This window comes from Bos mutus, chromosome 8 (assembly GCF_027580195.1).
Source record: "Bos mutus isolate GX-2022 chromosome 8, NWIPB_WYAK_1.1, whole genome shotgun sequence".
NCBI lineage: Eukaryota > Metazoa > Chordata > Mammalia > Artiodactyla > Bovidae > Bos > Bos mutus.
The window spans coordinates 50,670,796-50,813,500 of NC_091624.1; the positions used below are offsets into that span (position 1 = coordinate 50,670,796).

General features: G+C 44.4%; 5 protein-coding genes and 1 non-coding gene across 13 annotated transcripts in view; 3 read left to right on the top strand and 3 right to left on the bottom strand.

The window, feature by feature from the left end:
• Positions 1-8,660: 8,660 nt before the first annotated feature.
• Positions 8,661-11,989, top strand: TOMM5 (translocase of outer mitochondrial membrane 5). Its single transcript, XM_005905963.3, has 2 exons — positions 8,661-8,866; positions 11,617-11,989. Exons 1-2 carry the CDS (start codon positions 8,746-8,748, stop codon positions 11,649-11,651), a joined length of 156 nt encoding a protein of 51 aa, XP_005906025.1. The 5' UTR covers positions 8,661-8,745; the 3' UTR covers positions 11,652-11,989.
• Positions 11,990-26,577: 14,588 nt separating this feature from the next.
• Positions 26,578-69,218, top strand: FBXO10 (F-box protein 10). 2 transcript variants are annotated; one of them, XM_070375628.1, is made up of 12 exons: positions 26,579-26,703; positions 29,672-29,763; positions 46,443-47,033; positions 49,927-50,748; positions 52,507-52,656; positions 53,881-54,017; positions 59,115-59,185; positions 60,946-61,098; positions 62,106-62,375; positions 64,286-64,596; positions 65,673-65,851; positions 67,241-69,218. In XM_070375628.1, exons 3-12 carry the CDS (start codon positions 46,449-46,451, stop codon positions 67,413-67,415), a joined length of 2,853 nt encoding a protein of 950 aa, XP_070231729.1. In that variant the 5' UTR covers positions 26,579-26,703; positions 29,672-29,763; positions 46,443-46,448; the 3' UTR covers positions 67,416-69,218. The 2 variants fall into 2 exon arrangements, with proteins under 2 accessions (XP_070231730.1, XP_070231729.1); XM_070375629.1 differs by lacking the exon at positions 60,946-61,098 and having other exon boundaries at positions 26,578-26,703.
• Positions 69,219-73,746: 4,528 nt separating this feature from the next.
• On the bottom strand, positions 73,747-92,907 carry POLR1E (RNA polymerase I subunit E). The gene is made up of 12 exons (XM_005911151.3): positions 92,745-92,907; positions 92,031-92,134; positions 90,549-90,625; positions 89,181-89,266; positions 86,696-86,754; positions 85,447-85,591; positions 84,224-84,331; positions 83,538-83,634; positions 81,440-81,573; positions 79,394-79,475; positions 78,517-78,648; positions 73,747-77,386 (listed from the first exon to the last, which is right to left on the bottom strand). Exons 1-12 carry the CDS (start codon positions 92,818-92,820, stop codon positions 77,227-77,229), a joined length of 1,260 nt encoding a protein of 419 aa, XP_005911213.2. The 5' UTR covers positions 92,821-92,907; the 3' UTR covers positions 73,747-77,226.
• Positions 92,908-108,304: 15,397 nt separating this feature from the next.
• ZBTB5 (zinc finger and BTB domain containing 5) lies at positions 108,305-134,990 on the top strand. 7 transcript variants are annotated; one of them, XM_070375630.1, is made up of 3 exons: positions 108,305-108,530; positions 124,972-125,130; positions 132,585-134,990. In XM_070375630.1, the coding sequence occupies exons 2-3, from the start codon at positions 125,027-125,029 to the stop codon at positions 134,617-134,619; spliced, it is 2,139 nt and encodes a 712-aa protein (XP_070231731.1). In that variant the 5' UTR covers positions 108,305-108,530; positions 124,972-125,026; the 3' UTR covers positions 134,620-134,990. The 7 variants fall into 7 exon arrangements, with proteins under 7 accessions (XP_070231731.1, XP_005911212.1, XP_070231736.1 ...); XM_070375631.1 differs by lacking the exon at positions 108,305-108,530 and adding an exon at positions 109,078-109,832; XM_005911150.2 differs by lacking the exon at positions 124,972-125,130 and having other exon boundaries at positions 108,306-108,530.
• LOC138989067 (U6 spliceosomal RNA) lies at positions 120,840-120,946 on the bottom strand. Its single transcript, XR_011465300.1, has one exon. It is a non-coding gene; the product is annotated as a U6 spliceosomal RNA (small nuclear RNA).
• Positions 134,991-136,051: 1,061 nt separating the features above from the next.
• Positions 136,052-142,705, bottom strand: part of GRHPR (glyoxylate and hydroxypyruvate reductase) — an 11,414-nt gene continuing 4,760 nt past the window's right edge. Inside the window, 5 exon segments of the mRNA XM_005911149.3 lie at positions 136,052-138,690; positions 140,222-140,352; positions 140,875-140,941; positions 140,944-141,009; positions 141,798-141,902. Of these exon segments, the coding sequence (XP_005911211.2) occupies positions 138,569-138,690; positions 140,222-140,352; positions 140,875-140,941; positions 140,944-141,009; positions 141,798-141,902 (491 nt within the window). The 3' untranslated portion in view covers positions 136,052-138,568.

Here is a 142,705-nt window from a genome sequence, read left to right on the forward strand (position 1 = left end):
CATGGGAAATAGATGGGGAAACAGTGGAAACAGTGTCAGACTTTATTTTGGGGGGCTCCAAAATCACTGCAGGTGGTGACTGCAGCCATGAAATTAAAAGACGCTTACACCTTGGAAGAAAAGTTATGACCAACCTAGATAGCATATTGAAAAGCAGAGACATTACTTTGCCAACAAAGGTCCGTCTAGTCAAGGCTATGGTTTTTCCAGTAGTCATGTATGGATGTGAGAGTTGGACTGTGAAGAAAGCTGAGTGCCGAAGAATTGATGCTTTTGAACTGTGGTGTTGGAGAAGACTCCTGAGTGTCCCTTGGACTGCAAGGAGATCCAACCAGTCCATCCTGAAGGAGATCAGCCCTGGGTGTTCTTTGGAAGGAATGATGCTAAAGCTGAAACTCCAGTACTTTGGCCACCTCATGCGAAGAGTTGACTCATTGGAAAAGACTCTGATGCTGGGAGGGATTGGGGGCAGGAGAAGAAGGGGACAACAGAGGATGAGATGGCTGGATGGCATCACCGACTCAATGGACATGAGTTTGAGTGAACTCTGGGAGTTGGTGATGGACAGGGACTGAGATTCATGGGGTTGCAAAGAGTCGGACACGACTGAGCGACTGAACTGAACTGAATGCCCTCTAGGCCCATCCATGTTGCTGGAAATATTAAGATTTCATTCTTTTTAGGGCTGAGTAATATTCCATTGTATATTTATACCACTTCTTCTTTATCCATTCATCTATCAAGGGGCACTTAGGATACTTCTGTATCTCAGCTGTTATAAATAATGTAATGAACATGGTAGTGTATAAGTGTATATATCTTTCCTAATTAGTGTTTTCATGCTTTTCACCCAGAAGTGAAATCACTGGATTGTATGGTAGTTCCATGTTTAATTTTCTGAGGACTCTCCATACTATTTTCCACAGTGGCTGTGCCAATTTTTTGTCCCCACCGACAGTGCACATGGGTTTCTCTTCTCCACACCCTTACCAATACTTGTTATTTGTTGTCTTTTTGATAATAGCCATTCTTACAGGTGTGAGGTGATAGCTCATCTTGATTTTCATTTCCCTGATGATTAGTGATGTTGAGCATCTTTTCATGTACCTGTTGATCATCAGTATGTCTTTTTTGGAAAAATGTGTATTCAGATTGTCTGCCCATTTTTGAATTAGGTTTTTTTGGGTGGAAGGGATGTTGTATTGTATGAGTTCTTTGAACGTTTTCTATATGAACCCCTTATCAGCTATACTGTTTGCAAATATCTTCTTCCATTCAGTACATGACCTTTTTGTTTGTTGGTAATTTCCTTCACTGTGCAAAAGCTTTTTAGTTTGACATAGTCCCACTTGTTCGGAGAAGGCAATGGCACCCCACTCCAGTACTCTTGCCTGGAAAATCCCATGGACAGAGGAGCCTGGTAGGCTGCAGTCCATGGGGTCGCTAAGAGTCGGACACGACTGATCGACTTCACTTTCACTTTTCACTTTCATGCATTGGAGAAGGAAATGGCAACCCACTCCAGTGTTCTTGCCTGGAGAGTCCCAGGGACGGGGAAGCCTGGTGGGCTGCCGTCTATGGGATCACACAGAGTTGGACACGGCTGAAGTGACTTAGCAGCAGCAGCAGTCCCACTTGTTTATTTTTGTTTTTATTTCCTTCACCTGAGAGGACATGTCCAAAAAATATTAACCCAGATCAATGTCAAAGAGTTGACCACCTGTGTTTTCTTCTGGAAGTTTTATGGTTCCAGAGCTTACATTTAGGTTTTTGTTGTCTTTGTTCAGTTTCCAAGTTGTGTCCAAGTCTTTGCAACCCCACAGACTGCAGTATGCCAGGCTTCCCTGTCCTTCACAATTTCTTGGAGTTTGCTCAAACTAAAGGCAAAGGAGAAAAGGAAATATATACCCATCTGAATGCAGCGTTCCAAAGAATAGCAAGGAGAGATAAGAAAGCCTTCCTCAGAGATCAATGCAAAGAAAAAGAGGAAACTAATAGAATGGGAAAGACTGGAGATATCTTTAAGAAAATTAGAGATACCAAGGGAACATTTCATGCAAAGATGGGCACAATAAAGGATAGAAACAGTATGGACCTAACAGAAGTAGAAGATATTAAGAAGAGGTGACAAGAATACACAGAACTATATGAAAAAGATCTTAATGACCCAGATAACTATAACGGTGTGATCACTCACCTAGAGCCAGACATCTTGGAGTGAAAGCTCAAGTGGGCCTTCAGAAGCATCACTACAAACAAAGTTAGTGGAGGTGATGGAATTTCAGCTGAGCTATTTCAAATCCTAAAAGATGATGCTGTGAAAGTGCTGCACTCAATATGCCAGCAAATTTGGAAAACTCAGCAGTGGCCACGGGACTGGAAAAGATCAGTTTTCATTCCAATCTCAAAGAAGGGCAATGCCAAAGAATATTCAAACTACCACATAATTGCACTCATTTTACACACTAGGAAAGTAATGCTCAAAAGTTTCCATGCTAGGCTTCAATAGTACGTGAACTGAGAACTTCCAGATGTTCAAGCTGGATTTAGAAAAGGCAGAGGAACCAGAGATCAAATTGCCAACATCCATTGGATCACAGAAAAGCAAGAGAATTCCAGAAAAATATCTACTTCTGCTTCATTGACTATGCTAAAGCCTTTGACTGTGTGGATCACAACAAACTGTGGAAAATTCTTAAAGAAATGGGAATACTAGACCACCTTATGTGCCTCCTGTGAAACCTGAAACCTGTCAAGAAGCAACAGAATGAGACATGAAACAACAGACTGATTCCAAATTGGGAAAGGAGTACGTTAAGGCTGTATGTTGTCATCCCACTTATTTAACTTATATGCAGAGTACACCATGTGAAATGCCAGGCTGGATGAAGCACAAGCTGGAATCAGATTGCTGGGAGAAATATCAATAATCTCAGATATGCAGATGACATCACCGTTATAGCAGAAAGCAAAGAAGAACTAAAGAGCCTCTTGATGAAGGTGAAGGAGGAGAATGAAAAAGCTGGCTTAAAACTCAACATTCAAAAACAAAGATCATGCCATCCAGTCCCAACACTTCATGGCAAATAGATGAGAAAACAATGGGAACAGTGACAAACTTTATTTTCTTGGGCTTCAAAATCACTGCAGATGGTGACTGCAGCCATGGAATTAAGACACTTGCTCCTCAGAAGAACAGCTATGACAAACTTAGTGTATTAAAAAAACAAAGACATTACTTTGTCAACAAAGGTCCGCATAGTCAAAACTGTGGTTTTTCCAGTAGTCGTGTATGGATGTGAGAGTTGGACCACAGAAGTCTCTGAGAGCCACAGAATTGATGCTTTTGAACTGTGATGTTGGAGAAGACTCTTGAGAGTCCCTTGGACATAAGAAGATCAGGACAGTCAATCCTAAAGGAAATCAATCTTGAATATTCATTGGAAGGACTGATGCTAAAGCTGAAACTCCAATACTTTGGCCACCTGATGTGAAGAACTGATTCACTGGAAAAGACCCTGATGCTGGTAAAGATTGAAGGCAGGAGAAGGGGACAACAGAGGATGAGATGGTTGGATAGCATCACCAACTCAATGGACATGAGTTTGAGCAAGCTCCAGGAGATGGCGAAGGACAGGGAAGCCTGGGGTGCTGCAGTCCATGGGGTTGCAAAGAGTCAGACATGACTGAGTGACTAAACAACTCACAGATTAAGGCCTGGCCTTTATTGACACTTCCTTCACTCACAATTTGTACAAACAACATATAGCTATTCAAATTTGATATGCTAGAGCGAAATATATTCCTACCTTTAGGAAGCTTTATGTTTTCTGAGATGAGAAAATATGCTTGTGGGTATCTACTTGTTCGCTTTGATCAGGCAGGTGTGTCATCTGCAAAATGCCGGGGACAGGGTGTGGAGAATTCATACTGGTAGCCTCGTCCTTTTTTTCCTGCGGAAGTTAAAAGTAAGGAGCTCATTTCCAGCTTTTGCAAAGGTCTCCTGACATGGGATGAAGGCAAGTCTAACAAAGGTGGATGTGCTGTCACTGAATCAGTAAAAGATTCTTTTTTCCTTCTAGCGCGCTTTCTTTCACTTGATAAATATTAATTAAGCACTTATTATACAACAGGTTCTACATTTTTACTAATAGGCAAGAAACTATATCCATCTGTGTATAGGCACATTTCTACAACATATACTATGTGTGTTTTGTGTGATGGGGGTGAGGTGGGAGTAGTGGCAAAAGCAATCATCTAACCTCTGCCAAGGAGATGGCTGGTAATTATTATGTGCTCTAAATAATGTCAATGCAAACTAAACCCTGGAGCATATTTTACTTCTCCTGCTGCTAAATAATAAGAACTTATAGCACGAGGAAGAAAACCTTTTCTGAAAACAAACAAAATTTCCCATCCCTTGTTTGTAATTCCCAGAGATCTGGAAATCTGATACCTATGCTCTTGGCCAGAGAGTGCTTTTTTGTCCTTAGGAAAAAAAAAAGGTGGGGAGGGTCACTGAGAGAAGTTGAGAACTCTGAATTTAAGGTAATAATTATAATGATCAAAACATGTTGAGGGTCCACAAAGATTATTATAAGAATGTTTCTCAGGGTAATATTTATAGGGAAAATATCAAAGTAATCTAAATGCTCAAAAGTAGAGGTTAATTACATAAATTATGGTACATTCATATAGAGAATCGGAGAAGGCAATGGCAACCCACTCCAGTGTTCTTGCATGGAGAATCCCAGGGATGGCGGAGCCTGGTGGGCTGCCGCCTACGGGGTCGCAGAGTCAGACACGACTGAAGCAACTTAGCAGAAGCAGCAGCAGCATATAAAGAATACCACAGAGACATCATTAATGATATTTAGAAGAATAAAGATGTAGGAAGACAGTCAATATAGCTTAAATGGAAAATGCAAGTGAAAACAGTATATATCATGTTATCCATTTTGGTAAAAAATAGATATATAAATAAGTGCACACACACACACACAAAATATATATATATATATATATATATTTTTTTTTTTTTTTTTTTTTGAGAGCACAGACTCCTACCCCAGCCCCAGCTGGCTCTGCCTCTAACTAGCTTCCCTCTGGACCTCAGTTTTCTCATCTGAAGGGGCTGTAGGTTCAATATGTGAAAACTACACATCCCCTATAAATTAGAAACCACAAAGTTCCTGTGATTATATGCTGGAATTATTCCCCAATCATGAGTCATCTCTCATCTCTGACTTTGCAAATACAAATTCCTCCCCAGTGATAGAAATTAAAATGGTTAATTATTTTATGGGTAGTCTGTACACAATGAATGCTTGTGTGCAGCACCATCTGGGAAGTTGAGGCAAAGGAAATAGCTCTTAAAACCCTCCTGGGATTGAAATGAAAAACAAGTCAGGTTGTGACATCAACTACCATTTGATCAGACTAAATAATACAAATATCAATATTAAATTATGTGTGCATACTTTTTATTTTTGCCTTCCGTGGCAAAGCACAGGGAATTCTTTGCTTTTAGCCTTTCGTGTAAGATTATAAAGGAAGAACAGGAAAGACAGACACAGAATTTCAGCATTTTAGAACTGCAAGTGACTTTAAAGATTTGACCCAAGTCCCTCATCATTTCAATGAGGAACAAAATGAGGGGTCCAAGATGTGAAACAGCTAATTCCAGTATTAACTTCCTGAAGCATGGTCTCTCAATTTACCTCACCTATGTCAACCATAATTGGACAATACCACCACTTACATACCAAACAAACAAGCGAAAAAATAAAAACCATGAAAAGAAAAGACAAATAGCCAAACCTCTTTTACTGTTTCCTCCATTACAACTAGAGGAACCATGCAAGGGGAAGGATGAACATTTCTGAGACAGGAATAGTTCACCTTCTAGCCTGCATCCAGAACCAGTTCCTCACCCCAAGACACAGCTGTGCCATACTGCCACCCACTACTTTCCTGTCTCTCTACAAGAAGGCAGGCACCAGACCTTTGGAAGGGAATTGTTATGAGAGTAACACTGTCCTTTAACAAATCAGCCACGAATTACCATATCATCAGATAAACATTGGATGAATAAAATGCAAATGCTAACAATCTATTCTTTTTCATCAAGAAGCATGATTTTCTATTAATTTCTCCCCTCTTTGGTTCCCTATGAATCCAGGGAAGTTACTCAAGAGCATCTTAGCAAAGTAAAAAAAGGGTAGTTTCATATGAGAACTGTTTATCTAAATTCAGTCAGCATTAGAGACCCAAGTTACTGGAATCACTTAAGAACTCACCCCTTTCCAATCTGTTTTGCCTCACTATTCAGATGGATGTGGGATGCTACATTTTTCCTACCATGGAAAACACACACATTGGCCATTCTGATATCTCACCACATCTGATAATATTTTGATGTCCATACCCTCCAGACCAGAATGCCCTAGGTGATACAATTAGAATTCAAATGCACAGACTGTTAGAAGTGAAAGGGACTCTCAAGAGAATTGAATCATATCTCCTCTGTTTATAACTGAAGAAACACAGCTGCAGTGGAACAGAGACTTGTCCCTCCTCACATGGCTAGGAGAAGGCAATGGCACCCCACTCCAGTACTCTTGCCTGGAAAATCCCATGGACGGAGGAGCCTGGTAGGCTGCAGTCCATGGGGTCGCTAAGAGTCGGACATGGCTGAGCAACTTCACTTTCACTTTTCACTTTCATCCATTGGAGAAGGACATGGCAACCCACTCCACTATTCTTGCCTGGAGAATCCCAGGGACAGGGGAGCCTGGTGGGCTTCCGTCTATGGGGTCGCACAGAGTCGGACACGACTGAAGCGACTTAGCAGCAGCAGCAGCAGCACATGGCTAGATAACGGTAGTGCCAGATCTGAAGGCTATGTCTCCAGTTTTCTGGTTCAAGCTCTTTCCACAGCCCCTGCTACTTTGCAACATCACTGCAGGCTTTCTAAACACTCTCAAAGGGTGAGGTGGAGCTCTTCCTTGGGAGTCAGCCCCTCCTATCTCAGAGCTGCCTCTGCTCCTCCATTGCATGAATTATAGATGCAAGAAGTTACTAAAGCCTGAATAGGCAGATGAATTCCCTTTCTTGACCCATTCTGTCAATCAGGAAGGTGGTCAGCAACACTTAGAGTTATCAATTCCTCCTATAGTTAAATTCTTGTTCTAATTCATCTAAAATCCAGTCACTATGCAATGTGCATAGCACACTGAAGAAGGAGCATTCTGGTTTTGAAATATGTGACCAGTTCAGTCATCTGGTTCGTGTCTAAGAATTACATATATGGCTGGTTGGCGTGCATAATTTGGGGCAGCAGCCTTCTAACAACTATTTGATGATTCTTCGACAGGAAATCTGGTTGCATTAAATTCCTTTTTTCTGGCTCCAGAGATGCCCATCTAAGCAGCCGCTAATGGCTAATAAGACTAACAGAGGAACAACAGAGTTCACAGGAAAGAGAATTCAACTTGACATTATAATTATTTGCATTAGAACCTTGCCTCTGCCCATCACCAGCAAACCAACTTTAATACTGGTGGTTTCTAAGCCTCTCCCGTAAATCTGTAAGATATTGAACCGATATAAACTTGATTCATATATAAGTTATTATTGGTCCAATACTATACTTTGATAGTATTGTCAAAGTATAGTATTGGAGCAATACTATAATTTGATGATCGGTTAACTCCAGAAATGAGAAGACAACAATAATATGGAAAATGTTAAACACTCTGTGTCTGGGATCCTACTAGTCTGCTGCTGCTGCTACTGCTAAGTCACTTCAGTCGTGTCCGACTCTGTGCGACCCCATAGACGGCAGCCCACCAGGCCCCACCGTCCCTGGGATTGGGATTCTCTAGGCAAGAACACTGGAGTGGGTTGCCATTTCCTTCTCCAATGCATGAAAGTGAAAAGTGAAAGTGAAGTTGCTCAGTCGTGTCCGACTCTTAGCGACCCCATGGACTGCAGCCTACCAGGCTCCTCTGTCCATGGGATTTTCCAGGCAAGAGTACTGGAGTGGGGTGCCATTGCCTTCTCCCAGTCTAACTAGGTATAAAACCCTGCTCAGCAACTTATCAGTTGTGTAATCTTGAGCAAGTTTCATCATCTTTATCTTTTATCATGAAAAAGTTCAAAAATACTCAAAATAGAAGACCAGGACTAACTAAAGTGATACACTATCACCAGCTTAAGTAATTTTCAGTATTTTGCTAATATCCTTTCATCTCTCTTTCCCAACACTTCCCCCGTTCCGAGGTATTTTAAAACATATTTGGGCAAGCTGTTGTTTTAAAGATCTCTGTGCTTCAGTTTTCTCATCTAGGAAATGAAGATTATAACATCGAATTCATGGGGTAGCAGTGTACTGAGTATTCCGTAAGCGTTAACTATTATTATTTATGATGGTACCTATGCACACCTCCCCCTCTGACGGGCTCCCTTCAGCTAAGCGCACCCGGTTCAGGACAGAGGTTGGTAAACAAAAGGCCTGGAAGAACACGAGTCTTGCGTCGCTAAGACTGCGAGCACCCTCTTCAGGCCGCCTTCCTTCAGAACAGTTTAATTTAAGGAGGAAGTTTGTCCTTCGCAGGCTCTCGTCGTCACGCGTGAAAATGAGGGGCGGGAACAGGAAATGGGGTTGGGCCGAATTCCGGGCGCCGGGAGGCTGCGGAGAAGATCCGAGAGGGTGGCAGCTGGAAGCCGTTAGCGAGAGCTGGGATGTTCCGGATCGAGGGCCTTGCGCCGAAGCTGGACCCGGAGGAGATGAAACGGAAGATGCGTGAGGATGTGATCTCCTCCATACGGAACTTCCTCATCTATGTGGCCCTGTTGCGAGTCAGTAAGTACTCTCCCAGGCTGTGGCCGCGAGACTCGCAGGGAGCTCGCCGCCACCTGCCCACCCAGCTGTGGTCCCACCGGTCTTGTGGGGGCCTTGGAGCAAGAGCTAAGCAGTTGCGAGGAGCAAGAGTTATGCACGTTGAGGGCGACCGGCGCAGGAGGGCAAGGCTTAGGATTGGCGGGTCAGGGTGGGGGTACCGAGTGCACGCGGAGATCCGGACCACGAGGTTAATCACTCAGCCCCTGCTTAAGGACGATTGAGTTGAAAGAGCCTCTAAGGTTTGCGGGTGCTATCCCTGGGGTCGGGAAGATCCCCTGGAGAAGGAAATGGGAACCCACTCCAGTATTCTTGCCTGGGAAATCGCATGGACAGAGAGCTAAAGTATATGGGGTCGCAAAGAGTCGGATGCGACTTGGCAACTAAACAAAACTAACTTTATCCCCAGGAGCAACCCCCTCGTTTTGCAAACAGAAAAACTGGTATCTAGAGTGGAGCAATAGTTGGCTCAAGGTCATTCAGCGATTCAGTGAATGATCTTGACCTAGAATCCAGAGTTCTTAACTGACTGCCAAGTTTCCTTCCATTAGTGCTAACCTTTGAAATCCAGAAGATTTTGTTCCTTTTATTTGTAAAGAGGGTGAAATAGGTAGTTACTTTTTTTTTTTTAAGAAGAAGAAAGGATCGATAGGGTTAATGGTAATGCCTGAGTGTTTATTTGATTTTTACGTTTGGTAGAAACTATTTGCATTGCCTGATCTTGGCCTAAGCCTCTGTATATCCTCTTTGCAGATGAACTCCATTTTCAGAGGGGACTTTCACCAAGTAGTAGAATTATAGGCATACAGTACTGGAGCTAGATACAGTTTTATAGATCAGTGCTCTAGTTTTACTGATAGGAATCTCAGAAGTGAATTGCCCCTGTTGCTAGATTTCCAGTTCAGTATACCTTTTCACTGTTCCTTGTTCTATATTGTTGATAGGTCTGGATAGAGGCAGAGGTGATTCAGATAAATGGCGGCCATACCACGGTCATCTTGTGTAAGGCTCATTTTGGGCCTAAGGCCAGAGTTCTTGAGGTCGGGTCTCTCTTACTCTGTCCTTCACTGTCTGTGGTGTTACTCTGCTTCCCCAGTAGAGGGAGCCCTTGGAAAACGGAAACTACCAAGTCATCTTGCTCCTTCAACAGCTTGCAACTCTCGACTAAGTTCCTCCTCTTACCTTTTTTTTTGGTTGACTTAGTTGCCAGTGAAACATTTGCTGCTTTTCAATGACCTTTGTATTTGAGACGAATCAGTTTAAAAACAAAACAGAATACTGATCCTTACCACTTTTTAAATTCAGATATAATTTGCATGTTATTCACTTAACCCATTTCAAGTATACAGTTCATTGGTTCTTTGTATAGTCAAGAGTTGTGCAGCCATCACCACAATCTATTTTAAAACATTTTCCTTCCTTCTGAAAGAAACACCATGCCCATTAGTTGTCATTCTCCCATTTTTCCCCTTCCCTAGCCCCTGGCAACCACTAAGGGACTTTTGTCTTTAGAGGTTTCCCTATCCCAGATATTTTTTATAAATGGAACTGTACAGTATGTGACCATTTCTGGCATAATGTTTTCAAGGTTTGTCCATATTGTAGCATGTATCAGTATTTCCTTTTTATTGCCAAATAACATTCCGTTGTATGGATATACCACAGTTTATCCATTCTTTTGATGACTGTTACTTTTTTTTCTGATAAGAATTAGGTTTTTTTTAAGTATTTAATGTATTAAATACATTAATAATATTGTGTAATCATCACCACCATCTCCAGAACACTTTTTCTTTCGTAAAACTGAACTCTATAGCTGTTAAACAGTAATTCCCCATTCCCTGCTCCTCCGAGCTGCTGGCAGCACCCCCCTATCTCTTTTTTCAAGAACCACTATACTGTATTCCATAGCAGCAATACCATTTTTACACTCTCAGCAACAGGGTACAAGAGTACCATTTTTCCACATCCTTGCCAAGTTTTTTGACAATTGCCATCCTCATGGGTGTGAAATAGTTTTAATGAATATCTCACTGTAGTTTTGTTTTGCATTTCTCTAATGATTAATGATGCTGAGCCTCTTTTCCCATGCTTATTTTGGCCACAGCACTGTTACACAAGACAATAATATCACTTCTTTAGATCCCTGTGACAGCACTTCCTTGTTTGCTAGACATTTTTATTTACACCACCCTACTCATAATAACTGAAATAGGACTGTATCAGATGTGAATTGAAGCACACAAAAAATATATGACTAATCAGTGGGGGAACAAAAATATGTGTCTAGCTTTCTGGATCCCTACTTCAGTGTTTTCCCCCACTCTCTGCCTTTCAAATGCATTTTTTTTAAGTGAGAAATGCCATTTTGTTTCTTCCAGAGTTTTGTTCCTTTGACAGTTACATGACAAAGTAAAAACTTGTCATTGGAAGGAGGATTAGATTTCTTCTTTATGTCCTAAGAGGAGAACATGAAGAAAAGATTTTATATAGTGTAAGAGTGAACTTTATAATACTTGTAGCTGCACGACAGTGGGATGGGCTCCCTTGAAAGACAGCAATTCGCTTTTGCTGGGTGTCAGGCCAAGGCTTAGCCATCATTTGTTTGAAAAATGTGTTGAACCATAAAGTTTATTTCCCAGTCCTGTAATTCCATAATGTAACTTGTGATGATCTGGATCTGAAAACAAATTCTGGGTTTATTTTCCTTTCAGCTCCTTTTATCTTAAAGAAATTGGACAGCATATGAAGAGTTTGGACAGCATATGAAGAGTGGGTGTCACGTGTGAATGCATGGCATGAAGAACCTGGTTACAGTTTCTTCTATCTGCAAATGAATAGGCCCAGAAAGATGTAAGAGACTCTTCGACTGAATGAACATAAAAATTCTACTTGTTAAGAACAACTTTGGCGCTGGTAACTGACCTTATAGCTAAAACTCTTTGGCGAGTATGAAGAGACGTTTTACAGTCATGGTATTCCCTTATACCTGTGATATCAGCCTCAATGAATGTTGGTATAATTGTACATCATGATGTCAAACTCCATTTTCTAGCAAGTATGAATTATAAGGGAATTATGTCTGCACTGGCCCTGTCTTGTGAGTCATTTCTGTGTACTTTTTTACTTCTGTTTGGAGTATATTTGTTGAAGAATTCCTCTCCATTAGTTATGTTTTATAGAAGCCAGCACACAAACATGTCATTTAAGCATGGGACTATTAGTCTATATTTTTAATAAGAAAAATAGGGCTTTTATTTTTCTTAACCCACATTTTTGCTGCAAACGAACAATCACTGGTGAGACTACTGTAACATTGAGACTATTACAAACCACATTGAGTTCCTCCTGTTTGGGACTGGAGAATTTGCTAACAACATGCTTCTATTCTTAAGCAGTCTTTATGAAAGGCAGTTTTACTGCTTGAGGCTGAGAATATGTAATACCACCAAAGGGGAAAATGCTGTATTTTTAAAGTCAGGCAGTTCTCCAGGTTTGTTGGGAGAAGGAGAGAGTCCTTAACTTTCCTCCCAGACACCATGACATTTACCTCTTTTTCAAGAATTACATTGAGTTTACCTTCCTGTCTGTAAATAACGATTATGTTGTTACTTTATTTTTCTGTTTTAGACGTTGCCTGCTGACTTCTCCATGTGAGGATTATGTCTCTTCCCTGTCCTTACCTCTGTCTCTCATTTCTGCTTCCTTTCTATGTACTTATTAGTGTGATTTTCATTAGATTGATTTCATTAGGACTCCAAACACTGTTTGTTGTTGCCTTTTCCTGCATATCCTTTTGATTTTCCTAGGCTTAGTTTTCTGAACTTATCACACTAAATCAGCTAAACTTTTCACCATGTATTTAAATTGCTTGGTGTTCAGTGTCATGAGGGGGTGCTGTTATGTCTTTAGTCTTTCCTGGAAAAAGGGCTTATTTGCGGCAAACTGAGTGTGGCTTATGGGACACCTGCTCTAAAGTACAGGGCAGAATCTGGCAAAGTGTGAAACAGCCTCCAACATTACAGAACTGTCTTATTATTTTAAAGTAAGGTGCTTGTTCTCTTGCAAATATTTATAAGGAAGATGATTTAACATAAGGTCTGGCTTTTTAAGGGCTTCCCTGGTGGCTCAGATGGTAAAGAATCTGCCTGCAACATGGGAGACCTGGGTTCGATGCCTGGGTCAGAAAGATCCCCTGGAGAAGGGAATGGCAACCACTCTAGTATTCTTGCCTGGAGAATTCCATGGACAAAAGTCCCAGAGATTAATAACTCATTTATCAGTTACAGTTTCTATTATATGCCATGCTCTTGTGCTAGAAGCTGGGAATGGACAATCATGGGACTGCCATTTTGGGGTCTATAGTTCATCAAAGGATGCCACACAAATGGATATCTGAAGGACCTCACCTTGCTGCTGGTTCAGATTTGAAGGAATAATTACATTTATCTTATGGGGAAAGGGTAGAGAAGGGGGAGCCAGGTAGGAATTGATTAAGGTGTTCAAATCATATTGATCAAGAGGAGTTCAAAATTGCTTGCTTAAACCTAGATGCAATGTGGGGCATAGAAGGGAAGGTCAAAGAGGATGGAATGAGCAGACCAGTACATGTTGATTCAGAGGAATGTAGTGTAGGGGAAAGAATGAATTCAGGGAAGACTCTGGAGGTACAGGGAGTATCTTAGATTATCTGGGTGGACCCAGTGTAATCACATGGGTTTTAGAAGAGGGAGAAAGAAAGCAGAGTCAGAGAAGATGTTACAACAGAAGCAGAGGTTGGAATGATACGGCCACATGCCAAGGAATGTGGGCTGCCTCTGTGTTCCAGAAGCTGGGAAGGGTGGGGCACAGATTTTCCCCCAGAACCTCTGGAAGGGCCACAGGTCTGCAGACACCTTGACTTTAACCCCTCAAGACCTGTTTCAAACTTCTGACCTTCACAACCGTAAGGTAATTTGTGTTGTAAGTTTGAATAATTTATTAGAGCAGCAGCAGCAAACCAATAGGTTTATACCACTCCTTCCTCATTTCCTGTTATTGTGGCCTCATTCTCTTCAGATCTAGGGTAAATCCCTTATCTGTTCCATCATCTTTGGCAGAATTTTATTATTCACTGATCAGGCTTGAAGTACTTTCTGGTCCTGGATTATCTTTTCTTTATAAACTTCCTCAGCTGTGACCATGGCTTTAATTACCATCTATCTAGAAGAAAGTCCCGATGTTTATTTCAAATTGAAACGTTGGCCATGTTTGGCTATCCATCTGCCCACCTAGCATCTCCATCTCAGGTATTTTCAGCTTGGCAGGTCCAAAACTGGACCCATTACTTTTCACTTGAAATTTTTTGCTTCAATTCAGTAAATGGCTCCATCAGCATAGCTGCTTAAACTACAAATTAGGGAATCTTCCTCGAATCCTTAATCACATCTCCAAACCCCCTCTCGCCATATGAGATACATATTAACAGGTTTGAAGTTTAGGACAATAGTGATTTGGGGATGGGGGCATTCTGCCTGCTACTTTAATAAAGGTTTAGATTTGGTGGGGAAAAGTTGAAAGTTTCCTCCTGCCAAGATCTGCTTTCTCTGGCAAGTCATTTTCAGACCCCAGCCTTCCTTAATCACTCAACCCCACAGTCATAGCCCAGATTTAGATTTGATTTCTTTCCTCCAATACAAATAGCTCAGCCCCACTAGACCCTCTTATAATGTTTATCCTGCCATCTCGTCTCTGTGCTTCACCACCTTCATGCCTCAACTCACTCCACTAGCCAGTGTTGTAATCATTCTTGCATACACCTTCAAATCTCTTCCCTCCCTCTAGTGTCATTATACTTTTCTGGCAAAACCCCATCCTGGTTAAATCCTACTCTCTGCAGCTGAAGTGTCTGGAAAGAAACACCCTGACAGGTTCTGCCTGGAAAATAATGACCGTTGAACTTCAACTGGGTCCTGTAGAACCACTGCATTTCCTTAGTTTGTTCTAATCCACTAGATAGACATGTCACACCTTCTCAGACCTCTAGGATCTCCCCTTATCTTCAAGCTCAGGTGACAGTGTTGCTTCTTCTTTCCCTGAGAATATAGCGGCATCCAGAGGAAAGCTCCCATAAACTTACCCCGTGATGACCCACCCACCAGTAGCTGTACCCTCCCTCCCATTAGGAAAGTCAAAGTATTAGTCGCTGAGTGGCGTCTAACTCTGCGACCCCATGGACTGTAGCCCATCAGGCTCCTCTGTCCATGGGTTTCTCCAGGGAGAGATGCAGGATACACAGGTTTGATACCTAGGTCACGTAGATTCCGTTAGGAAAGCCCTCTCCTATTTAAGGCCAAACTCCTCAATCCCACCTGCATCAGCTACCCAACAATTGTGACCCATCAAATCTCCCTCCCTTTTCTTTTACTGGATCATTACCTATAGGATTCAAAAGGGCTGTGATTTCCTCTGACTGAAAAAAAGCCCTGTTGCAAGTTTCTTCCCCTGGAGATGCTGAGATTTTGTATAGGAGGTTTTAGGGGGAGTTCTTGGGGGGAAGGGGAAGCACTTCCGAGAGCAAGTGAAACAAGTTTGGGCAGGAGGAGAAGTTGAACTGTAGTGCAGCTGCAAATAGGGTGATCAACCATGCAGGACTATCCCAGTTTAGCATGGAAACCTCAGTCCTGGGCAAGTCAGAATAGTTGCCCTGGTTGAAAAAGCAGCTTCAGTCAGTCCCACAGGTATCTGATGCTGATGGCCCTTCAGAGAAGTCCTGAACAAGGCCAGAGGGCAGGGCCTTTCTGCCCTTGGATTGCCTAGCCACCGCACAAGGGCTGCTGGGCCAGTGTACTGTATGCAGGCAGCTTCCTTCAGCTGAAAGCATCTCCTGAGGGGGATGCAGCTGTGTGGTATCTGTAGCCAAACCTCATAGCTGCTGGCGGATTGAGTTCCTTCATCCAAAGTTGAAATCTGGGTGGTTCGGCACAGCATCCACCATAATCCTCTTGAATCCTCACCCCTCTCCATCTTCCATCCCATTTCTCTGCTCTCAGTTAAATGCTTCAAGAAGACTGTTTCTATTTTCATTCCTTCCTCCTGTTATCTCCCGAACCCATTCCAGTTAGGTTTGCATCCCCACCAATCTTTTGGAACTGCTCTTGTCAAGGTTAACTAACCTGTCTTGCCCTTTCAGCAGCATTCAACACACTTCCTTGCTATTTTAACCACCTTACCAGGCCTGCTCGATTTTCCTCTTATCTGCCTTTTCTGTTCCACTCACCCACCCTTCCTCAGATTCTTTTGTTGGCTCTTCGTCTCTAACCTCTGACACTGGTGGGTGTCCCAGGCTTCACTCCTCAGTCCTCTTTATTTATGGTAGAGATTCTTACTGACTCTTGGTTTTCCTATCTGATCTTTTGGCCCAAAATACTTTTCCTTTCCTTTCAGTGGAGAGGAAAATTCCTGTTCTGAAAAACAGAATCCTTTAGTTTTGTTTTCCAAAGAGATGTGTATCACTAACATGACCTTTTGAACTGTTTCCATTAGGTCAGCTTGTTGGTTTCACAGCTAAGGTATATATAGTCATCTGACAAGGACCACAGTTGACCTACTATAACTTACTCTCCCCCAATTTGTATGTTTATTTAGGAGGGAAGAAAGTAGCTAAGTGCACATATGTTTGTGATACCAAGAGACTGAAGACTACTTTATATGGGACAGTGTGGAAACATAATGAAGACTCCTGCTGGGTGTGATGCAGCAGTGGGAATGTATGTGATGCTCTTCTTCCCCAAATTCAAATTGCATTGTCTCTGATTATCTCAGCTGATAGAAGAAAAACAATATATAAATTACTTGAAATAATAAAGATATTGCAAAAAAATGTTTAGAAATGTGCTAGATGAAAATTAGAACCAGGAAATGATCCAATGAACTGCTCATCTTACCATCATTAGTAAAATTCAACATCTATATATTTTTGGTATACTTCTGAATAAAATTTAACAAGCTTTCTATTGAACCTTCACATCAATTATAGAATTTCACTCAATTTTTGTAATAACCATTGTTTTCATTGGTCACAAGTGTAAGACACAGATTCTTTACTGAACATAAAAATAAAAGTGTAAGTTAAACCTTAAACCTATTAAATCTTGAGAAAATCATTCTTAGTAAAATACTGTTGTTAGCTTAGTGAAACAATGATGCTGTTAAAGAAGCTGAAGAGAAGGGCATTTAATTTAACATCTACTTTTTCCTCTAACCAAACCCTCACTGTTGTTAGCAAGCCTTCTACTGCTTAGAAGTTCATCACCATAAAAAGAATTTGTATTTTTTACTTTATTGTTCCCTAAGTTGCAGGGTGCTTATTTATTCCTGATCTGACAGAAAGCACTTAAAATTTTTTTTCAGCCTGTTTTCTTAAGCATATCAAACTTAGACCACTGTTAGTAATTTCACCTTTCTTGAGTTTACAGTGAATAGCAGAGAAGAACGGGGTAGGGGGGGAGCAGGGGGGATGCCAGAAACGGTGCTAGATACTGTAGACTCAGATTATCACTTATTTCCTTCCTTCCAATTCCATATGTAAATAAGATAGTAAAATAGCATATTTGTAGTACTCATTTCTTGGTAGGAAAAGAACTCTTACAATAAGTATGTCTTCGTGTTTATGGGTACCTGATGTTTTTTTCACATAAAATTTTAAGAGTCAGTGGATACTAGGCTGGGTGTCAGGTACTTGGGAATCAAAGAATGCATACTAGGGACAGTTTTCATACACAGATGCCCCTTGCCAAAGGAGAGGTTCAAGTATAATAGGGAAAAGAACACTGGCAGTGTCGGGCACCACATGCAGAGGGCTTTTCCAAAGCAGGCTGCAAACCACACAATAAGCTTTTAAACAAAGACCTACTGAATCAGAACTGCTATGGATGGAGCTTAGGAAATCTATTTTTTAAAGCAACCAGTGGCTTTCAGACACTACCTGTTGTCTAGGCCTCCAAAAATATTCCCAGTCTCCTTGGTGGAGGTGTTCACATTCACAGATACTTATTTAGTGACTACAGAGGACCAGGCACTGTGGTAGGTGAGGGATACAGAAGAGAAGATTTCAGTCATTGTACCAATCCATAAGAGGCTTACAAAATAGCAGGGGAGTTGGATATTACCTAAATTCATCAATAATTAAGTCATTATGTAAACTGCTATGAGAGTAAACTAACATGGCTGTAAGAACATAGAATAAAGGAGCCCTGGCTTCCTGGGATGGGGAAGAAGCAGGGAGGGTTCCCCATGGAAGTGACTGATTTGGATGAATAGGAACTGTCCACATAAAAGTGCTGGTGGGAGGAGGGGTCGAAAAAATGCTAAAGTATATGTGTTAAGGAAGACTGTGAAGTGTGACTGAAGTGTATTGAGCACTGAAGAGCAAGAAGACCGTTGATTCTTTTAGGAACTCCTGTTGTTTATTGTGTTTTCATACTTTAGTCTTAAGAAAGAGATCCCATCCTGACATCTGCTGGCTAGTATATATACTGCAATTCCAAGTTACACATCACAAGAGAGCCTCAATATTTTTAAAGGCTATTTTTTAAAGGCTACAATAATAAATTATAAATAAAGCACCAAGATTCTTACCTACTCTATTACAGACGTCACCCAGGAGACGTGAACAGTTGCTACTTGTGTGCACTCAGTATTACAGCTATGCTTGCTGCTGCTGCTGCTAATTCGCTTCAGTCATGTCCGACTCTGTGCGACCCCATAGACGGAAGCCCACCAGGCTCCCCCGTCCCTGGGATTCTCCAGGCAAGAACACTGGAGTGGGTTGCCATTTCCTTCTCCAATGCATGAAAGTGAAAAGTGAAAGGGAAGTCACTCAGTCGTGTCCGACTCTTAGCAACCCCATGGACTATAGCCTACCAGGCTCCTCCATCCATGGGATTTTCCAGGCAAGAGTACTGGAGTGGAGGTGGTACCATTTGCCTGCTTTTGTGCAAGTTCACAAAAACATAGAAAGTACACATCTAAAAGTTGAATCGACTTGTTGTTGCTGAGATGTAAACACATTACACAATCACTTACACTCTTAAACACAGTACCTTATGAAATATTTTCAGTTATATAAAAGGTTCTTAAATTGTCTTCAGAAACACACAGCTGACTTTAGTCCAATAAGCATTCTGCTAAACCTAAAGATCTGCTCTAAGCACTTCTGATTATTTTCACCTGTTTCTCAGTCACATAAGTAGTATTTTCATTTTCTGCTTAGGCCTATAAAGGATAAGAATACAAACAAATTTTAATATTACATGAACAACTGTACAGTGATGCTGCTACATTTGAAACTATGTTCCTTGGCAGCTGCCTCACTGTGCGACTGAAATATTCAACAATCCCCTGACATTAAAAGATAAATTTGGTGAATAAAGGGTGATTCAGAGACATCAAAATGTACTGTAGAAAATGTGGGCTGTTGAAGAGTACAGGTTTATGTTAGGAAGGAACACTAGAATCAGTTCAAAGTCCTCAGCTCTGCTATTACGTGACTCTATGAGTCAGATTTTTTAACTTGCAAACACCAAAATCCAGTTTTGGTAGATGTAAGGAGAAAAGTAATTCATTATAAAGGATTATAGGTAGCATCACCAGGAGGCCTGGAGACTAGGCAACTGGAACATATCCCCCTTTGTCACTCCATGCAACTGGTGCAGTGAGGACACCACCTTTGCTGAGGATTAGATGCCACCACTTCGGAGAAGGCAATGGCACCCCACTCCAGTACTCTCGCCTGGAAAATCCCATGGACCGAGGAGCCTGGTAGGCTGCAGTCCATGGGGTCACACAGAGTCGGACACGACTGAGCGACTTCACTTTCACTTTTCACTTTCATGCATTGGAGAAGGAAATGGCAACCCACACCAGTGTTCTTGCCTGGAGAATCCCAGGGACGGGGGAGCCTGGTGGGCTGCCATCTGTGGGGTCGCACAGAGTCAGACATAACTGAAGCGACTTAGCAGCAGCAGATGCCACCACTTACTACCAAGCCAGAGGTCCCTGGACTATCATGGCAGCCAGTATTGCTCAGAAAACATCTTGCTGCATTTGCTATGGTTGCCATAGAGAATTACTCCAAGATAAAACTTTGTTGTATTTCTGATTCCAAGTCCAAGGAATATTTAATTTATAGCATCAGGGTCACGTGGAAAAGTAAAGAAAAAATCAATTTCAGCTTCTGTAGTGAAAGGCATGCTCTGATTGCCAGCAAGTTCATAGGATGGGGAATTCCCAAATGTAGGCATGAATTCAGATACTGGACAGCCAAAAAGGAACGACAGATGTCTACTATATTGACCCTGGACAAATCACTCTGAGCCTCACTTTTCTATAACACAAGGGAAATAACGTTCACACGGTTAAGGAGATGATGTAGGTGTACTTATCATTTTACAATAAATACCAACCATGTGCCAGAATGCAAAGATGCGCAGGTCCTTTCTAATGTAGGAGAAAAATCAATGCACATCTAGCGGTGGGATAGAGGCAGGCATAGATGAGGTGAGGGCAGAAAGATGCAGTTTACAAATTATGTTCTTGTATTTTAAGCACATATTTAAAAACAAAATTTCCATGTGGCAAGTGATGTTTGTACCAATGAGAGAGACAGCATGCTCTTGTAGAAAGCTGTTACACTCCTTTGAAAGGCTTAACTGTTTCATAGAAACGCCAAAACAATAATGTTGGCTGGCACAAATCCAGAAACTCGGGCTTTTGATTGCTTTTTGACAGACATCAAGACTGCCAGTTTCATACAATGGGACACCCTTCAAAGGATTAAACATGTTATAGCTTTGCCCAAAGATAATGAGATAAATCATCACGCCCATTGTAGTGTGATGTAGTCTGAACTTCCCCTGTTCTGATCTGACCTAAGTCAGAGTGGTCTGCTATTTGTATCTAGCTAGTGTGTACAACTTTGACTTTGCTTAAAATAAATTGTTGGCCTTAGACTTAGGGTGCGTGTGTTTTTGTGTTTTTCTTTCCATTTATAAAAGAAAAGCTGCATGGTAACTCAGGCCTCACCCAGAATCTGTAATAATAACAATTCATCATATGGTATTAATAGATGGAATATATTTTTAGAGAATACATTGTATAGAACTAAGGACTGAGATATGTCAGTGGGATCACTGAAGTCAGCTATTTCAAACCTCAGTATGCTGCAATGATTTGTTTTTCACAGCATTCTTAGATTCAGTTCAGATCAGTTGCTCAGTTGTGTCCAACTCTTTGTGACCCCATGGACTGCAGCATCCCCAGCTTCCCTGTCTATCACCAACTCCCAGACCTTGCTCAAACTCATGTCTGTCGAGTTGGTGATGCCATCCAGCCATCTCATCCTCTGTCGTCCCCTTTTCTGCATGTCTTCAATCTTTCCCAGCATCAGGGTCTTTTCCAATGACTCTGTTCTAAGCATCAGGTGGCCAAAGTACTGGAGCTTCAGCATGAGTCCTGCCAGTGAATATTCAGGACTGATATCCTTTAGGATGGACTGGTTGGATCTCCTCGCAGTCCAACAGACTCTCAAGAGTTCTCCAGCACCACAGCCCAAAACCATCAATTCTATGGCGCTCAGCTTTCTTTATGGTCCAACTCTCACATCCATACATGACTACTGGAAAAACCATAGCTTTGACTACATGGACCTTTGTTGGCAAAGTAACATATCTGCTTTTTAACATGCTGTCTAGGTTGGTCGTAGCTTTTCTTCCAAGGAGCAAGCCTCTTAATTTCATGGCTGTGGTCACGATCTGCAGTGATTTTGGAGCCCCAAAAATAAGTCTGTCACTGTTTCCGTTGTTTCTCCATCTATTTGCCATGAAGTTATGGAACCGGATGTCATGAAGTTTCTTGAACTTTGAGTTTTAAGCCAGTTTTTTCACTCTCCTTTTTCACCTTCATCAAGAGGCTCTTTAGTTCATCTTTGCTTTCTGCCATTAGGGTGGTATTGATATTTCTCCTGGCATCTTGATTCCAGCTTGTGCTTCATCCAGCCCTGCATTTTGCATAATGTACTCTGCATATAAGTTAAATAAGCAGGTGACAATATACAGCCTTGATGTACTCCTTTCCCAATTTGGAGCCAGTCTGTTGTTCCATGTCCGTTTCTAACTCTTGCTTCCTGACCTGCATACAGATTTCTCAGGAGGCAGGTCAGGTGGTCTGATATTCCCATCTCTTGAAGAAATTTCCACAGTTTGTTGTGATCCGAAGGCTTTGGCGTAGTCAATGAAGCAGAAATAGATGTTTTTCTGGAATTCTCTTGCTTTTTCCATGATCCAGATCTTGGCAATTTGATCTCTGGTTCCTCTGCCTTTTCTAAATCCAGCTTGAACATCTGGAAGTTGTTGGTTCGTGACTGCTGAAGCCTGCCTTGGAGAATTTTGAGCATTACTTTGCTAGAGTGTGAGATGAGTGCAATTGTACAGTAGTTTGAACATTCTCTGGCATTGCCTTTCTTTGGAATTGGAATGAAAACTGACCTTTTGCAGTCCTGTGCCCACTGCTGAGTTTTCCAAATTTGCTGGCATACTGAGTGCAGCACTTTCACAGCATCATCTTTTAGGATTTGAAATAGATCAACTGGAATTCCCTCACCTCCACTAGCTTTGGTTGTAGTCGTGCTTCCTAAAGCCCACTTAACCTCACACTCCAGACTGTCTGGCTCTAGGTGAGTGATCACACCGTCGTGGTTATCTAGGTCATGAAGATCTTTTTGTATAGGACTTCTGTGTATTCTTGCCACCTCTTCTTAATATCTCCTGCTTTTGTTAGAATCATATCATTTCTGTCCTTTATTGTGCCCATTTTTGCATGAAATGTTCTCTTGGGAATCTCTAATTTTCTTGAAGAGATCTCTAGTCTTTCCCATTTGTTTTCCTCTGTTTCTTTGCACTGATCACTGAGGAAGGCTTTCTTATCTCTCCTTGCTATTTTTGGAATTCTGCATTCAGATGGATATATCTTTCCTTTTCTCCTCTGTTTTTTTTTTTTTTTTTCTTTTCTCAGCTATTTGTAAGGCCTCCTCAGACAACCATTTTGCCTTTTTGCATTTTTTTTTCTTGGGGATGGTTTTGACCACAGCCTCCTGTACAATGTTACAAACCTCCATCCATAGTTCTTCGGGCACTCTATCTATCAGATCTAAAACCTTGAATCTATTTGTCACTTCCACTATATAATCATAAGGGATTTGATTTAGGTCATACCTGAATGGTCTACTGGTTTTCCCTACTTTCTTCAATTTAAGTCTGAATTTGGCAATACGGAGTTCATGATCTGAGCCACACGCAGCTCCTGGTCTTGTTTTTGCTGACTGTAAAGAGCTTCTCCATCTTCGGCTGCAAGGAATATAATCAATCTGATTTTCGTATTGACCATCTGGTGATGTCCACGTGTAGAGTTGTCTCTTGTGTTGTTGGAAGAGGGTGTTTGCTATGACAGTGCATTCTCTTGGCAAAACTCTATTAGCCTTTTCCATGCCTCATTTTGTACTCCAAGGCCAAATCTACCTGTTATTCCAGGTATCTCTTGACTTTCTGCTTTGGCATTCCAGTCCCCTATGTTGAAAAGGGCATCTTTTTTAGTGTTAGTTCTAGAAGGTCCTGTAGGTCTTTGAAGTTAGATTTCTGTAGTTGACATTTTCTTCCAAAATCCAGAGGTCTGTATCAAAATATCTTTTGATCTCCATTTGGCTGACACACAGGCATTTAAAATTTAACAAGTCCAACATTGAGTTCTTGACACCCCCCCCTACCGCCCCCACCAAATATGTTCCCCTTATAATAGTTCCTGGATCCCGGAATGTGCAATCAAGTGGGTCTTAGGAAGCATCACTACAAATAAAGCTAGTGGAGGTGATAGAATTCCAGTTGAGCTATTTCGAATCCTGAAAGATGATGCTGTGAAAGTGCTGCACTCAATATGCCAGCAAATTTGGAAAACTCAGCAGTGGGCACAGGACTGCAAAAGGTCAGTTTTCATTCCAATCCCGAAGAAAGGAAATGCCAAAGAATGCTCAAACTACTGCACAATTGCACTCATCTCACACGCTATAATGCTCAAAATTCTCCAAGCCAGGCTTCAGCAGTACGTGAACCGTGAACTTCCAGATGTTCAAGCTGGTTTTAGAAAAGGCAGAGGAACCAAAGATCAAATTGCCAACATCCTCTGGATCATCGAAAAAGCTAAAGAGTTCCAGAAAAACATCTATTTCTGCTTTATTAACTATGTGAAAGCCTTTGACTGTGTGGATCACAATAAACTGTGGAAAATTCTTCAAGAGATGGGAATACCAGACCACCTGAGCTGGCTCTTGAGAAACCTGTATGCAGGTCAGGAAGCAACAGTTTGAACTGGACATGGAACAACAGACTGGTTCCAAATAGGAAAAGGAGTACGTCAAGGCTGTATATTGTCACCCTGCTTATTTAACTTATATGCAGAGTACATCATGAGAAACGCTGGGCTGGAGGAAACACAGGCTGGAATCAAGATTGCCGGGAGAAATATCAATAACCTCAGATATGCAGATGACACCACCCTTATGGCAGAAAGTGAAGAAGAACTAAAGAGCCTCTTGATGAAAGTGAAAGAGGAGAGTGAAAAAGTTGGCTTAAAGCTCAACATTCAGAAAACTAAGATCATGGCATCTGGTCCCATCACTTCATGGCAAATAGATGGGGAAATAGTAGAAACAGTGGCTGACTTTATTTTTTGGGGCTCCAAAATCACTGCAGATGGTGATTGCAGCCATGAAATTAAAAGACGCTTACTCCTTGGAAGGAAAGTTATGACCAACCTAGATAGCATATTAAAAAGCAGAGACATTACTTTACCAACAAAGGTCTGTCTAGTCAAGGCTATGGTTTTTCCAGTAGTCATATATGGATGTGTGAGTTGGACTATAAAGAAAGCTGAGCGCCAAAGAATTGATGCTTTTGAACTGTGGTGTTGGAGAAGATCCTTGAGAGTCCCTTCAACTACAAGGAGATCCAACCAGTCCATCCTAAAGGAGATCAGTCCTGAACATTCATTGGTAGGACTGATGTTGAAGCTGAAACTCCAATACTTTGGCCACCTGATGCAAAGAGCTGACTCATTTGAAAAGACCCTGATGCTGGGAGGGATTGGGGGCAGGAGGAGAAGGGGACAACAGAGGATGAGATGGCTGGATGGCATCACCGACTCAATGGACATGGGTTTCGTGGACTCCAGGAGTTGGTGATGGACAGGGAGGCCTGGCGTGCTACAGTTCATGGGGTTGCAAAGAGTCGGACATGACTGAGCGACTGAACTGACACTGATAATAGTTCACAAAATAGCATTTTCATGGATCCAATCACGTTAAGCTAAAAGACTGGGGAATCCCCCTAGTTTCCCCTATCAAGCCTTGAGGCTGACTACCTCAATAAAGTTCCTTGAATCTACTTCCATCTTCACTACCATCACTGCAGTCCAAGTTTTAACCAACCTCCATGCTTCCACTCTTACTTTGTCTATTCTCCACATAGTAGCTGGCATACTTCTTCTTCTTTTTTTTTTTTAAGGTTTGGTCTGACTCTTTGTGAACCCATGGACTGTAGCCTGCCAGGCTCCTATGTCCACAGAATTTTCCAGGCAAGAAAATGGGAGTGGGTTGCCATTTCCTTTTTCAAGGGATCTTCCCCACGACTCCTATCATACTAAAAGAGGGAGGGGGGGTCTCAAATCACCCACATCCTTCACCCCTTCTTTGCCTTCCTTTTACATAAAATTTTTAAATCCTTACTGTGCCTTACTAAATGTTGCATGATCTGATCCCTACCTGGCTTTAATTTCACTTACACTGTTCTTTGTCAACACAATAAGCTTCAGACAAACTGGACATCTTCCATTTACCCAAAGAGCAATCTTCTCTTCTTTGCCCCACCCCACCCAAGAGCTTTCATAGAGGCTTTACCGGCCTCTCTTCTGTCTGGCTAACTCCTGACCACCCTCCCTTGCCCCCTAGTTTTAAATCTGGGTTCTTCCCATGCACTTACTACAAATTATTTAAATGATATCTGATTAATGTCTACCTTCTTCACTCAGAAATTAACTTAAGGAGGACAGAAGCCACATCAGCTTTGTTCACGTCTGTGCCCATAATAACAGCAGCAGCAGCAACAAGTATGTGACAGGTAGTGTGTATACATAAAATCATTTAATATATACTCCCAGCATATTATTTGGACCATAGCCAGCGGTCAGTTCGTTGAATGAATGAACCAGCCCCTCTGCGCACACCTACAAAGTTGCTCATTACCTCCTGGAACAGCCCATTACACCGACAGATAACTGGTGACTGGAAGAATCTTCTTCATAGTGACCCCAGTCGCCTGCCTGCAATTTCCACCCACCGATTCTATTTCTGCTCCAGGGGGCCATGCAGTACCAGCCTTAATCGTCCTTCCGCGAGCTCAACTTCGTAGCGTCTGAAGCCTCATCCGCCCCGTTCACGTCTCCCTCTCCCTACCCTCCCTGAGGAGACTCCGGGTTCCTTTCCGCCGCGGTGGTCCGGAAGCCCAGCCCGGCCGCGCGCCCGCCGCTCCCGGCATCCCCTCCCCGCGCGTCACGTGACGGCTGCCGCCCCGCACCAGCGCGGCAAATACCGCCCCTAGGCGGGGCTCGAGGCGTGCCCGCCCCTGGCCCCGCGCCGCAGTCCTCGCTCAGGTGGCTGCGGCCCCGGCGCCCGAGGCCCGCGGTGCTGTGGGCTAGCGCCCCGGACAGCTCCCGGCGAGGTAAGGGGGAGACAGCCCGAGACCCCGGGATGCCCTGGCCCCGGAGCAGGGGGCGGCCCTGGGGAGGGGGCTCGGGCGCCCTGGGGCTGCCTCCCGGGGACCTCGGGCGCTTCGCGAGGCTGCCGGCCAAGGAGTCTGAGCACCTGGCCCCGGCTGCACCGGGAGGGCTGCCCTCAGGCCGCCCGCGGCCCCGCGCTCTGCTGGCACTTGGAGGCTTAGCTGCTCCGGAGAACATCTGTGCCTTGGTTTCCCCTTTTGTGAAACGGGGCCAGGAAGGTGGATCTCTGCGGTTGCCTTCAGCCTGGAGGTTGTGCGAGTCTGTTAATGAAGTCGAAGAGGAAGATGGGAAGAACCCTCATCTCGGAACGCAGGAGCGAGTGTTTGAGGCCAGGCACCTTTTATGTCTTCTGTGTTTTGTGCAAATCGCAAAGCCTGTCCCGAGACTAGTTTCTCCATCTTTAAAGTAAAGGTGATCAATCCTGTCCTGCCTCGCTCACAGGACCACAATGAAGAACAGGTGGAAAAGCCATCTGAAGAGCCAGAACTCAGGGTGTCAGTTACACCTGGATTCATATCCTAGCTCTGCCACTTACTGTGCAACCTCGAGCAGGATAGAACCCTATCTGTTAGAAGAAGATAACAACAGTAATTAGCTCATGAGATTGTTGTGAAGATTAAGTGTAATAGGGCTTAGCACCGTGTCAGGCACAGAAATGCTCAATAATTTGCTATTAGTACAGGTATTAGTAAGCTAGAGAGTCATTCAGGTGAGGGATGTTTAGAATCATCACACTTCCGTTTCTGCATATTTATTCCTAAAAAGAGTGCTGTACTGATTTCCTAAGAACGGGGCCAAGTGGAGTTCTTCCCCATTTCTGTCTGGGCCCCCTTTGCCTTCTCATTTACAGTTGGCATGTGAACCTGTTGTTTCTACCAAGTGAGTCAGTCAGGATGGGAACATTAATGTATTGGAGCAGATGGGTATCAGATTCCCTCTGAGGGGAAAGAGAAGTGCCAGGCGTGTGCTGCCACCAAAAAAAGCACAATACAGTGATTGACTGTCAGAGCTGGAAGATGCCTGGGAAACCATCTACTCCAGTTGTCTCCTTGGGCAAATGGAGAAACTGGACCCAGAACTGAGTACAGGACTTTGATTTTCTCAGAACCTGACAGGATGTTGGCACTGGGTGGTGAAAAGAACACACACTGTTTACCAGATGCTGTGCTTTCCCTGAATTTTAACCTGATTTCTTCATTTATTCAACAAGTATATATGGAGCACTTACTGTGTGCTTGTGTACCTGATAGGATCTGGAGAAGAAACACACACACACATATTCCTCTGCCAGTTCTTAGTACATTTTAAAATAACAATAGGTCCCCAGTGAGCCTTCCTCATAGCAGCTGGCCCCAAGGGACCGATGCACACAGAGGCCTGAATAGTTTCATGATCAGCCCCAGCGGTCCCAGCGCCCTTGTTGAAGCCTGGTGAGGTTTTAGAGACTGGAGAAAGCGCTGCTTTGTCAGGCCTTTTAGTAAAGGATTTCCTCAGGCGTACAGTGCTTGGATTTCTTTTTCTGGTTTCAGGCAGCCCTCTTATTGTTTTTAGATTTCTGAAAAGAGCCACCCTCACCTCGGTGCCTTCTTTTTGGTTTCCATGGTTATCAGACGAATTGTATTTTTATGATAACATAAGTAGCTGTCAAGTAATACATGGTCAGGTAGTCCCCAGTTCCCTGCAGTTTGTTTTCTGATGGTGGTTCTCTCTTTTTTTTCAGTTACAGTGCAGCCATAATATCCTTTGCTCCCTCCCAGCCTCTTTCCTTCTTTCCTTTAACAAACATCCATCAGTGGCAGGACCAAGGGGAGTGGTAATAAGTAGAAACAGAAAAAAAAAAAAAAAACCCAGAACAACAACACATATAGACCCTGGTTTAGGTATCTCAGAATCTTTAGAGGGATAATCCGAAGGGGCAAATCAGTGGGGCTCTGATAAAGATGTAGATTGGGAGCAAGTGAGAGCTTTAAGAGGTGGTAAAGATGGTGTCCTGGGAAACCAAGAAGATACTGAGATGCTTTTCAAGGAAGATGTAAAAGAAACAAGTTCCTTCTGCGTGTGTCAGGCACATAATAATAATAGTACAAGAAGCATTTTGTCCTTTCAGTTTACCTTAATGAATGGATCTTCTCTTAAGTCACCTATCATGGGCTTGCTTTGAAATGTTTCCTTATTTCCCTCGTTAGTCTTTCTTTTAGCCTAGGGATGTATTAGTTCCTACCTGTACACATGCTAATATGTTCATAAAGGTAGATAAAGGTAGATAAGCAGATTCATTTGGTTAATATTTTGTCTTTTCATTTTGGATGTTTAACCATATATCTCATTTCAAAACCAGTTGGGTTCTAAGCAGCCCCATATTTCTTTATTTTTCCAAATAATCTCCCAAGTCTCTTAATGCCCCCATTAGTGAGAATTACAAAGTCTCCCACTTCCAAGCCCCCTGGGGGCTCAGACAGTCCAAAGAAGTCAGTCTTCCTCTCCAGAAGGGAGAGAACAGTAGTCTGAGCAGTCTACCCACATTGTTTCTGACGCAGCTGTATCATATGACTATTGAACAGCTGTCCTGCACCATTTAAGGAAGTGTGTCCACTGCTGCTCAGTGCCCTTATTGGACCATGGCCCTGCCAGTTGATCCCATGCTTGGATTCCAAGGTTGGAGCTCTTTAAATTTATGCCACTGTGCTTAGCCATTCTCCCAAAGGGCATGTGTGGAGCTTGAGACTAAGCTGGTTCCCCCAGTCTCCCCTATTTGGGAAGCGCATAGAGGCAGCCTTGGTTGGGGTCACCTCAGACCACACAGTAGAGTTATGTATTTTCAAAGCTTTTCTCAGGGTTTGGGAGCTGAATCCTTTCTCGTCCTAACTCTAACCCAAGGCTTTTTGGCAAATCACTTTTACTCCTCTCCAGGATTTTGCCTACCAAGAATACTCAGGAATGCCAACCTTCAACCAGATAGCTCCACCAGGACTTTGGGTGCCAACTCACCTCACTTTTCATAGGTAAGAGTCAAACGGTAATCAATATGTTTATTTTATTGTCTTTGTTTTAAACTTTTAAAAGTATGTGACACAGGAAGTCCAGTGGTCAAGACTCCATGCTTCCACTGCAGGGGGCACGGGTTCAATCCCTGGCGGGGGGACTAAGATCCTGCATGTCTCAGGCACAGCCTAAAAAAAGAGAGAAATACAACCAAGAATGCATGTGGGTAAAATCCATAAATGTATCATTTCACAGTTCTAAGGGAAATACACATGTAACTACCGCCTATGTCAAGAAATAGAACATTGCCAGTAGTCATAGCACCCCCTTCCAAATCAAAACCGCCTCCTTGGAAGAAACTATCTTGACTTTTGTGATAATTGTTTCTTTGCTTTTCTTTGTAGTTTTGTCACCTATGTTTGCATTCTCAGCGATACACTTACTTTTTTGCTAGGTTTCTAACTTTATACCTGTAGAATCATATTGTGTGCTTTTTGTGTTTGCTTCTTTTGCTCAGCTTGTTTGTGAGCTGAATCCATGTGGTGACTGCACTTACTTTCATCGCTAGCAATGTTTCATGGTATGAATATGTCACAGTAGTGTTATTCATCCTTGTGTTTACAAGTTTCTTATGATATAGTTTCTAAATGCAAAGAACAGTGCCGCCATGAACATCCTTAGACATTTTCTATTGTGTATGTGAATGAGTTTCTTAATTTTTATGTATTTTTTAAATTCACCATTTAACCATTTTATTTTATTTAAAATTTGTTGACCATGCTGCGTAGCCTGTGGCATCATAGTTCCTCGACCAGGGATCAAACCCGCGCGCCTTGTAGTGAAAGCAGAGAGTCCCAGCCACTGGATAGCCAGGGAAGTCCTGTGAACAAGTTTCTTTAGGTTATATATGTTGAAGAAGAATTTCTTTGCTAGATAATGCCAAATGGTTTTCCAAGTGATTGTACCAATTTACTTTGCTACCAGCAATATGTAACAGTTCCTGTTTTTTCACATCCTTGCAGTGACTTGGTATTGTCAATTTAAAAATTTGAAACTCTTCTTGTAGGTGGTTTTTATTGATATCTCTGTGGTTTTAATTTTCTTTCCTTGGTTACTATTGATGAGCACTTTTTTATTGGTTAATCAGATAGCATCTGTTGTTTGCTGCCTATTCCGTCTTTTGCCTATTTTTCAGCTTTTCTTATTGATTTATCTGAGTTCTGTATAAATTTTGAGTAGTGGTTCCTTGTCAGTTATATGTTTTAAAAGTACCTTCTCCTGCCCTTTTCATCCTCCTAGCTGTTTATCTTAGATCCTGTTCTGTTGAAGCAGGACCTTAGTGGGGATTAACACTCAAATGATGCATTGGAAGAAGTGGTCAGGAAAAGGAGAATGAGGGAAGCAGGATGGAGGGAGGAGAGGAAGAGAAGGATAACTAGGTGAGGTGGCAGTTTTCTGGAGAAGAGACATCAGTTTGTTGTTAGCAGCTGACACTTGTGTCTGGGGGATGGGTGTGCTAGGCAGTAAAGAGGATCTGGGTGGGGCACCAGTGGTATTCCCTATAGTCAAACCTTTCCCTTCTACGTCAACTTCACTCCATCTGGGGACAACCTCTCCAGGATTCTGGTTAGTCACAGTTTCTGGGGAAACTCACAAGTATAAGGTGAGTGGGACAATCCCAGCCACTACCACTGGTCCAAAGATCAAATCATGCCCATCAACTTCCGCTTCCACCATCCGTATTAGTTTCCCTCCTTTGTCCCTTGAATGTAAGAAAGAACTCTGTGACAAAGCGACCTGGATCTGGAAGTTTATTTTATTATGTTATTTTTAACCACAGATTCAATGTTTAATGCTTCTAGGACAAGTTTTTCAATTTCTTCTTAAGATAGTTTTCGAGTAATATTTTTCAGGAATTTGTCCCTTTTAAAGTTTCAGATTTATTTATGTAAACTTTGTAATATTTCCTTTCCCTTTTCATGTCTGCAACATCTGTAGCAATATCCTCTTTCCATCTGATTTTATTTTTATGCCTTTTCTTTTTTCTTCTTGAGCTTAGTAGAGGTTTCTTTTGAAGAACCAACTTTTGTCTTCATTGGTTTTCTCCATGGTTGGGTTTTCTATTCCATTAAATTCTGCTTTTTTAAAAAAGAATTTTACTTTCCTAGTATATTTTTTTATTTTTTCCTCTAACTTTTTGAAATGGATGCTTAGTTCATTAAATTCTATACTTTTTATTTTTATTCTTTACATTTAAAGTTAAGCATTTTTTTCCAAATACTGTTTAGTCAGAGCTCATGAGTTTTGATATGTAGTATTTTATTCATTCATTAACACTTTCTAGTATCCAGTGTGATTGCCCTTTTGACTCATAGGTATCTTAGACATGTTTTCTTCATTTCCAAGGATATGAGTATTTTCTAGTTATCTTTTATTAATTGATTGTAGTCAGTGAGCTTGTTCTGTATAATCTTAATCTTTTAAATTTGTTGAAATTTCTTTTAGGGCTCTGTTTTGAGTTTTTATAAGTGTTATATGTGTGCTTGAAAATAATTTGTATTCTTTAATTATTGGATTCTCTGTAATAGTTCTTTGTAATGCCATTAGATCAAGTTTATTAATTATTTTAAATTCTTGATCCTTACTGATTTTTTTTGCTTATCTTAGCTATTATAGAGAAATGTGTTAAAATATACAACTATGATAATGACATTGTCTATTTTACCTTTTAATTTATTGCTTTTATATCTTTGAGCCCAATTATCAAGTGCATACAAATATGAAGTTGTTCTACTTCTTGGTGTACTAACCTTATTTTTTTTAGCCTTAACTCTATTTTATCTGATACCAGTATAGCCATACCATCTTTTTTGGTTAGTTTATGCAAGGTATATCTTTTCCTATCCTTTTTGTTTCACCCTTTCTGTTTCTGTGTGTTTTAAGAATGTCTGTTATAAATAGCATATAGTTGGGGTTTGGTTTTTTATAGTCTTTGTCTCTTAGGTGGTACATTTAGTCCGTATTCATTTAATACAACCATGGATGTATTGAGGTTTAAGTTTGTCGTCCTATTTTATGTTTCAGCGCGTTTGTCCTGCTAGTTCTCCCTTTATTTTAGCTCTCTTTTTCCTGTTGGGGAGGTGGTTTTTAATCACTGCTTTTACCCCCTTCTTCTAGTTTCAAACGGACATTATGCTCTTCTTGCTCTTCTTTTAATGGTTACCCTTGAAATTTCAATTTAACCAAAGTTGATAAATTATGGAAATGATAAATGTCTCTACTCTTCTTTTGGATGGTACAAAACCTTAGGCCACTTGAACTGTCTTTTCCTTTGCCGCTTATTGGCAACTTGTTATAATACAGTGTGTCAGCTTTGATTAGAGTCATTTAAGGACCGGGAGATGGAACCAGTGAGATAAGGGAGGAAAAAAAGTGAGAGAGTAAAGAATTTCCTTAAGAAAACTCTGCGTATACCTGTCAGAACTCTCTTGGTTGCAAATGACCAGCTTAGGCACTCTTAACTTTAAAAAGAAACTCTATTGGCTTATAAAACTGCATAGCTGGATCCAGGGGCCAAAATATTCTTAGGGTGTTTCTCTATCTCTCATAGTCACTTAACCTTGTGTGTCTTAGTTTGGCTTTGTTCCTCAGATGGAATCGTCTGAGTTGTCCCCGTGCCTGGCAAGGGGGGGTGGTTTATTCTGATCATCTACTTTGGGCCGGGGATCCATCCTCTGTGATGAAGGGCTGAAGCACTTTGCATGACAGCCCCTCGACTCAGGACTAAATGAAGTGGGAGTGGGGTTCTTCTAAAAAAACCAAAAAAGGGAAGGTGCAGACTTCCCTGGTAGTCCAGTGGTTAAGAATCCACCTGCCTGTGGAAGGGACACAGGTTCGATCCCTGGTCCAGGAAGATCCCACATCCTGAGGGCCCACTAAGCCCATGGACCACAACTACTGAAGCATGTGCACTCAGAGCCTGTGCCCTGCAACAGGAGAAGCCACCACAGTGAGAAGCCCGCACAACCCACAAAGACCTGCCACACCGCCCGTGTGCAGCAACAAAGACCCAGCACAGCCAACAGTAAATAAAAATTGTGAAGAGGGAAAGTGTGCTGGGCAGACCAAAGTTACAGCTACCACAGTCACTGCACTGAGTAATGGCTGACAGATACAAAGAAAGAAGAGGGTTAGAGAGGTTGCAATTGGAATTAACTCTGTTAATCTTTATAAGAAAAAAGTGGGAGGACATCACCTATTCATGAGCCCACTGACAGGGAAGGAGGAGGCTGGTCAAACAATTCCTTTACTCACTCTGGGCACCTTGGCATTGTTGGCTGAGGACATCTTGGTGGTTGACAGCAGCAGACACGTGGGGCTCTAGTATGTATAGATGTTTTCAACATGTCAGCCGTGGTGCTTGCCATTCCCACAGCCCTTTCTAAGGGAAAGTTCTACATCCATAACTCCTGTTCATGGAGTGGCAGCCCCAGACAGCTGTGTTTCTACCATAATATCTTGCTCTACCCCTACACCCTGGTCAAAATTTAACTGAACCAGAAATGGACATCAGACCCAAGAACAGCCAATTGCTGGCCTCACCAGGGACCTGTGATGTGACCCAGTGTAAAAGAAGACGCGTGTTCTCTTAGACATTTAAACTGCGGATACAGAAGGACACTTAGCTACAGAAATTGAGGCTGAAATGGTATGTATAGAGAAGCCATGAGGTAGAGTCAAGCCTTTGAGGAGCCCTGGCTAACTGATCTTAGGAGGAAGCAGAAGCCATGAAGGAGAGAAATGTTATGTAGACTCCAAACAAGAGGAGAATAGAGGAGATCCTTGGAGGGTGGCTGAGTCATGTGATGAGTGAAGACCCAGACTGCAGCTGCTGAGGGCCTTGGGGCTGCCATTGATCCACACCTACTATGTTTCTATTCTTGTGTTTCTTTAAAAATCCATTCTCTTAAATGCCACATAAACCCTTATGATAAGCTCTCTGTTGTTAGCTCTTGGAGTCAAGAGACTCACTAGAACAGACACTCAGAACTTAGGGTCAGTGCCGACATGGGTGGATTTCTGTTGCTGCCAGTGCTCTTTCAGTGATGCTGTTCTGAAAAGAAACCTCATTCTCTTTGCCATCAAATGGCATCAGGTAGCTCAGTTGCAATAAGAATCCTCTGCATCCGCTGCTTGGCCTGGTGGGACTGTCTGCTTTGTGGGCCAGGAAGGGCGGCCGTGACCTCCATTCCGTCTCTGTTCTTGTATCTTATCTGACTACAGAAGACCATCACTTACTATGATTTGTTTTTCTAAGAGGTTGGAGGGTTGATTCAAAGGCAGTACAGAAAGAGAAGGAATTTAGAGAAAGGAAAGAGTCAGTAACAGGGAATTCATCACTATTGATTGTGTGTTTACTATGTGTCAGGCTCAATGTTAAGTAATTTCCATTCATTGTCTCATTGTAGTCTCACAACAACTCCTGAGGGTTTTATTATCGCCGCCCCCCACTTTAATAGATGAGGAAGCTGAGACCCAGATGTTCTGACTCCATTGAACATGTGATCTCAGGTGTAAAATAATAAGCACTTGGTGTGGAATTGTCTCAAGCTGAGAGTGATTGAAGAGAAATTTCTGGGAAGCTGTATGTGGCGGAGTGAGAGGCAGGAGGTGGTGAGAAAGAGACATAAGATCTGTTTCCTCTGCAGACCAAGCCGCCTGGGGGGAGGCCAGAGGGAGGCCACCAGAACATCTGGGTTGGTTGGGGTCGGTTGAAGGTCTCTGTTCATTCCTCCTCCTGCTGCTACACTTGCTGCCTGCTGGCCAGAGGGCTGCTGCTGGGCACAGGTGCCTTGATTGTCACAAATACTGGCTTGAGGTCCTAAATCTTTGGCCCAGGCTTCCTAACTGAGTCTTGCTGTGTCACATCCAGCTCAGACACTGTGTGATACTCTAATGCATAATAATTGCAGGAGTAAATTCATGCTTGTTTCATGATCTGTGAGTTTTGTGTAACGGTGAGGTTAGAAGGTCCTTTACCATCATGGCACAAGTTAGGAACCCCAGAACCTCAGGAAGGAAACTAGGAGGCAGGGGCTTTGGACTCAGTCCAGGCTGGGAATGGCAGCTGTACTGCTTGCTGAATAAAAGATGGAATAACCTTTATTCCTGGAATCGGATATGAGAAGACTACCACCTCTCAGGTGGTTAGAAGTGCTTACTGAGATGGCATATAAAAAGCACCTGGCATTTAGTAAGCCCTCAACCTTTCCCTGCCCCCTCAAGGTCACCCAGTGAACTGGAATCTGATTCAAATCCAGATTTTGGGTTTCCCTGACCCAGTGCACTCTCCTAGGTGAGAATAAATGGCAGTGCATTGAAGGAGAAAAAGTGGGTCCTTATAGCTCCCAGCCACACTCAGCCCTGTAAATGCACCAGAACACAGAATTCTTGCCTGTGTCATCAAATTTCAAAGCGGAAAGTAAGAAACAGTTGGTTGTTTCTCAGGCTGAAGAGTACTGAGGTTTGAAGAAATGATAAAAAGCCCAAATGAGATCTGTCATCTTCAAGGTTTTAAGCTTTGTTTCCTTTTCCGGTAGAGTGTGTACATGTGTAAGTGTAGGTATGTGTAGGGAGCTCTTTCATGGTTCACTGTATTTCAATCTCTGTGTACTTTCAAACTAAGATCAACAAAGCTCTAGGAAATGTACTTGATTTGAAGAAAAGTCTAAAATCATTAACCTATTACGGTTCCTCAACTAATACAGTTTGTATTTAGTACGCTTCAGAACAGGGGATGAGAATTTCTTCGTTTTTCCTTTGAAAATACTAGAATCCTGAACTGTCCTGGCTCTTTTCCCTTGCTTTTTTGTTAAAAGCAAAATTCCCACCGCTTTGATCTACTGCTGGGGCCTCCCCTAGGTAGGAAGTAGGTACATTTTCTTCATTATACAAACGTGGGACAGGAGCGCATGGGTTGTTGAGTCCCACCTTCAGGGCTATCCGGTGGGGGAGAGGCGGACCCCGACTCCTGAGTCTGCGTGGGCCCTTTTTGTCTGACTCTTCTCAGGATGGTTAGGGCCATCTGTGCTGGGACTCACGGCAGCTCCTTACTGCCCTCAAGTTAACAAAAACTCTGCAGGAACTGAACCAGCTGATCTTTCTCCCTGACCCCTTCAGACTCCTAGAGCTTCAGCCAGACTGAGTTTCTTTCTGTATCCTCTGTGCTGTGATTAGTCGCTCAGTCATTTCTGATTCTTTATGACCCCATGGACTATACAGCCCACCAGGCTCCTCTGTCTATGGGATTCTCCAGGCAAGAAACCTGGAGTGGGTTGCCATGCCCTCCTCCAGATGATCTTCCCAACCCAAGGATCAAACCCAGGTCTCCCACATTGCAGGCAGATTCTTCACTGTCTGAGCCACCCGGGAAGCCCAGCCAAAATTTCCTGCCTGGGGGCTTGGCTGACCCTCTCCTCTGTCCACAATCCCCATTCATCTTTTCTCTGGATGCCCCAACATCACCCCGTATCTCTGACATCAGCTCTTCCATGAAACTTAATGATTAAAAACCCAGACATTGGGGTAAGGTCTGGCTTCAAAAGGGGGCTCTGCGGCTCTTTAGCAGAGTAATTTGGAGTAAGCCATTTGTCACCTAAGTTCTCTCACTTAGTTTCTTTATGTATAAGATAAAGACAATAATAATTTTAAATCAGTGCTGCTTAAACATATAGTACATACAAATTCCTTGTAAAATTGTTAAAATGCCAATTCTGATCCAATAGTTATGCAATGGTGCCCAAGTGCTGGCATTTCTAACCAGTTCTTATAGGTCCTAGAAACAACATTCTGAGTTGTAAGGCTTTTGAAGAGATGCTGAGAGAATAAAAGGAAATAACGCATGAAATGTGCTTAATGGTGTGCCCTTCAGACAGTCATGCTAAGTAAACAGTAGCTCCTGCTGTTTTTGTTGCCTTCTCTTGTGACTGGCTGATTCCCCCAGCTAGGGGGTCACATTTATTCTTTATGCACAGGCTTTCCCTCTTTTATGGCACGGATCACTTTTTCCTTGTACTGTGGTTTTTGGGGGGTGGGAGAAGTGGTGGTAGTGATAGCTTCATCTCCTGCCAGACCTGAGGGTGAGGTCTTTATATTATTTCTGACTCTCTCATAGTACTTACCACAGAGTCTTATACATAGCAAATGTTGACCACATACTTGGGTTTTCTTTACTTTCTTTTTTTTTTAATTCCACAAGGATCTGTCTCGAAGTGTGGATTCTACAGCTGAGGCTGTTCTAATACTGTACACCAGATAACTGATGATAGTGATCATTCATTCATTCAGTAAGTGTTTATTAAGCACCTACTGTGGGCCAAGCATGGTTCTAGGCAGCTTACAAAGCAGCTTACATTTTATTCAGGGGAGACAGACCGTAAGTTGAAGCCTTAAATAAAACGATAAGCTCCTTGAGGGCAGAGAATGTCTAATTGGTTGCAGTGAATTTCTCTACAGCAGGTGTTCAGGTGCTGCGTCACCTGGCCACCCTGCATCTGCGTGTGCTGCCTCGCTCCTCACACGGGTAGTCCCTATGCTGTAACTCGCTACTTCCTCCCATCCCCTGTACCCACCCCACACTCCACTCTCCCAAGAGCATTAGTGAGCTGCAGAGATGCCACTAGAGGTTTTATTCCTGACCCCAACTTGCTGACCCGTCATGATATGCAGTGATCTAAATGGCACAGCCGCCACCCTCTTGGAAGCAGTGGCAGCCTGAACGGCACAGCAGTGCTTCAGTTCTGGTGCCTTACGTTGACCAGAATTCTGTATGGTTTTCTCAGGGTGTTTGCTCCCAGTCTCTCTCCACTTCATGCCATTTAGATGTTAGGTTGGCAAGGCATTGGTCACCTTCACTCTCTCTAGTGATCTCACGCCATAGCTTTAAATGGCATTCTGGTCTCTGTTTAAATGTCACTTCCTTGGAGACCTTCCTTGACGTGGGCACACACACATATACCCCTTAGCCTGCTTTATTTGTCTTCTCAGCGTTTATGTTATTGTTTTTTTTAATGTACTTTCTGTCCCTGAAGTTCTTGTTTACTGGTTGTTAGTACTTAGAACAGTGCCTAGCACAATATTAGACAATTGATGAATATTTGTTGAATAAATGATTTATTTTCCTTTGGAAATTCTCAAAATCCTCATGGAGGATAGCAAGATAGCCATTGTGAGCCTGTTTACAGATAAGGAAACAAGCTCACAGATGTTAAAGGATTTGCCTCAAGTCACGGGGCTAGGAAGGGAGAGAGTCTACTTGTTGAGAGCCAGGTTTCATAGGATTCATCTCCCAAAGGAATGGCCCCTGCCTTCCCCACTGAGACTGGGGACCCTCAGGTGGCCCAGAGGCATGTGGATCCCTCCAGTGTGGTTAGGTAGGGACCTCACGGAAACCTTGAGTTCTCACACTCTTGGAAACACATTTTAAAAGGAATAGTTTGAGCCCTGCCTCAGGACCTGCTCCCTCCCATCTAAACAGATTCCCATTGTTATCAGTTATTTACAGGCACAAGCCCTGGGGAACATTTGTTACTTTTAATTCTATGGCTCAGAAGCCCCAGTGACAAAGAAAAGGGGGAGAGGGCAAAACTTGTATACTTTTCTTAAAATTGAAATATAGCCGGTTTAAAATATTGTGTTAGTTTCAGGTATACAGAGTGATTTAGTTATTTATTTTTTAGATTATTTTCCATTATGTTGCTGTAAGATACTGAATATAGTTCTCTGTGCTATATGGTAAATTCCTGTTGCCTGTCTACTTTATGTATGAGTGCCGAGTGCTAAGTCGCTTCAGTTGCGTCCGACTCTTTGTGACCCTATGGACCTAGCCTGCCAGGTTCCTCTGTCCATGGGGATTCTCCAGGCAAGAATACTGGAGTGGGTTGCCATGCCCTCCTCCAGGGGATCTTCCCAACCTAGGGATCAAACCCATGTCACTTAGTCTTCTGCATTGGCAGGCCGGTCCTTTACCACTAGCGCCACCTGGGAAGCCCACTCTATGTATAGTATGATAGTTTGTTGATCTCATACCCATAAATTACTCCACCCAACCCTGCCCTTTGGTAACCATAAATTTGTTTGCTGCTGCTGCTGCTGCTAAGTTGCTTCAGTCGTGTCCGACTCTGTGCGACCCCATAGACGGCAGCCCACCAGGCTCCCCCGTCCCTGGGATTCTCCAGGCAAGAACACTGGAGTGGGTTGCCATTTCCTTCTCCAGTGCATGAAAGTGAAAAGTAAAAGTGAAGTCACTCAGTCGGGTCCGACTCTAGCGACCCCATGGACTTCAGCCTAGCAGGCTCCTCCGTCCATGGGATTTTCTAGGCAAAAGTACTGGAGTGGGGTGCCGTTGCCTTCTCCAAATTTGTTTTCTATGTGAGTCTATTTCTGTTTTGTGTATATATTTATTTGTATTATTTTGTAGATTCCACATGTAAGTGGTACCATATATTTGTCTTTGTGTGACTTACTTCACTAAGTATGATATTCTCTATCGAGTCCATCCATGTTGCTGCAGATGGCTGAGTAATATTGCATAGTTGCTCAGTTGTGTCCAACTCTTTGCAACCCCATGGACTGTAGCTTGTCAGGCTCCTCTATCCATGGAATTTTTTAGGCAAGAGTACTGGAGAGGGTAGCCATTCCCTTCTCCAGGGGATCTTCCCAACCCAGGGACTGAACCTAGGTCTCTGCATTGCAGGCAGATTCCTTATGGTCTGAGCCACCAGGGAAGTCGTAATGGCCAAGAATTTTCCATATACGCCACATCTTAAGCCAGTCATGTGTTGATGGGCACTTGGAATGCTTCCTTATCTTGGCTAATGTAAATAATGCTGCTGTGAACATTGGGGTGCATGCATCTTTTCAAATTAAAGTTTTCTCTAGATATATACCCAGGAGTGGGATTGAAGGATCATATGGTAGCTCTATTTTTAGTTTTTTAAGGAACCCCTGTGCTGTTTTCCATAGTGGCTGCACCAATTTACATTCTGACCTACAGTGTAGGAAGAGTCTGTTTTATCCACATCCTCTCCAGCATTTTTTATTTGTAGAGTTTTTGATGATGGCCATTCTGACTGTGTGACATGATACATCATTGTGGTTTGGATTTGCATTTCTCTAATTAGCAATGTTGAGCATCTTTTCATGTGCCTGTTGACTATCTATATGTCTTCTTTGGAGAGATGTCTATTTAGGTCTTTTGTCCATTTTTTGATTGGGTAGTTTTGGTTTTTGTTTCATTTTAATATTGAGTTGTATGAGTTGTTTGTGTTATTTTGGGCATTAACCCCTTATCAGCCACATTGCACATATTTTCTCCTTTTGTAGACTGTCTTTTCATTTTGTTGATGGTTTCCTTTGTTGTGCAAAAGTGAAATGTTGCTTTTATTTCTTTTGCCTTGCGAGACTGATGTAAGAAAACATTGCTATGATTTATGTCAGAGAATGTTTTGCCTGTGTTCTCTTGTGGGAGTTTTATGGTGTCATGGCTTACCTTTAGGTCTTTAAACCATGTTGAGTTTATTTTTGTATGTACTATGAGGGAGTGCTCTAGTTTCATTGATTGACATGTTGCTGTCCATCTTTCCTCACACCACTTGTTGAGGAGACTGTCCTTTCTCCATTGTATATTCTTGGCTTCTTTGTCATAAACTAATTTGACTGTAGGTGTGTGGGTTTGTTTCTGGGCGCTCAAGTCTGTTCCATTGGTCTATATGGCTGTTTTTGTGCCAGTGCTATACTGTTTTGATTGCTTTATCTTTGTAATATAGTCTGAAGTCTGAAAGGGTTATATTTTCAACTTTGTTCTTTTTTCTCAGAATTGGCACTCACTTAGAGTTGCTTTGACAATCCTGGATCTTTTGTGGCTCCATATAAATTTTAGGATTATTTGTTCTAGTTCTGTGAAAAATATAATTTTTCACAGGTATTTTGATAAGAATTGCATTAAACCTGTATATTGCTTTGAGTTGTATGGCCATTTTAATAGCATTTATTCTTCCAGTCCAAGAGTGTTGGACAGTTTTCCATTTCTTTGAATCATCTTCAGTTTCCTTTATCAGTGTATTATAGCTTTCAACATACCTGTCTTTCACTTCCTTCATTAAGTTTATTCCTAAATTGTTTTTTGTTTGCTTTCGACCTTGTTTTAAACAGGGTTGTTACTTTCTGTTTCTGATATTTCATTGATAGTATAAAGAAATGTAACAGATTTCCCTATGTTAATCTTATATCCTGCTACCTTGCAAAATTTATTTACTCTAATAGTTTTTATGTGGAGACTTTGTATAGAGAGAGTATCTTGTCATCTGCAAATAGTGACAGTTTTACCTTTTTTCCAATTTGGATACCTTTTATTTTCTTTGTTATCTGATTTCTGTGGCTAGAGCTTCCAATACAATGTTGAATATAAGTGGTGAGAGTGGGTATCCTTGTCTTATTCCTGAATTTAGTGGGAAGGCTTTCAGCTTTTTACTGTTCAACTTTTTACTGTTTATTATGTTGGATGTGGGTTTACCATAAATATTAATAACTTTTATTATGTTGAGATATAGTCCTTCTATACCTACCTTAGTGAGATTTTTTTTATTATGAATAGATGTTGGGTTTTATCAAATGCTTTTTCTGTGTATATTGAGATGATCTTGTGGGAATATATATATATTTTTAAGTGTTACCTGGTTATAGAAATCCCTGTTGCTGCATGGATCCCCATGGATTAATGTTGTAAAGATATAGTAAATAATGCCAAATGGAACAACAGAGAATATGACATTTGCATGAAAGGAAATCCTCTCTGAGCTCAGAGAGCTCCTCAAGGGAGACTTATCAGCTGCAGTGAACACTGGGGTACGTGTATTTCTTCTGATTACAATTTGCTGTGGTTATACAGTCAGGATTGGGATTGCTGGATACTTCTATACTCTTCTCCTTAGTGGTTGTACCAATTTATGTTCCCACCATCAGTGTAGGAGAGGTTCCTTTTCTCCACACCCTCTCTAGCATTTATTGTTTGTTGACTTTTTGATGATGGCTGTTGGCCATTCTGACTGGTGTGAGGTAATACTTCACAGTGGTTTTGATTTGCATTTCTCTAATAATTAGTGATTTTGAGCATATTTTCATGTTCCTCTTGGCTATCTGTATGTCCTCTTTGGAGAAATGTCTTCTGCCCATTTTTGATTGGGTTGTTTGTTTTTTTGATACTGACATGCATGAGCTGTTTGTATATTTTGGAGATTAATCCCATGTTGGTCACCTCACTGGCAAATATTTTCTTCTATTATTTGAGTGTGTTTTTTTTTTCATTTTGTTTATGGTTTCCTTTGCTGTGCAAAAGGTTTTATGTTTAATTAGGTCCCATTTGTCTATTTTTGTTTTTATTTTCATGACTCTAGGAGGTGGATCCAAAAAGATACTGCTGTGATTTACATCAAAAAGTGTTCTGTGTTTTCCTCTTAAAAATTATATAGCAGCTGGTCTTCCATTTAGATTTCTAATCCGTTTTGAGTTTGTGTATGGTGTTAGAGAATGTTTGAATTTCATTCTTTTATATTTAGCTGTCTAGTTTTCCTAGCATCACTTATTGAAGAGACTGTATCTCTCCCTTATATATCCTTGTCTCCTTTGACATAGATTAATTGACCATAGGTGCTAGGTTCATTTCTGGGCTTTCTGTCCTGTTTGATTTATTGGTTTATACTTCTTTTTTTGTGGGTGCCACTACCATACTATTTTGATTAGTGTAGCTTTGTAGTATAGTCTGAAATCAAGGTGCCTGATTCCTCCAGCCCCATTTTGCTTTCATAAGATTGCTTTGGCTATTCAGAGTCTTTTATGTTTCCATGAAAATTTTAAAAATCCTTGTTCCAGTTCTGTGGAAAATGCCATTGGTAATTTGACAGGTATTGCATTGAATCTGTAGATTGCCTTAGGTAGTATAGTCATTTTGACAGTATTGATTCTTCTGATTCAAGAACATGGTATATCTTTCCATCTGTTTATGTCATCTTCAATTTCTTTCATCAGGATCCAATAGTTTTCAGAGCACAGGTCTTTTGCCTCCTTGTGTGTATGTCTGTATGTCTTAGTTGCTCAGTTCAGTTTAGTTCAGTCACTCAGTCACATCCGACTCTTTGCTACCCCATGGACTGCAGCACGCCAGGCCTCCCTGTCCATCACCAATTCCCAGAGTTTACTCAAACTCCTGTCTATTGAGTCAGTGATGCCATCCAACCATCTCATCCTCTGTCGTCCCTTTCTCCTCCTGCCTTCAATCTTTCCCAGCATCAGGGTCTTTTCAAATGAGTCAGCTCTTCACATCAGGTGGCCAAAGTATTGGAGTTTCAGCTTTAACATCAGTCCTTCCAATGAATATTTGGGACTAATTTCCTTTACAATTGACTAGTTGGATCTCCTTGCAGTCCAAGTCCCACAGGAGTCTTCTCCAACACCACAGTTCAAAAGCATCAATTCTTTGGCGCTCAGCTTTCTTTATAGTCCAACTCTCACATCCATACATGACTACTGGAAAAACCATAGCCTTGACTAGACGGACCTTTGTTGGCAAAGTAACGTCTCTGCTTTTTAATGTACTATTTGCTGCTGCTGCTAAGTCGCTTCAGTCGTTTCCGACTCTGTGCGACCCCATAGACGGCAGCCCGCCAGGCTCCCTTGTCCCTGGGATTCTCCAGCAAGAACACTGGAGTGGGTTGCCATTTCCTTTTCCAATGCATGAAAGTAAAAAGTGAAAGTGAAGTCGTTCAGTCGTGTCCAACTCTTCAATACCCCATGCGTGGACTGCAGCCTACCAGGCTCCTCCATCCATGGGATTTTCCAGGCAAGAGTACTGGAGTGGGGTGCCATTACCTTCCCCAATATACTATCTAGGTTGGTCATAACTTTCCTTCCAAGGAGTAAGCGTCTTTTAATCTCATGGCTCCAATCACCATCTACAGTGATTTTGGAGCCCAGAAAAAATAAAGTCTCTCACTGTTTCCATTGTTTCCCTATCTATTTGCCATGAAGTGATGGGACCAGATGCCATGATCTTAGTTTTCTGAATGTTGAGCTTTAAGCCAACTTTTTCATTCTCCTCTTTTACTTTCATCAAGAGGCTTTTTAGTTTCTCTTCACTTTCTGCCAGAAGGCTGGTGTCATCTGCATAACTGAAGTTATTGATATTTCTCCTGGCAATCTTGATTCCAGCTTGTGCTTCATCCAGCCCAGCATTTCTCATGATGTACTCTGCCTATAAAATTAAAAGTTAGTTGCTCAGTCAGGTTCAACTCTTGCAATCCCATGGACTTGTAGCCCACCAGGCTCCTCTGTCCATGGGATTCTCTAGGCAAGAATACTGGAGTGGGTTGCCATTTCCTTCTCCAGGGGATCTTCCCAACCCAGGGATCAAATCCAAGTCTTGTGCACTGCAGGCAGATTCTTTACTGTCTGAGCCACCAGGGAAGCCCCTTTGCCTCCTTAGGTAAGTTTATTAATAGGTATTTTATTCTTTCTGATGCAATGGTAAATAAAATTGTTTCCTTAATTTCTCTTTCTGATCTTTTGTTGTTAGTGTATAGCAATGCAAGAGATTTCTGTGTCCTGCAACTTTACCGAATTCATTGATTAGCTCTAGTATTTTTCTGGTAGCATCTTTAGGATTTTGTAAGTATAGTATCATGTCATCTGCAAACAATGATAGTTTTACTTCCCTTCCAATTTGGATTCCTTTTATTTCTTTTTCTTCTGTGATTGCTGTGGCTAGGACTGTGTTGAATAAAAGTGGCAAGAGTGGACATCCTTGTCTTGTTTCTGATCTTGGAGGAAATGCTTTCACCTTTCCACTGTTGAGGACAATGTTAGCTTTGGGTTTGTTATGTAGAGTTATGTAAGTTCCCTCTGTGCCCACTTTTTGACGAGAGTTTTTTTTAAACCACAGATGGGTGTTGAATTTTGTCAAAAGCTTTTTCTGCATCTTTTGAGATGATCATATGCTTTTTATCCTTCAATTTTTTCATGTGGTGTATCACACTGATTGTTTTGCATTTATTGAAAAGTCTTTGCATCCCTGGGATAAATCCCACTTGGTCATGATGTATGGTCCTTTTAATATGTTGTTGGATTCAGTTTGCTAGTATTTTGTTAAAGATTTTTGCATCTATGTTCATCAGTGATATTGCCCTGTAGTTTTCTTTTCTTTTTTTGTTTGGTATCTTTGTCTGGTTTTGATATCAGAGTGATGGTGGCCCCATAGAATGATTTTGGAAGTATTCCTTCCTCTGCCATTTTTTGGAATAGTTTCGGAAGGACAGGTGTTAACTCTTCTCTAGATGTTTGCTAGTATTCGCCTGTGAAGCCATCTGGTCCTGGACTTTTGTTTTTGGAAGTTTCTTAATCATGGTTTCAATTTCAGTACTTGTGATTGGTCTGTTTTTATATTTTTCTATTTCTTCCTGGTTCAGTCTTGGAAGATTGTTCCTATCTATGAATTTGTCCGTTTCTTCTAGGTTTCCCATTGTATTGGCATAGTTGCTTGTAGTAGCCTCTTACGATCCTTTGTATTTCTGTCATGTCAGGGGATGTTTTAAGAAAGGGGACCATAAGCAGGATGGACAAAAACCTCTTTTGTTCTGTGTCTGTGTCCCAGGTGACCATGGAGGCTGGCGGCCTCCCCCTGGAGCTGTGGCGTATGATCTTGGCCTACCTGCCCCTTCCCGACCTGGGCCGCTGCAGCCTGGTGTGCAGGGCCTGGCGTGAACTGATCCTTAGTCTCGACAGGACTCGCTGGCGGCAGCTGTATCTGGGCTGTGCTGAGTGCCGCCACCCCAACTGGCCCAACCAGCCTGATGTGGAGCCTGAGTCTTGGAGGGAGGCCTTCAAGCAGCATTACCTTGCCTCCAAGACCTGGACCAAGAACGCTGCCATCTTGGAGACCTCTGTCTGCTTTTCTCTATTTCGCCGGAGGAGGATGCGCCGGACCCTGAGTGTCGGGCCAGGCCATGAGTTTCACAGCCTAGGCAGTGCCCTGGCCATGTCCAGCCTGTTTGACCGAATCCTGCTGTTCCCAGGTCTGCATGAAGAGCAAGGTGAAATCATCCTGAAGGTGCCTGTGGAGATTGTAGGCCACGGGAAGCTAGGTGAAGTGGCCCTGCTGGCCAGCATTGACCAGCAGTGCTCTACCACACGCCTGTGTAACCTTGTCTTCATGCCAGCCTGGTTCTCACCCTTCATGTTTAAGGTGGGTGTCGACATCCGATGCATGGCCTCTCCCAGCCTGACCCTGAGTCTTGGCCTCTTCTCGGTGGGTTTGTAACCCCTTTTTTGTTGGAATTGAGAGTTCAGTCATTATTCCTATAACACAGTCCTCTGAGTTCTACACCAGTTGAGAAGGAGGCACGGGGATCAGTAAAGATCTACATTCTGCTTTGTTCCCTCACTGGAGGTCAAAATTGCCTTGTACTTCTTCCCTTCCAAACTGGACCAACTGGGGCCACAGGTACAGCAGCCAGGTGGGAAAGCCAGGTTCTAGGAGCATGCCGCATGGTGACAGGCAACATTCCCAGAGAGATGGCCAAAGAGGGGACGCTCTGCAGGCCAGGGACCTTCAGCACATTAGCCCCACTCTGGGGAGGGTCAGGGAAGGTCTGGCTTTTGCCAAGAGTGACTGGAGAGAGAGTCGGAAAATATCAGAACAACATATTCCTTCTAGGAACAGAGCAGTTGTTTCCAGAGACAAGCACGGTAGCTTTTGGTAGCTCCTGGCAGAACAGTCTGCAGCTGTTACCTTGCTTAGAAACTGGTTACAGTGCATGGATTTTGTACCTTGTCAACAAAACTACACCACCACTATTCTACCAGTAACAACCAGATTATCTGTCAGGTTCATAATGATATTTGTGCCACCGGTCATTTACGATGCACTTACTGGGTGCCAGGCATGTCCTTACAGCATGATTAAGATGGGTAGTGTCAGCTGGCTTTATAGACAAGCGAACGGAGCCTCAGCAAGGGTCTCAGACTTTGTAAGGGACAGAACCAGGGTTCAAAACCTGTAATCATAATATAGGTGACTTTGCATCAGTGGTCTCACAACAATCTTGTGGTAGACAGAGGAGATGTGTCCCCATTCTGCAGATGAGGGGCACTGAGGCTCAGAGACACTGAATAACTTTCTCAAGTGGATAATTAGGTTAGACCTCAAATCTAGGCCTTTGAGCCTAAGCACTTTTGAAATTACATTGTACTGTCTTCCTTGAAGCTTGAAAGGCTGCTTGCTAATTAGACCTAGAAGATTTCAGAAGGACTGATGAGGTCTTCCACTGCTGATCTACAGACCCAGAAGAATCGTTCATTTCCATACCCTTCACATTTCATAGACATTTATTCTTGGAGTAAGATGTTCATTTCAGCCTCTGCTTCCCCCTCATCAATGTAGCCACAGATCTTCAAGGGGTAGGTCTTGGCCATAGATGTCTTTGTAGCTCAGCCCACTTCCTGCCTCAGGGCTTGGCATATATTAGTGCTCAGTCCATGATTGTCTTTTAACTAACAACAGGACAAGGGGCCAGAATCACCCTGCCTGAAAAAATGCCAAGGCCAGGGTGATTTCACAGCTGTTTTATATGACTTTTGAGGAGAACCCTGGCAGTGGCTTTGCATCTCTAGAGAGCCAGTGTTTTTCTACAGAGAGGACCAAGTAAGAGAAAATGGACTTAAATTGCATCAAGAAAAAGTTAGGTTAGCCTAGGGAAGAACTAGACAGGTTGAGGGGAGTTAAGTTCTGGAACAAGCTCTCAAGGGAGATCACTGCTGGAGAATGTAAAATTGTCCAAGGATTACTGAACAGGATCATGGGACACTCCCTCCTTTTATGGTTCAAATACATCTCATGGAACTTGGTGTGAAATCCAGAAACAGTTCTTCTTCAGAAATACAGAGCAGCCAGGCCTCACTGTCAGGCCTGCAGAGCTGAGGGCTCAAGTAAGTTGTGCTGTGGGGCTCAGCACTCCCCTGCCCCAGAGGACTCTGCTCTCCATGGTGATAATAGCTGGCTTTTCTCACATGCCATCTTTGTGCCTGGCTCCATGCCTGGTGCTTTGTTAGCTTGTGAGCCCGGTACTGTAGACAGAGAAACTGAGGCTTGGAGCAGTGACATGTCGGCCTGAGGTTACACCCTTGGGAGAGGCAGAGCTGGGAGCTGGGCCCTGCAGCCAGACCTCAGAGCCCCGCGCTCTTTAGCCTCTGTGCTGCGGGCTGTGGCAAGCCTGCTGTCTCCAGCTCTAGTTGTGCACCAGCTTTAGTTCCCACGCAGACTCCCAGCACCTGTGTCGGGGCCTCCCACTGCTGGCACAGCCCCTCCTGGCCACCTTGGCCTCTGTCAGCCCTCCCACTTCACCGGCTCCGTCCTGAGTCCAGACACTAGGGTGGCCTCTGACGAGCTGCAGTCCACAGGCTCAGGGGAGGCTGGCTTGCAGGGCCAAGGGAAGATGACAGTGAAGGGAGAGTGCTTTGGAGGGTGAGACCCAGAGAAGTGCCACGTGATGGGACACAGTCTCTGTGAAACTGAGGCACCACGTGGGACCCTTACCCATCAGAGGGCTTGGTAAAGTTGGGCTTGCATCCCAGCCAGCTCCTGGGTCTGTGGAAATTGGAAGCTTCCCCATCATTTCTAATCATCCCTAGAGTGATAGTTTCCTGGTTCATCTCCAGTATTAACATGTGTCAATTCCATTTCCCCCATCCCTCTGAGCATTCAGCATCTTCCCCCTTCTGCAGGTCACCCCCACACTCCTTATTCTAAGTGCTTCATGAGCATTGGTAGCATTTATTTGAGATTTGGGGAGTTGGGGAAGGGCCCTGCTGCAGAGTGAACTTCTCTGCCGTTCTCCATCTCCACTCTTGCCCCCGCCCTTTGGGACTGGAGGGAGAGAAGGGCAGGCAGCTTCCTTCATGCAGAGCAGCTCCCAGTTCCTCCGGAGCTGGCAGACATGCACCCTGTGGGGAAGGGAACGTGACCAGCAGGACAGAAGGCCTCTCGAGGTGCCACCCCCTCTGGAGCAGTCAGAGCTCTGACAAGCAAAACAGATCTTATCCCTGTTACACACACTATCTCTCGCTCTCTCATCTCCCAGACAACTTCAGGTCACGTCCAGTTTGACAACTGCAACTTCGAGAATGGGCACATCCAGGTCCACGGCCCAGGCACCTGCCAAGTGAAGTTTTGCTCCTTCAAGAACACTCATGTCTTTCTGCACAACGTGCCCCTGTGTGTCCTGGAAAACTGTGAATTCGTGGGCAGTGAAAACAACTCGGTGACTGTCGAGGGCCACCCATCCTCAGAGAACAACTGGGCCTACACGCACCTCTTAGGGCTCATCAGGTCCTCTCCCGGCGTGCTCCCCACCGAGGACTCGGACTCTTTAATGTCCCTTGACCTGGAGAGCAGGGACCAGGCCTGGAGCCCGAGGACCTGTGGCATTGTCATTGAAGGCAGCCAGAGCCCCACTAGCCCAACCACCGGCTCCCCCAGGGCTGGCTCACAGGAGGCAGAGGTGGGCAGCAATGGGGAAAGGGTGGCCCGGACCCCAGACAGCAGCGATGGAGGCCTGAGTCCCAGTGGTGAGGACGAGGACGAGGACCAGCTCACGTACAGACTGTCCTACCAAGTGCAGGGCCCACGGCCAGTCCTGGGGGGCTCTTTTTTGGGCCCACCACTGCCTGGAGCCTCCATCCAGCTGCCCAGCTGCCTGGTGCTGAACTCCCTGCAGCAGGAGCTGCAGAAGGACAGGGAGGCCATGGCACTGGCCAGCTCCGTGCAGGGCTGCCTCATCCGCAAGTGCCTCTTCCGGGACGGCAAGGGAGGTGTCTTTGTTTGCTCTTATGGCCGAGCCAAGATGGAAGGAAACATCTTCCGGAACCTGACTTATGCGGTGCGGTGTATACATAATAGCAAGGTGCTGTCATAGGCTTACTGTGCAGACCCATGAGGCCTCACTGGGTCACCAGGAACATGATTTTTGAGTGGTGAGAGGGCTTCAGTGGTTGTATGCTGGAGGGCTTGGATAGAGCTAGTCTGTATTTTCTAAAAGTCATCATCTCTTAAGCTTATAATACACACTTGCCTCATGTCCATCATCTGACTTGAATGAGGCAGAGCTGTCCTGGTAAGGAGTTTCTGGTATCCGCATTCATCCTTAGTCTTGGGTAGGTGTGTCCATGGGTTTAGGACCTTGGCAGTGGGCCCTCTACAGTGGTCCTGCCTCACCTCATGCACTAGGAGGGGAATTCTAACCCTCAATACCAAAACATTTTCTTCCCACATCCCTGAGGGATAAAGGGTTTATTGTTTTTCTGTCTTCCACCACCCCCCCCATGAGAGCCACGGGGTTTGCAGCTCTTCACCCAACTGCTTGAAGCTTGTTCTCTGGGAAAATTAGGGGGGAAATCCAAGAGGGGCTTAGTGCTTTTTCCAAAGTGACTGTTCTTTCCCGCCAAGTGCCCAGCAGAAGGGAGGCATCTCTGGCCTCTTGTCCGGCCCTCAGCCTTTCTCCATGAGCAGCTGGCGTGGTCTGTGGAGAAGTAAATAGATGCAGCTACTCCCGGGGCTTCTGTGCTCTTACTGATTCACACTTGGCTTTTAACAAGTTGTGAAAACAGTTACCCAAACCCTTCTTTCTGGCTAGCATGGCACCTGTGTCTTTTCAAACAAGCAGGTAGTCCCATCTCATGTCCTTGGAGGTGCCTTTTTCCCTTAGGTTCCAGGCTCGTTGGTGGTCCTGCAACCTCAGCTCTCATGGATTCAGAGATTCTTCTTGTGGGAGCAATACTCTTTCTAACTTTCTCCATCATAAGCAGAAAGCATCTCCTTGAAATTGTACTTGCATTACACTTTACCCCTCCCAGGACTTAACTCTAATGTAATATATTGTTTACTGTTAGTACACAATTTGCCTTCACATACTATATTGTATTATTAATACACAGTTTTAAAAAAACATACATTTTAAGTTTTTATATAATTATTAAATATAAAAAGAAAGTGTAAGTGGCAGTACGCCCTCTTACTAAGCTGTGTGCCGGCTTATGGTGTCTTGTTTTAAAGAGGCTTCCCTATCCCTATACCAACGTTTCTAACTGTCTCTTAGTTTGGAATTCCAGTGGGTTTTCCACCCCAAGATAATACATTAAGAGAGATGCAGAGTGGGCAAGAATGGGTATTTGTCTTACAAGTAAAAAGCCAAAGGGAAGGTGGGCAAGGAGCGCCTGTGAGTTACCTTACCCTCTAGCACTTCCTTAGGCAGGTGAAGTCCAGCAGAAGTGCCTATGGGATTGGCACTTGGTTCCATTTAAAGTAGCTGTGCCCTCAGACCTCTGGGGAACTCTTCACGTGGAGTTAGCAGCCTGCCTAATCCTATCTCATCTAAGCATCACTTCCATCCTGCTCTGAGGCTGGGGATGTGGAGCCAAGGGCCAAGCTTCCATCCAGGGTTTAGTGAAGGACAGGTATGAGGTTGGTACAGAGGCTGCAGGTCCAAACCGGGAAGGGTGTCGAGATGCTCCCTCCTTGTGAGTACGTGGCGAGAGCAGCTGAGCTGGAGTCAGGCAGATCTGCACAGACCAGACAGGAAGGAGGAAACCCAGGTGCCCCTGAGCAGGTTTTAAAAAATAGCCTTTGTGACCAGAAAATGAATGGCTGTTTCTTCTCTGCCTAGATCATCATGCTCAGGAACCACATTCACCACTGCAGAGCATCGGGCATCTTTCTTCGGTTGGAGGGTGGAGGCCTGATCGCTGGCAACAACATCTGCCACAATGCAGAGGCTGGCGTGGACATCCGGAAGAAGTCCAACCCTCTCATTCTGGTACTTCCTCCGTCTTGGTGCCCCTTTCAGGGTGGCTCATAGTTCTCAGAAACCTTTTCTAGGATGTCTAAGCAAATGCTACCATTTTAAATTCCTGTTGCTTCCTGCTTTTAAGTCATTCCTGTCCTTTCCTCTGTGGGTCCTTGTGACTCTGGTCTCTTCCTCCATGTGTTGAAGGTGACTTTGGATAAATCACATCCCTGAAGTCTCCCCCAGCAAGGATGAGGACCCTGCAGACAGGGAAGTTCACAGGGCCTTCCTTCCTGCAGCCCTGATATGCTCTTGTGGGTTTTGAGTTCAGTAAGAATAAAGATATGATGTCTGCCCTGAAAAACACTTGGTTACCCTGGTGAGTCTGCCAAATCCTTCAGGGGAAAATCTGGAAACCAGTAAGAATAGGAGCTCCTGCAGCAGGAAACACTTTAAAGCAAACTTGAACTTTGTTTTTGTGAAATAGTTTTGGAAAAGAAACAGCTAGCTTCTTGGTTTAAATATATGATTGTATTTAGGGTGTAAATTAGAAGAGTGAAACAATTATAATTTATTATAACCTAAGATTTTAACCACCATGCAAAAGGCAACTAACTGGGAAACAGAAAAGCTAGGTTTCAGATCCAGCTCTGCCACAAATGTACTGTATGACCCTGGGCCTCTTTCCCCGTTTGCACAGAGGAGTTTGGCAGAAATACCTCCAAAGGTCCTTGTAGCTCGTATACCTTCTGGTGGCCTCCTGCCTCATGGGAAACCTAAGCTCCCTGGGGCTACACCTTCCACAGTCCCCCTCCCTTCCCTGGGTGGTCCCTGAGGCCTGTGCTTAGTCAGTGTTACCACATATTGGGGCTCCGCCCCCGGGTCCCTGGGGTAATGTGGCCTTGATAATGATCATGCTCTTTGGAGGCTCAGAAATTTTCAGTACTGTGCATTGTAGATGAAAGCAAGAGCCCTCAGCATTAAGTGTCAGGATGTAACTATTAATACATCCCAAGAGTCTGGGTGGGGTAGACTCCTCTCTCGGGAGTCTCTCTGACAGGTATCCATGTGTGCACCTGTGCAGAGAGGGCAGGGCCACGCCCGGTCCATTCACTTTGTTTTGTGCTTGGGATCCTGCAGTGACGTGTTTTCCTCTGCTGACGCATCCTGGCCCTGCGTGGGGCAGCACTGAGCCCTCTGCTGCTCACCGGCATGTCTGATCTGCCTTCTGTGGTGTCTCCTGTTCACCTGCAGTGTAACCAGATCCACCACGGCCTTCGCTCCGGCATTGTTGTCCTTGGCAATGGGAAAGGCATCATCCGGAACAATCAAATCTTTTCAAACAAGGAGGCTGGCATTTACATCCTGTACCACGGAAATCCAGTCGTGAGGTATGTATGTGCCTCTGTACTCAGACCATCCTGCTCACCCATGGTCCCTTTCTTCCTCTTTCATCGCTGCTTCCCTGCTTCCTGTCTTTGCTTCGTTTGAAACCATTTTTGTTTACTAAAACAACTGTATACATGCAAGCAGAGAAGAGACAGGCTTCACCCACAATCCCACCTCAGTAACACAGCCTTCTGTGTTATATTATCTGTATTCTGTGCTTTTGTGTCTGTGTTCCCTTCCAGTTAATTATGTGGGGCCATTCTATTCAGCAGGCATTATTGGGCACTTCTAATAATGATAACAAAGGTAAACCAGGTAGATTCTGCTCCCTTGGAGCTTACTCTAGTCTGGAGGAAGACATGTGTGTCCAGAAATAATGCTAAGATAGGAGTGGCATAGAGGTTTCAACTCACTTGACAACTCTGATCGGTTGTTAGTGGCTACCTGGGATGCTGTATTAAGATTGGAGGCTACATCTGACCTCAGCACGGAAGCATGCCGTGATCCATCACTGGTATAAGCTGTAGGTAGTGGGGCTGCGGATCTGCCCTCCCACCCATCATGTGGTGCAGGCTGTGATAAATGCTGTCAAAGTGGTACCGAGAGGGGGAGTTATTCTGATGAGGGGACTGTGGGGAGCCTCATTTGGGAGCTGGCATTGGGGTTAAGACTTTGAAATACGGGTAGGACTTGGCCTCTCATGGAACTGGGGAGTAGACACTCCTAGAGAAGGAAGTGGTGTGAGCAGAGGCAGCTGAACATAGCAGAGTCAGGGAGCACACAGTCCTCTGGGGCTTGAGAAAAAGTCTCACACAAGTTGTGACATTGCTGTAAAACATCTCAAGTTGGGACTGTCCCAGATCATCTTGGGTCCTGTGGTCACTGCAGCCTGAGTGTTTATATCCCCGTGGCAGTCCATCTCTGCCGGGAAGTGTGCTAGAAAGCCTTGGGCCAGATGAGGAAGGCTTTATGTAGTCCAGTGGGAAAGGTGGAGTTTATTCTGTCTAGATAAGGGGGGATCACTAAAGGTTTTGAGTGGAAGACTCACATGTTATGTCTGCGCTTTACAAAAATAACTGGAATTACTGTGCAGCAAATATAGTCTGAGAGTTTTCCCCTGCATTATCCTGTGTGTACTTTTCCATGTTGTTGAAGGATCTTATATTTATCACTTTGGTCAGTTTCAGAACATTCCTCATTTTTGAACCAGTCCTATTACTGTTAGGCTTCTATTTTTTCACTATTGTAGGCAGCTTGGTTTTGTTTGTTGTTTAGTCACTAAGTTATGTCCGACTCTTTTGCGACCCCATGGACTGTAGCCCACCAGGCTCCTCTGTCCATGGGATTTCCCAGGCAAGAATACTGGAGTGGGTTGCCATTTCCTTCTCCAACAGGCAGCTTACTAAAAACAATTAGTGATCACATGATTATGGAGCTGTTTTCCCATCTTTTACATTATTGCCTTAAGATAAGAGTATGGGTTTGCATGTGTGCATATTATTCATTAAACACACATTTAGGTGTTTACTCCATCTAAGGGGGTTAGCAGTATAAAGGATGTATGAACAGTCTCTGCTCTGTGAAGTGTTTGGTGTCATTCTGCAGATGGGAGCTGTAAGGGAAGGACCCACTAAAGTGAGCATTTTTATACGTCTTCATGCAAGTGCAGAAGGAAACCAGTCATGATTGCAGCTGAGTGAGTCAGGACAGGGCATGTGGGGTGCTGACATTTGAGCAGTGCTCAGATGGTAAAGAATCTGCCTGCAATGCAGGAGACCCAGGTTCAATCCCTGGGTCAGGAAGATGCCCTGGGAATGGCAACCCACTCCAGTATTCCTACCTGGAAAATTCCATGGACAGAAGAGCCTGGCAGGCTACAGTCCATGGGGTTGCAAAGAGTTGGATGTGACTAAGCGACTAACACTTTACTTTTTACTGAAGGACAAATAGGATTTTTTGGCCTCAGAAAGGCATTACAAGCCTGGGGCAGTGAAATTTGGAGTATGACCTGGGAAAGTGGTGGGAAAAGTGTGGTATGTCTGGGCATAAGGTCAGCCTACAAAGTGGGGTTGATGCTGGAACATGGAGGAACTCGAATACCACGTGTGGTAGCTAGAATAATGGCCCCCCAAATCTATCCATTTTCTAATCCTTGGAACCTGTGCATAGATTGCCTACAAGGCAGAAGAGACTGTGCTGAGATGGGGAGAGTACCCTGGGTGATCCAGGTGGGCCCAGTGTAATCACAGGGTCCTTAGAAGAGGGAAGCAGGAGAGTCAGAGAAGGAAATGTGTCAACAGAGGCAAGGCCAGAGGAATGAGGCCACGGACCAGGAAGCCTGGGCCGCCTCTAGGAGCTGGAAAGGTCAGAAACAGATGCTTTCCGAGTCTCCAGAAAAAAGGCGGGTCTACTGGCACCTTGATTTAGCCCTGTCAGACCCATTTTGGACTTCTGACCTCCTAAACCGGAAGATAATAAACTCGTGCTGTTCTAAACCACTAAGTTTTTGGTAATTACTTACTGCAGCCATATACCCAAACCTTGTGGGTGCTGGGGAGCTGTTGAAGGGTTTCGAGCAAGGAATATTACAACCATATCAGTGTCTTGGCTTTTTCGTTGTTGTTATTTTATTTTTGGCTTTTTAAAACAGTCACTTTGAGGGAATTCTCTGGTGATCCAGGGGTTAAGACTCCATGCTCTTACTGCTGAGGGCCTTTGTTCCCCCTGGTTGGGGAACAAAGATCCCACAAGCCAAAAGCCTCCCCCGACAAAACAAATTCTGGGTTTAGATGTAAACTACTATATGCAGGATGAATAAACGACAAGGTCCTACTGTACAGCACAGGGAACCATATTCAATATCCTATCCTGTGATGAACTATCATGAGAAAGAGTATGAAAAAGAACGTCTGTATGTGTATAAGTAAGTCACTTTGCTATACAGCAGAGATTGGCACAACATTATAAATCAAATACACTTCAATAAAAAGTATTTTTTGAATAAAACAGTCGCTTTGAGAGAATTTGGTTGTGCTTTTTTCCTTTATGTTTCTTTGTGATGGAGGACAGGGATTTGTGGGAGGTCCCTGAATTTCAAGGTCCCTGATGTGACCTCAATAAGGCAAGCCATTGAGCATATTTTTTTGCTGGTAAGAGTTACATAACCTATGGTTTTTTGTTTTTGTTTGTTTTTTGCCTTGGCTGCAAGGAAGCACAGGACTCAAACTGTGTTAATATCCCACCCTCGGTTCTTGGAACAATGCTCTGTCCCCTTTTCCTCATGTTTTCTGATGTCTCTTTTTTTTTTTTCCAATTTAATTTTATTTTTAAACTTTACAATATTGTACTGGTTTTGCCAAATATCGAAATGAATCCGCCACAGGTATACATGTGTTCCCCATTGTGAACCCTCCTCTGTCCTCCCTCCCCATACCATCCCTCTGATGTCTCTTTTATCTTTGTTCTGCCTACCCTATGTGCACACACATACATGTTTCTTCAAGTGGCCATGGATTCTCTATGAAAGTGAGATTTGTGTTAAAGGTATAACACTCATGAATTTGCTTCCATGGCGCAGCTCTCAGAAATATGAATGAGGTTTGCCTGAGCCCATGGACTGCATCTGATTCTGAATTCTAGAAGCCCAGAGTAACCATCAGTTGATGGAATTATAATCACATCAAAGCAGTTGCTTCGCATCTGAGTAAAAACATAAGGATGTTTTTTAACAGACAATTTCACTTATTCAATTCCAAATGCATAATGTACATACAGTTGGCATTTGGCTTCCCCACAAGGAAGTACAGGCTTCCCTGGTGGTGGCTCAGTGGTAAAGAATCTGTCTGCCAAGCAGGAGACGTGGGTTCGATCTGTGGGTCAGGAAGATTCCCCTGGAGAAGGAAATGGCAACCCACTCCAGTATTCTTGCCTGGGAAATCCCTGGACAAAGGAGCCTGGCAGGCCACAATCTATGGGGTCACAAAAGAGTCAGACACGACTCAACAACTAAACAACAGTAACATATGGTAAACGCTTTGGACCTTGCCCTAGTGATGGGAAGACTTATCAGCCAACTCCTGATCAGTGAGGTTCTGTGAGAGGAGCCAGGCCCTGTGTCAGGCTCTGAACAGCTAGTTGTGTATTTGGATCTAAATCCCTCAGCTGCATGGTAGGAAGTAGGAGGGCACCTCCTAAGAGAGGGGGCAGGTGCTTCTCCAGTATAGAAGGAGATCACAGTATTCCTGTTAGTAAAAATACCAATCAGCAAATGCGTATCCTCCAGAAATAACCCAGTTCTGCCAGTGTCTGAGTGGCTCTGTATTTACAGGCAGGCAACCAGAGTTGAGAGACGGGAGCAATGCAGGTCCTTTAACACACTCAGGTGTCTTATTCTAGGGAGCTCATTCTCGAGGACTTTCCATGGCAGTAGGGCCATGTGTGTCTCTTGAGTCAAGAGCATGCTTTCTTAGATCTTCCGTTATGCCAAGTGAGATAGGTCAGTGAAAGAAATACTGTATGATATCGCTTATACATGGAGTCTAAAAAATACAACAAACTAGTGAGTATAATAAAAAGGCAGAGTCAGATATAGAGAACAAACTAGTGGTCACCAGTAGGGAGAGGGAAGCAGAGAGGGGCAATTAGGGGTAGGTGATTAAGAGGTATAAAAGGTATGAAGTATTATGTATAGAATAAGCTACAAGGATATATTGTACATCAGGAATATAGTCAATTTTTATAATATCTGCAAATGAAGTATAACCTTAAAAAATTGTGAATTACTGTGTTGTACACCTTCAAATGATATAATACTGTACAACAACGATCATACAAATAAAATGGTGCTTGAGTGTGGCTAGCAGTCCAGAGAGGCTGCAGAGACAGGGATATCTGTTTCTGTGGCACAGTTGCAGGTGGTTTGGGGGCCGTGTAACTGGTGATTGCTTTCTGCCTGGCTTCTGGGCCTCAAAGAGGTGCTCCATATCCCAGTGGACCTGAGCCATCTGGGAAGCCCACAAAGAGGGTAGGCACCTTGGATGGGCATTGTCTTTGAGGCATGATGTTGGTCTGGTCTCACATTTTGTCTTCTTTCATTTTAGCCGGAACCACATTTTCAAGGGCCACGCAGCCGGCATCGCTGTGAACGAGAATGGCAGAGGCCTCATCACAGGTAGGCATGAGACTGCCTGCAGCTGTAACCAGCCAGGCAACCACAACCCAGCCAACGTCCCCAGCTTCCCACCCACCCAGTCCTTCTCCTGGACAGACTGGCCTCCTGATGGTGACCAGCGCTCGAGGACATAGGTTCCACACCCTAGCCGTGCTCACCAGGCAGGGAGGTTGCGTCCGTTCTTTGCCAGGCCTGGTGCTTACAGGATCTGAGTGGGTGGCTCACAGAACACTGTCAGAAATATTCACACCACACAAACTGAACCCCTTCTCTGGACTCTACAGGCTTGTTCCTGCTCTGGCAATCCATCCCCATTCCCCCTCTGCCTGGCCAACTCCTGTCATTCTCTGAGCCTCACCCCAATTGTCTCTTCCTGGGGGAAGCCTGCCCTGACCTCCCATTGTACATCCACTCACTTAGTCCACCATGTAGGCCTGCTCTATAGGACATTGTACTTAATTTCTTATGATCCATTTAATGACAGCCTCCTTTGCTGTGTTCTGTAAGGCAAGGATCATGTCCATCTGGTACGTCAGTGTAGCCTCAGCACAGAGCATAGCCATACCTAGGACATTAAGGAGGTCCAGCAAACACTGGGCCAGTAACTCCTCTTGGCTGAATCCCGCCTTTCGTCATTTATCGGACATGTTTTGAGCACACGGTGTATGCAAGAGCTGGGGATACAACAGTGAAGAAAACAGATAATTTCTGCTGTCAGGAACTGACATTTCAGGAGGCGAAAGTAACAAAAGCATGTATTTTTTTTTTTCAAGAAGAGTCATCTCTGAGGGTGATACATATTTTTGTTTTTTGGCCACACCGCACAGCTTCAGGATCTTAGTTCCCCAATCAGGGATGAAACTTTGGCCCTGGCAGTGAAAGCGCCAAGTCCTAACCATTTGGCTGCCAGGGAATTTCCTCTACAGATAATTAAAATAGGGCGATAGACAAACTGGGTATTTAGGCCTGTGTGGTCAGTGCAGGCCTTCCAAAAAAGTGACATGTAAACCAGAAGCTGGAGGATGGGAAGGAACTCAGGAAAGAACCAGGATTCCAAATGGGGCCACCTGTGGGAACAGACTTGGCAGGCCTGAGGAGCACAGAGGTTGCTCCTTTGGCTGCAGTGTGGTGAGCAAGGGGCAAGGAGTATGAGATGGGGTCCCAGAGGCAGGCAGGAGCTGGTCACACAGGCTCTCCTGAACCATTGCAGTCCTGTCGCAAGAGGCTGAGAGTCTGCCTCATCCTGGTGCTGCGGCAGCAGTGTCCCAGGACACCCCTTCTCACTGGTGGCCCTTCAGCCCGCCCCCTCCCAGAGACATGGTGGAGGGGAGAGGAGGGCTGTGGTCAGTCCAGAACTGAGGCTGAGAAGGACAGGCTCGCACCTCCCCAGGCCTGTGAGGGGTGGCTGGATTCTGCGTCAGTGCTCCTGAGGACAGTCCCCCAGGACAGACAGCCCTGCCTGGCCTTGGTCCGAGGACGCTAAAGCCAGCCTGTTCTTAGTTATCAGTCCTCCAGGCCGCTAGATGCAGTGGGTTCTGGGGATACAGGAAACCACAAGGCAGACACAAACCTTGCCCTTGGGGAAAGCAGACAGCAGACACGTCCTTGGGAAGCCACACAGCAGACAAGATTCTGGGTGCTGCCTCCTGAGAGGGTCAGGCCTCAGCATCCTTGTCCGGACTTGTTTTCTGTCAGCTGTTCAAGTCCCCATGGCAGCACTGTAGGAGGCCTGTGACCCTCTTTTCCACCTCTTTCCATAGAAAATGTCATCCGAGAGAATCAGTGGGGAGGTGTGGACATCCGCCGAGGAGGGGTCCCCATCCTCAGGAGCAACCTCATCTGCTTTGGCTACTCGGATGGTGTGGTTGTGGGGGATGAAGGCAAAGGCCTGCTAGAAGGAAACACCATCTACGGTGAGAGCCGCTCTCCTTGGGGACAGGTTTGGGGACCAGTGCAGCCTGAAGGCAGGAAGCACAGGTTCCACCTCCAACTTGTAGGTCCTAAGAGAGTCACTGCTGTTCCCTGGGCCTCCAGTACCTCATCTTAACCAGCCTGTATCTCAGGTCACAGCCCCTCTCAGAAGGCATGAGCCTTTCATAAATCACCTTCTAATCCAGGTTGACCCCATGGGGTCAGCAAAGCAGAGAGCTTTAATCCCCACTTAAAACAACCAAGGGCAGGAGTGGATCTTATGTAAGGACAGGGCCATCTGATTTCTGATACATGAACATCTAATCCCTCTTGCTCTTTCTTTTGATCCAGAGAACTAAAAATATAATGGAGAAATAGGGTAATCATAGAAAGAAAACTATTCTCATTCATTCTGTGACCTTGGGCCACACCTCAGTCTTTCGGACTGTATCTCTAATAATAACAATAGCTAACCTACATTCAGGTCCTGGACTCTTACTAGGCCCTTTCTGTGCATTATCATATTTAATCCTCAGGACCCCTTCCGAGGTTGGTACAGTTAGTAACCCCATTTTAAAGATGAGGAAACTGAGGCACAGAGAAGTTTAGTAACCTGCTCAGGATCACACAGGTAAGGAGTGGTAGGGCTGGGACTCAAACCCTGCATTTCCGTGCAGGGTGTGGTTGGGCTGGAGGAGTTCTGAGGGCCCTTTGGGCACTGTCACCATGGGCTCGTGTGTTTCCAATCTGGAAGTGAGGCCTTGGCAGTTCCCAGAGCACTTTTACACCCCATGGAGTGACAACAGTTGTGAGATTAACCTGACTGTTACTACCCCTTCTATGAAGGAGAAGCCTGCAGCAGCCAAGCCCTAAAGTGACTCGTTCAAGGCCATTTACCAATCAGTGGCCCAGTTTCCCAGGCCAGTGCCTTTTTGCTTCCCCGCCTGAGATACTGGGTTCTGCCCTGCCTGTTGGCAGCGTTAATGACCAGCTCCTTTCACTGTTACAGCAAATAAGGGCTGTGGGGTGTGGATGATGGCGTCCAGCCTGCCCCACGTCACCAGCAACCATGTCAGCTACAATGGCCTGTACGGAGTGGCAGTGTTCAGCCAGAAGGATGGCTCCGGAGAATTCCCAGGCGGCCACGGGGCCCAGGAGAACTTCAGTGAGGACGGGGATGCCATCCTGTGGGAGACAGAGCTGGAGAAGGATGACGACCCGCTGCGCCGGCCCATCACCATAGCTCTGGTCGAGTCCAACAGTGTTAACCACAACGGAGGTGAGCACCCCTCCCCGCAGCCCTGCCGCAAGGCCTCCCATGCTCGGCCTGCCCTGAGACCCTTCAGCCTCATCAGCCACTTCTTTAGCCACTCACCTGGTACCCCCACCCCCTGGACTTCAATCCATTCTCTTCTTCTCCCACCACACCCCTCGCCTTTCTCTTGCCTGAAATTCCCTTTCTCCCATCCACATGTCCCAAACAACACGGACCTCAGAGACCTCGCCTGCCATCCTTCCCTCCTTCCACCTGGGCCCTCACCCAGCCCCACCAGCACGGGGGCTGAGACTGTTCGTTCTGTGGCTGTTTCATCAGTTCTGACAGGCAGTGAACTTGAGGCGAGGAACTGAATCCCACTCTTGTTGGTGCCCCCTGCCCCTTGGCACCAGTCCCACACCTGGCATATACATTCAGTCAATTCTGAGACACATTTTTCATATTTTTTTCACATCTCTGATGAGATACATCTTACAGTTGATGGCATATCATGGTTTAATTGGCAGTGATTTTTTTTTAGATTTCCCTGGTGGCTCAGTAAAGCGTCTGCCTACAATGCGGGAGACCTGGGTTCAGTCCCTGTGTCAGGAAGATCTCCTGGAGAAGGAAATGGCAACCCACTCCAGTATTCTTGCCTGGAAAATCCCATGGACAGAGGAGCCTGGTAGGCTACAGTCCATGGGGTCGCAAAGAGTCGGACACGACTGAGCGACTTCACTTTCTTTTTTCTTTCTTAGAGATACAGAAAATAAGAATATTTAAAATCCATGTTATCTTAAACTTGATAAAAATGGATGGTAGGTGTTTGATGTTTGTTGAATGGGGAAAAGAAATTATTGTGGAATTCATCCAACTCTACAGCTCCCACACCTGGCTGATTATGAGAATCACTCTGGGGAATGGTGGAGGAAGGCTTGTTAAAGAGAGGCCCCTGGGCCCTGAGGAAGCTCATCACCCTGGGAGTGGCCGAGGCAGGGAGATGGGGGGCCAGTGGCCCCAGCCCACTTACTTACCTGGAAAATGAGTTCTGTTCCCTCCCAGTTCAGGGTTTCCTTCCCGTGGCCACACTGTCCAGTTCAACAAGCAAAGCCACGTAAATTCAAAACACTTGATTTATTTTTGCGATTCTCAACCAAGCCAAGAGAAGCAACAGGCAGGTGGCACCAAAAAATTCAGACCTGCAGGGCTTACAACCCAGACTGCTCCCACAAGACCCTGTGGTCATCACCCTCCCTCAGCCTCCTCCCCCTGCTGCCCGAGCCTCCCGCTCCTGGCGGGGTTGCGGCAGACGTCACCACTGGGAGTCCTCACCACCCCAGGTCCACCTGCCATGCTGCCTCTTCCTGACCACGTTCTGTGGTTCTCAGCCTGCTGATCTTGTGCTTTTTTTTTCCCTATGGTATCTGTAAGACATTTCTTAATTCTTCAGAAATAAGAAAATTTCCCCAGACAATAGGGAGGCAGATTCTAGCTCAGAATGGGAAGCAGAACAAAAGCAACAGAATTTTCACTCAGGTGAGTCTGTCTGTCCAGAGGCAGGATGGGCAGCCTTGATCAGGTAGTGAGCGCTCCGTCCCAGGAGGTACAGACGGCAGTCGGGGGAGACAACTGTAGGAGGCATTCCAGTGCAGGATGAGTGCCTGGGCCAGAGGACCAGCTGAGTCTCAGGCGCCTCTTCACAGCGTGTCTCCGTCCCCCTCATTGAGCACTTGGCTCAGAAGGAACAGAGTTTCCTTGCTGGTCCTAGGTTTCCTCCTGCTCTGTTATCCAGCTTGGAAGATGCAAGTCCCCAGGGCTGCCTCTCCCTCTCCTCCCTACCTCCTTTCCTGGGTGCACAGTTCTGAGAAGGCTTTTCCTCCTGGTCTGGTTAGCAGTGACCCTGGGGCCACCCTGTGCTTCCTCTCCCCCCACAGCCTCAGGACTCTACATCCAGAGCAGTGAGGCACTGCACATTGTAACCAACGTGATCCACGCCAACAGAGTCAGGGGCATCACTGTGGCCCAAAGCAGTCAGCTCACCCGTGTGGCCAACAACAGCATCTCCTGCAACCGCCAGAGTGGGGTCAAGATCGAGGCCCAGTGCAAGGTGGAGCTCCGGGGCAATGGTATCTATGACAACAGAGGCCATGGCGTCATCACCAAGGGTGACAGCACCGTCATGGAAAATGACATCATTGGCAACCGGGGCAGTGGGCTGCAGCTGCTGCCCATGTCTGACACAAAGGTGTGTGTGTGTGTGTGTGTGTGTGTGTGTGTGTGTGTGACATGCGTGCCTACACCAGTCCCAAGAGAGCCATGTGTGTGTGTGTGTCATGTGCGTGCCTATGCCAGTCCTAGGGGGGCGCTCGTGCCCTCTCTACTGAGAAACAAAACCATAAACCCTCAGCAGTCTGCAAGGGTGCCACCTAAACCCTGCCTGCAAGAGACAGGGGGCACTTCACACAGGAGGGGTACTGGCAGGAAACTGGGGTGGGGGTGCCCCCTGAGGTATCTTCATGGTCTTCAGGTCAAGATCAGGGCTATTTCAGCTTTCTCCTCCTAGAGGACTAATCTCACTGAGGACCTGTCTTGCCCCGGGCCTTGCAACACTCTCCCATTACCCAGAGTAGCCTTCTCCCCACTGGCTGTCACTGTCTTCTGGAAGCCCTCCCTGGCGGTGCAGGCTGTGGGAGGTGCCCCTTTTTTGGCTTCTGAGGCGTCTCTGCCCACCCCTGCCTCCAGGGCACTTCCCTCAGTGCTGTGTCTGCTCCTTTTCCTGGTTTTCTTCCCCACAGGACCTTGAGCTCCGAGCTCCACTTTTAAGCAAAGCACTGAGTTGGGTGCTAGGGTTTCATTGTTGAGCCAAGCAGACCCAGTCCCTGCCCTTGTGAAATTACAGTCCCAGAGCCTCCTTTCGGCTTTGTGGCTTCGTGAGTCCCTGACTTCGGCAAGGAGTAAAGAACTCCTTGGCTGTGCATCCAAGCACTGTGGGAAGGCAGAGGAGGGCTCACTGTCGTCTCAGCTGGGCCATCAGTGGCCCTTGCTTCCGGCTCAGTCTGAGGGCCCTTTTCACATTGTTCCGTCTTCCTGGAACATCTCTCCCTGCTCTGTGCCTGAGAAACTCCTACAGCTTATCCATCACCTTTTCCAGGAAGCCTTCTCTGGTTCTCTGGCTGGCCTCGACAGCCTTTCCATGAGCTCCCTTGGCTCAGTGCTGACCTACCTAGCGTGCTTGTACCCCTCAGTTTTATAATTGGTGATTCATTCACCTGGCTTCCCACCAGTCCCTGAGGTGTGACAAGCTTTGGCTGCCTCTCCCAGGTAATAAAGAACCGAATCCATTCATTCCGGGCCTCCGGCATTGCAGTGCAGGGCCACGCCAAGGCCCTGGTGCAGGAGAACACCATCTTCCAGGGCAGGACCAACAAGACCATCTTCCAGCAGAGCTCAACCAACCAAGACTGCATTATACAGAACAACAGGTTCTTGGTCTTCAAGAAGTAAGTGCATGGGGCGCCTAAACCAATCTTCTAGAACCACCGTGAGGTCACTGGGGAAGCCAGGCCTAGTGATTGTGGCAACCCTTGCTGTCTAGTCATGCCAGCTTTCAGCTCTGGTCAGATAAAGGCCTGTGCTTGACCTTTGTGTTGGGCCTGGGCAGAGGACCTGAGCCAGACTCCCTAGGAGGGAATAAGCTTTCAAAGAGTCTGGGTATGTGGTTTCAAATCTCACCTCTGCCAGTTACTGGCTATGTGACCTTGGGCAATTTACTCAGCATCTCTGAGCCTTAGTAAAATCCACTTAATAATGTCCATAGCACCAACTTAAGATAAAATAAGGTCCTGTGACCTAGTAGCATATCTGAGGTCTCACATGAGTGTTTATTTCTGTGGCCACTGTTGCCCTTTGAACAAATACCCCCAGGCTTTTACTCACCCCTTAGTAGCCAGCCTCTGACACTGCCCACACCTTGCCAGCCCTACTTGTAATATTATCATAAAAATACAAGACAATGTTGCTGGTTTAAGCAGTTTAGGATTTGATATGTATTACAGGTGATTGCTTGTAACTTAGGTCAGAAAGTCCTGATCAAACCATCACTATCATTTGATTTTCCCCAACCCTTCATAACCTCCACAAAAGCTTAAGAGATTGGAAACCCATCAGTTTCTGCCCTCTGTAGATTTGTATTTTCCAGAATGTCATCTAAAGAAATAATATACCATGTAGTCTTCTGAGCCCAGCTTCTTAGACTTAGCCCAGTGTATCCCGGATTCCCCTGTGGTGTCGCATCTGTCATTCATTCTTTTTGTCGCTGAATGGACACACCACTTGGTTTATCTGTTCATCAGCTGAGGAATATTTAGGTAGCTTCTAATTTTTGCTGATGATTAATAAAGCTTGTATGGGACTTCTCTGGCAGTTCAGTGGTTAAGAGTCTGCCTTCCAACACAGGGGGTGAGGATTCAATCCCTCGTCAGGGAGCTAAGATCCCCGCATGCCACAGGGTATGGCCAAAAACTAAAAGTAAATGAATGAATAAAGCTTGCATAACATTCATGGTCATACATAATGGGAAAAAAAAATTGGGCCTGGAGGAATGAAAGAAAAAAAGAGAAAGTCACTGGTCTTATCTAGATCCTTGTTTAAAGATGGAGGAATAGAGGACGAGAGGGAACCTGTCCAGGGTTGCATCAGAACTGAAGGCAGAGCTGGAACTGGATTTAGCTTCATGCATGTCCCACCCCCTTTTGCTATCACTTAACTAGGGAGACACAACCTATACCCCAGTTCAAACACCTGGATCTTGAGCCAAAGGTAAGGTTGTACAGGACATTCAGCAAATGCTCTAGACCCTCAAAGACTACATTCTCATTTTGCCCCTTCAGGTCTGATACATGGCGCCTGGCGAACCCACCAGCACGGCCTCACCTTGAAAACTCCCTCCGAGGCCCCTCCGCTGCCCATGGTGGGCAGAAGGTGACAGCCATGGCAACCAGGATCACAGCCCATGTGGAAGGTGGTTACCACAGCAAACGCAGCATCTTCTGCACCATCTTGTAAGAATGGAGAGCTGCAGAAGGAGGCAGCTAGGGGGCATCCGAAGACCCTGCCAGGAAGACCTGCCAGGAAGCAGGCACATACCCTGCTGTCAGGCTTGGGCCCTGCCGGGCCAAGAGGTTGCAGCCTTCATGGAGGGAAGAAGTAGCACTTGTGAAGGCTCCTGCTCATCTTATCTCCTCCGCCCTGAAAAGCAGGCTCTCAAGTCTTCTGGGGACTGAGAACAAGGCACCTCCAAAGCCCTTTGGCTCCACAGCCCACAGCAGGAAGGAGCTTGGGTTTTGTGTTGGTTTGGTTGGTTGGTATTTTTGGCTGTGCCATGCGTGCTGCTTGCAGGATCTTAGTTCCCCAACCGTGGAATTACTTTTCAAGGAGAAAAAGGGAACAGAAGTTGGTGGGTTTCTAGTCCCTCGAGCTCTTGTAGAGGTGATGAAGAGTTGGGGAAATTGATTCTGAAACCTTGGCCAGGGTTTTCTGTTTGAGTTACAGGGAACTATACACACCAAACCCAGAATCTTCTCAGGGAAGAACGAATTTACTTTTAAGGGACAGAAGTGATTCCAGTGAGATGGAAAGAGCCCCCGAGTCATCCCCTTTCCTAGCCCTCACCTTGACTCTCCAGGGACATTGCAACACCCACTCTGCTGTGAGGGAGGCTGGAGGTTTGGTTTCCTTAAGGACACAGTTCTCTTGGATGTGGACCTTGAAGGAGTAGGGGCTTGAGATAAGGAGCCTCTCTTGGCAGGCTGCCCCAGGGACAACTGGGAAAGCAGGAAGGGCGTGTGGAGAAGGCTTCCCTCAAGTGGTTAGGTGTGCAGGTGAGGGCTGGGCAGTGCAAGGACTCACCTGACTGCTCCACCCTCTAGTTGCCCCCAGACTCAGGACATAGTTGACTCAGTGCCTGCAGCACAGGGAGGATTCGAATCCCACAAGCACACCCAGACCAGCCGCCCCTGCTGGGCACCAGACAGGTGGAGATGGAGGTGCTTGGGGCCCCGTCTGTGTCCACATTCTCATGGATGACCAGCTACCTGCCTTTACAGACCCTACCATGGTTTCCCACTCTGTGCCTTGGCTCACACTCTCCTTACCTTTGGGCGTGCCCTCCTCGCCAGCTATGCACACCCAGGTCCCACCCATCCTTCCAGGCTCAACATGCCATGCGAATGGCAGCGCTCTGCCCTCTGAGCCTCCTCTGCCCCCACAGGGTACACTCTGTCTTGCTTAGAAATTACCCAGGTCCATCCCTGTCCACTGACTCACCTGTAAGCTCCATGAAGGTCACCGCCTGTGTCCCCAGCCCAGGGTAGGGGGAGGGTTAGTAGCTTGAGGAGAGGGACAGGAAGGCTCTGCTAAGCTCAACTGTGAATGTGTGAAGGTTCCAGAGCCAGGCGGTCTCAGACCCACTATTCAAGGAAGGGAGCCTGACAGGCTTGGCTCAACCTAAACATTCCCCCGCCAACCTGGCCTTTCATGCGGCACCTCACCAGCCTGGTAAGGTCATGGTTGTACGCCCACAGCTGGCGTCCCAGGCAGGTTCTGCCAGGCCCCTGGTGCTGTTCTCCCAGGTCGGGTAGGGTGTGGCTAGAGGGAGTCGGGGGCTCAGTCTCCTCCCTGAGGACTTGGGGCACAAGAGCGTGGGTCCCTCCACTCCCCAGCACTGTTCTTTGCACTTATCTGTGGCCCCAGTGTGAGTCGCTGTACAAAATGCTGCCTTTTATTATTTTGTAACAAATGACTTTTCTGTGAACCAAGTGCTTGTGAAAATCTCAGCAACCAAAATAAAGTTCTATATTTTAAGAGGCACTTTGGGGGGTACTTTCCTTGGTCTGGGTATCTACTGGGGGTCCTGAGCACTGGATGCAGGCCCATCACCTTTCTGCCTCCCAGAGGTACCACAGCTTCCACTGAAGGAGGCGGGAGACCAGGGCCATCATGTCCATTCAGCTTGTTCCCACAGGATCCCAGGTTTTAACGTCTGTGTCCTCACAGGTCAGGGACCGTGGTGCAGGCCGCCTGCCCCATGTGCTTTCTGAAGAGCAACAGTGAAGTCCCTGGTGTGGATGACCTGATGGTCTGCAAAGGGATTTCAGATCCATGACCACGTTTTCCCCAATTTTACTCATTTAGCATCTACACATAACTTGGGTAGAAAGCCAGTAATTAGTATTTAAGTGCTCTTTTAATTAAGACTTTTATTTTTTAGGATAGTTTTAGAATTTTTCTCTTAAATATTCTTAACTGAGGTGTAGTGGATGTATGTTTCAGGTGTACAGCATAGTGGTTCATAATTTTTAAAGGTTATACTCCATTTATAGAATAGTAGCTATATTCCCTGTGCTGTACAATATCCTGTAGTTTATTCTCCTTGTAGTTTATTAATAGTAGTTTGTACCTCTTAATCGCCTACCCTTACCTTTCTCCCCCTTCCCTCTCCCACTTGTTCAGTCGCTCAGTCATGTCAGACTCTTTGCGACCCCATGGACTGCAGCACGCCAGGCTTCCCGGTCCTTCACCATCTCCCACTGGTAACCACTACTTTGTTCTCTAGATCTAAGAGTATGTTTCTTGTTATATTCACTAGTTTATTTTTTAGGTTCCACATATAAGTGCTATCATATAGCATTTGTCTTTCTCTGACTTATTTCACTAAGCATGATACCCTCCAAATTCATCCTTGTTACAAATGGCAAAATTTCATTATTTTTATGGCTGAGAGTTTATGTCCATGAGTCTGTTTCTGTTTTGTAGATAGGTTCGTTTTGTCATAAGGTGTTTCCCTTGTGGCTCAGACAATGAAGAATCTGCCTGTAATTCAGGAGACCCAGGTTCGATCCCCGGGTCAGGAAGATCCCCTGGAGAAGGGAATGTCTAACCACTCCATTACTCTTGTATGGAGAATTCATGGACACCGGAACCTGGTGGGCTACAGCCCATGGGGTTGAAAAGAGTTGGATACGACTGAGGGACCTATAGCCTTCGTTTTTCATATTTTAAATTCCACATATAAGTGATATCTTAGGGTATTTGTCTTTCTCTGACTTCACTTGATAATCTCAATCAAGGTCCGTTCATGTTGCTGCAAATGGCCTCATTTTGTTCTTTTATGGCTGAATAGTATTCCATTGTATATATGCACATCTTGATCCATTCATCTGTCACTGGACATTTAGGTTGCTTCCATGTCTTGGCTATCGTGAATAGTGCTGCTATGAACAAAGGGGTGCACATATCTTTTTGGATTCGTTTTGTCTGGATATATGCCCAGGAATGGGATTGCTGGGTCATACGGTAATTGTTTTTAGTTTTATGAGGAATGGAATACTGACCAGTGTGAGGTGGTACCTCATAGCTTTCATCTGCATTTCCCTAGTAATTAGCAATGTTGAGCATCTTTTCACATGTCTATTGGCCATCTGTATCTCTTCTTTGGAGAAATGTCTCCTGGAACCCAGAAGGGCCGAGTCAGCCACTAGAGATGACTCCTGCATCCAAGGGGCAGCAGCTTTCAAAGTTGGTGACAGATCTTGTTCTTTTGGATGGTGTCTTGCTGCCTGAGAGCTGATGCAGTGATAAAGGCTGTAACAGTGGGTTTCACTCCTCCCCTCACTCACTGCCCACACAATGGTGCCTGCCCTCTAAGGTGGCCCAGGCATCCTCTGAGTACACCCTCAGGTGCGGTGCTACCAGACCCCAACCCCTTCAGGCTGTTTGCACGAAGTTCACCTCGGTCCTCTCATGGAGTCTAATCTCCGAAGCCTAAGCTTCTGCACCCAGCCCCCGCCTGGACTGTGGACATGAACTCCAGTGGACACCTATCAGGCTGGGGAGTGCACACCCATAGCACTGACCGTCTATACGGGTCTTTATCTGTTCTAGCAGCTGCAGACTGATGGCTGTGCTCTCCTCAGAGGCTCTGAAGCTCCTTTATATTCTGGCTGATCTCTGCTGGTGAAGGGACTTCAGGGTGGGGGAACCTTTCCTCTTTCACAGCTTCCTTCCAAGAGCACAGGTACAATCTGGATTCCTTCCCCTCCCCCCTTTTCTTTCATCCTACTGTTACGTGGAGATTTTCTTGCTCTTTCAGGGGTCTGAGGTCTTCTGCCAGGGCTCAATAGATGTTTGGTGAGAACTATCCCACATGTGGGTATATTTTTGATGTATTAGTGGGAGGAGGTGAGCTTCACATCGTACTACTTCACCATCTTGATTGCTCTCCCCAGAGGGAACTGTGTTCTGAATGGTGATGCCTGTTAAGGCTCAGTAGTTTCCCTACCCGGAGAAAATCCCATGGACGGAGGAGCCTGGAAGGCTACAGTCCATGGGGTCGCTGAGGGTCGGACACGACTGGGCGACTTCACTTTCACTTTTCACTTTCATGCATTGGAGAAGGAAATGGTAACCCACTCCAGTGTTCTTGCCTGGAGAATCCCAGGGACGGGGGAGCCTGGTGGGCTGCCATCTATGGGGTCGCACAGAGTCGGACACGACTGAAGTGACTTAGCAGCAGGTTCCCTACCAAACGTTAAGAGGCTGTATGCAGAAGAGGTGTGGGTAAGGCTGTTAACCTAGGGCTTCCATAACAGGAACAGCCAGGACACACACACATACAGTGCCCATGTTCTGCCAAGTCATCTGGAGGCATAAGTGGAACACCGGCCACCCATCCTATCTTGGCTTTTCCGTGGCTGGGGAAGCATCTGGAAGATCCACTTCAGTGGCCCGGGCGGGTCTTGGAAAGCTTAAGGAAGACACAGAGTTTGGGAGTCCTGTCTTGCACCTCAGGAGGTATGTCCCAGCTCTTATGTACAGAAATCATGGATCAGAAGATAGGGTTCTCTAAGGCAGCTGTGCTTCCCTGGGGTTGCTTGCTTGTCTGCAGCAGCTAAGTCTCCTCCCGAGGGTGCCTTGCCACAGTTGAAGGTTTAACCCTTGTGTGGACCTCACAGGTCTTGGCTGTTCCCCACCCAAGCAGCTTACCCTGCGGCCTCCCTAGACTTCCCTGCTGGCCAGTCAGGCTCAATGTTGATGCCTGCCGATGGGAGTGTATAAGCACAACAAAGACCAATATGGGGGGAGGGGATAAATTAGGAATTTCGGAATAACAGATACACACTATGACATATAAAATAAACAACAGGAACCTACTGAATAGCACAGGAAACAGTATTCATATCTTGTAATAACTAAGAGAAGAATCTGAAAAAGATAGCTAGATATAGATATTGGAGAAGGCAATGGCACCCCACTCCAGTACTCTTGCCTGGAAAATCCCATGGACAGAGGAGCCTGGTAGGCTGCAGTCCATGGGGTCGCTAGGAGTCGGACACGACTGAGCGACTTCACTTTCACTTTTCACTTTCATGCATTGGAGAAGGAAATGGCAACCCACTCCAGTGTTCTTGCCAGGGATGGGGAAGCCTGGTGGGCTGCCGTCTATGGGGTCGCACAGAGTCAGACACGACTGAAGCAACTTAGCAGTAGCAGTAGCAGCAGCAGCAGATATAGATACATATGTATAACTGAATCACTTTGCTGTACACCTAAAACATTGTAGATCAACCATACTTTAAAAAAAACCAATACAGCTTCATCACCGAGGCCTCCCAGTCCTGTTGAGGCCACTGCTCCCTGTAGTCAGAGGAGGTCCTGGCTATAGTGAATGGTGGGCATGCTGTGGCCAGACCAGACAAGAGCCAGAGTTGGGTCTTGGAACAGCACATGAGCTGACACCCGTCCAGTAACATCACTGGGCCCACCTTCTTCCCTCTCCTTCCAATAGCACAGTTTCTTCTCTGACCAGTCTTCATGGTGGACTCACCTGGCGCCTGCTGGGCTTATTCCAACCTTGGGTAGTCTCCCAGTAGGAACACCCTCATTCCACTAGTTCCTTCTCCCTTCCTGTCTAGAACTTCACAGGGTGCAGTTATGGCCACTGCATTGGGCCCATTCACTGTGATCATCCTTTTAAATGGAAGTCAAGCCTAGCCTGGCCTTCTAGTACAGTCTGAGTGACCTGTCACCCCTGCTTAGAAACCAGTTTTTGCCTGACTGCAGCCAAAGATGCCATCTGTTTTGATTGTCAGTATGGCATTTCACTTCTTAGTCTGGGCCAATCATTCATGTCATCTACCCAGGCTCCTTGGATAAAAAGCTGATTCCAGATCCAGGACCAGAGCAGGAAAGTACAAGGCGGCTAGAATATCTTGTGAAGTATCCTTAAAAAGACAGGTATACAAGAGCTAGCTTGAAGGAACTCAGATTGGCCAAATGTGGTACAATCTGAGCATCAAAATAATTGGTAACTGTTCACAGGATAATCCATGAGTCCATACTAAATGAACAAAAAAAATTTTTAATGTAAGAGAAAAGAAAGCTTCTCCTTAACAACAGAATGCCAACAGTAAATGTGTAAGAAACTATGGGAGTGAGAATATCACTTGTCATTTTGTAGCCTTCATGGTACTTCATTCAGCAAAAATGATCAATCCAGGCTAAAACTCATGGGTGATAATTAGATGGGGAACAGGATATTTAGAGGCTTAAAGTATTTCTCCAAAAATTAACTACAAAAAGAAAAGTAGTAACTCCAAAGTGGAGAGATTATAAACTTAAAGACAAACCAACATCACATGCTGACTGTGATGCGTATGGAGCAGAGCAACACGTCTGTAAATTCCCTGCCGAAAATGTATATCCTGAATCTAATCATAAGGACATGCCAGGTAAACCCAAGTTGAGGGATACTCTGCAAGATGGCTAATTTACTCTTCAAAATGTCAAGGTTAGGAACGGCAAAGACTGAGGAATTGCTTCAGATGAAATAAGACCAATGAAGTGTGATGGACAAAACGTGAGTATGAGCTGTGGGCCAGATCCGAGTTCCTGCTTTTGGTAAGTGTAATGCGCTTATGGAAGAGAAAGGCCTCATTATTCTTAGGATATACACACTGAAGTACTTAAGATAAAAAGGGCGCTTTTCTCAAACTGTCCCAAATGGTTCAAAAGGAAATATATAAGTGCACAAAGCAAATAATAAATAGGATGACGCATAAACAGTTGGAGCGCCTGGGTAAAGGATATACAGGAGTTCTCTGTATATGACTGTAATTATTCTTGCAACTTTCTAAGTATGACATTATATAAAAATAAAGTTCTTAAAAGAAGATGCTTTAAAAATTTTTACCTAATTAGTTTTTTTTATGTTGAGTCCTCTGCAAGGATGTTAAATATTCCTTCTTTGATCTCATTACTGTCAACAGTGTCAGCAGGTCAGGGCCACTTCCCTCCAAGGAAAAGACTTCATTCTGTTAACATTCTATAAGTTATTCCACAAACTGCAAATCTTATTAAGGGTGTAAGCCTCTAGCCCACAGTCTGTTTTTCTTCAAAGAGATCATCAAGCGATTATGACAAGTAACTTGGTGGGATCAAGGAATCCTCTGGGAATGCATTAGTAAATAAGTGGGGTTTCAGAGCCAGGAAAAACCTAGTACAATCCCATTATTCTACAAGTGTGTACTGCCAGATAGCTCTGCCAAGGAAAGAAGGTGCCACTCATGGACTCTGGCTCACTCCGGACACTGCTGTTTATATACTGGGCACTGTGCTAGGCGCCCTCTCTCGAGACCTGTTGGAAAGGGCCCCCTTTTGAGCCTTCTGATCCACAAACCCTTTGATGTGTGAAAACTGGCTTTTCAGTCTCTTGGGACCGCATCACCTACACTTAGTGAAGTACACCTGTTGTCACCCAGGACAAGTATACAGCTGACCCCTGAACAACGCAAGAGGTTAGGGGCACCGACCCTCCACACAACTGCAAAATCCACATATGATTCAGGCCAGCCCCTGTATCTGTGGTTCCACATCTGCAGGTTCAACCAACCACTCATGTGGTGCTGTAGTGTTTACTACTGGAAAAAATCCACGTCTAAGTGGACCCAAGCAGTTCATATCCATGTTTTCAAGGGTCAGCAGTATACTTACCACTCAAGGCCTTTCCCCATCCACACCACCCCTCGGTGTGAGTGACGGAAGTGACCCACACGGTGCCTGCTTCCCCAATGAGGACAGAGGCTGCTCAGAGGCCAGTCATATGCTGTGATCTAATCACTGCTGGAAATTAAGCCTTGAGGTGTCAAAACCATCAGAATCTAAACGTATTCATGATGACACCCGCAAACACACTAGGGATTCTTTTCCCAAAGTCAAATCAGGATTATTATTTTTTCTGATGCAGAGTCACATACCTGATTTTTGCAACAGCTTAGATAAAGAAAAATAACAGGCATTTAGATTTCCTGCTCACACCTCTGCTGGAGGGAAGTGCCCGCTTCCCAGGATCAGACACAAATGGGGACAAGCCAGACAAGAACATGGAAAATGGGCATTTCAGGCCTGGTCATGTGTTAGAAGTGACTCTGACAGCCGCACCCCAGTAATCGAAGAAATACAAGGATCACATGCCCTGAATGAATCATCCAAGGCCCATTTCTACTATGTCTTCCCTAACAGATGGCCCAGCTGCTGTGTAAACATCTTCCTTTCTCATTTTCAGAGAGAGGTGGGTTCTCTCTTCCTTCTTCCACTGTCCCCGGCCCCAGCATGAGCCCCACATACTGCACTGCTCCCACTGCCTCAGGAGAACCTTGAAGAGCTGAGTCTGAGCATCAGCCATATACTTGAGACTTTGTGTCACAGTCCCGTTCCTCACAGCAACCCTCTGGACACCACTTCTCCATATTCCCCTGGCAGATAAGATGAGTGGCAGTAAGCATCCCTTCCCATCTGCTTCTGGTATGGCTTCCTGTAACTAGAGGCTGGAGAGCTGAAACCTATTTCTAAGACACCCTCACTGCTAGGATTCTGGACGAAATGAGATCCCTACACGTGTACTCACAGAGGAAGGAAGCAAGGTAGGCGGCCAGCCTCTTGATCTTTGGGCTGTCCATGCTGACAAGCCAGGAGGTGGAAGCCTGGATACTGAAAGTATGGGTGGCTGAACCAGCATTCCAGTTTCAAGTTACCAGCTTCATGAATTTCGGAAGCAGCTGAATTCAAGAAGCTTCATGAATTCAAGTGGCTTCTTCATGCCTGGCTGGCCACCCAAGCTGTGTTCTTGAACTCAGCAGTTCTAGCAGCAGCTTCCCGACACCAGCTCCTGCAACTTTTTAACAATTTTGTACCATTTTATCCATGTGTTAAACTCCTTTCTCCTTAAGAACATCTAGGACCATTTGTTTTCTGTACTGAGCTCTGACCAATTCACTGGCTTTCAGAGCTCACCCCTGCCCTGTGTGTGGCCTGAGCCAAGCTGAACAACTGATTTAATCACTTCCTCTGATTTGGTTCTGCCTTTTTTCAGTAGCCCGAACTAAATTAGCCTGTTTGGGCAACCCCATTACACTGGTGACTTGAAGCCTCCTCTCCCAGCCCTGCTGGGCTTTGTCCTCACCATGGACGCCGCTGGTCCTTCCAGACCTAAGCACAGCATTTCACATTTCTCTTAATGTTAACCTTTATCCATTAGATGTGGCTCAAGGTTCAGCCTGTGAGATCTTTTGCCTCCGACCCTCCCACATCCCACACATGAACCATCTGCCATTTATAGTCACAGTGACACCAAAGCAGAGACAGAGAGTCCAACAGGGCCTTGCTTTATGTTTCTGCTTCAGACCAGCACAACTGAGGTGCTGGCATCTGGCTTCATGCCCGTGCCAAAGCAAGGCTTCTTCTTTAACCCTCTTTCTTTAAAAATAAAAATGCAAATGAACAGAAGGAGTGGACAAAATGTTGTGTCTGGGAACGCACACCTCTAGGTCATTTTCCTTCGCTTTGACTGACGGTCCAAGGACTGGGCTGGAGGCAGCGGGATGGACAGAGTGCCCAGTCTGTGCTCCTCCTCCCCACCCGCTGCCAGAGAAACCTTTCTTTTGGAGATCTTCAGCCTCATGGCTTTCGCTATCTCCATCATCCTAAGGAACAAACACATAAAACAAGGGAGAGTCTCCTCAATGCGATGCTCAGGGAAGCTTGGCAGGCAGGAGGGGGTGGCACATTTGTGCTCCAAGCCTCAAAGACAGAATCCCAAAGGTGGACACAGGAGCAAAGCTCCGAGCAGGGACTGACAAGATCGCTGACAGCCATCAGATTCCCGTGTCAATGTGTAGCGGTTAGAAAAGGCCTATACAAGTGATAGAAAACCAGGTTATCTGGCTCCTGTTGATAACTGTTTACTTCCTATAACAAGGATCAAGCACTTACCAGAATTTTACAGACTCCAAGAATCTATTTGTCTTTAATGTTCAACCTCACTATCCGTGAGAAGCCATGTGTGCACAGCCCTCAGAATTATCCTGCTCCAGACTGCTGGAAGAGTCCAGATGAAGGCGTTTTCCTAGGCGCTCTTGGACCACCACCAGGGTCCTTGGGTGTCAGATACTCCTTAATCACGGACAAAGGCCAACACACCCTGCGATTCAGCACCCTGGCGGTTATGCTCCCTACTCAGTCTGAATCCCTTCTACCAAGGCTAGAAAGGGCCGGAAAGGTCGCCACTTCTGCCAGCCTTCCCAGTCCGCTCAGAGAAGCGTGAATGTGATAGCCCTGCCAAACTCCTGCTCTGCCTTGCCTTAGACACACCCCCTGGTAGCTCCTTCCATCTGACTCTGAGAGTGCTTTCTGCTAAGCTGAAACTGGGGTTCTCTTATACAACCTCCACCCCCAGGTTACCCCATCAGAGTCATACAGAATCCCTCTTTCCAGTGACAGCAACTTGGAGACTGCAGGCTGCTCAATTACACAGGAATGGAAGGCTCATTTCTGAAGCCCGACTATTCCCCTTCTTGTCTGAGTGAGCCTGGGAAAGTCACTGCTTTCTCTGAACCAAAGATTCTTCCACTGATTCTTAAGAGAAATTATGACAGATTTGACACTGTGCCTAGCATAGTTAAGACACAGTAATGTCTGGTTGCCTGTCCATTCAGTCAATCATTCATTCATCTAAAGATTGTCCCCAGGTCCCTCAATAGTGTCTCACACTTTCCAGCACTACCAGAACTACATCAAGGCTCCCTAAGAGAGCTTTTTCTTCTGTCATGCTCACCTTTTCTCACTGAGCTTCAGGTCCCTCTGTAACACTGTCAGGTCAATCTGGAAGCCATTTATGTGCAAGGCCAGTACGATCACATAGGCGGTGATCTTTGCCTTCATAGAGTCTGAAATTAAGTTCCGCAAACTGCAAATCAGTGGTAGAAAAAAAGAGACAAAATTAAACTCCAAGATGATTTCTCCAAAAGGAAAGGAAAATATCCAAGCCTATTCCCATATGCATTCAACTGTCTTCTCATCTCGGGGAGAGGAAAAGGAATCTGAGCAACATCCCTCGTCCTGTCACACTGCCCGAGCCTTCACACACAGTGGAGCCGATCCCAGTGTCCCTCCAGGGAGGACAAAAAAGGCTGCATCTCCACCTTCCCCAGGCACAGTTGGAGCCTGCCCTGGTGCAAACCATCCCCATCCTCCCAGCCTGCTCAGCAGGGCTGCTGGGAAAACAGTCATTCCACACTTGGCTGCCCATGATTCTTCAAGCAGTCAGAACAGGACACAGCAAGCAAACAGCAGGAAGGAGGCCCAGGTGTGCTGCTTAGGGGGCTTCTCCAAAGTCATCCCCCTGGCCTGCCCCTGCCTGCATCACCACCTCTCCATACAACACTGGTTCTGGGGACACTGGGAAGGCGTCCCTGGAAAAAGTGTTTGGTGTAGTCTTTGTTGCAGGACTTCCCAGAGCCTTAATGAGAACTTCTCCCAGAGGGACAGTCTGTACTACAGGGCTGCCTAAACTCACTTACCCGAGACCCTGCTGAGCAGCAGTGCCCACTTCAGCACAGTGACTCAGAACATGGACTGCAATCCAAGCCCCCCTCCCCCCCGATCCTGCTCTGTCCTTTATAGGCAAAAGCCAAGAAGTCAAGCCCCCTGACCTGCCGTTGTTGTAGGTCAGGCAGGTGAACTGCTTTAGTAGTTTGGTGTTGATGATGTGGGGGACTCCGGGTCCCAGGGCACCTACAAGACAAAATAGAGTTTGATCATTTTCTTTCAAAACTCTCAGGCCACACCTCACCTATGAGCTGGGAGACAAGGATAACAGTGGGCCCTTGGACTAAACAGAGGCATGTAGGAAGACAAAAAGGGGCCCATGAAACAGAACAGCCACCTTCAAATGAACACAGGCTCAGGTGTGTTTCGCCTGCAGACCATACGTGCACAAAAGATGTTCATGACAGGGCAGTGACGAGAAAGAAAACCAGACTCCAATGAGGCCTAAAGACACATGATTCAAAGATGTTAGAAAGAGAAACAGATTGTGGAGAAAGCTCAGGGAGAGGGAAAAGAAGGGAGATTGGAATGTGAAAATAAGAATTAAGCAGACACTGAAAAACATGGGTACAGGCACAGCTCAGAGTTACTGCACGCTTGGCTTGAGACCACCACAATAAAGCAAGTCACACGAACTGCGTGGTTTCCCAACGCGTGTAAGTTAGGTTTACAGTACACTGTAGTCTCCTAAGCGTGCAGTCATATCAAGTTTTTTTTTAAAGTGTCCAATAATTAATTAAAAATTAAAAACCAATGTCCATACCTCAATTAAAAGATACCTTACTGCTAAAAAATTGCTGGCCATCATCTGAACCTTCAGTGTGTCCTAGCAGTGACATCAAAGATCATTGATCATAGACCATCATAATTTAACAATGTAAAAGTTGAAAATATTCACAAACAGTGAAAAAATTCACAAACATAGACACAAAGTAAGCAGACTCTGTTGGAAAAATGGAAAAATGGTGCTGACTTGGTCAACCCAGGGTTGCTGCAAACCTTCAATCTGTAAAAATCATGGTATCTGTGAAGCATGGCAGAATGGGGTGTTCCTGTATAGACCCCAGGTGCCCAGTCACAGTAACACAACTGTACACACCTTAGGCCTCAAATCACAGGTGTCTCTCTCTGGATTTCCAACTCTGGGTGGCTGTGAGTGTGTGGCAGACACCCATGCCCTGGTGACAGGTGACATGGGCTACCAGCAGAAACTGACTTCCCAACGAGCCAGAAAGAGCTGACACAACAGCATGCCAAGGCCTTCATAAGCAAGGCCAACTTTTATCCCCATAGAGCTATTTCTAACCATCCCCTAGAACATTCACTTGATTGGACTGGATGTTACACTTTACCTAACATAGAACAGAAGTAGTGAATGTTAGCTCTGAGCAATCATATAATTCAACTCGACCCTATTTTCAGACGAAAGAGCTTGGAGAGTTCTCTTAGCACATCAGCAGTACCCCACTGTTACACAGTTATAAATGAAGACCTGGAAAGACATGTCCATTTCTTCTCTCACTAGAGCTAGTCTAATAATTATAGACAGATAACAGACTGGAAATAACTAGAATAAAATGCCTATCATGATATATAAACCCCAATGTTCATTGTATCCCTGCTTACAATAGCCAAGACACAGAAGCAACCTAAATGTCCATCAACAGATGAATGGATAAAGATGTAGTATATGTATTTCTATGGAATATTACTCAGCCATAAAAAAGTATGAAATGATGCCCTTTGCAGCAACATGGGTGGACCTAGAGATTATCGTAATAAGTAAAGCCGGACAGAGAGAGCCAAATATAATATCACTTTTATGTGGAATCTAAAGAAAATGATACCAGACTCATAGACATAGAAAATAAACGTATGGTTACCAAAGGGGAAAAGCAAGGGAGGGAGGGATAAATTAGGAGTTTGGGACTAACAGATACACACTACTATATATAAAATAACAAGGACCTACAGTATAGCACAAGGAACTATATACAGTATCCTGTAATAATCTATAATGGAAGAAAATCTGAAAAAGAATATATATATGTATAAATACATATGTAACTGAATCACTTTGTTGTATACTTGAAACACATTGTAAATTGACTGTATTTCAATTAAAAAAAAAAAGTCTATCATGGACTTACTTTTCCGCTTAATCACTTTCTGCCCTCGAAATTTGATGAGGGCGTCCAGGTACCATATGCACCGCGCCTGGCGGTCTCGGCTCTCCTCATTTGATGGCAAAGACTTCAAGGCTTCTATGACAAAGGAGCAGTGACTGCAACAAGGGAGAGAAAAGGGGAAATGTGTAAGACCAGCCAGTAGGCACCCCCAACACCTGCTATACAGTCAACAGCTGAGGAAGGGCCATCCCACCCGCTCCTTATAATAGGAGGAGCGTGAATTTAGTGCAGGGGGAGTAAAGGTCTAGACAGTAAATATACATTTCGTGAGCAAATGGTCACTGCCACTGCAGTGCAAAGGCAGCCACTGATTAACACATGAATGAATGACTGAAGCTATGTTCCAATAAAACTTTATTCACAGGCAGTGTCCAAGACTCAGCACTCTGGCCACAGCTGCCCACTCCTGATGTGGTGGTCTGGAGCATGGGCTCTCAACTACCTGGGTCTGAATCCCCTCTCTGCCATGCAGTGGCTCGGGCAAGTTTCTGAACATCTCTGTTTTGGTTTCTTTACCTCTAAATTAAGTACCCTCACCCTATGGATTTTTGTGGAGTAAATGAGACAATGCAATTAAAGTGGTGCTTGGCACAGGGAAGAGTCCCATCAGTGCTGGCTGTTATTTTTACATACTGTTGTTCTACCACTATCACGATCATGGAATCGCAGCCATAAAAGGCTCTTCAATGTCATCTCATGGCAGCCTCCTTGTACAGATGGGAAAACTAAGGCTCAGAGAGGGGAAGACCACACAGTCCATCAGGAAGATGGGGACTCAGTTCTCTAGACTCCCAGCCCAGAGCTCATTCCAGTACCTGGCCCTGAGCCACAATCACATTAAGACAATGAAGAACCATCAATGAAGCTTTTTTTAGAACTGGATCTTTAGAGAGAGGGGGAAAAATGTATTTTCTAAGACTTTGGATTTCACTGACCAGTAAAATTTCCAAACAAATATCTAGGGAACCAACCTAGGGTTGACAACATTTTTTCAGGATAAAATTATTAAAAGAAAAACTCAAAAGCAAAAATATCCCCCACTACCATCATAAAAGAAAAGCTGTTTTAAAAGGCAAAAAAAGGGGGAGGGGAGTAGAGGCAATCATCTCTGAATTAATTAAAACATACTATATTTAAAGAACATAATTCAGGGCTTCCCTGATTGTCCACTGGTTAAGAATCCATCTTGCGGGACTTCCCTGGTGGTCCAGTGGCTAAGACTCCCTAACGCAGGGAGCTCAGGTTCGATCCCTGGTCAGGGAATGAGATCCCATATGCCACAATGAAGACCCGGTGCAACAAAAAAATAAATAATTAAAAAAAAAAAAAGAAAGAACAAGAAGAAATTAAAAAAAAAAAGAAGAATCATCCATCTTGCTATACAAAGGACACTGGTTTGATCCCTGGTCTGGGAAGATCCCACATGCCCTGGGGCAACTAAGCCCGTGCATCCCAACTACTGTGCAGCAACTTTTGAAGCCTGGGCGCCCTAGAGCCCTGCTCTGCAACAAGAAAAGTCACTGCAATAAGAAACCTGAGGACCGCAACTAGATTAGCCCCTGCTCACCACACCTAGAGAAAGCCTGCACAGTGATGAAGACCCAGCACAGCCAAAAATAATAAACAATAAAAAACCAATAAATGAATAATATATATAATTTAACTTTAGAAAAGCTCACTCAACACATCACCACAGATAAACTATCACTTCAGCAGGCACCTACTCCCAGGCCAGCCCTTGGACCTGGTGTAACACTGTAGGGGGAATACAGGTCAGCTCCAGTTCTCAGCCCCAACCTACAAGGCCTCCCCACCCTCTGCCCAGCCACACGATCCCTGCACTCAGAGGCCAATGCTCTCCCTTGAATGCCACCCGCAGCCTCGGGGCAATAGGCCTAGGAGCCCAAACACTGGAGCAAACACTAGCTCATTCATGTCCAAATGCTGAAGAGACAGATGTCCTCGCTGACTGACACCCGAGGTCTCCTTCATGTCTGACTACAGTAAGTGTGTGTCCCAACACCACAACCCAGACTCTCCATCCGCCCAAGTGCGATACCTGTTCTCTTCAATCATCTTCAGTATTTCTTCTGAGGTGACATTCCTGAACGCTTCAGATGGGCTCTGAAGAGCGTCATACTCCACAGGGGAAAGAACTAGTTACAGGTCAAGAAAAACCCAAGCAAAGTGGAAACATCAACTAGCTAGATCATGTTGTAACAGCCTCATCTTAGAAATGGAAAACTGAGGCTGAGAGGGGGTGATAACACAGTATGTTTGGGCAGAGCTTTTGGGACTCAGTTCTCCTGACTCCCAGCCTAAGCTCATGGTCTGCCTGGACTTTTCTGTCTTCTCTTATCACAAAGCTGCTGCAGGCATCTTCCATCTGAGTAGAATCACAAGTATGGAAACTCTACATTCTAACCTTTCCTTTTATAAAATCGGCCTAGCCTAGACTCTGGGCACTGGCCAACTTAAAAGTCATATTTTGATTCTTTGTGGAGAGTGAGCCCCACCCACTGAGCCAAGCTGTGGGCATTTTGCTGAGGGATGGGTTTGTCCTCAGCTACTGGGGAAGCCTCGCTGACTTCCCAGCAACAGTGCTGGGGTGACGGCAAGCATCTGGGGCGAGCTTTTGTGAGCATCACAGGACCACCAACATCCTCAGAGAGCCCGGCCATGGCACTGCCATGCGCACATCCCTACTTGGGAAATGAGGTGGCGCTTCTACTGCAAGAAGGATACGGTCTTCAAACTTATACACGTCTTCAGGCTTGGCTGCATCGGCGTGGCAGGGAGGGAGACAGACAGAGTCATCCTGCAAGTCATCGTGGATGGCGTCACTGACCAGGGCTTTTCAGTAAAGGAAGAGTCAGCATCAGTGTCACCCTGCTTAGCTTTGGGTTCCCCAATGCTCTCCGCAACCTGTGCACTTGAGATTATCATCGGCCCAGAACCCCCTCATCTGAACTTCTTCACGTATTGTGAGTGAAAGAGAAAGATCAAATTATAAAATTGTAACTATCATACAGGAATAACCAAATCTGAATTAAGTATGCACACAGACAAGAGAGAGGAAAACTATAACAGCTGGTCTTGTAGAACGATACGAAAATGGGTGAATTTTTTTTTCTTTTTAAATGTCTTCAGCTATTAAGTTTACTGTTAATAGCTGAGAATAAACTGAATAAAAAAATTGAAAAATTTACTTAAGACATTAAACTGTATCTTTGACCATATGGAGACATATTTCTATGTTTCTAAATGGGAAAACATTATAAAGATGCTGATTTTCCCCGTATTAATCCCAAATGTATTTTGAGAGAATTTAACAAAATAATTCTTAAGATCATCTGGAAGAAAAAGTATGCTACAACAGCGTACATTTGTGAACGATAAGGATGAAGTTGCCCCATCAGACAATAAACTGGATGTCGAAGCTACTATAATTAGAAGGACCATATGCTGCTACACGAACAGCCAGTCAGAATGCTGAGACAGAACCCAATTAAGAATGTGGTAAAATGATAAAGATGACTTTTTAAATCATTTTTTACACAAGGAAAAGATGAAGTTGGGGACAACTCGCTAATCATTTGGAAAAGATAAAATGAGGTTTGTACCATAGACCAAAAAAAAAGGTCATTAAGATGTAAAAGTAAAAAGTAAAACTGTGAAAGGAGTGAAAGAAAATATTTATATAATCATAGGGTATGGAAAGGTTTTCTAAAATTTCCTAAAATTTCATTTTAATAGGAAAACTACTTGACTGAGCTCACTGAGGGCGGGCCATGTCAGCTGTTTCTTATAATTCCCAGAGTCTATTTCAAAGAAGGCCTTCAGGGAGAAGCAGGAAGGAATACAGCCCTAACTCCCATCATGTCCATCTGTGAGGCAGGTAAAGGATCTCAAGAGAAGGGACAGCTGTCTCTAGGAGCAGCCTCTAACCCCAAGTTTCAGCTGCTTACCAGTCACACCCTTTGTATCGATTATATTCTCTGCAGCTTTAGCCACTGCACGATTCAAAGATTCACTGCCAACTTTGTTCATTCTCCTGGAGTTCAGAGCTCGCTTCTGTTTGGTGGTACCGAAGGCTTCAATGCAAGAATCCATCTGTGCCAAAGACAAATTTGGTCACTAGAGACAGGCTGAGCACTGCTACTCCTAGCTGTGTGACTAAGGGGAAACTCTCAGCTTCTCTGAGCCATCAATATCACACCTGTAAACTGGGCTGCTGCTACTGCTGCTAAGTCACTTCAGTCATGTCCGACTCTGTGTGATCCCATAGACGGCAGCCCACCAGGCTCCTCCGTCCCTGGGATTCTCCAGGCAAGAACACTGGAGTGGGTTGCCATTTCCTTCTCCAATGCATGAAAGTGAAAAGTGAAAGCGAAGTCGCTCAGTCGTGTCTGACCCTCAGCGACCCCATGGACTGCAGCCTTCCAGGCTCCTCCATCCATAGGATTTTCCAGGCACGAGTACTGGAGTGGGATGCCATCACCTTCTCCGTAACTGGGCTGACTCATACCTAACTACCTCATAGGCTTGTTGTAAGAACCGAAAGATAGTAAGAGATCTGAAGTGCTTGTTTTATAAACTATAATGAGCTATTTATAAATCAACAGTGTTTCCATCTGTAAAATGAAAAGACTTGACTAGAATTAGTGTCAGTAAATCTGGGGCACACAGCTCACCGTTTTCCAATCCTATACCCACAACAGACACTGCTAACAGATCACTCATTCCCCCTCTGAGCCTGCAGACAGCCTCACACCCTTCTCCATACAGTGCTCCAGGCAGTCCTGAAGATCCAATCAGTCTGCCATCCTAGGATGAGATGAGCCTGTACAAAACTATTACATTGACAATCCTAAAGTTTACTTTGCCTTGATGTGAAGTTTCCAGGCTATAACCAGTACTTTCTGAAACTTGGATTAAATCCTGAAAATAAGTGCTATGCTACACCTGTAGCAACAGCCCAGTAGAGAACCAGTTCCAGATGCTGGCACAGACCTGTGCACAGCTGCCCCAGATACAGCATCTGCTCCCTGTGAGGCCACAGAGGCCTCTGCAGGTAGGTAACTGTCCAGAGAGCCACAGACTGAATGAACTGGGAGCACCCAGGGAGAACTGTGCATTTTTATATTACTGATGGAGAAATTCAAGGCCTGGAAGGAACTCACTTTAGGCCTCACATCTTAGCTCTGTCACACTCACCTTTTCTCTGAAAGATTTGGCTTGACTCTCCGGTATTGATTCACTCTCAACTGATTCATCTACAAAACATAAAACAAATAAAAAAAGCAAACTGTTAAGTTTGCCTGCAGACAGCTGCCAAGTCGCTTCAGTTGTGTCCGACTCTGTGCGACCCCATAGACGGCAGCCCACCAGGCTCCCTCGTCCCTGGGATTCTCCAGGCAAGAACACTAGAGTAGGTTGCCATTTCCTTCTCCAATGCATGAAAAGTGAAAGTGAAAGTGAAGACGCTCAGTTGTGTCCAACTCTTAGCGACCCCACGGACTGTAGCCTACCAGGCTACTCCATCCATGGGATTTTCCAGGCAAGAGTACTGGAGTGGGGTGCCATTGCCTTCTCCATTGCCTACAGACAGTAAGAGTGTTTAATATTTGGTTAACAGTTAATCTAAGAAAACCAGATTTCTCTACTCCAGGACTTCCCAGAGCTTAACATGCATGTGTACTATGAACACTCAATATGAAGCTTCAGTATACAGGTAGAGGATCTGGAGAATAACTATGGAATCAAGTGAAGGGATCCAAGGAAACATGAGGCCTCAACGCAGAGATGGGATTAGAAACTAAGTCCTGTGCTCTTTCCAGTATATAGGTTTGCCCTTCTTGTAAAAGAGATGAGTAGGAGGGATCAGGAAGGCTGAGGAGGAGGAAGAGGACATGGGGCTCACCTCCCGTTGACAAATACATCAAAAATACATCTATATGTGGAACAGTTATCATGGAAAATTAACTGAAAATTGGCAGAAGAAAGATTTCCAGGTAACCAGGTAGTAGGGTTGGGACCCCCACCACTGCCCCTCAAAGGCAGTGTGAAAGGAAAGGAAGGTTTGCATGGGCTCTCCACACCACAGCCTGGCACATGATCTGAGCCAGCCAGCCCCTGGATGTGGGGAAGGTACAAATTAGGAGTACGGCATTAATAGATATAAACTACTATACATAAAATAGATAAGCAACATGTATTTACTGTATAACACAGGGAAGTGTACCCAATAGCTTGTAATAATCTATATTGAAATATCATCTGCCAAAAAAATATATATATATCATATGCCATACACCTGAAACTAACAAAATACTAGAAATCAACTATGCTTCAATAAAAAAAAAATTTTTTTTTAAATTTTAAGACCTAAAAGTAGGCATAAACATGAGGTATGTATTATTTTACATGAAGCTCTCTGATCTCCCACAAAGTATTCATATAAGGGGCAATAATCTAGTGGACAGGAGCATAAGCTCTGAAGTGACCTTGCCTGCATTTAAATCCCAGGTCTCTTACTTATAACAGCAGTATGTTCCTGCCAAAGTCATTTAACTTCTGTTCCAGGTTCATCATTGATTAACAAGTGAAGTAAGCGATATAATGCATTGAAAGTGCTTAGAACAGTGCCCAGAGCATAGTAAGGACCCAACAAATGTGTGTGTATTTTTTATATACGCTAGTTAGAATTAACCAATATTTACAAATGTGTTTATATAACAAATTAATGAACAATTTTCTTTGTTCATTGGAAGTTAAAAGAGCATTTGGAGAATAATTTATATGTTGTTTTATTTGTTTGCAAAGCAGGAAATTCTTCACCTACAGACTATGGACCCCTAGGAAATTCACAGGATGACCTCTGGGATGCAAGAGCCCTTTAAAATTATATGTAAAATCTCATATTTCTCGTATATTATGTATGTTTCTCAGAAGTACTTCTGGTTCTTTACAAGAAAGACTAAGATCACTGCTTTGCCAGAATGAAGTTATTAGAACTAATGCCTCTGAAGCGGATTCACAATGATCCTAATAATCCTTATCTAATTCCCTCCCCAACCATGGTTCTCAGTATTTAAGATTTAGAAACAGGAGCCCCTTGAGTTTGACCATCTTATCTATCATTTTCAAAGATCCCACTCTAGCCCAATACATTCTAAAATGCCCGAGAAGAGAGGTATTGCAACTTCTCCCAGTGGGTTAGAGAAAAAATAGATCTCTTCCCACATTACAAAGTGTACAGACTCTGCATCAACCTTTGTCCAACCTATAAGCAACTTCTACAACCTACCAGAGATTCTAAAACCTCTACCCCAACTAGACCCATTAAGAATTAAGAAAAGCCCTCAATGAAAAAGAGTATCGGACATGCCCTCCATTACTCTGCTCTGATCATTGCTCAACTTGCTTAAACTAAGATTAGATTTTGATCTTCAGTCTGTAAACATTGTAGGGATAGAATCTGTGCCTGTTTTGCTATATTTACAGCCCCTAACTTGTGCCTGGGGCACAGTAGGTCATCAATAAATATTTGTTGAGTAAAAGCACTTTTAAAACTTTGTCAAATGAAAAAAAAAAACCTTTAAAAAAAACAGATACAAAATGTAGTTTACAAGTCAAACTGATGCATCCAGCAAACCTAAAACACTCAGCCTTTCCTTGAGCCTTCATAACCAGAACCTACCTGAAAACAGTGGCTGCATGTTGAACAGTTCAGCATCATATACTTCCATCTGGCCAGAGGTCTTGTTCAAAATTCCCACAAAGTGCCTGAATAAAGAAGGAGTATCAGTGACAATGGATCATTCAAAAGGTATTGTTTACACAATCTTGTTTCTGCTTAAAAGGTGTTACTCATGAGTAACAATAATCCCCCACAGCAGGTATTCTCTGCAAGCACAGGGAAATGAGGGGAGAAAGGGGGAGGGGAGCAGGGAAGTCACCAGGTGATTCTTACAGCCAATCACATTTGGGGTCACTGATGTAGTGGTAAAACCTTTTGGGATATAACAATCTATAACTACACTAGAATTTACTCCATGTGTAAATTCTATGGAGGCAAAGACAAAACTTCGGTAATTATGAGAAGACCAGTTTAAACCAGAAAATCTTTGTAAAGAGATGATAAAAGCTTCAAGCACAAACAAATTCATTGGAGCTCTATCAGCTGCTGGGGTAGGGGAGCGGGGAGATGACTCTAAAAGGGCCTTGGTTGTGGTTCACGGATGGATATCTTCACAGGGACACTGCATTATGCAATGCCTGACGGTGAGACTGAACAGGCTGAACAATCTTCATTGTACCAAGAGGTAAACTAGAGGCCAGTAAACGGTGGAGTTGCCCAAGTCAGTAATCTTTCCAGAACTAGACAGAAACTCTGGAGCCTTGGACACTACCAAACCCTTTTATTGTAGTTACTTCCAAGGCAGACTTCTGGCAAACTTTGGTGTGTTGATCACACATCCAAAAATAATGGAGACGGCTGCCTTTAGGAACAAGATAGTTATAAACAATATTTCAAGTTAATGATGTGGTCAAAACTAATGAAGGTCAAAAAGCACAAACTTCCAGTTATAAAATATATAAGTCTTGGAGGTATAATGTTCAGCACAGTGACTATAATACTGCATTATATATTTGAAAGATGTTAAGAGAGTAAGCCTCTAAAGTTCTCATCCCAGGAAAAAATATTGTAACTGTATGGATGTTGACTAGACATTGTTGTGACCATTTTGCAGCATTACATACATTGATCATTTTATCATACACCTGAAACTAATGCTATATGTCAATTACATCTCAACTTTTAAAAAATTTTAAATTACAAATGAATGAGGTTTTTAGGAAATTAAATAAATGTTAAGTCACTTTTCAATTCCAAGAATGTCTACATGCTGATGTGAAGGTCCTGGGTCTAGAAACACAGGAACCTGGTAAACCTCTCTAGATTTCCCCCTCTGCAGCTAAAATAAAGTCAGAAAAGAGCGCTGCCAGGGCTGCCGCCACCACCACCACCATCCCCACTTCTCACAATCACTTTCCCCATCTCTACCTGCACAGAGTATTGCATTTGAGGGCTCCAGTCCCAAAATTGTTTCCCACGTAGGAAAGTCTGTCTGTTTCAGCTGCCTAAAATGTAGAGGAGGGAAGGGCTCCATTATAACCAATGTTGAAAGACAGTAAACATCTTGATGCCCTTTTCCAAGTTTGCAGAAGCTTTAGAATCAAAACTGCAGTGGATGAGACAAGAGAGCCTCTTTGAGAGGATCCAGCTCCACTATCTCTAAGTGAGTCTGGGGTGTCCCTGGTGGAAAGGCAAGAGGACTTTTGAAAAGTTCCAGGCAGTGCTGTTTTCTAGCTAGTCTGAAAGTTCTTGGTGGAGCTGCGCCTCAGGACTCAGAGACAGGCCCTAGGCTTCCACAGCTTAGAGGCATGCAACAAAATGATTCTGCAGGCAACATTAAAGCCCAAGCCTTTCTTGAACCTCTCTGCCCACCTTTATCATGACTGCTCCTTATCTGCTCTCAGGATCACTGCTATTGTTGTTTAGTCACTAAGTTGTGTCCGACTCTTTTGCAACCCTACGGACTATAGCCCACTAGGCTCATCTGTCCATGGGATTTTCTAGGCAAGAATACTGGATTGGGTTGCCATTTCCTTCTCCAGGAGATCTTCCTGACTCAGGGATCGAACTCACGTCTCCTGCACTGGCAGGTAGATTCTTTACCACTGAGCTAGTCACCAAGGAAGCCCCTCAGCGCCATGGAGGTGGTGAATTCATTCCTCAATCAGAGCCAAGCTTCCCTGCCCTCTCCTCATGTTTGTCCTCTTCACCTGCAATACTAACTTCAGCTGTTAAACCCTCCTCCATCCTTCAGGGTTCAGCTCCCATACACCCTTCCTCAGGAAGACATTCTGGCAAGCAAAACCTTCACTGACTCAGCTCACTCTGCCCTGCTCTGTACTCTCTCTCCCTGGGACCCTGAGCTTTGTTTCCTTATGTATGAGTTCCTCATATTCAGTTCTCACCTCTCTAGAGCAGGGAATGCAGATATCTGGGAATGTCTGACATTCTGTTGGCCACAACTAGGAAGCACTACTAGTGAGCAGAAGCCAGGGAAGCTACCAAACATCCAGTGACGCACAAGACAGCCCCCACAACAAAGAATAACATACCTGGGTCAGAATGTCAATAGTGCCGAGGCTAGAAACACTGCTCTATAGTATGAGCTCCCTCAGGGTGGGTCCAGGTCTGACTTAGCTATTTCCCCAGCAGCTTACAGTCCAGGGCCACACTGGGGACTCAATAAATGCTTGTTGATTGAACAAATTAATAAAAAGCCATCACTTCACCACCAGTGTGAAACTGAATGGGGCCTGTCTCCACAACCCAGCCTGCTGGGGCACAATGTTCTTCAAAGGTTCACCTGCTATTCCCCCTCTTTTCTCCTCTCACTCCTTCCTACATCAACCCACACCCAAAGGGCCTCCTGAGGTCTGCAGAGTGGAGGTGACTGGCCATAGCACCACTTACCAGGATCCGCTGACTCCTCTTCCTGGGGTTTGTGGAGTCGTTGTTCTTGTACAAGGTAAAGCGCATGTTGCCTGGATTCTGTAGCCTCCCATTGGAGAACTGGACTGTAAGATTACAGCATAAGAATGAAATGAGAGCAGAAAAATCCAGAGTATGGTGGGGAGGAAATTAATCGTCAATGGGAGGGAGTGACCGACTCGGAAAATGGGGATGGCAAGGAAGCCCGGGTCCTAACCCAAAGCCGTCCTGGTCCAGATGGGAAGACGGACTGGTGAGGGGTTGGAGCCGTGAGGGGATCCCTGGGGACGGGCCTCCACGGGAAGGAATAACTAGGGGAGTGGGGCTGACTAAGGAGACCTCGGCCAAACCTAGAAAGGCTGAGGGAATCCCTGGCCAATGGGGAGAAGGAAATGGAGCAGGTGTGAGACCTGGTGGGTGAGGGGATGACGGGGTCCTGGATACATATAGCCCCAGCCCTGGTGAGGACGTAACTGGGATGTCCTCATCCACCTGGGAGGTAGTAACAGAGAGACAAGATGACAGGAGATGACAGGAGAGTCCTGGCCAAGCCCCAAGGAGTAGTGGAGCCTATAAGGGGCCCTGGCCCAGCTGGGAATGCGGCTGGACAGACGTGGGAAGTGGAGGGCTGTAGTGGTACAGGAACGGAAGGGGAGGAAGTTACAGGAAAACCTGCTCCAGCTTCGCAGTATTTACCCAGCAGAGCGCTCTGGCTGTCGTCGGGCTCCCCACAATACTGCCACCTCGCACTCGGAAACACCTCCGAGGCCATCTCGCCTCGCTAGCCGCCAATCCCCGGAGTTAAAACAGCTGCAGCTACACGCGGTAAAAGTGCAGCGGGCCGGAAGAGGCGTGGTCTCTCCGGATACCGCCCCGCGCACGCAAAGACGCGTGGCTCCGCCCCACAGGACATCGCCCCCTAAGCGCCCTTTTCCTGAGCTCTTAGGCGCGCCTGCCCCGCCACCCTCGCCCCACCCCGCCATGAGGCGTGGCCTCCGTCCTCACCTTGCAGTGCCAGCTTCTCCAACTCGCAGTACCTGATTGGCCCAGCACTCAGCAAGCGCGTTACACCTTGTGTGCTGCTAGTGTGCTCGCGTCTACAAGCCTTGCATGGTGTGGGATTTCTTCATCTGCACAATCTAGGTAGGGTATTGTCTATCTCTCAGTTCAGTTCAGTCGCTCAGTCGTGTCCGACTCTTCGCGACCCCATGAATTGCAGCACGGCAGGCCTCCCTGTCCATCACCAACTCCCGGAGTTCGTTCAAACTCACGTCCATCGAGTCGGTGATGCCATTCAGCCATCTCATCCTCTGTCGTCCCCTTCTCCTTCTGCCCCCAATCCCTCCCAGCATCAGAGTCTTTTCCAATGAGTCAACTCTTTCGCATGAGGTGGCCAAAGTACTGCAGTTCAGCTTTAGCATCATTCCTTCCAAAGAACACCCAGGACTGATCTCCTTTAGAATGGACTGGTTGGGTCTCCTTGCAGTCAAGGGACTCTCAAGAGTCTTCTCAACACCACAGTTCAAAAGCATCAATTCTTGGCACTCAGCTTTCTTCACAGTCCAACTCTCACATCCTTCCATGACTTCTTTAAAACCATGGCCTTGACTATCTGCGGATGATTTTGGAGCTCCAAAAATAAAGTCTCTGCTTTTCAATTTGCTATCTAGGTTGGTCAGAAAGTAACCCTTCTTAAAAGGAGCTTGATGCGTCTTTTAATTTCATGGCTGCAGTCACCATCTGCAATGATTTTGGATCTGGTCAAAAAATGGAAAAGTCTGACACTGGGAAACTGTTTCCCCATCTATTTTTGGGGCTCCAAAGTGATGGGACCAGAAAGTGAAGAGGAACTAAAAAGCCTCTTGATGAAAGTGAAAGAGGAGAGTGAAAAAGAGACATTACTTTGCTTAAAGAAAACTCTGGAGAAGACTTTGAGAGTCCTTTGACTGCAAGGAGATCCAACCAGTCCATTCTGAAGGAGATCAGCCCTGGGATTTTTTTGAAGGAATGATGCTAAAGCTGAAACTCCAGTACTTTTGGCCACCCATTCTGAAGAGTTGACTCACTGAAAAGACTCTGATGCTGGGAGGGATTGGGGCAGCAGGAGGAGGGGGGATGACAGAGGATGAGATGGCTGATGGCATCACTGGGTGTAATCTGCATATCTCAGGTTATTGATATTTCTCCTGGCAATCTTGATTCCAGCTTGTGCTTCCTCCAGCCCAGCATTTCTCATGATGTACTCTGCATATAAATTAAATAAGCAGGGTGACAATATACAGCCTTGACGTACTCCTTTTCCTATTTGCAACCAGTCTGTTGTTCCATGTCCAGTTCTAACTGTTGCTTCCTGACCTGCATATAGGTTTACTGTGTAAATATGTCTTATTAATACTAAGATCTGAAAGCCCGAGTTCAAATTTAGAATTCACTAATAGGCAATCCTTCAGCTCCAGCTAAATGTGGTGACTTGCGGAGAGAAGCATTTCTCCAAGTCCTCCATCCACACACCTGGACATCAGTCCTTAAACCCCTATGCTTGGTCCACAAGCCTGTAAACAGCTATGATCAGTTCTTGGGCCTAGGCGTGCATACACCTGTGGCTCAATCAACCCTGCAAGGATGGACCAGGGGAGAAGCCCAGAAGGCTCAAGGATTCCGGGGTGGACTGGAAGGAGGAACCCAATCTTATGGGCATGTCCCTTTGTTCTTATGGATTCAACTCTCCCTCCATCCCTTATTGGGAGTTATTAGAATAAAATGAGAGTCAAAGCATGGCCTACAGAGCTTTGAGCATGACCTGGGCCAAGGCCCCTTCTGCCCAAAGGGAAATACTGTTGAAGGGAAAGAACCAGATTATCTCTGTTCTCCAAATTGCCTTCTTCCCAGACTCATCCTCTTTCCCGGCAACACATACCTCCAAGATGATCCAAATCACCTTTAACACCCTAGCTTCCCTTTGCCCGAGCACATGTCACCCTTCTAATTACCCAGTCACACTTTCCGAAGCACTGCAGGCAAAGTGCAAAGAATCTTATTTTTTGCCCTGATCTTTTCAGACTAAGTTATCAACCTGATGTCCATCACCCTGAAGACCATGTAATATTTCCTACAGACCACAACGATCCCTAAGTAGCTACAATTGTTTAGTTGCTAAGTTGTGTCTGACTCTTTTGCACCCTCTGCGGACTGTAGCCCAATAGCCTCCTCTATTCACAGGATTTCCCAGGCAAGAATAGTGGAGTGGGTTGCCATTTCCCTTTCCAGGGGATCGTCTCAACCCAGAAATCAAACCCACATCACCTGCATTGGCAGGCAGGTTCTTTACCTCTGAGCCACCAGAAATAACTACAACCCAGGTGTCAAAATCAGGAAACTAACATTGCTGCGTTACTACCATATAATCATCATGCCCCATTTAAGTTCATTTACTGTCCCAGTAATGTTTTTATAGCAAAAGTTCTGACCCAGAACCACATGTTGCATTTTGCTATCATAGCTCTGTAGTTTCCTTCAGCCCAGAACGTTATTCACTCTTATTTTTACTTTGAATTTTAAATTTAAAAAGCCAGTTATAGGGCACTTATTTTGTAGAATGTCTCTCAATCTGGGTTTGTCTAATGTTTCCAACTTATGAGTCTCAGTTCATGCATCTTTGGCAGGAATATTACAGATATGATGCTATTCTCATTATATCATGTTAGCTGGTACACGATTTCAATTTGTTCCATTACTGCTGATAGTAACTTTGATCACTTAACTGAAGTGGTATCAACCAGACTTCTCCACAGTATTGTTTTCCCTTTGTAATTAACAGGTATTTTGTGGGCAGGTACATATAGACTAAGTGAATATCCTGTTCATCACACTTCCTATTTATTTATGTACATCAGTGTGGACTTGTGAATTCCTATTTTATTCAATAGATTAGAATCTGCTACTATCATCATTTAGTTTTTCTTTCAAATATTCCCAGATTTGAAAATAAACAGATTTGTTTGTTTTGTTCACTGCTGAATCTTTAGCTCCTGGAGCAGTGTCTGGAACATAGTAGACCCTCAATAAAGGTTAAATGAAATGAATGACAAGCCAAGGAATAAGTCTGAATCATCACAAATCCTAGGAGCCTAGCATAGGGACTGGAGCTTAAAAACACTAAAGTTGCTTAAATTTAACTGGCATTCTGTTTACAAATAGCAGATTCTCTGTAAATGTGGGATGGTTGAATGAAACAGGAAGAGTTAAATCATAGTTAACAAGTGACAAAGAAGACAGCAGTGGATACAAGGAATCAATTATAGTTCTTGAGAGAAGTGTCTTGCCCCTCTTCATATAGGGACATATTATATGGCCTTGCTACTCAAAGTGTGTGATCTTTGGACCAAGAGCATCAACATCACCTAGGAATTCGAATCTGCACTTTAACAGGATCACTAGGTAACTCATTTGCCCTTCAAGTTTGTGGAGCACTGTTGTACAAGAGTATTTTCTTTTTTTTTTTTTCCCCACTGCAAGGCATGTGGAATTTCCCCAACCAGGGATCCAGGGATCAAACCCATGACCCTCTGCAGTGGAAGTTGGGAATCTTAACCACTGGACCACCAGGAAAGTCTAAGACTTTCCCTTTTAAGGTACATCTTTACCAGTCAAAGTCTGTGAAAGCCCTAAGAATTGGATGCTTTATAGCTGAGTGGAAGAGTGAAGAATATGACACATTGCTTGAGAGCAAAGACTCCCAGAATTCCCACAGGCAAGAGTGCAAAGTGACAGATTCTATCAAAAGGAAAATATTAATGGGAAGGGGACTGTAGTATACACCTATATTGTTTAATTATTTAACAATGATTCTAAACACACAGATCCCATGTGTGTATATATATATATATATATATACATACATACATACATACATATGGAACTGGAATGGGGCAAGATGACATACTCAGTTCAGTTCAGATGCTCAGCTGTGTCTAACTCTTTGAGACCCATGGACTGCAGCATGCCAGTCCTCCCTGTCCATCACCAACTCCTGGAGCTTGTTCAAACTCATGTCCATCAAGTCAGTGATGCCATCCAGCCATCTCATCCTCTGTCGTCCCCTTCTCCTCCTGCCCCCAATCCCTGCCAGCATCAGAGTCTTTTCCAATGAGTCATTTCTTCGCATCAGGTGGCCAAAGTATTGGAGTTTCAGCTTTAGCATCTGTCCTTCCAATGAGTATTCAGGACTGATTTCCTTTAGGATGGACTGGTTGGATCTCCTTGCAGTCCAAGGGACTCTCAAGCATATTCTCCAACCACAGTTCAAAAGCATCAATTCTTCAGTGCTCAACTTTCTTTACAATCCAACTCTCACATGCATACATGACTACTGGAAATACCATAGCTTTGACTAGACAGACTTTTGTTGGCAAAGTAATGTCTCTGCTTATTAATATGCTGTCTGCTGCTGTTGCTGTTGCTGCTGCTGCTGCTGCTGCTAAGTCGCTTCAGTTGTGTCCGACTCCTTGCGACCCCATGGACTGCAGCCTACCAGGCTCCTCCGTCCATGGGATTTTCCAGGCAAGAGTACTGGAGTCGGGTGCCATTGCCTTCTCCAATATGCTGTCTAGGTTGGTCATAACTCTTCTTCCAAGGAGCAAGCATCTTTTAATTTCATGGCTGCAGTCACCATCTGCAGTGATTTTGGAGCCCCCAAAATAAAGTCTATCACTTTCCACTGTTTCCCCATCTATTTGCCATGAAGTGATGGAACCAGATGCCATGATCTTAGTTTTCTGAATGTTGAGTTTTAAGCTAACTTTTTCACTCTCCTCTTTTTCACTGACCAAAATGCCAGAAGCTATAGTGATCTCTTCTAAATTAGAGTCAGGGGTAATCACAGGCAGGATTTACCACAAAATGTTTGTTTATAAATTTAGTTTGGAAATTCAGAGACTTCTGGAATTCTCTTAGCATTATTTTTCAGAAAAGGAAAATATGCTTCTTTCCAAAAAGGAATTGGAGGATTGGGGGAGGGGGCAGGCAGAGACCACCTTTCCTGGGGTAATATCTCCATCTGCTGGCGATTCAGGATATCACTAGCAAGACAAGAACAGGGCAGGTCAGATCATTTGCTGCAACTTGCATTGAGCTCTCAACACTGTATCTTCTGCCTCTCTGCCTTCCTTTTTGTGTGTTTGTCTCCCTCTCCTGTTCTTTCTCTCCTTTCCTTCATATTCCTGATGCAGACTACTTGTATACCTATAGACATAGACGACTCATTTCTTATAAAGAAGACTCATCTAGGATAGACTTTTCCTTACACAGAGCTGAATCTTTTGTAGCTTCTCCTGTAGTTCCAGTTTCTGCTCTCCGGGGCCACACAGGACATCACCAACTCCTCTGCCCTGAAACCGAAAAAGCCTGAATACTCTGATCATGCTTTCTGCTTATCTGCCCCTCTTGTTGTTGTTGCTGTTGTTCAGTCGCCCAGTTGCGTCCGACTCTTTTGACCCCGTGGACTGCAGCAAACCAGGCCTCCCTGTCCCTCGCCATCTCTTGGAGTTTGCCCAAATTCATGTTCATTGCATCAGTGATGCCACTCTACTTCTCAGCAACTCCTTCCAGCCCCTCAGCTATTTCCCATACCAGTTTCTCTCCTCATCCTGGTCACCACTGCTGGACACACACCAATATCTCTGTATCGATCACATTGTGGGGCCCCACACAGATCAATACTTTAGCTCTGGTCTGGGTAACACAGAACAGAAAGGACCCATCACTTCCTTTGTGCTACTTACCATGCCTCTCCTAATGAAACCAATATGTGTTTTTATTCAAAGCATCTGTACTATTCAATTAACTTATTTAGGGTTAACAATAAACAAAAATTCTTGACTTCGCTTCTGCTAAGTCCCATCATCCCTGCAATTTTTTAAAAACAAAGATTCAGACCTTGAATGAAGGACTGTTAAATTTAATTGTGTTAGATTCAGTCTGTTCATATATTTTTGTTGTTTAGTCGCTGAGTCGTGTCCAACTCCTTACAACCCCATGGACTGTAGCCCACCAGGCTCCTCTGTCCATGGAATTTCCCAAGCAAGAATACTGCAGTGAGTTGCCATTTCCATCTCCAGGGGACCTTCTTGACCCAGGGATTGAGCCCACATCTGCTTGGCAGGCAATTCTTCACCATTGAGCCAGCCACCTGAGAAGTAATTTTCCCCAATAACGTGTGTGAGACTTAAAAAAAATGATCAAACCAATACATATTTGATGTCCAGTGTTGAGGAAAACACAGAAAAATATAAAGAATACAATCATAGTGACCCATGGTCCCTTGCCCACCTAAGGCAATATTGTTAGCATTGTTTTATTTTTTTCTATATTTTCTCTGTGCATATGTATATTTATACAACTGATATAATATTGTATCCAATTTTGTATCCTCCTTTTAGAAAATTTAACATTATCTTATAAGCATTTTCTCAAATCTCTCATGATACTACATTCAGTGTTCTCACAGAGTTTATAGATACAATCCTCTAAGTGAACACTTGGGCTGTTCCCAATTTTTCACTTTTTTTTTTTTAAACTTTGCTTTTTTTTTTTTTTGGCTGCCCTGGATCCTCATTGCTGCGTGTGGGCTTTCTCCAGTTGCAGCGAGTGGGGGCTCCTTTTCCTTGTGGTGGGAGGGCCTCTCATTGCAGTGGCTTCTCTTGTTGCAGAGCCCAGGCTCTAGGCACAGGGGCTTCAGTAGTTGCGGCTCTTAAGCTCTAGAGCACAGATTCAGTAGCTGTGGTGCATGGGCTTAGTTACCCTTCAGCATGTGGGGTCTTCCTGCAGCAGGGATCAAACTCACGTCCCCTGTGCTGGCAGGTGGATTTTTAACCACTGGACCCCCAGGGAACCTCCCCCTCACCCCGTTTTTCACTCTTATGTGGAACATTTCAGTGAATTCTAAAGCATAAAACTCCTTTTTTGGATGGATTCCTTTGGATAGAGTTTGAAGACTTGCATTAATGAATGAAAGAATATGAACATTTAAAAAAAGATTTCTTGGGTTCAAAGCCAATTTGGAGACCCAGACATTCAGCTTACTGCTTAATTCAACATTAAATTATATGATTGTTTTGCCCTATAAAAAATAAATAAAAAAGATTGTTAATACACAAATGTTTCTCTAAAGGATTTTCAGATGTTTTAAAAATCCTGTCTCTGTCGTCTGACACTATCCAAGGCAGTTTGGGAGAAATAAGAATGAAAATATGCTATACCAGAATTGAACCTATCCTAGAAATTAACTTCCTAGAAGGAACACAAAAATGGAAAAAAGCACACTCAAGGGTATTGTTAAGTCTCTAGAGTTTCTCTTTTCATTTGTCAGTTTTCTTCTCTTTCTTTCGAAGTTTTGTTACTAGGATCATGCTATTCAGGGTTGTCATTTTTTCTTGATGGATTAACTCTTTTATCATTAGAATTGTCCTCTATCTCTTACAATAGAACTTGTCATGAAGCCCACCTGGGCTGATAGTCACTCTGGCTTTCTATTGATTGGTATTTGCATGATACATCTTTTTCTGTATTTATTGTTGTTGTTCATTTGCTCAGTCGTGTCCAACTCTTTGCGACCCTATGGACTGTAGCACACAAGGCTCCCCTGTCCTTAACTATCTTCCAGAATTTGCTCAAACTCATGTCCATTGAGTTGGTGATGCTATCCAACCATTTCATGCTCTGTTGTCCTCTTCTTCTCCCACCTTCAATCTTTCCCAGCATCAGGGTCTTTTCCGAATGAGTCAGCCCTTTGAGTCAGGTAGCCAAAGTATTGGAGCTACAGCTTCAGCATCAGGCCTTTCAATGAATAGTCAGGGTTGATTTCCTTTAGGATTAACTGGTTTGATCTCCTTGCAGTCAAGGGATTCTCAAGAGTCTTCTCCAGCGCCACAGTTCGAAAGCATCAATTCTTCGGTGCTCAGTCTTCTTTATGGTCCAACTCTCACATCAATACATGACTACTAAAAAAACCATAGCTTTGACTATACAGACCGTTGTTGGCAAAGTGATGTCTCTGGTTTTTAATATGCTATTTAGATTTGTCACAGCTTTCCTTCTAAGAAGCGAGTGTCTACATTTTTCACTCTTAACCTATTTGTGTCTTTATACTTAAATAGGTTTCTAATGGATAGCCTGTCCTATGTTTTCTTCTTTTATAGTTTAGTTTTTAAAATATGTTATTTGATTTATTTGATAATACATTTGTGGTAAGAAGTTGGGAAGGTATTCAACATAATATTTTTCCCAAAAGACTTCCTAGTTTCACAATCTCTTAAAAAAAAACACACCAAAATTATATTTCTTCCATTGATTTGAAATAACAACTTCTTCATACTTTAAAGTCTTTTATATTTAGGTCTATTCTGGACCCTCTGTTTTGAACCACTGATTGGTCTGTCATTCAGTATCAAATAGTTTTTTTTTTTATCGTGGTAAAATACACATATAAAAATTTATCATTTAAACTGTTTTTAAGTGTACAGGTTCAGTGGCATTAAATACATTCATAATGTTGTGCAACCATCCCCACCATCCATCTCCTTAGTCCTTTTCATCTTGTAAAACTGACACTCTGTACCTATTAAATAATAACTCCATTCCTACCTCACCCAAGCCTCAGCAATCACCATTCTGTTTTTGTCTCAGATGAATTTGACTACTCTAAGCACTTCATATCAGAGAAGGCAATGGCACCCCACTCCACTATTCTTCCCTGGAAAATCCCATGGACAGAGGAGCCTGGAAGGCTGCAATCCATGGGGTCGCTGAGGGTTGGACATGACTGAGCGACTTCACTTTCACTTTTCACTTTCTTGCATTGGAGAAGGAAATGGCAACCCCCTCCAGTGTTCTTGCCTGGAGAATCCCAGGGACAGGGGAGCCTGGTGGGCTGCTGTCTCTGGGGTCGCACAGAGTCGGACACAACTGAAGTGACTTAGCAGCAGCAGCAGCAAGCACCTCATATAAGTGGAATCATACAGTATTTGTCTTCTTGTGACTGGCTTATTTCACTTAGTATAATGTTTTCGAGGTTCATCCATGTTGTAACATATGTCAGAATTACCTTCCTTTTAAAGGCTGAATGATATTTCAATGTGAATATAACCTCATTTTACTTAGCCATTCATCCATTGATAGACACTTGGGTTAATCATGTTTTAGCCATTATGAACAACGGTGCTATTGTTCCGTGTACAAATCTCTCTTTGAGACACCACTTCAATCATTTTAGTATATATCCAGATGTGGACTTGCTGGATCATATGGTAATTCCATTTTTAATTTTTTGAGGAACCACTGTACTGTTTTTTCCATAGCAGCTGTACCATATTATATTACTACCAACAGTGCACAAGCGTTCCATTTTCTCCATATTCTTGCCAACACTTGTGTTTAATTTTATTGACAATAGCCATCCTAATGGGTGTGAAGTGGTATCTCAAAGTTTTGCTTTGCATTTTCCTAATGATCAGAGGTTTTGAGCATCTTTTCATGTGTTTATTGGCAGTTTGTATATCATCCTTGGAGGACTATCCACTTTTGATTCTTTGCTCACTCTTGAGTTATGTCTTTTGGTTTTTTGATTGTTGAGTTTTAGTTCTCTATATATTTTATATATTAATCTTTTATCAGATATATGATTTACAAATATTTTCTCCCATCCTATGGGTTGACTTTTCACTCAGTTGATTTTGTCTTTAAAATTTTCAAGTTCAGTTTGTCTATTTTTTTTTTTTTTGCTATCTCTGACTTCGGTGTCATAGCCAAGAAATTATTGACAATTGTTACAAAGCTTTGTCCTATGTTTTCCTCTAAGAGTTTTATAGTTTTAGATCTTATATTCAAGTATTTGATCCATTTTGAGTTAATTTTTGTATGAGATTTTATATAAGGGTCCAGTTTCATTATTTTGCTTGTGGATATCCAGTTTTCCCAGCACCAATTGTTGAAAAGACTGTTCTTTTCCCATTGAATGGTCTTGGTACCCTTTTCAAAACTCATTGTATATGCAAAGAACCATGTATATGCAAAGGTTTCTTTCTGGGCTCCCTGTTTCATCTCACTGGTCTATATGTTTATGCCGATACCACAGTTTCAATTACTGTGGCTTTCTAGTAAATTTTGAAATCAGGCAATGTGAGTCCTGTAGCTTTGTTCTTTTTCAAGATAGTTTTGTCTGTTTGGGAAATATTTCATATAAATTTTAGGATGGGCTTTCTATTTTGGCAAAACACCATTGAAATTCTTAATAGTGATTGCATTGAATCTATAGATTGCTTTGGATAGCATTGACATCCTAATAAAATTAACTTAAGTCTTCCAATCCATGAACACAGAATGTGTTTCCATGAATTCAATTTCTTTCAGTAATATTTTATAATTTTCTTTGTACAAGTCTTTCACTTTTGGTTAATCCCGAAGTATTTTATTCTTTCAGATGACACTGTAAATGGCATTTTCATAATTTCCTCTTGAGATTGTTCACTGTTGGTATATAGAAATATAACTAATTTTTGTGTGTTGACACACTTGTTCAGAATATTCTTACAATTATTTTTATTTCTACAGAACTGGTAGTCCTCATTTTCATTTCTGATTTTAGTAATTTGCATCTTCTGTTTTTTTCTTAGTCCATCTATCTGATGGATGGTCAATTTTGTTTATTTTTTCAAAAAACCAACTTTCAGTTTCATTAACTTTGTTTCTCTATTCTTTATTTTACCTATATCTGCTCTGACTGTTACTATTTTTTTTCCTTCTGCAGCTTTGAGTCTAATTTAGTTTTTCCCTAGTATTTAAATTGCAAAGTTAGTTTGTTGATTTGAGATCTTTCTTATTTTTTAATGTAAGCATTTATAGCTATAAATTTCCCCCTTAGCACTGCTTTGCTGTGTTCCATAAATTTTGGTCTGCTGTATTTTCATTTTCAATAATCTCTAAGTATTCTCTGATTTCCTCTGTAACTTGTAATTTGATCTGTTGGTGTTTTAAGGGCTTATTGTTTAATTTATACAACTTTGTGAATTTTCCACTTTCACTTCTGTTACTGCTTTTTAACTTGTACAATATCTTTTAAAATCTGTTGAGACTTAATTTGTGGCCTAAGGTGTGGTCTATCCTGGAAAATGTACCAGGTGCACTTAACAAGTATATGTATATGGTTTTTATTTGATAGAGTGTTTTGTATATGTCTCTTAGGTCTAGTTGGTTAATTGTGTTAAGTCCTCTATTTCCTTACTTTTCTTCTGTCTGGTTGTTCTAATCATTATTGAGAATGCAATATTGAAACCTCTAACTATTATTATAGAATTCTCTATTTCTCACTTCAATTCTGTCAGTTTTTGCTTGAAAATGCCCAGAAGTCACTTCAGGTGGTGATGACCAGGGGAGTTTGAAACAATGGTGGATAAGGTGGATAATAGACATCTACCTCTTCATCTGTACCTCTAAGATCAAAAGCAGCAATCAGTGAACCCTAATATTTGGAGGACGGGGTCCTTTTTGCCCATCCTGGCTCTATAAGCTGGTGCAGGTTTCTCCAGGAACCTGTGCACAGGTGCCTGTCATACTACTGAGAGGCAGGGGATCAGTAGCTCCTACTGAACGAAGAAGAGCTGGCTTGGCCAAAATCAACTGCAATTTGCCATCCAAGCCTTCCCCTCAGAGTCACAAACCTTCAATAGACTTCAGAGCTCCAAAATAGTTACACCAAACAGATTCTGCCAGTGTAGTTATTATCTGGGTGGAAAGACAGATTCTTGGTGCTTTCTACTCTCCTATCTTCCCAGAATCTCCATCTCCCATATTTTTAAAAAAATACATAATAAAGAATTATGAAATACACTTGTAACTGTGGAAATACCAGACCACTTTACCTGTCCCCTGAGAAACCTGTATGCAGGTCAAGAAGCAACTGTTAGAACCAGACATGGAACAACCAACTGGTTCAAAATTGGGAAAGGAGTATGTCAAGGGTGTATATTGTCACCCTGTTTATTTAACTTATATGTAAACTATACCACATGAAATGCTGGAATGGATGAATCACAAGCTGGAATCAAGATTGCTGGGAGAAATACAAATAACCTCAGATATGCTAATGATATACCACTCTAATGGCAGAAAGTAAAGAGGAACTGAAAAACCTCTTGATGAGGGTGAAAGGGGAGAGTGAGAAAGCTGGCTTAAAGCTCAACATTCAAAGAACTAAGATTATGACATCCAGTCCCACCACTTCATGGCAAATAGATGGGGAAAAACTGGAAACAGTGGCATATCTTATTTTTTGGGCTCCAAAATCACTGCAGACAGTGACTGCAGCCACAAAATTAAAAGATACTTGCTCCCTGGAAGAAAAGCTACGACAAACCTAGATAGCTTATTAAAAAGCAGAGACATCACTTTGCTGACCACGGTCCGTATAGTCAAAACTATGGTTTTTCCAGTAGTCATGTACAGATGTGAAAGTGACCATAAAGGCTGAGTGCCAAAGAATTAATGCTTTCAAACTGTGGTGCTGGAGAAGACTTCTAAAAGTCCCTTGGATAGCAAAGAGATCAAACCAGTCAATCCTAAAGGAAATCAACCCTGACTATTTATTGGAAAGATTGATGCTAAAGTTCCAATCCTTTGGGCACCTGATTCGAAGAGCTGACTCACTGGAAAAGACCCTGAGGCTGGGAAAGATTGAGGGCAGGAGAAGGGGGTACAGCAGGGGAGACAGAGAAGGGGGAGACAGTGGTTGGATGGCATCATCGACTCAAGGGACACGAGTTTGAGTAAACTCTCAGAGATAGTGAAGAACAGGGAAGCCTGGTGTGCTGCAGTCCACGAGGTTTCCATGAGTTGGACAGACTAAGCGGCTAAACAACAACAATGGCTGCCTTGTTAATTTCCCCCAGATTTTTCTTGGCTATTCTTGTAGTATTAGCGTCTCTTATGAATTTAGAATCAATGTCTAGCTTCCAAAAGTATCTTAATTATACTTTTCTTAGGAAATTTATAGCTTAATTTAGGAATAATTTTGTCAATGAGTTGAAAACTCAATCTAAAATTCCTGGTTTTCATAAGTACTATTAAAATAATAAAGCTCATTAAAAAATTAAATTGATACAGATGTATGTAAAGGCAAAAAATTAATAAGGCCTTCTTAAAGTATTTCCTTATCACCTTTCCAACTTCCTTTCATTCCTTTTCAGTACCTTGAGGTAATTTCTATGAACAGTTTGATGGTATCTTTTCATACTCAGCCATACATTTACCAGCTTTTATGTGTACATCCACACACAGGTTTTTACGTTTTGTTTTGTATGTATATGAGATCATTAGTGATAAAGGAGTCAGAATACATATACAGTGTATATCCATGTATTGTAATCCTCTATAGATGCACATTCACATTTTTGTCTGCCACTAATAAAGCTGTGCTCAACAATCTTGTACATACTTTCCCACATTTGTTTATTTAAGGAGAATTTCTAGAAAGGAATTGCCAGCTAGAAGGGAATGAACATATAATTTAAAATTTGAAATACTAAGTTATCTTCAGGAAGTAGCAATGATACTCCCAACTGCAGTATAGGATGGGACTTTTTTCTCACACTCCCCTGAGAACTGAATATACACATCTTTTATATTTTTTGCCAGTCTGTAAGTTTGAAACAACATCTAGCTCATAGTATGTCTCTAAGGGTCACACATGTGAAACGACTGGCTTATTGTCAGCGTCCCCCTCCCCTTTTTTCCCCCGAAGCTGCCCAATCTGGCAGTAAAATACAAGCAAGGGCTATAAAATGTCAGAGAATCTTAACGAATACAATTTACCATCAGACTTCATTTGAGGCCTCAAAGAAAAAAAAGAAAACCAAAACCAACATTAACAACGCATATGGTCTGAAGGGATGGATCAGATGTAATGATAACTGGATGTTGAGTGCTGAAGTGGGATGTTCCCCTTTGAAAAATAATACACCCCCGCCCTCCCCCCTACCCCCTAAAAAGAACGGCGTTCCCCAGCCTGCCTTTGTCTCGGGAGCCACGTAGCGCTCCTGCCGAGGAAGAGCTTCTTTCTGCCCCAGGGCCCCGCGCCGTCGGAAGAGCCTGGGCCAGTGTCCGTCTGGGCCCAGGCTCTCCATCAAGCCGCCCAGAGCTAGCCCTTTTCTGACAAAATCCCACCGAAGTCCGCAATCCTTCCACGTTTGCAATTCTGTTCTCTGGAGGCTTGGTTCTGGAGACTGCAGGCTCATTTGACCTGCACAGTAAAGAATCTGCCTGCAATGCGGGAGACCCGGGTTCGATCCCTGGTCGGGAAGATCCCCTGGAGAAGGAAATGGCAACCCACTCCAGTATTCTTGCTTGGAGAATATCATGGACAGAGGAGCCTGCTGGGCTACAGTCCATGGGGTCGCAAAGAGTCCGACACGACTGAGCGACACACACAACACACGGAATACCGCGCTAAGTGCCAGACTACTTGGGCGCCAGCGCTTCGCGACGTCGCCACCGGGATTGCCTGTGGGACAGTGTCAGACTCAATTGCGGTCAGATGGATCCATCCCATTTTCAGTTCAACGTCTTTAGCCTGGATCTCGGCTTAGTTCAACCTAAACATCTTCTTGGAACTTTATTTTATTCCAAATTCTACGAGGTGGGATCTCAACCTCGGACCCGGTGACTGTGTGAGCCCCGCAAAGGGAATTCGCAGTCGAGGGGGCCCGGGATCACCAAAGAGGGAACCGGGCCCCGTGAGGATGGAGGAATCCTTAGGGTCCAGGCAGCAGTGGGACCCACTACCTCGCGGGCTCTGCTCACACCTGGCTCAGATATCAGGCAGCAGTGGTTGTGATTGGTGGGATTCGGCGGAAAACCTGCTGGCCTCCACCACAACGGTTCTCGATTGGCCTCGGCACACAGTCGCTTTTCTGTAGTCCAAACCTAGAGCCGCTTGGTGATAAATACCGCCTTAAAAGGCGTTTGATAACAGTTTTACGTGTTGTAAGGCAAACGGTTATTGGTCGCAGGGCTCACGGATTCGGTCGGTAGTAAACACAGCGAGGTTCTTGGGACCCTGGATTGGTCAGCTTTCCGGGGACAGAGTAAATTCCTCCGGATTCCGAGCATCGACTGGCTGCCCTTCTGACGCTGCCCCGCCCTCTCCCCTTCTGATTGGTTGCAGCACGGGCTGGGAGAGGAGGAGGAAAGCCGCGGAGTATGTGAGTCGTGTTGCGTCACTTCCGTTTGCTGTGGGCAGCCGCCGCGGTATTCTCAGAGTGCGGTGGCGAACTGGCTGATGGAGCTGAGGGACTAGAGGCGGGGTGGGCGGAAAAGGGAGGAATCCCATCACGGAGGCGCCAGCCTGGACGTTTCCACGTCCTCCGACACTGTCGGGTGGGATCGGAGAAGGGTCACCGCCTCTTCCTTCGAGAAGGGGGGCGGAGCCCGGCTCAGGTGAGGCGACCCTGTCAACGCGAGCTATGGTGGCGCGCGCGGGCGCGCTCACGTGGAGACGGTTGAGCTCTAGGGGTGCTGGGTGGGCGGCGCGAGCGGGGTCTCGTCCTGGCGTCCAGACGCGCGCAGACGCATACTGGTTCCCCTCCACACCCTACCCCCGCCTACCCTGTCTGTCTTTCTGAGGGAGTATTGTTAACCCTCGGAACGGAGGGGCCAGGCTAGTGGGAGGCGTGTTCTGCGCAGGCGTCCCCCGTGTCCCGACGCCAGGCTGTCTGTCCGCAGGGTGGGGCGGGGGTTCTTGCCCACTTGCATCTGCCGGCGGGCGACGTTGGTTACGGGGCTCGGGTGGGAACGGCTTGCGACCAACAGCCTGGCGAGGTGAATAGAAGATCTGCGGGATGGGGTCGGGTGGCTCCCTTGCACCCATCCTGGGTCTTTTTGAGCGACGAGGTTTCATTTCATCAGAGCAAGGCCAAGGCGGTCTGGAATCGGGAACCGGAGGCTGACCCTGCACGGATGGAGTTAGTGTTTTGGAATGCCCCAACTTATCAGAGGACTCAAGTGTTTATAGGCATTTATTGGACGGCCTCTGCTTCCAAGCTTCGTGCTAGGAGCTGTGGGGAATGCAGTGGGAAGAACAGCCTTGCCCCCTCATCCCCTCGTTTGGAGGACATAAAGATTTATACTACTTAGATACTGCTTTCTGGCATCGTGGAGGGTACTGTGGAAGCTAATTTCTAAATCGGACCCAAATTCTTAATAATTTGGAGGAAAAAAATATAGGTAAAGGCGCAGCAAAGTCTTGAATACTAAGTAGTATGCTTGGGTTCTGGTTAATTTTAACGAATGAAAGTAAGAAACCCTTCACCTTCAAGAATTGAAGCAAAAATCCAAAATATGCTCATATACCTTTCAGTTGTAGTAGGTAGAAGATATTACGTACGTTGGGATCTTTCTTTAGAGGTTGAAGAGAATGCTGTGCCTTAGACATCACTGATGATTTGTTATCCTTGTTCTGGCTGTTGTGATTTAGATTAATTTAAAGAAGGTGGGTTAGGTGTCTCATTGTTTTCTGGAGAAACTGCGTTCTGTTTTTGTGGTTTCCGTGGTGAGCGTGGTAAGCTAAAAGATTAGCAGAGAGAGAAAGAGACCAGGTGGAGAGAGGAGAGAGAGAGGATTTTGGAAAAAAGCCCCTAAACCAAGGGAAGGCCTCCTTCTACTGCTTTAGTCTGGTCTGGAAATCCCAGGAAATTTGGGAAGACTGGCTTTGCCACCACTGTTGGCTTGGTGACCTGCCAGGTAAGACTTAACTGGTTAAGGGCTTGTTCTGGGCTCTTGTGTTTTGCTAAATAAAACGAACCAGGACTTTTAGAGTCCTGAAATCAACATGTTTTCTTGCTTTCCCTTTTCTTTCCTAAAATTTGTGTCAAAACGTGGTTCGCAGGGGATACTGGCAAGCTGTATTCTGGCTATTTGAAGTGTCTAGCAAAATCCTGAAAGTGATCAGATTTGGAAGAAAAGCATTTTAGAGTGGGGTGTTTTGCTAAACTTAGGGGGTCAGTGCTCTCAAAAGAGGCTTTGTCTCAAGACTATCACGAGAAGTTGAAGTCATTAAAAAAATACTTGGGTACAGAATGTATGTATGGGTAAATGTTTAGTATTTAAAGTACTTCGTGTGAATTATGTTGGAGTTCTTTAGTATGGGCAAGACTTAAAAATATCTTATGTACAGTGAGAAATGACAAAATTTGCTCTAGTGCTGTACAGAGTCTTGAATCTGCCTCAAATTCTCTTTGGAATGGGGAAAGAAAAGCCCAAGGTATTGATTCCATATTAGTCTAAAGGTTTTGTTTTTTTTAATGTAAGTCTATTGTAAACAGATACTTTTCCTGTCTGTCAGTTTTAAGAACAAGAGTTCCTTTTTTTTTTTTACCGTATTTAACATTTCTCAAATATGGATGCTGTCCAGTAAAGCCAGATTTTATGAGTGTAGCAGGTGGGATGGAATGTAACTCTACAAGGCACCTTTTGTCTAAATATAAAGTGAACTGAGGCTAAAAGACCAGCTGTTTCTGAGTGAACTATTGCTCTTACAGTTGTTTTCATCATTTCCATCACTGAATAGTGGCTTTTAATCTCCAGATTCCAATTTTAGGAGGTGCCTTGCATTTGACTAATTATACATTTATTAAAAGCTTTGAGTTACCTTTCTGACAGCTCAAACAGATTAGGAATTGTGTTAGAGTACTGACATTTTAGTGTAATATAGATAGATTACGGTTTTAGTATCTAAGATTATTTTATCTGTAGATAATTTTCCTTGTGATATTCTAACATATCTGAATGATATGTTTAAGGTTCCAGTATTTCCTTGATTCTAAACTGCATTCTGTTCACATTTTAGTATTAACGACCCAGGAGGTGGGGGTAGGGTGCCCTAAGTGAGCATTCTGCCATAGTTTAATTGGCAGCGCTTTCCCCCCCTAATGTTACATTAAATGGGGTTGCACTTTATAAGCAGTATCATCCTAGATTTAATGAAACATGGTACTATTAAAAGACTTTTGTATCCAATTAATTCCATGTTAATTGTAACCAATTAAGTTTCCAAATCTGCCTTTGCACTAAAAAGAAAGTTTGTTACTGAAAAGAATCCCATTGAAAGTAATATTTTTCCTTATATAGATGGAAACTAGCAAACTGATTTGTTTCTTTGACATTTTAAAGGATGATTGAGTGCTGGGTCTGCTTTTTGGAGACTATGCTTGGTGCTTGTTACTTTGTGTACTTGATAACAGTTTACAAATGCTTTATTTCCTGCTTCTTAAAAGTTTAAAATAATCAGGGTGAATCACTCCCCCTTTCTTCTGTACAAGATGTTGTTAACTTGGTGTAATTGATTTTTCAATACACCTTAATTAGTGAGTTATAATTTAAAATCCACTCAGCTGTCTTTCTTTAAAAATGCAAGACCTTCAATTTTGTAGTCCTTCCGTTTTCGTCTCTACTGCAGAGAGGATCTGCCAAAGGAGTACAGGCAGAAGAAAACCCACTGTTTGGGGGTTCTGTTTTGAGAAGAATCACAGATAATGCAAAAATCTAAGCACATTTAGTAACATACATTGTATTTTATTTTGAATAGAATGTTAAAAGCAGCTCAGCAGGTGAAGTATCAGTTGCTTGCTGAATACTCTTGATTTGATAAATAATTCATAATGAAGGGATATACTGCTTTGAAAGTAAACTTGGTATAATAAATGAATTAAATCCATTTTTCATCTTCTTCCTGAAAAGGCACCATCAATAATAGTGTCTCCAGTGCTTCAGAATGGCTTTCTTCTTGATAAAAGTTTAGTTTTTTTTCTTAAGAAATATGTATCTTGATCTGTCAGGGGTAAAAGGCAATAAAGGCTGTTTTTAAAAATTGCTGAAAAGGTTGTGTGTGTCAAGGGCAACTCAAATGGGTGTCAGGCAACATTTTCTAAATAACAGAAAATATATTTAGACTTCTTAAAAATGTTAAAATATAGTCTCAAATATACAAGCAGCTAAAAGAAGCCATTGATGAATGGTTTCTATAGATTTTTTCATACCTTTGTGAAGTTTGTACCATCGTCTGAGTGTTAAGTGGCTACAGATGTTTTTTTATCTGGATAATCAGTTGGCTGGCTAGTCATTGTAAATTTTAGGAAAATGTAGCACCTGAGAAAGGAACATTTCTGGGACAATACAATGCAGGTGTAAAGTTCTGAACAGGATAAAGCAGCGAAGTTTGTTGTAAATTATTTTGAAGTTGAAGTGCAGTACTATCAGACTCTGTCCTGGAACTGACTGACTTGGGCATGCCCGTCTTTCAGACAGCATCCTGCTGGTGGGCCACCATCTTGGCTGACCATCTCCCTGACAGGTTTAGGCAGATCAAGATCTTCCCCTTTTAGCAGGTGATCCTGCCACGGGGAATGCATTCTATTACTCAGCCCCTCTTCTCCACAAAGCTGTGCTCTCTGATTCTTGTTTGGCACCAGCCTCTTGGAGGGCAGGGTTGGGAGGAGCGATAGGCAAGAGCAGTGGAAGGAGAAGAAAAAGCTTATCTTGCATCCTGCTGACCTTCCAAACTAGGGTCTTTTGGCGGTGACAAAGGCTTGGCAGTGTGGTCTTTGGTGCTGGCAGCGTGTAGTATTGGCAGTAAAGGAGGATTTGAGGAAGAGAAGAGCAGCCCATGCTCCCAGCTCTCTCAGAACCCTTACTCTAATTTTCACTCCTTAGCTGTTATTTTACACACCTTTCTTTTCACTCAACTTCCAGTTCTTGACCCTGACCTTGCTTTTCAGCTTCATCCCTCCAATCTCCTAATCCTTATTCCTAACCTTTGCTCACAGTCAGTTCAATTCAGTTCAGTTGCTCAGTCGTGTCCGACTCTTTGCGACCCCATGGACTGCAGCATGCCAGGCCTCCCTGTCCATCACCAACCTGGAGTTTACTCAAACTCATGTCCACTGAGTCAGTGATGCCATCCAACTATCTCATCCTCTGTTGTCTCCTTCTCCCACCTTCAATCTTTCCCAGCATCAGAGTCTTTTCAAATGAGTCATTTCTTCGCATCAGGTGGCCAAAGTATTGGAGTTCATCAGTCCTTCCAATGAGTATTCAGGACTGATTTCCTTTAGGATGGACTGGTTGGATCTCCTTGCAGTTCAAGGGACTCTCAAGAGTCTTTTCCAACACTACAATTCAAAAGCATCAATTCTTCAGCGCTTAGCTTTCTTTACAGTCCAACTCTCACATCCATACATGACTACTGGAAAAACCATAGCCTTGACTAGACGGACCTTTGTTGGCAAAGTAATGTCTCAGCTTTTTAATATGCTGTCTAGGTTGGTCATAACTTTTCTTCCAAGGAGCAAGCATCTTTTCATTTCATGGCTGCAGTCACCATCTGCAGTGATTTTGGAGCCCAGAAAAATAAAGTCTGACACTGTTTCCACTGTTTCCCCATCTATTTGCCATGAAGTGATGGGACCAGATGCTGTGATCTTAGTTTTCTGAACATTGAGCTTTAAGCCAACTTTTTCACTTGCCTTTTTCACTTTCATCAAGAGGCTCTTTAGTTCTTCTTTGCCTTCTGCTTTAAGGGTGGTGTCATTTGCGTATCTGAGGTTATTGATATTTCTCCTGGCAATCTTGATTCCAGCTTGTGCTTCTCCAGTCTAGTGTTTCTCATGGTGTACTCTGCATATAAGTTAAATAAGCAGGGTGACAATATACAGCCTTGATGTACTCCTTTCCTGATTTGGAACCAGTCTGTTGTTCCATGTCCAGTTCTAACTGTTGCTTCCTGACCTGCATACAGATTTCTCAAGAGGCAGGTCAGGTGGTCTGGTATTCCCATCTCTTTCAGAATTTTCCACAGTTTGTGGTGATCCACACAGTCAAAGGCTTTGGCATAGTCAGTAAAGCAGAAATAGATGATTTTCTGGAACTCTCTTGCTTTTTCCATGATCCAGCGGATGTTGGCAATTTGATCTCTGTTTCCTCTGCCTTTTCTAAATCCAGCTTGAACATCTGGAAGTTCACGGTTCACATATTGCTGAAGCCTGGCTTGGAGAATTTTGAGCATTACTTTACTAGCGAGTCACACTAGTATTAATAATTGTGTACTGTCTCTCTGGATATTCTCTTATCAGCCACTGGGCCTGTGTCTTCCTGGTGGCTGAAGTTTTGTGGTTGGACCTAGGTTCATACCTCTTCTCCTTCACTTACTGTACTAGTCAGGTGATGTTGGCCCTAGACATGGGGATGACAGTCACTGCTTGACCATCCATCCATAGGAGAGAATATGTACCCACAGGACCTGGCTCTTAGTAGGCATTCCACCCTTTCATCCAACTAATTGAAGTATAGTGGTAAGTGTAGTGCAGTGTTACTTAAATTGCACAAATGCTTTGACTGTTTTCTACCATCATAACAGGTTAAAAGGCATACTTCATGAGTGAACTTGGAAGGTAATATTGCTGAGAAAATGCTAAGTAATTTGTTTTGTAAATTTGAGTAGCACAATATATGTATAAATTGAAGGCTACCTTTACACTAAAGTTCCATTTATTCTATTTTTTAAAGTGAGATTCCACATATATGCATTTTCCATATATGTGAAACTTAACCTATTTCAGTGCTATTTCAAACTTTTTGAATTCCTTAGAATTCCTTTACGCATTTAAAAATTGTTGATGACTCCAAAGAGTTTGTGAGTTATAGCTATGATATTTAACATATTAGAAATTAATATTGAGGGAAAATTTTAAGTGTTCATTAAAAATAAACCTATTACATGTTAACATAAATAACATATTTTTATGAAAACTGTTTTCCAAAACAAATATCTAGTGAAAAGAGTGGCATTAAAAAAAATTTTTTTTTATTTTTTAGAACAGTTTTTGATGTATAGAATGTGAAGATAGTACAGAGTCCCCATAAATATAAACCCACACCCTGCTTCCCTATTATTAACATCTAACATTAGTATGGTACATTGGTTATAATTAATGAACCATTATCAATACTTTATTATTAATTAAAGTCCATTCTTCATTCAAGCTTTCTTAGTTGTTTACCTCCTGTCAATTTTCTGTTGCAAGATCTCATTGCTAAATATAATGACATTACATTTAGTCATTTTGTCACCTTAAGCTCCTGGCTGTGACAGTTTCTCATACTTTCTTTGTTTTCAGTGACTCTGATAGTTTTGAGGAGTACCAGTCAGATACTTTGTAAGATATCCCTCAGTTGGGATTTGTCTGATTTTTCCCACAGTTAGACAGAGGTTATGGGTGTCTTCGGGGAAGACCATCCTCATGACAGGAACATATGGTACATACCAAGATGGAGACTATCAACATAATTTATCACCGTTGATGTTGCCTTTGGTCACCTGGCCGAGACAGTGTTGGTCGGATTTCTCCACTGTTACGTCCCTTCGCTCCCCTCCCATCCCCTCCCTTTCCATCCCTTACCCTGGGAGGAAGTCACAGTAAGGAGTGGAGAGTTATGTTCCAGCCCCTTTAAGGGCAGAGTAGCTACATAAATTATTTGGAATTTGTCTGCACAGCAGATCTGTCTCCTCTCTCATTTATATCAATATTGACCTCTGGATATTTATATTTTGGGTTATAATCCAGTACTATTTATCTTTTTGTTCAATTGTTCCAACTTTGGTCTTTGAGAGCTCTTACTCCTGTTGGGTAAGAGCTTTCACCTACTTCCATTATCATGTTTGTTTGCTTGAAGTACTTCCTTACACTTTAGTACTGTGAGATGCTGCAGGCTTATTTTGTATATTTCCTGCCCCAGTCCTAGAACTATCCACTTCTTCAAGGAGCCCTGGTTTCTTTTTTTAGAGAATTGTATTTGAAACCAAGTTCTAGGTACCAAGAGTGCTTGGAATGGCAGTATTTTACATTTTTTGCAAATCTCTTTAATGTCTAATAGAAGACAGGTGGATTCTCATACTTGCTTCTAATATTCTAATTGATGTGATATATTTATTTTTATTTTTGGCTGCACTGTGCGGTATGCAGGATCTTAGTTCCCCAGTCAGGGATCAAACCTGTGCCCCCTGCCTTGGGAGTGCAGAGTCTTCACCACTGGACTATCAAGGAAGTCCCTTGTGTTATACTCTTGATTAAAGCCTGAAAGAAAAATCAAGCATCTCACAAATGTGTAGTTGGAAGAGTATTTTAGTAGCTTTTTCAGATGAACTTGGATATTCTCTTCTGATACTGTAACAAACTTGACAGATGTAATTTTCTTGAGTGTTTAGTTGCTGTAGGATGTGAAGCCATATCATATGGTTGCATTAAAATATATTAGTTTATATCTTGCACTTTGAATTTTTTTACCCATACATTATTTTGTGATATGATTACAACATTGGATGTTTGGAAAATATTGTTTCACTGAGTTACGCAGATCTTTCAAATGTTGACCCACTTGTTATACAGTATTTTAAAAATCACATGACATTAACATTACCAATGGTCTTGTCAGAAGACTTTGAGTTTTGGGATGCTTTGAAGCCTATGGTGGCAAACACAAATTTTCCAAAAGGTTTGTTTTCACCTAAAAGCTCAAATTTTATCATAGGCAGCAAATACTGTAGATTGTTTTCATTGAAATGACAGGCTCATTTCGTTTTCAAGAAAATGTCTGGCAGATACTCAAGTCTGAATAACCATAGTTTGTCTGTTGTTTGTTCTTCCAAGTAAAAATGGTATTTGAAGAAAACAGTTCAGCTTATGTCTCAAAAATTACACAAGTAGTTTTCCTTGAGACAACGTATTTCAGTATGCAGTACAATTGCTTCAAGTGCACTTCACATTTCATCTCATGTATTCTTAAAAAAAAAAAAAAACCTGTTCAAGAATAAAAATTAGTGATAGAAGAAGGGAAAGGGAGATCAGATACCCTGTAGAGTCAGCTTCCTTGTGCTAGTGGCTTGTCCAACACAGACAGAGACTGCGTTCTGGCCAGATGGTTCCTGCTGCCCAGTTCAAGCTTAGATGGCCAGCCTTCCCATCAGTTCTGTGAGCAGACCAGTAACCTCTCAGCAACTTACCTTTATGCTGCAACCCAGAGCCCTGACATACTGTGAACAATACATAAAAAAAAAAAAAGTGCTTTTTACAAAAGTTATCTGAAAAAATGATAATAGTCTTTAGTTCAAAATTGTGTGCCTCTCATGGTTCGCTTTTCTGATGACTCACGGTAATCATTAATATCAGTTATGAACATTCACTCTCCAGTACCTGTCTTTCTAGCCTAACCTAGTTTGCAGCCAGAGTGAATGCATTGCTTCCCCCACCTCAAACCTTTCCCTGCCTTTACCTCTGTCTAGAATGTACTTTACATCTACAGTTTATCCAAATCCAAACCAATAATTCCTAGCTCTGGTATCAGAACCACCATGAAGCTGAAAATACCCTTTGCCTTCTCTGAGCTCCTGAGTACCATCATCTCTTGGTGGCACTTAATGCTTTTCTCTTTGAGCTATGGTTATCTGTGTATGTCTTGTTGCCCACTAAGCCCCTGTGACAGTAAAGACTGACTGTGCCCTAGAAATTCTCTGATCCACAGTGCTTAATCTTAAACAAAGTAGGAGCTTTAAAATGTTAGATGAATGAATTTGTAAATCAAATTCACAAGCACCTTCCTTGGCTTTTAAGATCTTTAGGTTTAATAGCCTCTCTAGTACATGCTGCTGGGCCCCTTTTCCCCCTTAGTGGGTCAGCTGTCCCTTTTTGCAGCTGTCAGCATGCAGCCGCCTCTGGTTCTCATTCTAGAATTTTTTGTGCCTGTCTTCAGTTAGTTAGAAAACTAGAAAAACTTGAATTTTGTTTGTTTGAAACAAAAGACTATTGTGAGGGCTTCAGGACTTCCCTGTGAGGAAATCTTTCATATATGTGTAGGCTTTGATCTTTGTTTTGGATTTCTGAGATTTCTTCTTTCTGACTTCTGGCTGATTTTAGGGATAGTTGTGATTCTCAGGAAAATGACTTGTTGGGTAATATGGTGTTATATTTCATCTATATACAAAATTCCAGTGGTTAAAATGCCTTACGTCCAATGCAGGGGGCACAGGTTTGATCCCTAGTCGGGGAAGTAAGATCCCACATGCTGCATGAGGGGCCAATAAAATATCTAAAATTACTTTACAAATACTTCATTGAGTTTATATCAGGCACTTTGGGAGAGAGAGAGGAAATATAGTCCCTGGCCTCCACAGGCGGTTTTAGTAGAAGCATTTTGACTTTGCACTGGAATATAAGTAGGGCGCTAATAACTTATTCAGACTGAATTATAAAGTTCTAGGTCAGCTAATTCCTAGGGGTTTTCCACTGGAAAACAAGGTGGTGAAGTGTGAGCATTGAAGAGTAGGGTGAGATGGTAAGGGCTTCTGGCATTAGCTTGACATCCCCAGTCATGCTCATGTTCAGTTATTTATGGACTTCCTTTTTAATAGACTTAATCTGTCCAATTTCAGCTTCCCAGGTGGTGCTAGTGGTAAAGAATCCACCTGCCAATGCAGGAGACATAAGAGACACGAGTTTGGGTTGGAGAGATCCCTGGGTTGGAAAGATACCCTGGTGGAGAGCATGGCAACCCATTCCAATATTCTTGCCTAGAGTATCCCATGGACAGAGGAGCCTGGCAGGTTACAATCCATAGGGTCACAAAGAGTCGGACATGACTGAAAAGTCTTAGCACACAAGTCCAATTTCTGAACCAGCCCTGACACAACAGAACCAGAGATACCATGAAATTAGTCATATCCAGTGGTTAAGAATCAGCCTGCTAATGCAGGGAACATAGGTTTGATCCCTGATCCAGGGAGATCCCACATGCTGTGGCACAACTGAGCCCTTGCTACATGACTGCTGAGCCCACATGCAGGGCTGCATCCCTGAAGCCTGCATGCAGGCTAGAGAAGCCTGCATGCCTAGAGCTTGTGCTCTCCAACAAGAGAAGACACCACAATGAGAAATTTGCTTGCTGCAACTACAGAAAACCCATGCCCAGCAACAAAGACCCAGCACAGCCAAACTGAAAGAAAGAAAGTAGGCTGATGGATGTGGTATCTGAAGCTAACCTTAGGCACCTGCGTGCCTAGCTAGTCTCACTCAGTTGGTCAGATCAGAATATGGATGAATTGTAGGATTCCAGGACTTGGAACCCCATCAAAATTCTAGCCTGCTTGACTGGGACCTTGCCTGTTTTGTACTCTTATACATTCATTTTCACTTTTGTCATCTCTACAAGTAGAGGGAAAGTTCTGTTTATATTTCTGCTAGGGTTTTATCTAGATTAGGGATACTGAACATAAGAGTTCTTAGAATGTTAAGATGCTTCTTAGTGGTGGAGCCTTGCAGGTCCTCCCTGGCAGATGGGCAGCAGATCGCTTGCTGTGTGGTAGATGATGTTTGAGTATGGGTGTACTTTTCTTTACAAACTAAGTATATTGTTGAAAAGCATGTGGGTAGGTCAGTATATACATCAGATAGTTTAAAATGTGCTATTAACTGGCTTGTTCTCCTAGAACACAAATGAAGTTTTTTTATTAGTCTAAGAAAAGCACTATTAGGAAAGGGAATCTACTGAGAAAACAGTTAGCTCTTGATCATGTTAATGTAATAAGCAGTGGTATAAGTGTATTTTCTTAATTATATTTAGTTTGGAGGTTACTAACAATCTGTTCCTACAGATAAATATTGTAGTGTACACTTGCTTCGGGTCAAACACAGTTCAGTTTATTTGCTCACTTGTGCCCGACTCTTTGCGACCCCATGGACTGCAGCACGCCAGGCCTTCCTGTCCATCACCAACTCCTGGGGTTTACTCAAACTCATGTCCATCGAGTCGGTGATGCCATCCAACCATCTCATCCTCTGTTGTCCCCTTCTCCTCCCTCCTTCTATCTTAGAAATTGGTAAATTATTTGCAGTATCTGCTGCCATATAAACGCAGTCATGTTTTGAAATCTTTTAAAAAGATATGAAGCTTTTTTCCTTGGTTTTAAGGCTTCAGACAGGCAGCTTTTCATAGAACACTTATCTTCTTAGCATGAGCTCTTTTATAGCTTTTAGACTGGATCTCTGAGTTTGTTAGAGATGCTTCTGAGTTTTGAATAAGCATGATCTTGATTCATGACTCCTTTCCATCACATTTCATACCTCCCAAACTGACTGAAGTTTTAAAATACTCTTTTTAGATCCAAAAATGTTTCAATATAGCCATGTTATTTATATTTTTTATAAAGATTATGATTTGAGCTTTACTGTGTGACAGAGATCCAACATGAACCTGGTTAAGGTAAAAGGGGAGTTTGTTGGCTCATGAAATAGAAAGTCCTAGAATCATACCAACTACTGTCATGGCTGGATCCCAGGGTCTTGATGTCATCAGTACATTGTCTTTGGAATTGCTTCCTTCTGTGTTGGCTTCATTCTCAAATAGGCAAAAATCGACACCATCAGTGTTAGACTTACATCTTCCTCACAGCTTGCAGTCTGAGTGAAGAGAATATCTCTTTCTTTTCCTCTCTCTTTCTCATTTTTTTTGAGATAGTCCTTCCTTTTCTCTTCTCTAACACTGGCATTGATAAGGATCTCAGTGAGGGACTTGCCCGGAGATCCAGTGGTTAACCCACTCTGAGTGCAGAGAGTGTGGGTTTGATGCCTTGTTTGAGAACTAAGATCCAGAATGCCATGCGGCACAGCCCCCCCCCTTCCCCCAAAAAAAGGATCCCAGTGAGTGAAAAATATGAAATGCTTAATGAATTTGTGTGTCATCCTTGCACAGGGCCCATGCTAATCTTCTCTGTATGGTTCCAGTTTTAGTATGTGTGCTGCCAAAGCAAGCACAAGAATATCTGTTGTTTTTTTTTTTTTTTTTTTAATGGTACCAGCAGAAGTCCCCAGGGCAGACTCTAATTCTGGTATGGCTTGGGTCACATATCCATCTCTGAAACAATCACTGTAGTCAAGAGAAGTGGTTACCAAATTAGCCAGGCCTCCCTGGATCTTCTGGAACTCAGAGGTTTGGGGGCATTCATCTGTTCCATGTGGACTAAGAATGGTTTAAAAGTGATTTTCCCCAAAGATTTTAATAGACACCCCTCCCCCCCAGATATTAATAAAAGTGTCCTTTGGGGATTGTATTTGAATATTGATTTGTTGGGAGATGCAACGTTTCACACTGTTTCAGTTATTTATTGCTGTGTAACAAATCAAAGACCATCCCCAAGAAAAAGAAATGCAGAAAGCAAAATGGCTGTCTGAGGAGGCCTTACAAATAGCTGTGAAAAGAAGAGAAGCCAAAAGCAAAGGAGAAAAGGAAAGATATGAACATCTGAATGCAGAGTTCCAAAGAATAGCAAGGAGGGATAAGAAAGCCTTCCTCAGCAATCAATGCAAAGAAACAGAGGTAAACAATAGAATGGGAAAGACTAGAGATCTCTTCAAGAAAATTAAAGATACCAAGGGAACATTTCATGCAAAGATGGGCTCAATAAAGGACCAAAATGGTATGGACCTAACAGAAGCAGAAGATACTAAGAAGAGGTGGCAAGAATAACACACAAGAACTGTACAAAAAAGATCTTCACGACCCAAATAATCACGATGGTGTGATCACTGACCTAGAGCCAGACATCCTGGAATGTGAAGTCAAGTGGGCCTTAGGAAGCATCACTATGAACAAAGCTAGTGGAGGTGATGGAATTCTAGTTGAGCTATTTCGGATCCTAAAAGATGATGCTGTGAAAGTGCTGCACTCAATATGCCAGCAAATTTGGAAAACTCAGCAGTGGGCACAGGACTGCAAAAGGTCAGTTTTCATTCCAATCCCAAAGAAAGGAAATTCCAAAGAATGCTCAAACTACTGCACAATTGCACTCATCTCACACTCTAGTAAAGTAATGGTCAAAATTCTCCAAACCAGGCTTCAGCAATACGTGAATCATGAACTTCCAGATGTTCAAGCTGGATTTAGAAAAGGCAGAGGAACCAGAGATCAAATTGCCAACATCCGCTGGATCACTGAAAAAGCAAGAGAGTTACCAGAAAAACATCTATTTCTGCTTTATTGACTATGCCAAAGCCTTTGACTGTGTGGATCACAATAAACTGTGGAAAATTCTGAAAGTGATGGGAATACCAGACCACCTGAGCTGCCTCTTGAGAAACCTGTATGCAGGTCAGGAAGCAACAGTTAGAACTGGTCATGGAACAACAGACTGGTTCCAAATAGGAAAAGGAGTATGTCAAGGCTGTATACTGTCACCCTGCTTATTTAACTTGTATGCAGAGTACATCATGAGAAACGCTGGGTTGGATGAGGCAAAAGCTGGAATCAAGATTGCCGGGAGAAATATCAATAACCTGAGATATGCAGATGACACCACCCTTATGGCAGAAAGTGAAGAAGAACTAAAGAGCCTCTTGATGAAAAAGACTCTTGAGAGTCCCTTGGACTGCAAGGAGATCCAACCAGTCTATTCTAAAGGAGATCAGCCCTGGGTGTTTTTTGGAAGGAATGATGCTAAAGCTGAAACTCCAGTACTTTGGCCACCTCATGTGAAGAGCTTACTCAGTGGAAAAGACTCTGATGCTGGGAGGGATTGGGGGCAGGAGGAGAAGGGGACGACAGAGGATGAGATGGCTGGATGGCATCACTGACTGGATGGACATGAGTTTGAGTGAACTCCAGGAGTTGGTGATGGACAGGGAGGCCTGGTGTGCTGCAATTCATGGGGTCACGAAGAGTCGGACACGATTGAGCGACTGAACTGAACTGAACTTGATGAAAGTGAAAGAGGAGAGCGAAAAAGTTGGCTTAAAGCTCAACATTCAGAAAACTAAGATCATGGCATCCAGTCCCATCACTTCATGGCAAATAAGTGGGGAAGGATTGGAAACAGTGGCTGACTTTACTTTTTGGGGATCCAAAATCACTGCAGATGGTGATTGCAGCCATGAAATTAAAAGACACTTGCTCCTTGGAAGGAAAGTTATGACCAACCTAGACAGCATATTAAAAAGCAGAGACATTACTTTGCCAACAAAGGTCCTTCTAGTCAAGGCTATGGTTTTTCCAGGCTATGGTCATGTATGGATGTGAGAGTTGGACTATAAAGAAAGCTGAGCACTGAAGAATTGGTGCTTATGAACTGTGGTGTTGGTGAAGACTCGTCAGAGTCCCTTGGGACTGCAAGGAGTTTCAGCCAGTCAATCCTAAAGGAAATCAGTCCTGGGTGTTCATTGGAAGGACTGATGTTGAAGCTGAAACTCCAATACTTTGGCCACCTGATAGGAAGAACTGACTCATTTGAAAAGACCCTGATGCTAGGAAAAATTGAAGGCGGGAGGAGAAGGGGACAACAGAGGATGAGATGGTTGAATGGCGTCACTGACTTAATGAACATGAGTTTGAGTAAGCTCCAGGAGTTGGTGATGGACAGGGAGGCCTGGCATGCTGCGGTCCATGGGGTCGCAAAGAGTTGAACTCAACTGAGCGACTGAACTGAATTCTTTTGCAACTTTTTTCTAATTGTGTGTGTTAGGGTGGGGGTAATTGTGGTCTCTTCAGGCTCTTTTTATAGTTTTAAAAATAAATTTTACTAAAGATATATATATATGTCTCAGTAATTTGCTAAGTACATACACATAAGTCAAATAATCCAACAAGATTTGTTAAGTACTAGGCCTTGGCCCCCCTGCATCCCATTTCCTCTTCCCCAAGACTCCCACTTTCAACTCTTAGCTAATTCTTTTGATATTTATATACATGTATGAAAAGCTATGCTTGGATCTACTCAGTTTTTCAGTTTAAACATAGTCTATTGACTTTCCCTGGTTAGAGATAAGAATTTGTCTTTTTATGAGTCTGTTAATTTCTCCTTATAATTTCTCCTACTAGTTTTGCCCTGTGCATTTCAGTGCTCACTCCCCATTCCTCCATCGCCCACTATACTTAGAATTTTCATTAGATCAGCAGTTCTCAAAGTATAGTCCAAGGACCAATAGGGGCCCCTGAGAGTTTTTCAAGGAGTCTGTGAGGTTAAAACTATTTTCATAATGATACAAAAACTTACTTTTTTCACTGTCATTCTTTCATGAGTGTACACTTGTGTGTGATATTGCAAAAGCCTGATTGCAGAAGCAATATGAGCATCCAGCTGTCTTCAGTTAGTGCAAAAATGTAAAACAATGCCTCTCTCCTCATTATTATTTAATTTACTGTTTATTTTATCTTTTAAAACTTTTTATTTGGTATTGGGGTATAGCTGATTAACAGTATTGTGATAGTTTCAGGTGAACGGTGAAGGAACTCAGCCATATATATACTTGTATCTGTTCTCCCCAAACCCCCTCTCTCATCCAGGCTGCAGTATAACATCTTTCATGAGTGTACACTTGTGTGTGATGTTGCAAAAGCCTGAATGCAAAAGCATATATGAGAATCTAGCTGTCTTCTGTTAATGCAAAAATGTAAAACAATTCCTCTCATTTTTTTTGGTGGGAGATACTATTTTTCATAAATTAATATGTAATTATATACTGTTATTTTAAAATTAATTTAGAAATATGTGTTTTTAAGTAGCCTCAGTTTTTAAATTCCCTAGAGCTTTATTTCCTTATCATGGCCTATGGAATGGCTCAGTAAATGCTAGTTGGACTACCCTGGTGGTCCGGTGTTTGGGTCTCTGTGCTCCCAGTGGGTTTGACCCCTAACTGGGGATCTAGATCCCGAATGCTGCAACTAAGACCAAGGGCAGCAAAAAAATATAAAAAGATAATGCTGGTTAAAGATGTCTGCGCTGTCTGTGCACGTGTGCTGTGACACCAGCTCTTTTGACTTTCTGTTACTTTTCTTCTCTCGTTTTCAGGTTGATCACCTCACCCCACTGCGTGTAGAGCAGTGTGTTACAAAGTCACCTGCACATGGCACGCGTGGATAGGGGCTCAGACTGTCAGAGGAATGCTAGAGTAGCCGCTGTCCAGAGCCTTGAACACCCCAGCCTTTACATCTGGATAGGCTGTAAATCGTGAGTCCCATTTTCCGAGGTAGAATCATAGTTACAGTGCAGATAGGAGAACTAGGTTCCCTTGGTCATAGGTACCTGAGTGGGATCTGGATGCAGATGTGAGCAATATGGAATGATTTGAGCATTTAGAATTACTCTGGCCCATCCAGGAGACATTTGATTAGTTAAAATTAAATAAAATTAAAAGCTCATTTCCTCAGTTACACTAGCCACATTTCAGGTGCTCTGTAGCCGCCAGTGACTAGCAGCACAGCAACTATGCTGGTGATTTCCATCACTGTAGAAAGTTTTACTGGATAGTGCTAGTCTAGAAGGTGCAGTGGCGGCTACTTTTCTGAGCAGCTAATCCAGAGCAGGGTCCATGCAAAGTTCGAGTGGCCGTGGCAATAATGATTTCCATAATGTGGTTGGACGCTCTGCTTCATTCCAGTACTGCTCTCACACCCTCCTGGAGATTTTGTGAGCTTCCTGACATCCTTTAATCATAAATCCCCTTCTCCTTAAATCAGTTGAATGAACTTATTGTATTCAGTTAAGAGCTCTGAGTTATCCTGAAGTGCTTCCTGACACTCTAGATACTGGAAAGAACAGTTGAATAATTTAATTGGCCAGTTTTATGGCTAAAATTAGCTTTTATCGTAGTGGATTTGATTTCTATTGCTAATCTAAATGATCATAAATTGACTGATTACATGATATTGAGATAAAAGAATATTATCATTAAGGAGAAATTAGTTTGGAGTTATCTCTAAATGGGCAATTCAACACAGTTATTAATTTATAGAGAATGAGTGTTTCTCCAGGTTTTGATCATCTCTAATGTCACGATTTAGTTTCACAACTTCTAGAGCCCCTTAAGAAGATAGGAGCCCTGGGTCTTCCCTGGTGGTCCTGTGGTTAAGACTCTGCTTTCCAATCCAGGGGTTGCAGGTTCGATCCTTGGTTGGGGAGCTAAGATCCCACATGCCTCTTGACCAAAAAATGAAACAGAAACAATATTGTAACAAATTCAATAAAGACTTTAAAAAATGGTTCGCGTCAAAAAAAAAAAAATCTTAATTTAAAGAAGAGGAGGAGGAAGTAAGGAATCCTGTATTGCCCTGACAGTAAGGCACAGCAGAACATTATAGTTCTGTCCCTAAGGTGCTTTGAGAAGAGCCTGGAGTACTCAAGTTGATTTCAAGGACTGTTTGTTGGGGCATCTAGTGTAGGGCTGACAATCTCTAAGTGATATCAAGTTATATGGACTGTTTACCTATTTTCCAACATTATTTAAATCTCTGGCTTTTTTTCCAGGGCATGTTTAGCCACCTCAATAGTCTCTTCACATAGGTTTCTGAGCCCTCGGAATTTCCTCAGAATGGTACTTTTGAGACTACAGTTTCCTTCCTACTTATGCCATTTCTATAGAAAGGGGATTGAACATTAAGTGTTTGACATTTTAGTGAATGACCTTTTGTGGAAAAGAGTGGTGGTTTCTTGTTATACTCAAGGTAACTGACATTTCAAAAAATAAGGAGGCTATTTTTCCTCAGATAGTCATATTTCTGCTTCTTGTTGAAAAGAAAGGCATTGGACAGAATATCATTATTCTTTCAAACTGATATGCTGCATCCAAATACCACTTACTTGGGGAGTTAGTCTTTTATGTTCCCCTCATCTGTTAAGTCAGATTAATAAGCCGTACCTGGCAGGGTTGTTTTGAAGATTAGAGATAAAATAAGTGAAAAGTACTTAAGATGGCACTTCAGCAGTTACTACAGCATTGGTTCTGGTCTCCATATTAGGAGAGAAAGCAGTAAGCTCAGTGTCTGGTGCTGCCTGCTCTCACCTAACAGGGCCCCAGTCGACATGGTCTCAGTTAAACTCTCAGAGTGACTCTGAGGCCAGTGCAGCTTCCTAAGACAACTCCCTGTTTTATTTCTTTTGAATAAACTTGAACCAGAATGTTTCTTCCCTGTTACTGCTATAAAATAATCACCTCCTTGGAACTTGACACTTATTAGTATACGTGTTTACTTTCCAAGTCAGGGGCTGTCAACTTGTGAGCAGTGATGGCTTTTTGTCTAACCAATCTCCCCAAAGCCTTGAGCTCTCTGGTCCCTGATTGATTGAGTAGGGGTACGGGCACGTGTGCTGCGCTTACCGTTGTTGACCCTTCACTCAACAATGAATATGGCCAACTCATGGCCACTGCTTTGAGGCATTTTACCATCAGCAATTTTCAAGGTACAGCAAAGGCCTGTGGCTTAATACTCTCATGGCACTGTAGACCCTTGGTTCTGATGGATTTAGAGTTTGTCATTTTTGTTACTTCCCAAGGATCTTGGGGTGTGTGTTCTCTGGTTACTTGTCATTTCGCTCAATCAAGAAGACTTGGCCTGCTCTGTGGTGCTGGGCCACTAGAGCAAGTGGGCAAGCCTGGTGTGCAGCTTGGCATCCATGTTGCCTTCTGCTTGCAGTAATCCTTGCAAAGTGCCATAACGGTATCTGTGAATTTGGAGATGTGCAAAGATCTCAGGGTGCGTGCCTTTAGAATGTCAAGGATCTACCATGTTTTTTAAAATTTCATTTTATATTGGGAATTCCTGGGTGATCCAGTAGTCAGGACTCCACACTTTTGCTGCCAGGGGTCAGGTTCAATCCTTGGTTGGCCAAAAAAAAAAGAATGCATTTTATAAAAGTTATTGTGTGTGTGTATATATTTATATTTTAGAAGGCACATAGTTCCATAAAGTTTAGAGCTAAAAATAGCAGTCTTCCATCCCGACCTTTTCCCTCCAAATTCCCTCCTCAGAGGCAACCACTTTCACTTGTTTCAGTTTGTTTTCCCACTACCGACTTACGTATTTCCAAATAACATTCTTATATTACTGTTTCTTGAGGTAGTATTTGAGATAGTATTTCTTGACTAACAGGGAAGGTGGCAGTTTAACTTGCTTTCCTCTGCCCTGGCCCACAAGCACACTGGCCTTCTCTTATGCTTCCAGTATCTCAAATGTGGCTCTGTGTTCACATCATTAGGACTCTGTAAACAGACTACACAGGGTATTGCAACTAAACAACCATTAAGTTTTTAAATTGTCCCATTTTCAGTTTCATTTTTCACTTTCATGCATTGGAGAAGGGAATGGCAACCCACTCCAGTGTTCTTGCCTGGAGAATCCCAGGGACGGGGGAGCCTGGTGGCTGCTGTCTCTGGGGTCACACAGAGTCGGACACAACTGAAGTGACTTAGCAGCAGCATTTGAAATTCTTGTTTTATATGATGTCTTCACATTGTTACAGAACTGTTAACTTGTTAGCACCCTCAGCCGTGTCATGTGATCTGCCTGCCCCCTCTTCCCTTGCGGGGGACTCTGGTCTCAGCTTCCTGCTCCAGTCTGCTCCCCTGCCCTGCTGCCTACCTGTCACCTTGGGCTTCAGCAGCATCTTTAAAAATTCTCTTTGCCTGTTTTCCAGGATGGGTCTCAACTTTCTGTATTGTCTTCCTTTTCTTGGTTTATTCTCAGCTTCCTTAAGCACAACCTTTAATAGCTTCCGGAGAAAGGTATGTGAGAGGTAAACTTTGGGGTTCCTGTTTGTCTGAATATGCCTTAGCCTACCCTCATAATTGATTGATAGTTTGACTGGGTATGGTCTAAGTTGGAAATAATTTTCTTGGAGAATTTTAATGGAACTATCACCTTTTACCTTCCAATATTGCTTTTGAAAAGTCTAATGCCAGTTTTATTCCTGATTCTTTGTTAACTCCCCCACTCCAAACTTTCCAGATCTTTATCCTAAGTGTTTTAAAACATTACTGTGATGCACCAAACGTGGGGATTTGTCCATTGTACTCATATTGCTGAGTACCTGGTGGAACTTTCTAGTTTGAATAAGTAACTTCTTCAGTTCTGGGAATTACTCTTTGCTGATTATCACTGTCCTTTCTGTCTTTTCTCTTTTTGTATTCAGACATTGGACTTCATTAATTCTTTTTTTCCTTTGTTCATTCATTTTTATTTCTCCTTTGCCTCGTCTGCCACATTTCTCCAGCCATATAATCTTCCAGCCCTTCTAGTAACAACAACAACAAAATTTTTTTGCAACTTTAAATTTCCAATAATTTTGTTTCTGGAATATCTCTTAAAAAAAAAAATTAAAAACAGGAGCTTCCCTGGTGGTCCAATGGCTAGGACTCCATATTCCCAGTGCAGGGGGGCCGATTTTGATCCCTGGTCAGGAAACTAGATCCCACATGCCACAATTAAAGATCCCACAACTAAGACCCAGCACAGCTAAATAAATGTTTTTTAAAAAATTAAAAACTTTCTCTTCTTGTTTTGTGGATATAGTATCTTAGCTCTCTGAGGATGTTAATTATAGGTGCTTTTCTTTCTTAGTTCTGTTTCTTCCAGATGTGTTTCTGTTTGTTTAGAACTTTGTTTTTCATGTTAGAAGTTCCCCCCCTCCAGTTTGTGGTGTTCCTGAGTAACTGGAAGCTGAGTTAATAGGCCTTGAGGACTGGAGGCTTCACCGTGAGGAAGTTTGATGGGGTCCCAAGTGTTCTGCTATTGGAGGGACTTCCTGGGCATATGAACCCAGCTGCTAGTCTTCTGTTGGTGGGGAGAGGGGTGAGGGGAAGCGTCTTGCCTTCTGATGCCGACTTTAACTTCATGCCCACTTGTGGATGTAGCAGCTGGTCCCAGCCTCGCGAGCACATGCTGTCCTGAGTACAGTTTCTCTGGTTCAGCCACACAAGCCCAGCAGGGGTCTGCAGGCTTCTTCCCTGCAGACGCCTTTCCACATCCCCTGGCAGAGCAGGGGCCTCTTCATGCTTTCCACCTTAGCACTTGCAGTACTCTATTGTATTTGAACATTGATTAGTCTCTACTCCCTGAGGGTAGAGATCCCATCTGTTTCGTCGATCATTTTATCTCTAGTACCAGGCACACTAGGTGCTCTGTCTGCATGTGCTTGGATTCTGGAGTTTAACCACTAGATTCTGCTTCCCCCCCTCCCAGAAGACCAGAGGGTCCTTCTTTGGAGAGGATGAAATAGGGTTTTAAACTTTGTGGCTCCTTCAGCTTCTACAGAGTCTGTGGGCAGGGGGCGCAGACGCCTCTTTGGGGATATTGACCCTGTTTTCTAACCACACAGTAAGTGTGTGTCCTGAGCACGCATCGGGGACACAGACTTTGAATCAGCAGACACGTAGTTCCTGGGAAGTATACCAGTTTCTTAGGAGAGAACAAATTCTTGTTTCTAATGAGTCCAGGAGATGAAAATGTCCAGATATTTAATGATTCCAAACTCAGCTTTGGAAATTTTTCTACTTAGTGATGTGATCTCTTTTTTCCTTTTAACGTTTATGAAAATTTTCCAATGTATGAAAAATAAACTTTGAAACAAATGCCAGACATCATGTCATTTCATCTGTAAATATTCTAGTGTTTTCTCTTTAAAAACTATTCCTTTGGGGAAAAAAATCAGAATGCCATTATCACACATAAGGGGTAAAAAAAAAAACCTAGTAATTCCATAGTATTATCAAAGATATATGTGATGTTCTAAGCAGTCTGGTTTTATTTTCGTCTTTTTAAAAAATATATATATTTATTTATTTGGCTGCACTGTCTTAGTTGTGGCATGTGGGATCTAGTTCCCTGACCTGAGAGTGAACCCAGGCCCCCTGTATTGGGAGCACGGACCACCTGGACCACAAAGGAAGCCCCTCGTTGGTTTTAGAGAAGCCCTAAAGTTCAAAATGTAGTCTGAAATGGTGGTTTTAGACCTTGCTCATCTCCTGTTTTTCTTTCCGCGTTTTTTTTTTTTTGAAGTTTAATTAATTGAGTTTTACTGTGGTATAATACGGAAAGTTATGACCAATCTAGATAGCATATTCAAAAGCAGAGACATTACTTTGCCAACAAAGGTCTGTCTAGTCAAGGCTATGGTTTTTCCAGTGGTCATGTATGGATGTGAGAGTTGGACTATAAAGAAAGCTGAGTGCTGAAGAATTGATGCTTTTGAACTGTGGTGTTGGAGGAGACTCTTGAGAGTCCCTTGGACTGCAAGGAGATCCAACCAGTCCAATCTAAAGGAGATCAGCCCTGGGTGTTCTTTGGAAGGAATGATGCTAAAGCTGAAACTCCAGTACTTCGGTCACCTCATGCGAAGAGTTGACTCATTGGAAAAGACTCTGATGCTGGAGGGGATGGGGGGCAGGAGGAGAAGGGGACGACAGAGGATGAGATGGCTGGGTGGCATCACCGACTCGATGGACGTGAGTTTGAGTGAACTCCGGGAGTTGGTGATGGACAAGGAGGCCTGGCGTACTGCGATTCATGGCGTTGCAGAGTCAGACATACTGAGCAACTGAACTGAGCGACTTAAAATTCCCCATTTTAGGTGTACAGATCAAGTATTTTTAGAAAATTTGATGCGTAATCATCATATTAGAACATTTCCATCATGTCCCTGAAAGTCACTTATTGCAGTCCTGCCCTGAGCCCAGCCCCAGAGAGCCATTAATCTATTCTCTGTATCTGTGCGTTTACCTTTTCTGTGCCGCAGTGTGGAACCTCCGTTTGTTTTTTTTTTTTTGAGTAGACTTCTAGCCAGTCCTTTTGTCTTGGCATCATTTTTGCTGCACTTCCTCTGGCACCGTGGCAGCCAGTTCTGAGCCTCTGGGTGGCTGGGGACTTATAGATATAAGTCAGATTTAACCACTGCTAGTTTTAATTGTTGTTGTTTAGTCTCTAAGTCATGTCCGACTCTTTTGTGACTCCATGGACTGTAACTTAGGGTTCAGTTTTCTGGGTGTGCTAAGTCAGCACACATTTGTTTAACTGCTCACCAGTTTCCAAAATGCCATTAATACCTCTTTCCCATTCTTTTTTTCTTGTGAGTTTTTACCTTTAAAACAACAACAAATCAAGAAACATTGGTGTCTTTTTAACGGGGTTTCGGGAGTATGTATGGGGTGGAGAGGGTAAATGCATGTGTGCAGTCTACTACCATTTGGAACTGGACATCTTCCCACTAATGTTGATTTGCACTTTTCATCATTTAAGGTCGCCAAAAGTCTCAGTTTAGAGTTTCTTGGAGTTTGTTGTTCTCAGGAATGCAGAACTCTTGACTTCTCAGGTATAGATGCTGCGTCACCCACATATTGGTCTTTTCTAACAATGGCCCCAAGTGTTAAAAGTGGGTCATTTAAGATGAAGGGAAACCTGTAAACAGCCAGTTGCTGATCTGCGCGTGTCCATGTAGATTTCCGAGGCTGTTAGCTGAGTCAGCATTTGCTCCTTATTGGACAGGTACTTAGTCGTGTGCCCCCATCAGAAACACCACAAGTTTTGAAAGGTCCACGCTTGGCCATTCATGCCTCTCTGGTCAGTGCCCGCTCTGTGCTCTGACTTTGACTTAAGCTGTTCTGCATGTTAATTCTTTTTTTCTTTGTATTGTAGGATCATGGATTTTCCTGGTCACTTTGAACAGATCTTCCAGCAGCTGAACTATCAGAGACTTCATGGCCAGCTCTGTGACTGTGTCATTGTAGTGGGGAACAGACATTTCAAAGCCCACCGCTCAGTACTAGCAGCATGCAGCACGCATTTCCGAGCCCTGTTCTCAGTGGCAGAGGGAGATCAGACCATGAACATGATCCAGCTGGATAGCGAAGTGGTGACAGCAGAGGCCTTCGCCGCACTGATTGACATGATGTACACCTCCACTCTCATGCTGGGGGAGAGCAATGTCATGGATGTCTTATTGGCAGCCTCTCACCTGCACCTGAACTCTGTTGTTAAGGCATGTAAACATTACCTGACGACACGGACGCTGCCCATGTCTCCCCCCAGCGAGCGTGTTCAGGAGCAGAGCGCCCGCATGCAGCGCTCCTTTATGCTGCAGCAGCTGGGACTGAGCATTGTGAGCTCCGCCCTCAGTTCCAGCCAGAGCGGTGAGGAGCAGCCAGCCCCCATGAGCTCCTCGCTGCGCGGTAACCTGGACCAGCGGACGCCCTTCCCCATGCGCCGCCTGCACAAGCGCAAGCAGTCTGCGGAGGAGCGGGCCAGACAGCGCCTCCGACCCACCCTGGACGAGTCTGCCATCTCCGACGTGACGCCAGAGAACGGGCCGGGGGTTCATTCCCGGGAGGAGTTCTTTTCTCCAGATTCTCTGAAAATCGTGGACAACCCTAAGGCGGATGGGATGGCCGACAACCCAGACGACAGCACCATCATGTTTGACCAGTCTTTCGGCGCTCAAGAAGATGCCCAGGTGCCCAGCCAGTCCGACAACAGCGCCAGCAACATGGCCCAGCTCTCCATGGCCTCCCGTGCCACTCAGGTCGAGACTAGTTTTGAGCAGGAGACCACAGCTGAGAAGAGTGCTTTTCAGTGTGAAAACCCGGAGGTGGGCCTTGGTGAGAAGGAGCACATGAGGGTGGTGGTCAAATCTGAGCCCCTGAGCTCTCCTGAGCCTCAGGACGAAGTGAGTGATGTGACCTCCCAAGCGGAAGGCAGCGAGTCGGTGGAGGTGGAGGGGGTGGTGGTCAGTGCTGAGAAGATAGACCTCAGCCCAGAGAGCAGCGACCGGAGTTTTTCAGATCCCCAGTCTAGCACTGACCGGGTAGGGGACATCCACATTTTGGAAGTCACCAATAACCTTGAACATAAATCCACCTTTAGTATTTCAAATTTTCTTAACAAGAGCAGAGGAAGTAACTTTAGTACCAATCAGAACAATGACGATAATCTCCCAAACACAACCAGTGACTGCAGGCTGGAGGGGGAGGCCCCTTATTTGTTGAGTCCAGAGGCTGGGCCTGCGAGCGGGCCCTCCTCGGCCCCTGGTGCTCATGTGGAGAACCCATTCAGCGAGCCCGCGGACTCCCACTTTGTCAGGCCCATGCAGGATGTGATGGGCCTACCGTGTGTGCAGACCTCAGGCTACCAAGGAGGAGAACAGTTTGGGATGGATTTTTCTAGGTCCGGTTTGGGATTGCACTCCTCCTTCTCCAGGGTAATGATGGGTTCCCCTCGAGGAGGAGCCAGTAACTTTCCATACTACCGCCGCATAGCTCCCAAAATGCCAGTGGTAACTTCTGTCAGGAGCTCACAGATCCCAGAGAATTCTGCCAGTTCCCAGCTAATGATGAATGCGGCCACATCCTCATTTGAAAACGGCCTCCCTTCGCAGCCCGGCCCCCCGCAGCTGACGAGGGCATCTGCTGATGTCTTGTCAAAGTGCAAGAAGGCCTTATCGGAGCACAATGTCTTGGTTGTAGAGGGGGCTCGCAAGTACGCCTGCAAAATCTGCTGCAAGACTTTCTTGACCTTGACAGATTGCAAGAAGCACATCCGTGTTCACACAGGTGAAAAACCCTATGCCTGCCTGAAGTGCGGCAAGAGGTTCAGTCAGTCCAGCCACCTGTACAAACACTCGAAGACCACCTGCCTGCGCTGGCAGAGCAGCAACCTCCCCAGCACTTTGCTCTAGCCTGACCTCGAGATAATGCCGATGCCAGTTGTAGGACTGGAACTAAAATCTCTGGTTGGTTGGTGGTTAATGCCATGGGGTTTAAGACTTCAGGCTGTGAGTGGCTCTTGCAGATTTCGAAGACTAATAAGTGGAGAGTTCATAGGTGTAGTGCTTATGCTGCTGCATTTCTGAGTGCAGTGCACACATTCAGAGGAGGGATCCAGTCCCTGAAACCACATTCTTCCTTAGGGTTGAGTAATGCAGTCGGAAAGTAGTCTGTAATTGATGTTAGAAGTGGCACATTGAAAAATTAAACGTTGAAGTGCAAAAACATTTTTTAGCAATTTTTGTAAAACTGAAGCATTTAATTAAATTTCCTATATACCTTCTGATGAGAATATTATATACTTGTATACAGTGATGCAAAACGCACTTAGGTGTAACCAGTGGCAACTTTGTGCCTGTCTAAAAGGAACACCCTTGAGGACACGCCTGTCTGCCAGAAATGCTTTAAAGTTTATCATGAGCTGGTTCTAGGCTTCAGAAAGTACTGTATTTTTTTTTGTCTGATTTGCAGTCACAGATGCTGCACTTTGATGGTGCTGACACTGGGTCCAGAGCGAGCATTCTCTGGACTAACAGGTGTGTATATACTTTTGAAAACATCGTTGTTAGATAGATGTTTTAACAATTTTTCCCAGTTTTAAAGACAAAGTTGTAAAAGGAGTGTGTACTTATGAATAGGGAGCGACAAGTAAGGTGTTGTTTCTGTATGTGCTGTTTTAGCGGTATTTTAACCAACTTGTATTACACACGTTACAGTTTGGAAGTCAGAAGAGCTAGTGTCGTCTTTGTTCTGATGACGTGCAGTCCTGTTTAGTGGGGTCTTCTACGGCGCGTTTACCCTTTGTTCCGTGCAGATTTCGGGGGCCGGTCCAGCCTGACACATCTCACCCAACAACAAGCCCGTTTTCTGCTTCGCTTCTTCACACTTTCATGCCACTTACAGCATCTTTCCTGGGCCTAGATTACTGTTTTCAAAAGGTAAAAAACTAACCAAAAGTGAAGTCGACCCCCCTCCATCGTGGGCTTTATTACTGTTCTATTCTGTGGTTTTAAAGTACAGACCCTGAGCTTCTGTTGTTGCCCCAGCCCAATACTGAAGGTTTAAAATCCAGACACAGCAGTGTTCATGGGTGAACATTTTCCCATCTCTATAAGAGGATTGGGTAGCCCAGAGCATAGAAGCCACCAGGTAGCATCTGAGACAGTCTGAGGAGATCCCTGGGTGACTGACCTGGCCTTCTCTGGGCCATCCCTGTGGCCTTCCAACCCTTTGGGCAGCATCTGTTAGGCTGAGCCCTGGCTTGAGAGCTTCCAGGGGAACAGCACAGGTTAATGTGTCTCTGTAGAGCTCATGAAGTCAGTTTAATTCATACATGAACATGAGTTCATTTTTTTATACAGTTTATTTGAGACACCCCAAACCACTGTGCATAATTGAGCAAAATCCTTCAGTTCTTGTGTTTAGGAAAGTAGTCAGCATGTGTCTTCTCTTAATCTAGCATATGCAGTTACAAGTCTGTCTGTGGATAAACTCATAATGCTCACTGTCAGATTTAGCATCTCGTATGAACTGATTCCCAGGGAGGAAAACCAAAAGGGAAGCCTCTGGTCCGTCTCCTGAAAGGGGAGGGGAGAGGTGGGGAGGCGGGTGGAGGCCGCGGGATCACCTGTGAAGTTTGGTATGTGTGGAAAATTGTTAGTAGTCATGTTCTGACAAAGTGATGAGGCTCTACGTCCACCCCTCTGTGGAACCAGTGACTTGTGAGATCAACCCTGGGAGGCACGTGGGTCAGCCTGGAGGAGGAGAGGCCCTGCCTGGCCTGGGAAGAGGAGCTGGTGGCACATAACAGCGGTCACCCTCCTCCCCTTCCACCTTGAGGAAGAGGTGCCAGGAGGTGGCCCCCGACCTGAGCTCAGGCTTCAGTGGACTTGCCTCGGGGACTGACACAGTGGCTGGAGCCCTGCCTCTCCACTGCCCAGTGGAATCTGGAATCTCTCATCTACCTCTTAGTCAATCAGTTTCTGTGTGTGAGAAGCAAGCCTGTGGGCCAGTGTCCTTGTACATGCTGTAGCACTTAAATAATTCAGAGGTTCCCTGGAAGACCAGTCCCAGGGTTCCTACAACTGGTAGTTTCTACCTGAATTTTAACTGGTATTGGGTACCTGGATTTTGATTGGTTAGCCTTAATTATAGCTTGGCATAATCATTTCTGGTGACCAAATCATTAAGTTCTATCAGGGCACCTGGGTCAGTGGTGCTATGCTGGTCAAAATTTGAGACTCTGAAATAAAAGCTTTGTCATATTAATGCCTCTAACTAACTATGTGTTCTTTTTCTTCACCTTGGGTTATTAAGGTTGAACAAAAGAGTGAAGTAGTATTGCTTTTTCTGCTAACCCTGCTGTTACCAGTACTCTGTTTTAAACCAGGCATCTTAGAAAATACTCTGATGCTGTCAGTAACAAGTATTGGTTGTTTTTCCCTCTGTGCTGTGGATTGGGGTGAGGCGGTGTCCTCCTAGAGGGCTTGCCAAATTATGTACTTTCTGCTGCTCCCTTACCTGCCTCCTAGGGGAGAAACCCCACTCTTAAGTCTGGCTTGGCTGCGGGGAAAAGCTGGAGCCGAGTCCCTCAGCAGGCGCAGGGCTTTGGCACTGCTGGCAGCCAGGCCTGAGGAGTGAGGAGGTGCCTAGTGAAGGGCACCCACCTGGGAGTGGGAGGGGAGGGGAGGGGCTAAAACTAAGTTAAAATGAAAGAAACCTACCAAAAAAAAAACCAAAACCTACCCTGATTATTCTTGACCAAAAAGTGAGTATTGTGACCTTATCTAGTTCACTTTGCCACATGTATTTAATTTGCTTGACAGTCTAGGTAGCAGGTCCCATTACTGTGGTCACCACTGGGCTGTGACTGTCCTGTCCTCAGTGAGGGAAACTTGGAGGCCTTTTGGCTGAGGCTAAGGTGGCTTGGCATCTGGTCCCATCATTCATGGCAAATAGATGGGGAAACAGTGTCAGACTTTATTTTTTGGGGCTCCAAAATCACTGCAGATAGTGACTGCAGCCTTGAAATTAAAAGACGCTTACTCCTTGGAAGGAACGTTATGACCAACCTAGATAGCATATTAAAAAGCAGAGATATTACTTTGCCAACAAAGGTCCGTCTAGTCAAGGCTATGGTTTTTCCAGTGGTCATGTATGGATGTGAGAATTGGACTGTGAAGAAAGCTGAGTGCGGAAGAATTGATGCTTTTGAACTGTGGTGTTGGAGAAGACTCTTGAGAGTCCCTTGGACTGCAAGGAGATCCAACCAGTCCATCCTAAAGGAGATCAGTCCTGGGTGTTCATTGGAAGGACTGATACTGAGGCTGAAACTCCAATACTTTGGCCACCTCATGCAAAGAGTTAACTCATTGGAAAAGACCCTGATGCTGGGAGGGATTGGGGGCAGGAGGAGAAGGGGACGACAGAGGATGAGATGGCTGGATGGCATCACTGACTTGATGCACATGAGTTTGGGTGAATTCTGGAAGTTGGTGATGGACAGGGAGGCCTGGTGTGCCGCAATTCATGGGGTTGCAAAGAGTTGGACATGACTGAGCAACTGAACTGAAGGTGGCTTGGACAGGTTCTAGGAATTCAAATGCTCGGGGGTGGGGATGGGGGTTGGAAGCAGAACCTGGAGTCACTAGAGGCCCTGGCTTAGGAAACCCAAGCAGATGCTTTTGTCAGTTTCTTCTGGTTACATGCCCAGTCGTCTCCGAGAATTATTTAATAAAATTACACACTTGGGGCTCAGATGCTTCCAACCACAAAAGTGCAGCACATCTGTTAGTACCAGTCTTCCCTCCACAGAATGGGTACAGATCAGACTTTCCTCTGGCCCCCAGAGTCCCCGTGTGGCTACAGCTTGAGTTCACTGGGCATTGGCTCCCCTCGCAGGCCAGCCAGCAGGTTGTCAGCTGCCAAGACAGACATGATGTTTCGGGTCCTGTGGGTGGCACTGCCAATGTGGGGCAGGATCACTGGAAAGGAGAGGAAGGATGGGAAATGAGAAGGGTGGTTCAAGAGCCTTACCTTGGGCTGTGTTTGCCAGGAAAAAGAATAAGGAGAACCTCCCTCACTTCTCGATTTGCCTTCCCTCCTGTCTCAAAGCACTCCTCTCCCCGGGGCCACCAAACCCAGACTTAAGGGTGACAAATAGGCATCCTGAGCATGAGTGTCAGGGCCAGAAGGGGTCCCGGAGCCTCTCTAGACCCACCCTTCAGAATCCAGACAGCGACATGAGGTGCCAGTTTACCAGCTCGTCCACACCATGGGCCCCCACGAAGGCCCCAGGCCTCTGATCTCCCAAAATAACAGATGAGAGGCTGGACAGCACAGTGCCCTCTGACCCCACTGCAGAGCATGTAGGTTCAATGGTTCCCAGAGAGTGCCTTCTGAAAGCAATCCCCAGGGCACTGTGCCGAGTGCCAGGCCTCGGGAATGGGACAGTTTCCCCAGCTCTGGGCAACAGCCTGGCCGTCACAGCCAGTGCTCCCTTCACACAGGCACAGGGTGGGGATGGTAGTGCCTCCAAGGGCTGTGGTAACAGGAGCATTCAAGGAGGGGAAGGCAGCCTACAGGCCTTCTCTGTGGTTTTCCATTCCAGAGGGTGAGCAAAGAGCAGGACTGGCCCAGACGGCTTATGGCCCTAACAGTTATATATTAGTCTGGAGACGGAAACCAAACCAGCTACCTGAATAGACAGAACGTAATACAGAGAATTGTCAACTCAGCACGGAATTGTTAACAGTAACTGAGGAAGCTAAAGAGGAACTCTAAGTGGTTCTCACAGTGCTCCCGGGCCGAGTAGCAGCCACGTGTGAGATGTTAGACACATGTTGTCAGGCCCCACCCGAGACCTACTGGGGTGGATGCCCAGGGGGCCCGGCACCATGCATTTGGTCAGTCCCTCCAGGTGACCGATAGCATAGAAGTTGAGAACCACTGCACTAAGGTATCACGGGGGTAGCAATGCCGAACCTCCCCTGGGGCTAGGGGATGGGGGAGAGGAGGGGAGGGAAGGGAAGTGAAAGTCGTTCAGTCGTGTCCGACTCTTTGGACTCCATGGACTATACAGTCCATGGAATTCTCCAGGCCAGAATCCTGGAGTGGGTACCCTTTAACTTCTCTGGGGGATCTTCCCAACCCAGGTCTCCCGCATTGCAGGAGGATTCTTTACTAGCTGAGCCAAAAGGGAAGCCCAACAATACTGGAGTGGCTAGCCTATCCCTTTCTCCAGTGAATCTTCCCCACCCAGGAATCGAACCGGGGTCTCCTGCATCGCAGGTGGATTCTTTACCCACTGAGCTAGAGAGGATGGGGTGGTTAAAACTCAGAAGACTGAGGGAGGGCCTCTGGAGCTTGCCTCCTGCCTCAGATGGCTGTGGCTTGTGGCTCAGAGGGGCACAGTGCCTAACCCGAGTGTCTGGGAGAACTGCCACTCGGCTTCATCAGCTGCGATGGGAAGAGCCACTGCCGGGAGAAGTGTTTCTGGCAAAGGGCAGTTCTTACCACAGTTCTTCAGGGTCAGGAGAGGGTGGTTAGTAGGCAGTGGTTCTGGGGTCGTCACGTCCAGTCCGGCAGCTGCAATCTGACCGCTGGCCAGGGCCTGGTACAGGTCATCCTGGTCTACCACTTCTCCCCTAGGAATGACAGGGGGTGTCCTGAAGCACTATTAACAACTAAGAAGGGATTGGAGTGGCTGGGAGGGAAGGTCTCCCATAACATGCTCAGTGGACTAGAGGCACCCTGTGGACATTTTTGAGGACTCAAGACAACCTGGGTTTTGGGTCTGTCTTTCCGGAAGTGTGTGAGTTTAAGCTCACTGACTCACACAGACAAACCCAGGCTCAGGGCCATGAAGGCTGGCCTCTAACAGGCTGTAAAGACTGTCAAGTCCAACCGTTTGTGGTTAGAGGAACAAAGTTACCTAATTTGCTGCCATGGTGCCTTCACTTCCTGAGCAAGGTCAAGGTACTGCTGGGAACCAGACCAGGCCCTGCTCTGAGCAGCTGGGACGAGCTCTCGGGCCCTTACTGTCCTGACTTGAGTGGTTGGTTGGTTTATGGAGGGCAGTAGACTCAGCCTGAGTCTCATCGACAGCCTGTGGGGATCACAACACCAGGGGCAGCCCCTCTCCAGGCTCACCCGGTGACCCAGGGTACCTGCTGATGTTGACAAACACAGCCGTTTTCTTCATCCACTGGAAGAAGTCCTTGTTGCAGAGCCCCTGGTCGCCGGTGTTAAGGAGCAGGCCACAACGATGAAATCGGACTCGGCGGCCAGCTCGGGGGTGGACACTGGGGGTGCGCAGGGCTCTGTCAGGTGCTGTGTCCCGGGTCAAGGACAGCTAGAGGGTGGGAAACCTGACCCCTCCCTCCCTCCCTCAATGGACACTCCCAAGATGCTTCCTAAAGGCAGTGTCCCCACCCGGACAGCTCTGATAACTGCACAGTCAGTGGCCACTCACGGGATCCTGGGGTGTTACATCCTTCAGTCAGCCCCCTGCTCTAAAGGTGGGGAAACCGAGGCCAGAGAGGAGCAGAAGCTTATTCGGGGTCACACAGCGGGATCTAGGCCACACTGCTTTCACCTCTGTCAAGGCCCAAAGCGCCAACAGGGTGGAGTGGCTGAAATCCAGCTTGGCTTCTGCTCACCAAGATATGCACCTGCCCGGGGACTGGATTCACCCAGAGGCAAGGCTGAGGGTCAGCGCTCACCAGTTTATTATGGAAACTGTGAGCCAAAGTTCCCAGCACTTCCTTACATGTATCACCCTTACACGGAGGATTCGCTACACGTTACCACCATCGCTACTGCTCTGTGTATGTGGACAACAGTGAGAAGGGACCTTGCAGGACAGGAGCCCCGAGTCTCTGATACTGAGGGGACTCGGTGTCGCCTGGCTGAGTCCCTGCGCTGCCCGAATAGGCCTCTGCAGGCAGGGCAGGGAAGTCAGATAAAGCCTAGGGCACGTCACGGGCCTGTGGAGCTCCTTCATTCTGCCCCAAAGTGCTGCCATTATGGCAAACGGAGAACCACCAGGCCAAGCCCAAGGGGCCCCTGCGGAAATCCAGGTTTTACTTACCAAACTCTGCCTGGAATTCCGCTGCTTCCTGAGGCCTGGGCTGGCGCCCTGTGTATAGAAATCTCCGGACACCGAATGGTTTCAGACGCCGAGCAATGGCCTGGCCTGGTGGCAAGAGTCAAGAGTCAGCACTTGTTCCCAAGCCCTCAGAGGGCGAGGGCGGGAACAGTGCCCAGGGAGCCCCTGGGGGAAGGGCTGCGGGGCAAGGTCCCTTCCTACGTTAACTAATCCTGCCACAGTGCACCCAGCCCCCACCACCCCACACTGCCCCCAGCTCAGGGGTCCATCCTTCAGGGACCACAGCTTCTGGGTGGCTGTGACTGGCCTGGGCTGTCCTCACGTGGTTCTGGCCATCTTGAGGGCCACTTTCTAACCTTCCCTGAGCACCGCATGGACCTGGCAGCCCAAGAAAGGTCTGACCATGCGGTCCCCTGCCTCCTCTGGACCCTCTGCTTCTGTTAATGCAGCCACAGACCCCAAATGACTTTTTGATGGCACGGCCAACTCGCCCCACCTCTAACACCTTTCCACATACGCTGCTGCCAAGACGGGCTTGGGCAGCTGGGTTTTCTGACTCAGAACATGCCCCAAAGCTGCTGGGATCCTCCAAGCAACTCCCCAGTGTGGGAGGCAGGGCTGCCAGCTACCAGACAAGTTATGCCCACCTCTACCCTCACCCTCGCCTCTGCTCCAGGCAGGATGCCAGACTTCTCCACTGCTGGGGCCACTGGAAGAAAAATAGCTCTGCCCTGTCTCAGAATCACAGGTAAGCTCTGTCCACTGGACCCTCTGGTTTCTATGTTAAGGCTTCAGAAGTCAAATACCTTCTAGAAACCAGGCCTTGGGGAGCAGGGCTCCCCAACCCCTCAGCCATCACTGCTTCATCTGCTCTGTACGGAGCTATAATC

Coding starts and splice junctions, on each gene's coding strand:
- TOMM5 (XM_005905963.3), top strand. CDS start 8,746: ATGTTCCGGATCGAGGGCCTTGCGCCGAAGCTGGACCCGGAGGAGATG. Junction 8,867..11,616: donor TGTGGCCCTGTTGCGAGTCA/GTAAGTACTCTC, acceptor TTTTCCTTTCAG/CTCCTTTTATCTTAAAGAAA.
- FBXO10 (XM_070375628.1), top strand. CDS start 46,449: ATGGAGGCTGGCGGCCTCCCCCTGGAGCTGTGGCGTATGATCTTGGCC. Junction 52,657..53,880: donor AGTCCAACCCTCTCATTCTG/GTACTTCCTCCG, acceptor GTTCACCTGCAG/TGTAACCAGATCCACCACGG. Junction 65,852..67,240: donor AGGTTCTTGGTCTTCAAGAA/GTAAGTGCATGG, acceptor TTGCCCCTTCAG/GTCTGATACATGGCGCCTGG.
- POLR1E (XM_005911151.3), bottom strand. CDS start 92,820: ATGGCCTCGGAGGTGTTTCCGAGTGCGAGGTGGCAGTATTGTGGGGAG. Junction 86,755..89,180: donor CATGCAGCCACTGTTTTCAG/GTAGGTTCTGGT, acceptor TATGTTTTGTAG/ATGAATCAGTTGAGAGTGAA. Junction 83,635..84,223: donor CGTGTATAAGTTTGAAGACC/GTATCCTTCTTG, acceptor ACCTGTAACTAG/TTCTTTCCCCTGTGGAGTAT.
- ZBTB5 (XM_070375630.1), top strand. CDS start 125,027: ATGGCACGCGTGGATAGGGGCTCAGACTGTCAGAGGAATGCTAGAGTA. Junction 125,131..132,584: donor ATCTGGATAGGCTGTAAATC/GTGAGTCCCATT, acceptor TTTGTATTGTAG/GATCATGGATTTTCCTGGTC.